This window comes from Salvia hispanica, chromosome 3 (assembly GCF_029641045.1).
Source record: "Salvia hispanica isolate PSC_SH4W2 chromosome 3, Shi_PSC_v1, whole genome shotgun sequence".
Taxonomy (NCBI): domain Eukaryota; kingdom Viridiplantae; phylum Streptophyta; class Magnoliopsida; order Lamiales; family Lamiaceae; genus Salvia; species Salvia hispanica.
The window spans coordinates 47,405,476-47,545,702 of NC_142694.1; the positions used below are offsets into that span (position 1 = coordinate 47,405,476).

At 36.3% G+C, this 140,227-nt stretch overlaps 15 protein-coding genes, 1 non-coding gene and 2 pseudogenes across 30 annotated transcripts; 7 read left to right on the forward strand and 11 right to left on the reverse strand.

Annotated features, from left to right (window-relative positions):
• Positions 1-2,528: 2,528 nt before the first annotated feature.
• FAP2 (Chalcone-flavanone isomerase family protein) lies at positions 2,529-5,724 on the reverse strand. The gene is made up of 11 exons (XM_048111753.2): positions 5,529-5,724; positions 4,513-5,058; positions 4,201-4,429; positions 4,032-4,107; positions 3,836-3,938; positions 3,605-3,673; positions 3,480-3,516; positions 3,327-3,401; positions 3,198-3,249; positions 3,014-3,058; positions 2,529-2,911 (listed from the first exon to the last, which is right to left on the reverse strand). Exons 2-11 carry the CDS (start codon positions 4,980-4,982, stop codon positions 2,814-2,816), a joined length of 1,254 nt encoding a protein of 417 aa, XP_047967710.1. The 5' UTR covers positions 4,983-5,058; positions 5,529-5,724; the 3' UTR covers positions 2,529-2,813.
• A 1,649-nt stretch (positions 5,725-7,373) lies between these two features.
• On the reverse strand, positions 7,374-11,291 carry LOC125215221 (G protein alpha subunit 1). Of its 2 annotated transcripts, none has more exons than XM_048116582.2 (13): positions 10,857-11,291; positions 10,696-10,768; positions 10,550-10,612; positions 10,388-10,477; positions 10,152-10,229; positions 9,903-10,010; positions 9,688-9,789; positions 9,422-9,477; positions 8,654-8,788; positions 8,413-8,506; positions 8,273-8,332; positions 8,116-8,195; positions 7,374-7,904 (listed from the first exon to the last, which is right to left on the reverse strand). In XM_048116582.2, the coding sequence occupies exons 1-13, from the start codon at positions 10,862-10,864 to the stop codon at positions 7,727-7,729; spliced, it is 1,125 nt and encodes a 374-aa protein (XP_047972539.1). In that variant the 5' UTR covers positions 10,865-11,291; the 3' UTR covers positions 7,374-7,726. The 2 variants fall into 2 exon arrangements, with proteins under 2 accessions (XP_047972539.1, XP_047972538.1); XM_048116581.2 differs by having other exon boundaries at positions 10,575-10,612; positions 10,857-11,290.
• Positions 11,292-14,096: 2,805 nt separating this feature from the next.
• On the reverse strand, positions 14,097-15,148 carry LOC125211934 (uncharacterized). 2 transcript variants are annotated; one of them, XM_048111900.2, is made up of 2 exons: positions 14,938-15,148; positions 14,097-14,711 (listed from the first exon to the last, which is right to left on the reverse strand). In XM_048111900.2, the coding sequence occupies exon 2, from the start codon at positions 14,707-14,709 to the stop codon at positions 14,332-14,334; it is 378 nt and encodes a 125-aa protein (XP_047967857.1). In that variant the 5' UTR covers positions 14,710-14,711; positions 14,938-15,148; the 3' UTR covers positions 14,097-14,331. The 2 variants fall into 2 exon arrangements, with proteins under 2 accessions (XP_047967857.1, XP_047967856.1); XM_048111899.2 differs by having other exon boundaries at positions 14,915-15,142.
• Positions 15,149-26,537: 11,389 nt separating this feature from the next.
• Positions 26,538-29,893, forward strand: LOC125215061 (polyadenylate-binding protein-interacting protein 7-like). Of its 2 annotated transcripts, none has more exons than XM_048116369.2 (6): positions 26,538-26,723; positions 27,307-28,140; positions 28,507-28,909; positions 28,997-29,067; positions 29,193-29,317; positions 29,413-29,893. In XM_048116369.2, exons 2-6 carry the CDS (start codon positions 27,427-27,429, stop codon positions 29,696-29,698), a joined length of 1,599 nt encoding a protein of 532 aa, XP_047972326.2. In that variant the 5' UTR covers positions 26,538-26,723; positions 27,307-27,426; the 3' UTR covers positions 29,699-29,893. The 2 variants fall into 2 exon arrangements, with proteins under 2 accessions (XP_047972326.2, XP_047972325.2); XM_048116368.2 differs by having other exon boundaries at positions 26,539-26,723; positions 27,375-28,140.
• A 1,151-nt stretch (positions 29,894-31,044) lies between these two features.
• On the forward strand, positions 31,045-32,452 carry LOC148930979 (transcription factor HY5-like; annotated as a pseudogene). The gene is made up of 3 exons (XR_016136753.1): positions 31,045-31,281; positions 31,444-31,702; positions 31,777-32,452. The product of XR_016136753.1 is annotated as a transcription factor HY5-like (transcript).
• A 5,095-nt stretch (positions 32,453-37,547) lies between these two features.
• On the forward strand, positions 37,548-43,075 carry LOC125198691 (cellulose synthase A catalytic subunit 1 [UDP-forming]-like). The gene is made up of 14 exons (XM_048096999.2): positions 37,548-37,810; positions 38,309-38,504; positions 38,596-38,777; positions 39,039-39,156; positions 39,245-39,431; positions 39,538-39,804; positions 39,893-40,238; positions 40,330-40,467; positions 40,548-40,673; positions 40,804-41,016; positions 41,106-41,370; positions 41,460-41,656; positions 41,755-42,105; positions 42,207-43,075. Exons 1-14 carry the CDS (start codon positions 37,730-37,732, stop codon positions 42,792-42,794), a joined length of 3,255 nt encoding a protein of 1,084 aa, XP_047952956.2. The 5' UTR covers positions 37,548-37,729; the 3' UTR covers positions 42,795-43,075.
• A 5,407-nt stretch (positions 43,076-48,482) lies between these two features.
• Positions 48,483-49,882, reverse strand: LOC125215575 (putative sugar phosphate/phosphate translocator At2g25520 pseudogene; annotated as a pseudogene).
• A 2,017-nt stretch (positions 49,883-51,899) lies between these two features.
• On the forward strand, positions 51,900-51,971 carry TRNAG-UCC (transfer RNA glycine (anticodon UCC)). Its single transcript has one exon. It is a non-coding gene; the product is annotated as a tRNA-Gly (tRNA).
• A 71-nt stretch (positions 51,972-52,042) lies between these two features.
• LOC125210220 (putative L-type lectin-domain containing receptor kinase S.5) lies at positions 52,043-54,168 on the reverse strand. The gene is made up of 3 exons (XM_089066756.1): positions 53,777-54,168; positions 52,992-53,704; positions 52,043-52,895 (listed from the first exon to the last, which is right to left on the reverse strand). The coding sequence occupies exons 1-3, from the start codon at positions 54,166-54,168 to the stop codon at positions 52,057-52,059; spliced, it is 1,944 nt and encodes a 647-aa protein (XP_088922882.1). The 3' UTR covers positions 52,043-52,056.
• Positions 54,169-55,801: 1,633 nt separating this feature from the next.
• On the reverse strand, positions 55,802-60,231 carry LOC125210221 (DEAD-box ATP-dependent RNA helicase 15). 2 transcript variants are annotated; one of them, XM_089068534.1, is made up of 12 exons: positions 60,076-60,231; positions 59,819-59,956; positions 59,307-59,407; positions 58,742-58,914; positions 58,404-58,635; positions 58,203-58,321; positions 57,607-57,663; positions 57,345-57,529; positions 56,968-57,112; positions 56,769-56,852; positions 56,628-56,691; positions 55,802-56,133 (listed from the first exon to the last, which is right to left on the reverse strand). In XM_089068534.1, exons 2-12 carry the CDS (start codon positions 59,932-59,934, stop codon positions 56,123-56,125), a joined length of 1,287 nt encoding a protein of 428 aa, XP_088924660.1. In that variant the 5' UTR covers positions 59,935-59,956; positions 60,076-60,231; the 3' UTR covers positions 55,802-56,122. The 2 variants fall into 2 exon arrangements, with proteins under 2 accessions (XP_088924660.1, XP_088924661.1); XM_089068535.1 differs by lacking the exon at positions 60,076-60,231 and having other exon boundaries at positions 58,742-59,017; positions 59,819-59,856.
• A 7,673-nt stretch (positions 60,232-67,904) lies between these two features.
• Positions 67,905-70,910, forward strand: LOC125216965 (uncharacterized). Of its 3 annotated transcripts, none has more exons than XM_048118759.2 (6): positions 67,905-68,056; positions 68,148-68,306; positions 69,843-70,104; positions 70,372-70,459; positions 70,529-70,595; positions 70,678-70,910. In XM_048118759.2, the coding sequence occupies exons 2-6, from the start codon at positions 68,298-68,300 to the stop codon at positions 70,729-70,731; spliced, it is 480 nt and encodes a 159-aa protein (XP_047974716.1). In that variant the 5' UTR covers positions 67,905-68,056; positions 68,148-68,297; the 3' UTR covers positions 70,732-70,910. The 3 variants fall into 3 exon arrangements, with proteins under 3 accessions (XP_047974716.1, XP_047974714.1, XP_047974713.1); XM_048118757.2 differs by having other exon boundaries at positions 69,848-70,104; XM_048118756.2 differs by lacking the exons at positions 67,905-68,056; positions 68,148-68,306 and adding an exon at positions 68,333-69,100.
• Positions 70,911-72,502: 1,592 nt separating this feature from the next.
• Positions 72,503-75,857, forward strand: LOC125215642 (EIN3-binding F-box protein 1-like). The gene is made up of 2 exons (XM_048117124.2): positions 72,503-72,770; positions 73,268-75,857. The coding sequence occupies exons 1-2, from the start codon at positions 72,746-72,748 to the stop codon at positions 75,244-75,246; spliced, it is 2,004 nt and encodes a 667-aa protein (XP_047973081.1). The 5' UTR covers positions 72,503-72,745; the 3' UTR covers positions 75,247-75,857.
• A 5,677-nt stretch (positions 75,858-81,534) lies between these two features.
• Positions 81,535-84,864, reverse strand: LOC125215117 (uncharacterized). 5 transcript variants are annotated; one of them, XM_048116440.2, is made up of 6 exons: positions 84,586-84,864; positions 84,389-84,503; positions 84,181-84,295; positions 83,175-83,243; positions 82,152-82,327; positions 81,535-82,044 (listed from the first exon to the last, which is right to left on the reverse strand). In XM_048116440.2, the coding sequence occupies exons 1-5, from the start codon at positions 84,684-84,686 to the stop codon at positions 82,230-82,232; spliced, it is 498 nt and encodes a 165-aa protein (XP_047972397.1). In that variant the 5' UTR covers positions 84,687-84,864; the 3' UTR covers positions 81,535-82,044; positions 82,152-82,229. The 5 variants fall into 5 exon arrangements, with proteins under 5 accessions (XP_047972397.1, XP_047972394.1, XP_047972393.1 ...); XM_048116437.2 differs by having other exon boundaries at positions 82,166-82,320; positions 83,175-84,033; XM_048116436.2 differs by having other exon boundaries at positions 82,166-82,327; positions 83,175-84,033.
• An 11,807-nt stretch (positions 84,865-96,671) lies between these two features.
• On the forward strand, positions 96,672-98,169 carry LOC125217148 (uncharacterized). Its single transcript, XM_048118984.2, has 2 exons — positions 96,672-97,774; positions 97,853-98,169. The coding sequence occupies exon 1, from the start codon at positions 96,792-96,794 to the stop codon at positions 97,392-97,394; it is 603 nt and encodes a 200-aa protein (XP_047974941.1). The 5' UTR covers positions 96,672-96,791; the 3' UTR covers positions 97,395-97,774; positions 97,853-98,169.
• A 6,469-nt stretch (positions 98,170-104,638) lies between these two features.
• On the reverse strand, positions 104,639-107,608 carry LOC125211462 (uncharacterized). Its single transcript, XM_048111267.2, has 8 exons — positions 107,274-107,608; positions 106,983-107,194; positions 106,378-106,559; positions 105,992-106,276; positions 105,860-105,918; positions 105,736-105,772; positions 105,559-105,630; positions 104,639-105,473 (listed from the first exon to the last, which is right to left on the reverse strand). The coding sequence occupies exons 1-8, from the start codon at positions 107,368-107,370 to the stop codon at positions 104,771-104,773; spliced, it is 1,647 nt and encodes a 548-aa protein (XP_047967224.2). The 5' UTR covers positions 107,371-107,608; the 3' UTR covers positions 104,639-104,770.
• A 7,446-nt stretch (positions 107,609-115,054) lies between these two features.
• LOC125211192 (neurochondrin family protein) lies at positions 115,055-119,832 on the reverse strand. The gene is made up of 16 exons (XM_048110904.2): positions 119,529-119,832; positions 119,280-119,445; positions 118,778-118,914; positions 118,434-118,537; positions 118,236-118,331; positions 117,966-118,059; positions 117,685-117,805; positions 117,406-117,605; positions 117,043-117,146; positions 116,909-116,964; positions 116,708-116,797; positions 116,519-116,618; positions 116,302-116,406; positions 116,147-116,219; positions 115,523-115,686; positions 115,055-115,344 (listed from the first exon to the last, which is right to left on the reverse strand). The coding sequence occupies exons 1-16, from the start codon at positions 119,743-119,745 to the stop codon at positions 115,231-115,233; spliced, it is 1,941 nt and encodes a 646-aa protein (XP_047966861.1). The 5' UTR covers positions 119,746-119,832; the 3' UTR covers positions 115,055-115,230.
• A 406-nt stretch (positions 119,833-120,238) lies between these two features.
• Positions 120,239-122,208, reverse strand: LOC125211147 (homeobox protein knotted-1-like 3). 2 transcript variants are annotated; one of them, XM_048110852.2, is made up of 6 exons: positions 121,480-122,201; positions 121,281-121,401; positions 121,020-121,204; positions 120,821-120,952; positions 120,603-120,748; positions 120,239-120,526 (listed from the first exon to the last, which is right to left on the reverse strand). In XM_048110852.2, the coding sequence occupies exons 1-6, from the start codon at positions 122,005-122,007 to the stop codon at positions 120,520-120,522; spliced, it is 1,119 nt and encodes a 372-aa protein (XP_047966809.1). In that variant the 5' UTR covers positions 122,008-122,201; the 3' UTR covers positions 120,239-120,519. The 2 variants fall into 2 exon arrangements, with proteins under 2 accessions (XP_047966809.1, XP_088924137.1); XM_089068011.1 differs by lacking the exon at positions 120,239-120,526 and having other exon boundaries at positions 120,599-120,748; positions 121,480-122,208.
• A 2,483-nt stretch (positions 122,209-124,691) lies between these two features.
• Positions 124,692-127,658, reverse strand: LOC125216810 (vacuolar protein sorting-associated protein 55 homolog). Of its 3 annotated transcripts, none has more exons than XM_048118584.2 (5): positions 127,399-127,658; positions 126,405-126,509; positions 126,254-126,293; positions 125,182-125,266; positions 124,692-125,072 (listed from the first exon to the last, which is right to left on the reverse strand). In XM_048118584.2, the coding sequence occupies exons 2-5, from the start codon at positions 126,501-126,503 to the stop codon at positions 124,880-124,882; spliced, it is 417 nt and encodes a 138-aa protein (XP_047974541.1). In that variant the 5' UTR covers positions 126,504-126,509; positions 127,399-127,658; the 3' UTR covers positions 124,692-124,879. The 3 variants fall into 3 exon arrangements, with proteins under 3 accessions (XP_047974541.1, XP_047974540.1, XP_047974539.1); XM_048118583.2 differs by having other exon boundaries at positions 126,405-126,556; positions 127,399-127,657; XM_048118582.2 differs by having other exon boundaries at positions 126,405-126,513; positions 127,399-127,656.
• Positions 127,659-140,227: the final 12,569 nt, after the last annotated feature.

Consider the following 140,227-nt stretch of genomic DNA (forward strand, 5'->3'; position numbering starts at 1 on the left):
ATTTTGTTCAATATTCAAATTCTCCCTAATATGTTGGAGGGAGATGAATGATGATGTTGCAAGCTTTTCTCCTTGATAAAATCTACGGAAACTAGATCAATTAAAGGTTAGGGAGGGAGGGAGAGGAATGCAATACTAAGATAAGAAAGGATGGTGAAGAATAGAGATGAAGTGAAAATATTAATTTACATCTTTTTGTTTAATGGTGTAAATTTAAAATGACATCATTAATTCTCTATATTTACTTTATAAATAACCTTTAAAACACTTTAGTTTAAGCTAAATGTATAACGACAATAAAGTGTAACTCAGTTGGTAAGCCATTTCTCCTTCAATCAATAAGTTAGAGATTCGAGTCATCACGGTATTAAATAGAAAACTAGTAATAATGTTTATCATCTTTAATTAATAATATAAATTAATAGTAGTAATAAATTAAAAAGGCTAAAGTATATTTATTTTGAAAATGTGTACTTAGTAGACAAGATACGATACTCAAATTATTATAAAACCAATAATGAATGACTTCCAGCTGTACATTCAGGTACAATTATCCAATGCAGCACATAAATATTGTTATCTTATTTATTTTTTGTGATCAATGGTAGGATAAATATATAATCTAGGTCATAAAGTCTATAATTTAATCATCTAACTTGGGTCCCACTTGCTCTAGGATAAATAATTTGCCTTGTTTATCTTAAACACAATCTACCAGGCAAGATTTTCTTTTTCATCAAGGACAAGGTAAATCAAATTAGTTGACTTAAAGCTAACAATTCACATGACATTATTTCATTTTCTTTCACAATTGATATACTTGTCCAACCATTCTAGATAAGATCTTCGTCTACTTAATTTATAATTTGATACCTTCATCCCTACAACTACCTCTAAGTTTATCAGACTAACTTTATTCAAGTTTTACTATTGAATTATTGTATGCATATAATCATCTCATTTTGTGTGTCAATTTAATAAACGACATAAAAATAAATTATTTACTATTGCGCATATATATAACACTCCCTACGTCCCAGATAATTTGTCCCACTTTGACCGAGCACGGATTTTAAGAAATGTAATGAAAGTGAGTTGAAAAAGTTAGTGGAACGTAGATCCTACTTTTATATATGAATTTTATGGAGTAATAAAATGTGAGTATAAATGAGTTGGTGGAATATGAAGTTCACTATAAAAAATAGTAAAACGTGAAATGAAGACAAATTATGTGGGACGGATCGAAATGGAAAAATGAGACAAACCATCTGAGACTGAGGAAGTAATGGTCTTGAAAAAAATTGACAAAACTATATTTTCATAAAAATACAAATGAATTTTGATTCCTTCATAGTGTCATATTGGAAAAATGGAGTCCCAAATCATTATTTATATTTTATTCAGATAGATTTTTTAAAACACAATACTTATGTAAATGTTGGCTGCGTATAGAATATAGTAATAATTAATTTATGTGCTATGTAATTAACAAAGTCGGTATTAATGTTTATGGGCCCACCTAGGAAATTAGACATGGGCCAAGATCCGAGTCGTAGGCCCACATATCCGGAGCTTTGGAAACGATCATTAAATAAAATTCTAAACTGTCATGATATGATACGACCACGTTTCATTTTTACAGTTGGGAATTGTCAATAGATAATCTAAACAAATTAATTCACATGCCTAATGAGTCACCATCTGTACGGCCTCACCAAAACAAATATCTATTGCATAAATTTTCCCCAATATTTTATTTATTAATTAAAATTATTGTGATATTGTTACTTGTAAATTTCTACTTCCTCCTACCACCAAAAGTTTATAATTTTGGATTTGTATAATGTTGTTACAAAGGTTTGGTGTACATATTTTAAATGGATCATCATATGTGATGGAGAAGGAATCCAATACACAATTTTATAACTTGATGACAAAAAGAAGTTGTGATATACTTTCGTGAACAAAAGGATTATAATATTTCAAAAGAATTGGCAATCGAAAAAGTGGATGAAAGTTAGTTTATTAATTTAAAATGTACTCCTATTTCACTTTATTTATTTATATTTATATTTATTTTAGTTAGAGGGAGGGTTGCTTTTATAAGCAACACATATATAATAGTTATATATCTTGAGTATGGTGTGCATTGAAGAAATTGTATTACTTGTATAACCACATATATTTGAGAGTTGAGACGTGTAAATAAATTGTGATTTAAGTGTGTACACTATGCGCACAAGCTATTCTATTTAAAAAATATTTAATCATTGGTTCTAGTAGCGCCAACACATTGTATTAATGAAAATGCAACTCTTTTCTCATATGATGAGGAGAGTGAGTGATGGAATAATAAATGTGCCCAAGTAGGCACACATATAGCATGTAGTACAATTATATGCTTTTATTAAATTTTAATTTCTAGGAATAGTATAGTAACATGGTGTATTTACATTCTCATCACTCCTTCCATCAAAGTGTATTACTTAATTTTTTTTATAAAAAATAGCTGTTTTTTCTCTTCTATATATACAAGTAACCGTAAACATTCATTTTTCTCCAATCAAGAAACAGTCAGAAATTAAATCTACATTTGAATTTAGCAGGAACTGCAAATCCCCTGCTTTTGCTACAAAGAATCATCAAACTAAGGCTAAATTTTGAATCCTTTTCCCCCTAAAAAAACCCGTATATTATAAAGGGTTCGTGCTATATTCTATAGTATGTCTAACTCGTATATTTCTACCACAACTACGACAAGATATGAGCTCCTGTGTGTACAGCAGCTGGTATAAGCGCCAGCTCCAACAAGCTCAGCACGTCCTGATTATACTCGCTACATTTTTCCCGATTTCTTCTTTCGTTTGCTCACAAATAGGGATTTCACCGATATACATGTCAAAAAAGGCCCCTGGATATATACACCATAAAAGCAAAAGTTAAACTTCCTCATTTTTATCATAGTTGGTCGAGGTTGAATGGCATCGCTCATCAGAATAACAAGCACACTTACTGCAAAGATCTTTGCTCTTGACTGCTCCAATGTTATTCCCTTCAACTGAAAAACAAAACATCACCTTGTCAATCTCTATGCATTACATCTCGCATGGTGACAAAAACAAATGAGCAGGAGCGATTTCGAACAAGTTATAAGCCCTATTGAGCAATTTTACTATTGGCCGCCGTTATTCGCTCACCTTCAGTAACGAGGTGACCGTCGGCTGTTCTCCGGAAATTGATTGTTGTGCCCTGCAAATGTTAGCTTTTCTTCAGCATTTGTTGCTTAGAAAAGAAGGAACGAGAAAAATGGATGCAAATGCACATACCACGTGTAGAGGAATATCCTGCGTGAAAATGGAACCAAATTTTTGTAGGCAGCTAAAATCAGCTTCCGGATTCATCTAATAGCGACGAAAAGATTCTCAGGTATAAGAAAAGTAGCATCATCATGAACAAGCACTACTAGAATAGACGTTTACCTTTGCTAATCGGGCTCGGAGAGACTTTTCAAAAACACTACAAGAGAAATTTTGAAGTAAATCAGAAACACTTTAGTTTTGTGTGGCTCGTTACGTTTCACGTGTCACAACAGCGGATCACTTACTCTTTCACGGTATTGATTTTGATCCCGTTGTAATTAACTACAAGCCTAACTGTCATGTTGATATCCGACCTGCATCATATCCATCACACACATTAGTAATGAAATATAGCAGTCTTGATCAAAATACTATGTGACATACAAAGGACTACAAGTTGATTGTCTAAACAACAAAAATATTAGTAAAATAATATCACAAAAACGGAGCTCATGCACTGCATCATTCCAACGAACCTTAAGAGATCCCGATAAAAATCTTGGCACTTGTTCAACTCATGCTCCGGAATGCAAGCATACTTTGGACCCAATTTCTCACATACGTCAAATGGATGAACATCTATTGAAGAAGCAAAAGAGATAAATCAACGGGAATGTTTGTAGAGTAGATTTTGATACATTCAAGAGAGTGAACATTTGGCCAAGAACTTACAAAAGCCAAATGCATAGACTTTGAGTGATTTTATTCTTATAACGGTCATAGTTCTAGATCCAGTTCCTACAAGGATCTGATAGTTTGAAAGTAACCCCGAGAAAAAAGTTAACGAACAATTTCATACTTTAGTGCATTCACAAATTTCTGAGTTCAAGTAAAAAGCTACCTCAGGAGTAAAACCAGAATTACTCTCCCCCGATGTACTATTGTCCAGCATGGTTGGAAACTCCACGCCAGTTCTGGCCTCAGTCGTCTTAGCCCAAGCCAGTCTCTGCAAATAAAGATCACTACAAGGTCCACATCCTCGACTTTCAGTCGCACAATGTTTCTGCTCAGTGATTCTCTGTGCTTCCATAGAACCGGACTCCAATGGAATAGCAAGCATATTTGTCGAGCTACAAAAAAGCAGGGACCTTTAAGATTTTCCCAACATCGGAAAAAGCATCTGAAACACTTTAAGTCTTTAGGTTGAGCTTACACATTAGTCAATGGTGGCACCAATGCAGCCGCCAGCGATAACATGGGAAAAGTTTGTAGCCACTGAGCCTCTTTAGACAGTTGCTTCAAAGCGAAGCTTGATATCATATTAAACACCCCTGTCAGTTCATGTCTCGTGGAGAAGATGTGCCTCAGCTGCGTTGAACTTGAAGCGGTGGAGCAAGTGGAGAGATAGCCAAGGTGACGATCACCAGGCAACTTTCTTTTGATGTTGACATTGGATCCACGGGCACACCATATCACTAGAGCACCAGCAAACTTCGACATACAGCTGAAAGCTTCTTGGAGCGCCATGCTCCCGGGCACCAAAAGATGCCTCGAGTTGTCAACCAGCGACGCAATGTGGGAGATCCAATGAACCCCCAAATTGTGAGGCAGAATGGGATCAATAGGGAAAATCCCACCTGTATTCCCGTCTGGTTCGATGAAAAACATCCAACCAGTTCCCATTATTGAGCTACAAATGTATCGGTTACCAACTGCGAGTTCTTGCAACTACCACAGGACCTAAAACTAACAGCAAACGCTGCAGCAAGTTGTATCAAGAATTAGCAACCCATAACAATTTCAAATCTCAACTGCAAGAGAAAGGCCAATGTATGAAGACAATGGCAAGTCACACCAATAAAGGTCAATGAACAACACATAGTAGGAGCGCATTTTTAACAAAAAAGGCTAAAATTTAAAGAGGGAAAAGTGCAATCTTCAAGAATTTCAGAGATTATAATGACATTAATAAGGTGGATTGTGATATGAAAAACACAAAGCAATCAAACTTGAGCTAGAAAAATCCAATATTTGACATGAAAATCTTCAAATTCAATCATGCGTCTAATTTATCAACCCCCACAAAATTCAATCAGAATCACAAACATGAATAAAGAAGAAGAACAAACAAATTGAGGAATTCATCATCACCAAAATACCAAAACTGCATTGAACATATCGATTGGAAAGGAACAAAAAAAAGAAAAAGAAAAGAGGAATATTATAAACCTGGAAAAGGGCATAAAAGAATGGTAAAAGGGGAAGATCAAGAACCCTTTTTGAATAATCTCCGATGAAAATGAGGTCGAAAAATCGATCACGGGTGTTGGCAACGTAAAGAATATGCCTCGTGTGATTTCGGCAAGAAACAGAGAGAGAGAGACGAAGGCAGTCGAGATTCAATGTTCTTTTCCCTTTGAATAACCTTTTACGGTAAAAATTGATTTTATAAAAAAAATGTATAAGTGGAATTATTAGTAGTATTTATTTAAAAGTGAATACACTAAAATTCATTGATATCTTATTATTGAGTAGTATACTTATTAAAAAATCCCGTGTTTTTTGTAAAATCGCCCTAAATTCGATTTTGGAAATACACTAAAATTCATTGACATCTTATTATTGACTTTTGTATTGTTTTAATTAGTTTTGATTTTGGAGGGTGGCGCAGGCAACGAAAAGAGATCGGAATAGGAAAATCAAACAAGGGTATCATCTCATGTCGGCATCGGTGTGTACTTTTGTGGGCTATCTCCCTGTTCTCGGCCCATCTTTTATGCCATCTCACTTTCTAATTCATCCTCAAATTCTGGAGATCCCTCTTTCTTTCTCTATCCACTTTTCTTTAAATTATTTGTTCATGAATCATAGTATTAGTACATTTTTACATGTAATCTGTAATCAGATTTTTCGAACCATATCAGCTTGTATCGACTTTTTTTGGGTCTATTTATTAATAACGACTGTCATATTATGCAAAATCAAACTTCTCATTTACATAATGTAAATCGGCCGGAAATGTTATAGAAATTCATATGGTATCTATTCTCCACTAAAATACATAGGGTGTCTATTCTTCGAAATTTCTCATTTATAGTGTTAATTTTTAACTTCTTTAACCAACTTTTTCGATTTCATTTAGTCCCATAAAAATATTATTCCCTCGATTCCTTGAGCATTCACAGTGGTGTGAGCTCTCTAAAAAAATATCTCTTGCCACATCACTAAGCCCTTTCATAGTTTTCTCACAGCCATCATAATAGCTCTCCAGTTTAATTCATTTTATTTGTTGGTGTTTATTAAATATTAAAAAATAAAGTGCAATGAGTTATATATAGACAAAAAAAAAATTAAAAATAAAAATCGGGAGGGCTCAGCGGTCGGCGCGCAATAGGCGTCGTTGCACCGTGCTACCAGCGCTCTCTCTCCTTGGGAGGGCTCGGCCGCTGCAATGGGAGGAGCCTTCCCGGAAGGCGGTGGGAAGGGCTCCCACTGTGAATGCCTGGATCCGAAACGGATATGCGCAACCGAGTTTTTGTCTTGCGATGCATTCTACTTGTAATGTTTTGGTCAGATTTGACCGGATCAAATAGCTAATTGTGATTAATAAAGTCTAATTCCAGATCAATAAGTGGTATTATAAGTTAAATCAGAATTAACCCCTGATTAATGACTTCGACCGACCGCACCGATGCGGATGCCCCCCCCCAACAAAATAGTTTGGACACTTTTGCCAGCCCTCTCAAATAGTATGATACACATGAATTATGTGTGCAAGTGTATGTCAAAATCAACCAACCTACTTGCCGTCCATTAAGAAAAATTCCTAACGATGTTGATACACCCACGCCAATTAATTAAGAGTTAAGACCATACTACAAGGTACTACAAACTCGTCAACAACAATAGATGTTGATTTCTCTTACATGTACTATATTTTTTTTTTTGGTTTTAAGAAAACAGCCAAATCCAACTGTACACAAGATTCAAATTTAACGTTTACCTAATTTAGACATCATCACATGTTGCTTCTCGCCTTATGTTCGGGTTGCATGTAATTAGTGTACAAAAATATATCAAAGCAATATATATATTATATATAGCATAAGTTGCAAAATCAATGTGATTTACAGCCAGAGATCACCTCATTTACAGATGATGAATAACAAACAACATATAGTTGAAATAGTGCTTTCTTTGTCAATCGTTGTAGGGAAAAAAATAAAATAAAAATTGGAGGGTCTTTAAACAAGGAAATTAAATAAAATAACTGAATTTTTTTTCTGGGTGCTAAATTACAGGTAACATAACCACACTCGAAAGATTCGAATGATGTGACCTGGGGATAAAAGAAGCGGCAGCCTGAAGTCCAAAATCCGAAACTCCTTAAGGCGTTGATTCTTTGGTTTTGTGGCGTTTCGAGTGCATCACAAGAGTCCTGCTTCAAATAGATTTCGCCTTCTCAAAGTCTCATCAACCAGCTTGAAAGTCTTCTTCACGAGCTTCTGATCTAAGGCAGTTGTTCTATAGATCTTGAAGACCCGGTCAACACGATCAGGTGATGTGCTTTGGAAATACAGCTCCTCAAATTTTTTCTTCACAAACCTGAGTAAGAAGATTATTAGGAATAATCAGGGAGAAAATAAAAAAGTGAAGAACCAAATGACGCCGGTAGATGCAAAATGCAGTAGCATTTCATAAGCCAGTTATTATTAAATGAGAAACCACAAGAAAAGGGGAACTGGCACAGAACAAGATTTTATTATAGCTTCACAGTTCTTTGTATAAACTCAGAAGATGGTGTGAGATTGCTTACTCGTATGCATGCTCAATTTCTTGTTTCCCAGTAGAAACTGGCTGGTAATCCTTGAACCACTCACATACATTCAATGGGACCTGCGTAAAAGAACATTATGATCCAAATCTCATGGAAGTCGTCCTACGTGTAAGACCATAGAGTGTTGCATACTTACTTTGAGGACCTTCTTTTCAAATAAATCAAATTTGTTCAGAAATAGTAGGAACGAAGTTTTCTGCATGGAAGTGGCAAATATTAGTAAGTGATCATCTCGGGTATGGCTCTAACTGGAAGTCTTGTAAAATCAGATACAACCTCAAAGCACGGTTGCTTCAGAATCCACTCAAAGAGTTCTTTCGTCTCCATCATTCGGTTTTTGCTATCATCCTCAAAGAGAGTTTGATCGTACCTGTACAGCCATAAGGGTTAACATACTCTCATGCTATGTCTATTGTCGAAGCTTGAAAATTCAAAAATAAATGTAAGAAATCGGATTTATAGGAAGCAGTTATGTGAATAATGTTTTTTGGTAAATGAGAGATTAATATGGTCATACTCGCTTATCGCAGCACAGAATATGACAGCTGAAACGCCCTCAAATAAATGAATCCATTTTCTTCTTTCGTTTTTCTGGCCTCCCACATCAAATAGACGATATACCTCCCCACTTTTCTTGTTTTCTCCGACTGGGCTGCAAAATTCTCAATTGTTAGAGACTGCTTTACGAAACAGTCATTTAAAACAACACCTTGAATTTTCAACGTGCTGGTACAGTGATACACATAGCAGGAAACAGAAGTATCTATTACTGCCAGCCAAGGATTATTGACAAATGAGGCATACACAAACATTAATAAAACTGCAATATCTTTAACAAAAGACCACAGAAGTGAGAGACAAATCGATCTGATCCTTTTCTCTTCTCTTTTATCATATAACAATTTGAGATTTACAAAATTTTCTTCAGAATTTCTAATAAGGGGAGCAATAAAAAGCATAAAAGTATTTCCAGAAAAAATGGTATGCCTCTGTTAACAAGATAGAATGTGCCTCTAAATTGAATCTTCCCGACTAAATTGTGTCAAATGTCTGCTTCACTTACTAGTAGCTTAAGAATATGATACAATAGAAAGTGCGCTCCAACCAGGACAAATATGAGGTGTTAGGCTATCTAGCAGCCGGTGCTTGGGGACATATATAAGTTCAATTATAAAATGGAGGCAAATCATGAGGTTGGTGATGAATAAAGCGGGAATGACCGAATGAACAAACAAAAATACAATACTTTGTCTTTGTATAGAGAGAAAATGATAGCAGTAATCACCTGAACTGGATTTCAACAACACCAGTTGTCCGAACCCTAGCATGAAGAACATCTTCCTACATCACGGCATGCATACAAAGACATAATTCAACAAGTGTGGAAATAGGACAGCTAATTGTTATGGATAAGGTACATAACACTAGGAAAAAAATAGCACAATAGGCAAAATAGAAAGGTGAGATGATTTCAGTATATCAGATAACCTAATCACATATTTATATAAGGGAGAGAAGAGAAAAATAAGTATGCCACACTAATGAGCACACCTTAGTAGGAACATATTCTACATCAGATAGTCTTTGTAAATTTTCCATAAAAAAATGAGCGCAGTCTGGAAGTTGAAGTTCATTGCCACGGATATATGTTTCCTGCCAATGAGGGTCAAACACTTGAATAAGTAAATCTAAAAGTATTCAATGAATCTTAGAATGAAAATTCAGTTGAAGACTACTTGAAATCATTTACACAAAACACAACCAACCTGTATAGCACTGTCTCTCCATAGAGTTTCAATTTCATGTGCGATCTCCTTAGTTAGACGTGGATAATTCAACCTACCACCAATTTCAGAAAATTTCTCTCCAATTTCCTGAAAGAACATTCACAACAACAGACATCTTCAGAGTTGTTTAAATCTTCATGTGCACACTGATTTCTGACTTATGTGCTCGAAAACAATGAAAATTAAGGATAGATCAGGACTATGTCATTATATACAAACAAAGCAAACCTTATTTTCATCAGATACAATGAACTTTAAGGAATCTTCCGAGCTTTGAGATAATTCCTTCGACCCTTCATATAATATCTGCACGAAACAAAACAAAACAAAACAAAACTAAGCAGCATGTTCTCATACAACTTCAACACATACACCATGCAATTTCAAAATTTTACACATCCTAGCAATCTACTGTATTATAAACGAAAGGGTAACAACCAACACACCCGTTCATTTATTCATACTTTTATTGTGTGATAAACATTGGCATGGACGACTGGAGTATAGCCTTTCAGCTCAGCCTCATCAAACCCGCTCTGAAACAGAAGTTTTATCTGCAATGCATTCGGACAATTATCCTTCTGATTGATCTATACATAATACAGACATTATGCATGAACTCTGACCTTGATATAGAAAGGATCATCATACCTGCTTGAAAATGGTAGACTTTCCAGAATCTCCAGCACCTTTGAAAAAATTCAGTAAATAGTTAAATAAGTAACAGAAGAAACCAAAAAAAATAAAAAAAGAGTTTTCCATGTGTAAATACCAAGTAGCAGAAGCTTCTGAATATGCTTCTCAGCCTTTGTTTCTTGCTCAATTCGCCTCTCAATTTCTGCAGTCTGAAAATACAAACAATCCAGAAATAAACAAACGCCAAATTGCATTACAATTCGAAAAACATGAAAAATTCTGGAAGCTCGGATTAACCTGCTCATTCTCCACAGGATCAGCTGGACTGCGCCGATGTCTACTGCAGAGTGACCCCATACTATCTATCAACGTACACAACACAAACACCATATGACCTCAATCCCCAACCCAAACCAGCTCAATCACCAATTCCACCGTCCAACCCTCCACACAGCTCCATAACTCACCAATTAGTTGTCGGAATGACGGAGGAAGCGGCAATTAAGTATCAGCTCAGCTGAAGCGCGAGATTCTAGGGCGAGTGGATCTAATGCTGGATTCAGGCGAGCAGGATCAGCTCCTTGTTGAAATGTTGGCGATGTGGATCAGGCGGAGGATAGAGCAGAAAGTAGAGGTTGTAGACGGCGGCGGAGAGCGGCGGCGATCGGCCGTGGAAAGAGAAATGGAGGAGAGGAGGGTTTGGTAGTAGGTTTAATCCATCTGATAGATCCGGCGGTTTTAAGCTTTTTGACCAGTCAACGACCAGTCAGCTTTTTGACTGATTAGGATATGAATATCGACCCGACCCACACCCGCCCTGCATCCGGCTATGGATTCTGTAGCTCTGGGATTTTTCATCATTTATTAAGAAAAATTCAATTCAGTTTTCCATTTTTTACTAAGGTTTGTGTTTTTAATTGTTGATTGGGGCATTTTTCCTATGTATACATTAATAATATTTTATGAAATGATCAAAAAATACATAAAATAAGGAAATATTGAATCTAACTCAATTTAACTACATATAATTTGATGCAAATGTTTGAAAATGGCGCTTTGTCTGCCGTTTTGGATGTCCAAATATAATTTCAATCATCCAATTAAATGCTTCTTCCACGCGATTAAATTAATTGTTAATTTATAATGACTTGTCCAAACTATATATTAAAAGAAGTTATCCAAGACTCCAAATAAGACTTTTGTTACTAATTTACTATAATTGTTATCTGCCGTTAATAGAATAACTCGAATGAGTAATTATCAAAATGACAAACAAAATGAATAGGAGAAAGAGTTAAATTACCTGCAAGACTTTTTCAGAGTACAATTTCAGCAAAATATACAGATATTATTAACTAATGCTGTTAGTATTAATTGAACTGTGACTGAATTTTATATCCTTAATTCCTATAGTACTTTCATAGTACTAGTACTTGTTTTACTACCAAAATTTTGTTTCATTGCAATTTTCCTTGTGCTCTCAAGTTTCAAGTATAGTAGTAGCATTATCTTGTCTTGAATTGTTCAATGACAAAAAGTTTTTTTTTAAATTTATGTTATAATAATTGTTTTTAATTAAGTCGTCCAAATTTTGGTGGATGAATAGTATTCTCTGGACTGAGAGACCACCTTCCACTTTTATTTATTTATTGGTTTGAAGTGTCTGTTTTAACCTAGTTATAGAATGGTTAATGTTTGATATCAATGGTCTCAGATTCAAATTCATCGTGACGCGACCTTAAAACTTTTGTTCACTATTATTATTATTATTCAATAAAAAAGGAGTAAGGTTGAGAATTAATTTGGCTTGAATTTGTAATACAGTTGTCTTTATTATTTGGCATTTTGGTGGACGTGGCTACATTTACAAGCAACAAGAGAATCATGTTTAGAATTATTGAGATGAGAAGTGAGAAGATGAATAGAGAGTAGACAGAAGGTTTGCAGATTGGAGATGAGAATGAAATAAACAAAGTCCAAGAATTGATCATGAGATTTTTCAATCTCATTTTCGCCGATCACAACCTAAAACCTTAAACCAATCAATTTGACTATAAAATGAATACATGCAATCAATCTCAGCACTAGGAGAAACTGTCTAAGTGGCCCTCCACCCAACTCACCAACCACAGCTTAAGTCCACTGTCATTTTTCTCAACTCAAAATAAACTGCTCAAGAGCCTCCATATTGGGTTGAGGAATAATCAAAATTTGATTTTTGAACTTCTACTTAACTTATAAAGTAACAGCATTTAAATAAATTATTTACTCTTGGTCTTATGTATATAATCTAATTACACTTAACTTGTTGAGTAAATTGCTATAAAATAATTATACATACTTTTAACCGTGAAGTAATTTAAATTCTTAGGCCATTCACACTAGCGGACAACCCTCAATTCATATCCAATTTTCTTTTACCACGTCAGCATTTTATTATACAGCCTATCCCCAGTCCATCCTCAGCTTATCTCAATTTCCTCATCATTATCTCTGTAATACATTTTAATTGTTGATGTTTATCAAATGCAAAATAACAAAAATGAATTAAATTAAAGAGAAAAAACGTAGAAAAAAATCAAACATATTTCATTAAAAAAAATTCTACAACCCCGTTCCATCACTCATCCTCATCGTCACTCAACCCCAATTCTTGCTCCAGATGTTGGTTGAGAGTCGCGTACTTCTTCTTGACTCTCCGGGTTGGGTTCGGCGGCCGATGCCCTTATCATCTCGAAAAACGTTTTTTGCTATTGAATCTTGACGCTTTTTGCAAAATCTTCTGATCCACTATCGATTGGGCTTTCAATGACCCGCTGGCCACCCCCTTCTCCTTCCGCTTTGCCGCTTTTAACGGCCATTGGACGCATTTGGGTAGGAGGTAATGGGGACCCGCCGAAGAATTGGTATGTACCCGCTGTTGGTTGGAGAGTCGTTATCGGGATTCATTCTGTTTTTAGATAGAGAAAATTTGTAGTTTAGAGAGAATGAAGAGGTGTGTGTGAATGAAATGTAGATGAACGAGGTGTATATATAAGGATGAAAAAAAAAACGTTTTATTTCGCGATCAGCGATCGATGCATCTCATGCAATAGGCGCCGATCGACCGGACGGCCAATCAGCACCATATGCGAATTCTCATAATCACAAATTCATTAGAGATCAATGCAGTAAAAATATAAATTTTGAGCACTTACGTTAAGCACAATATTTAATTTATGAGTAATTTTTTTAAAAATGAGATAGCACACAAGGCTACAATCCTAAATATTTCGTCTTCTTTAAGTAAAAACGGTTGGATTTGTGGGTTTATATTAATCTGTGATATGTTAATTTTTATTCTTGGCCACATTGGATTTGAATTTATCAGGGGCTATTAACTGTCTAATGTTCTAATCTAAGAAGTGCTCTAAACATATGTACTTCACAAAAATATCAAACAAGTTGAAAGTAGCAAATCTCCTTTATGGCTAACATTCAATATTCAGTTAAATTTCTTGTACATGACTTTTCTCAACCGTAACACCACCAAATATATAAGCGCAATGCAATGAGTAAAGACCCATCATTAACTCAATTAAATTCAGAAAAACACTTTTCAACATCAAAAAAGAACATTAAGAAAATAAGTAGTAGAGTAATTTAAAACACATGACTTATTTCACAAACCAATGTTTCATCACATCTACAACTACAAGACTCGACGCTTGGCTCAGCTCGACTTGAGGAGGTGGCTCAGACACACTAGCATCTGCGAGACTCGACACTCGGCTCAGCTCGACTGCAGCGCCGGCTCGCAGCTCTGGCTGCGCAGCAGGGCAGCCTTCTTCACCGGGCTGGACCGAGGCGAGTCGAGGCTCCTCAGAAGCAGCTGTTTGACCGCGTCAATCAGCTCCTCCGTCGGATTCTTCGGCGGCGCCAGATTCTTGAAATTCCGGCAGAAATTCATGTGCCGAATTAGCGCTTCTTCGCTCCCAATTCCCCTCTCCGACCTCACCACCTCGTCCTTCACCGCCTCGCCGCAAAGCCCGCAAATCCACCGCCCCGAGTACCGCTCGCGCACCCGCTTAATGTACGCCTCCGTGCACTCCTCCGTCAGCCCGCAGCACTCGCACCGCGCCACCACCGCCGCCGCCGCTTTCTGCTCCATCACTGAGGAAATTTGATAAGAAATTCAAAATTAAGTACTAATTGAAGATGGGATTGTCACAAATCACATAAAAATCGAATCTTTAGATGTTAAAATCAATCAATTTCAGCTCTCATTAAGTACTAATTGAAGATGGGATTGATGCAAATCACATAAAAAATCGAATCTTTAGATGGAAAAATCAATCAATTTGAGGGGATCTCACCTTGATTGCAACTGCTTGTTTACCTCTCCTTCTCCCACTCGCCTTCTTCTTCAACAATTTCGCCGCCGATGATGAGACGCTTGAACACCATGTACATTTCCCGCAGAGCCCTTCTCTATCAGATTGGAGTTGTTAAGGTTGTTTGTGATTCCGTGGAGACATGTGAAACATGTTATATGTGTATGAATTTGGTGAGATGGAAAGTTGGGACTCTCCTTTGCCAACTGTGTAATGTTTAAGGACAAAATGTGTTATCTCCAATCATTGGCAGCTTCTGCGACACTGTTATATTTGTGATGCCGATGTTTTTTTTCGGTTTTTTGCCTCAGCTGTGATCCCCTGCTTTCTGGGAGTAGTGGGATTCGGTGCACCCGGTTTGATCCTGGCCGTCGATTTGATGTGTTTCGTCTTCTATTAATAATTTACTAGTACTACTAATTAAACCATTTATTCTAGTCAAGTTTTCACATTGATACAAAAAAATTCTAAGCTAGTGACTTGTGTTTGGTTTTTTGGATAAGTGAGGAAATCGGTCAAAATGAGTTTATTGATGAGGTTAGTTAATTTATCGGTCTCCGAGACTTTATGAGTTGATTAGTGATTAATAAATTGGTGGATTGGACAAAATGATGGGTATAGTGACCATTTTCAATTTTAATGGAATGTGTTTGAAATTTGGTTCGCATTATCTTTCCTTTTTACTTTATTGTTTTGTTATCACATGAATGGAATCAATATAGATTGGGATGTTTAAAAATTATCGAGAGTATATAGGTTAATATTATTCGGATAGGAAACCAATCAAAAATATCTGCATAATGAAAATAAAATAAAATTGATTCGTAATAAATTTATTCTTTATAGATCGAGTAATTAAGAATAAGGAAAAACTATGCAGCCACATTATGATCAGCCACACAGGGATATAGTAATAATTTTCACATACTATAACACCACAAAACTCCAAAATTAAAGGTAATTCAGATTAGATAAGTGCATTCCATTTTTTGGGAAATTACTATACATCACAAAACTCCAAAATTAAGATGTGTAGAGGGTATCATATTTTCACATGTATTGGGAGAGATAATTTGAAACGAGTCAAGCGCAGTGACGGTCAAATAGTAGATGCAACAGGTGATAAAAACTAATGGAGGTATGCCAGTTGTCGCGACGACGACGTTTCACGGTAACACTGTGCAAAAAGCACTATATATCGAACTAACCAACCGCAGTCAATATTATTCAGTGCATCTCTTAATGCTATTAAATTTTAATTAATTTCACCTCCACTGTGGGCCTGTGGCTTTATTTATCCAGAAAAAAATTAAAATTTGCTAGATTTGTAGTTTGAAAATTATGGTTCTTTAATTGTATTTGTAGACTGTAGTGTTTAGATTTTCATTATTGTAATTTTCTATATTTATTTCTCTATTTTTATTAATTGCTGAATGTGGAATTGAATTATAGCTAAAAACGAGCTTGAAATGAAAAAAACCGACGTGATAGTAGTAAAATTAGGATTGTGGTTAATTTTATTTAGTCTGCATCATGAATGTTCTTATATCATGTAATTCGGTCAAAATCTGGCTGATTTCACAAAATTTTTAAATAAAATTTTAAACTGTTAAATTTCAATTTCTTTTTAGCCACCATGTCTGTGTACAAAACATTGTAAATTGATGCTTAAAATAGTAGTAATTGTTTTATTAAAGTAAGATTTTTTATTTTTTTTTATGAAATGATATGATTTAAGTCTCATCGAAAGATATTCTTTTGTACAAAAATGAGGTAATTGTAAAAAATAAAAATTTATGATTTAATATTTCGCTTTTAAACATCACGAGACTACCAAAATTATTTTGAAGAAAACTCTATATATATAAATTACAATCATAATCTTGATTACTGGGAAAGTGTGATCAAATTATTGTGATCGAAAATGGAAAGTAACAAAAAAGTTACTACATATTTTAATAAAAAAAAGTATTACGTACTTCATCTGATCCCTCGTAATTGAGGCAAAAGATTTCGACACAGAATTTAAGAAATGAATATTAAGTGTGTTAAATAAATAGATAAAAAAAAATTAAGAAAGAGAAATATGTAGAGAGAATAAAGTAGAAAAAATAAAATAGGAGAGAGTAAAGTAAAAATAAAAAATTAATTATGAAAATAACTCAACTACGAAGAAATTTTCCAAAATAAAAAATGACCCAACACGAGTGAGTAAAGGGAGTACTCGTAAAAGATGGGGCAATTAAACTATGCAATCATTGAGGTGATAAGAGATAGAGTAGTGTGTCCATTATAAGATAGGCTAACATACAAAAGTTGGATGTTCTATCACTTTGTGGTTTTATACAGTCCCATAGATTAAGCTTTAAGTTGTTAATTACGTGTACATAATATTTCCTAAACGACTACTTCAAATATAAAACTTCCAAAGCATATTTATCTTTCCTTAATTACATTTTTCACAACCTATTTTTCCAAGCGTAGCCCTTCATTTTGCTCCAATCCCACTTTCCCGCAATATACAAAATTCAATATCTTTCGGACAATAATAATTACTATACTATATTTCATTTCAAGAAATGTCAAAAGAGGACAAATTCGACATAATTATCTAGCACACCAAATGATAATTTTTGTGGCCAAGAATGCCCCTTTGAACCAACTTGTGCCATTTGTGGGTCATATAATGGCAAAGTAAGATAAGAAGGGCAAAAGAGAGATAGGGTGTAAATAGTTTTTGTACAATTTCGATTTTATTTTGTAAAATTAGTTGTTACGTAAATTATCGTCCTCATATCACTCATGATGATAATGACAATGTCTTATCACAATTGGCACTTAAATTTATTTAGCACTTCAACTATTGTTATTACGTGTACGCTATTATTGCTACTTAGACTTGGTCCAAAATATGTAGACAAATTTTAAACGCAAGCTAGAGAGATATGATAAATCATAAATAAATTTTATCAAGAAAGCAATTTATACAAGCTCATTTTATATAAAATCAATGAGTTAACTGTTCATATATATTTAGACATGTTAAACTAGTAAAAAAATGACGAGAGTTTCGTGGGATCGTTTTTTTTTATATTGCATATTAATATTGGTATTATTTTATACTTTTAAGATAGTGTTTGGTTTACCAGATAAAAACGGTAGCAAGATATAATCAATGATTAATTTGTGAGCTTATTTAGTAGATGAGAGTTGGCAACTAATTATCACATGACTATTTATCTAAAATTAAGTTATAAAATTTAGAGTAAAGGCCAAAATTGATCTTGAACATATGGTCATTTTACGATTTTGGTCTCAAACATTATATTTGAAATTTTTGCATCCCAAACATTTCAACTCGGATCAAATCGGTCCAAAACTGACGGTTCCGTTAAATTATAACGGTCAACGTCGTTCAACCCTATTTTGACCCAATTAAGCATTTTTATTATATATATATTTTTATTATTTTAAAAAATAAAATACAAAGAATAAACCAAATAATAATACATATGGATCTCACATTCCATTATCACACACTCCAATTATAACACACTCAAACATTTCTTAAAACCCGCACCCAACTAAACTAGGACTCATAATGCCGGACAGAGGGAGTAGTATAATTATTGTTTTTGTTGAAATTAATATTTTTTTTGGGTCCAATTCAATTAGTACCATAACCGATCGGTTCTAACCGAGTCGGTTAGTGAAGTAACTGAACTATAATTCGGTTCGATTCCGGTTAGTTTTTTTACTATTTTTTTGTGGTTGATTAACTGACAAGTCGGTTGGATTATTAACTGAATCGACCGTTTACCCAACCTTAATTTCTTGTAATAAAGAATCGGATCCCCTAAAATTATGGTTACCATGTAGAGCCTTTAGAGCATCCCCAGCGCTGCCGTGGAGAAGAGCGGCGTATGTCGGCACGACAAGCGTGCTGCTCGTCGTTGCGCTCTTGCCGACGGCACAACATTGCTCTTAGCAAAGAGCAGTGCTCTTCTGGTGGGCGACACACACGCGGCGCGGGACACATGGTAACCTCTGAGCAGGGGGCGATTGGGCGTCATTTTAATCCGTTAAAATATTTTTTTTATAAAATTCGTAATAAATCGTAAAAATTCTAAAAAATAAAAAATTCTCACTTCCCAAAAATAGAGCCGATTATGATTTTTTTTTTCAATTTTTTAAATTTATTTTATTCCCAATTCTACCAAATCATCTATAAATACTCTCACTTCACCAATTTTTTACATCATTTACATCAAACTATCTCTCACTCATACTTCTTTCATATTTTTTCATACAATTCACCAAATGGATTTGAACGATCTAGACCATTGATTGCGGAAGCAGAGCAGGAAGAATAAGCAAATTGTCAACAATACTATACCACCGCTGCCGCCTACCCCCTCTTCTCTGTAACCGAAAAAAACTCGCCGCTACTTGGCTCGTGATCGGGAGGGAGCTAACAAAAGGCTCGTGAACGACTATTTTTGTGACGAGCCATGGTTCTAGGAAGATTACTTCTGACGTTGTTTTCGCATGTCAAAACGCTTGTTTGTTCATATTGTCAACACATTGTCCGCCTGTGATCCATACTTCCAAATACGGCAAGATGCAACCGAACGAGTAAGTCTCTCACAATTTAGATGTATTAGCCTCCCTTGAGATTAACCAAATGAAATATAGGATTCTCCCAATTCCACATTATCCATAAAGTAGAGAGAGGGACGAAGAAGGGAGAAGAGAGAAAAGAGAGTTTGGAATTGGAGGACTTTGGACTTTAGATGTAAGCATATTATACCTGCACAAACCGAACCGAACCGCCGGTTCATAACCCGGAACCGGAATCAACGCAGTGGTTCAGAACCGCCGGATGGTTCAGTGGTTCAGGTTCAAGAATTTGAGAAACCAGAACTGCCGGTTCAATGGCTCAAAGTAGGTTTCAGGCTAGGGTGTAGGCTTTTCAGGTGTAGTGTTGTAGAAAAGTGGTCAGAAACCAGCGGTTTAGACCTAAACCGCCGATTCCGGCGGTAAATCGGCCAAAATTTCAAATTTCATTTTTCTAAAAATCTGATTTTTCCCAATTTTTCTCCTATAAATATCCCATTCTCCATCATTTCTACTAGGGGTGTGCATTCGGGTTTCGATTCGGTTTTTCACCCAAACCGAACCGAACCGAACCGAACCGAACCCGAAAAACCGAATTTAGGTTAAAATTGAAACCGAACCGAACCGAAAAACCGAAAACCGAACTTAAAAAACCGAACTAAACCGAAGAAACCGAAATTTCAAAACAAAACCGAAAAAAAATAGTATATTTTAATATATCTAATTTGTTTTATTTTATATATACTAATAGAATATAAATATATATAATATAAAATTAATATAATATATATAATGTTTATTATATAAAAATATATTAGAAGAATATATGTTATATATATGATATAATATACTAAATTAATAGGATAAAAATATATAATAATATATTTTAAATATAATTCGGTTTTTTCGGTTTTTCGTTTTTTTTTCGCTCAAACCGAACCGAACCGAAAAAATCGAAATTTTTGTATTTTTAAAATCGAACCGAACCGAAAAACCGAAAAAATCGAACCGAATTTCAAAATTTTGGTTTGGTTCGGTTCGGATATTCGGTTTTCGGTTATTTTGCTCACCCCTAATTTCTACTCACCTCATTCTTGTGTTGAAAAGAATTTCTCTTCCCAATCTCTATTTTCTACTCTCATGCGCATACTTCAATTTCAGTATATCTTCTTCTTGTGATGAGGACATGCATCCTCCTCCTCCACCCGTACCATAAAGCAGTAAAAAGTCTAAGTTACCATCAATTATGTCTCTAATTGCTAACCATTAAGGTCTCAAGAGATGACATCGGAGTTTAATTCATGTTGTAAATAATGCAACAAAGTCTACAAATTTAATAAAGGTTTTTGGGGGAAATCGTATTCTCATCCATCATATGAAAACAATTCATCTGATCTAATATGGGCATGCCCCTACCACCAACCAAGTAAGTCAGGTAAAAGAGCTACGTGGGCTTTGATTCTCAATGCAATACGAAGATACCTCAACTTAAATTTTAAATTTAAGTTGAACTCAAGTCCTTTTTTCTTTATTTTTTTTCATTTGTTTCAACTTTAAAAATATGAAAATACAATTAAATAATTGTATTTGTATATACTCTAGTCATTGAAGGAGACAATAAGACTAAATCCGGGAAACTTTTGACAATTCTACCATAATTGTTGATTGTTAGACTGAACTCAATGTTTAAGGTTGAATTGCTAAATCTTCCATCAATTTACATATATATGTAGAAACATCTCCTTTGCCGACCAAGAGTATATGCTTATAAATTTATTGTTCAAAACTTCAAGTCGTTTTTGTAGGTCTTGCTGAAATTCACAAGTATATGTACTTCACTTTGTAAATTGTAATCATTATAACTTTGTAATTTAGCTTGTAGTCTTGTTGAAATTTATATCAATAAAATTACAACTTTCATCCTTATTGTTTGAATTTTAGTTATGCACCTTTTGTAGATAAACATATATCAAAAGGACAAAAAAAATTGAACCGCCGAACTGTACTGGAACCGTCGGTATCGACACTCGGTGTACAATAGTGGTCGTGGCTATGATTGTAATGGTAAATATCGACACAGGTCCTCTTGCAGCTCCTAACAAGCAAAAGCTATTCCAACCTTGCAAGGTTGTAATGGTAAATATCGACACTCGCTTTACAATAGTGGCCGTGGCTATGATCTCTGTAGCTTTTGTGATCCACGACCTCACAAATTCATCTAATACTAATGCACCAAGCAGTGGTGTTACAAGCAGTGGCCGTCGAATTATAACGGTCCACATCATTTAACCCTAAAACCTTTTATTTATAAAATTCTCATCAAAATCATCAAATGTGAAAAACTTTACATATTATAATTCATTCTCCATGCATTTCATCAATCCAATATTAATACCATTCACGGATTTCCCCGTTTCGATATTCACACTCATTATTTCCATCTTCTCTGCACTCACACACACAAAAACACTGTGATATATACAAGCACACACATTATGCTTATAGAGTTCTCAACAAATTTTTTCATCATAGCCTTACATATGAGGGTGTGGATTTTTTACTATAACACCTCGATTGTTTATTGTTCTAAAACCTTCTCTACAACAATAAAAACTAATATCCAGATGTTACTCGTAACCGGATCTTTAGGAGCAGTCATTTTTTGAGTTTGAGTTCTAGTCCAGTTTCCTTAGCATATTTCATGTAGACATCACATGCTTCAACTTCTATTTCGAACTACATTCAAATACATGCTCGCAATTTCTTCATCTAATTTCAAATCAAACATTAAAATATGTGGTCTTTTAATAAGCAAACTGGCAACAATAAAACTATCGATCTCTTCTACTACTGTACGCGGTCATTTAATTTATTTTCAATACATAATCTCTTTGTGTATTTATTATATGCATGGAACTAATCAAGATTATATAATTAAAACCAAATTCAAATTTCAAAGCTCTCATGTTCCATTAAAAATTGGATAGCAGTAATAAAAAAATTGAAGCAAAGTTCAATTCATTGTAATAAAAAAATTGAAGCAAAGTTCAAATCTAATGAATTACATGCTTTTTACCTGAATCACATATGCTTTTAACTGAATAAGTTAAAACTTAATTTGAACTTATGAATGAAAAGGCAGACGGGGTGACGGCTAAATCTTTTCACGTTGGATGATTTTGAATGGGAATTTAATAAATAAAAGGTTCCAGGGTTTAAAATTTAAGTTTTAGTTTTTTATTTCTTTTTTTAAAAATAATATATACATGGTGATAAAATATTGGTGTATGAGAAGATGCATTATGATAGTAAAATTTGAATTTTTTATTTTTTTATTTAAAAAAGTCTCCACATGGCGTTATTTCATTTGTGTAGGAAATGGTGTAAGAGATGGTTGAGGTAAATTAATCCGCTTGTGCTGCCGATACAAGAATTTTATCAAAAATATTATGTTTATGTGTGCTACTGCTATCACTATGCCTATATTGTGTTTCACACCAAGCTTATATTACATAAACTAATCACGCAAACTATTACATTGATAAAAACACACCAAACTAAGTTGCATACGCTAAAGATGCAAGCTAAATATTACATAATTGAAACAAAACAAAACTAACTTCAAACAGAATTTCCAACTAATACTCCTGTTACGCTGATAAAGGCACACCAAACTAAGTTGCATAAGCTAAAGTCACAAAGCAAATACTATTACACTGATTGCGAGTCTCAAGATTCAGAAGATCTTGCTTCTGCCACTTTGTTGACCATCAACCTCATTGTCATCAATAACATGTGTTGTCTCACAAATGCTCCATTTGAGATGTTTGCTCATAACTTCATTGTAAACTATCAAATCTTGAAATTTGTTGTCTCCGTCTGCTTTGTAGATGCTATGAGCTTCTTTCTCAATATTTCGGTTGCTCATTCCACTCCTCTTTCGCAAGCAGTCACTCGTTTGTTTGCATTGACATTTCAAAGATTCCTTGTTTCTTTCATGGATCTCAACTAGATTGTCTGCTTTGACTCTCGTGCTACAATTTGTGAATACGCACACATAGTGATTCACCCTTTTGATTTTTATCACGAACACTATCTCGGGTACAAAGACATGGGAAGCCATAAGCGCCAAATCTTCCTTATCACCCCAACTCATATATTTTGAGTTGTTCTGATTCTTGTTGGAATGTTGAGCAATTCTGAACAAATTGCGGTTGACATTTTCGCATATAGAAATTTGTTGAGATAAATTTTGCTTAAATTCGGAGTAAATTCAGTATTTTGAGAATCTTCAAAATCAGGAAATTTTTTTTGAGGATTCTTGTACAATTGAAAACTCAAAACATTTTGGGAGCTAGGATTTGCATGAGAGTGTAGTTGTTTTGAGGATTTTGAAACCAAAATGGATAATTTGGATTCATAAATTCTTAGGATCAAAGTACAATAATAGCAATGCAAAAGAAATATATAGAGAGAAAATAATAACTTGAATAAGAAATGGTAACAAAATAAGTAAGGATATAGGAAAAATTTTCAATAAAAAATTACTATAAAACAAATCAGTTAAATAAAATCATTATGAAAGTAAAAAGTTTATTAAACAAAAAAAATGTAACAGAGAAAAAACCCTTTCAACGTCTCAACCTAGAGGTCGTCTGCACAACCATTCTCATTTAAGGGTTAATGTGACAAGTTTCATTTATATTTATTTTTTATATTCGTCATCACACACTTGATCCACACATGAGAGGTGCCTAAGGTTTACGATTTCGGCGGTTAACCGCGAAGCCGTACAGGCGGTTACGGTTCCGAATTGAAATCATCGATTTTGGAATCGTGGTTAGGTTCAGATTAAAAAATTTTGAACCGAAATAATGCCAGAACCGCGAAAAATAGCTGGAAAACCGTGAAACCGAGTTGGAACTGCAAAAATCCACCGTAAACTGGTGGTTCAGAACCGCAAAAAATCGCCGCAAAACCGTCGGCTTGGAACCGGAACCAGAACCGTAACCACGAAACATCCTCGTTGTTTGGTCTCGGTTCGGCAATTTCCAAAACCGAAACCGGCGGTTCCGGAACTATGGGCACCTATACATGAGGGTTGTCGATGAGAGTAGTCTTAGTGCATCATAGAATTAATATTCCTTCTCCGTTCGTCATTAGAAGTTTCATTGAGTTCGACACAGATTTTAAGAAATATATAGGAAAGTGGGTGTGAAAAGATAGTGGAATATGAGACTTATTTTTATATATTACTCGTACTAGTTTCAACATAGAATGTAAGAGCATCCACAATAGTGGACTAGCGCGCGGACTAGCCGCTAGTCCACTATTGCGACCGACTAGCGGTTGACGTACTAGCGCGACGGACGACCTCTCGTACGTCGCGTATGGCGCTAGTACGTGCGCTTGTCCGCTATTGTAGGCTCCCGACGGTCTAGCGCACGTACTAGCAATTTTTTGATTAAAAATTATGTACTCCATGTTTTTTTTTAATTTATATAAAATGGTTGCATTTTTCTCGTATTCGTGTCAAAATTTTAATTTCGTATTTGTGTGAATTTGTGATTTTGTTTGTTGGGATGTCCTAGTGCTAGTCCACTATTATGCAGTGGGATGTCCTAGTGATGTGGCAGTGCAGTAGCTAGTCTTAAAGACATGACAAGAGGTGTTTTTTGCTAGTCCTAGTGCTAGTCCGGTCTATTGTGGGTGCTCTAAGTGAAGTTAGTTAGTGGAAAGTGATTTGTACCTACCATTTATAGTAAAAGTGAACCTGGACTACTAATGGCAGATTGACTAAAATGGTAAACTGAGACTCCTAATGACGAACAGGTCAGTACTACTAACAATTATGTTTAATTCTTACTTTTTTTATATTAAAAATAAACTATATAAACGGTACCTGAATCTTTCACTACTTAAGGCATTAACAATGGTGGCCGATCGCAAGGGCCAAGCGATCGGCCACCTCATGGGCTCTAAAAGGCCCCCATTGTGGAGTGGGGGCCTATCTCCACTCACCAAGGGCTCCGCCCCAAGTCCGAGCGATTGCCTCAGCTCCCCATGGGCACTGAGACAGGCCCCCATTGTGGGTGCCGCCGATGCCGATTTTCAAATATTTTTTTATAAATTAATTTATAAATTTTTTTCAGCAAATACTTCATCCTTAATTATGTGTGAGAAAAAAATGTGAATAGAGAATTAATTTATTATAATTTAAGTTATTTAGACATTGACATTAAAAATAAAAGAAAATAGTGTTAGTGTCGAAATGAGATAGGCTCTATGATGGACTGTCATTGCTAAGAAAATGAGTTTTTAGATGAGTTGCTGACGTGCCAAATGAAAATGGAGAAAATAGAGATAAGCTCTGGGATGAGCTTCAGATTTAATGCTCCAATTGTGAATGCCCTAGGAAAATTTGGTTAAAAATTATGTGTCTACTCCCATCTCAAAATTTAAGGTCTCTTTTAATACTAGCTTAGAGCAACTCTAAGGAGAGAAGGTAAATGAAAAGGGTATATTATGTTTATACCTTCTCAAAAAGTGCAATATACCTTTGTAAAAATCAATCAACTTCAAGGATAAAAAGTATATAGAAAGGTATATCAGTTAAAAAAAATAAAATAATAGTACAAAAGCATTAAAAAAGCATAAAGTGTAATACCTTCTCAAATACATTCTCCCTTGAAGAATGATTTTTTATGAAAAGAAGTAAATATGATAGTTATATGATTTTACCTCTCCATTGATGGAGAGGTAAAGATACCTCTTCAAAATGGAAAAAGGTATAATACCTTCTTAAATACCTCTCCTTTTGGAGAATAATTTTTCATGATGAAAAGGTAAATATGTTAGTTATATTAGTTTACCTCTCCATTTACCTCTTCCCGGAGATGCTCTTATGGAGTACTATTATTTTTAACTAAATAATTCAACTTATTTACAACGATTAATCATGGATTTATGATCTAATACTCGAGAAATAAGAAATACTACAAGTATCGATAGATTTTTCTCTTTCTCTGTGATTACACAGATTCGCATACACACTCAATAGCCCAATCACTCTTTACCATCTAAATCCTATCTCGTTTAGCTTCAATTTCTAATCCCCAATTTCTGATTTTGGATGGATTTAACATGGTTTTGACAATAGACCTTCTTCGCCAAGGTGAGCTACCAAACCCATATTTATCACCATATATTTCTTGTTATCCCTAAATTTTGGTTTTTAGCTGAATGTAATTTGTTAGTTTTTTGCTCCAATTCTTGGAGATCTAACTGCAAAATTGTTTCTTTTGTTTGGGTTTTTCGCTTTGCTGAATTTCCTGAACTTCATTTGAATAAATTTTATTTCGTGTTGTGGTTTGGTTCATAGTTATTGCTAGTGATGAATTCTTGTTTATTTCCAGATATCAGTTGTTGGGATCTTTTTTTTACCGAGTTTACCATGTTTTTTTTTACTGTGTATGTTATAATTAGGCACTTTTGTTATGTGTTTGTTGTTTAACCTTTGTGGTTGAGGTAGCTTGTTCTTCCATTCTGCAATTACACTTTTCTAATGATTTTATGCATTCTAATTGTGTGGTTGATGAATGTCTTAACAAGAAGACGAAATATACTTTCGTTGATCGTTGAACTGTTCGACTTATGTGCATAGGCCGTTGGCTGCTGCAGTGGGAATCAATAAAATGATGTTCAAATTGCAAGGCTTAATGTGTTACTTTAGATTATGTATCTATTTATATGTGTAGGTTTTGGCCAACATATCCTCAATATTACCAGTTCAGTTATTTGAGAAGGATTTGCTTTGTTTATACAGAGTTTCGTTTTCTTACCTAATCTTGAAACTGAGAAGTGAGAAGAAGAATACAATGAGCTTGTCGGCAATGGGTGCTTCTGTAGCTAACAAGAAGCTCAGTGCTGAAGCAACTTTGAATCCAAATGCTGCAGAGTTCGTCCCATTTTCTCTCAGGTCACAGGCTGCGAACGTGAAGATTCTAGACACGCCCCCGAAATTCACCACCTCAGGGAAATCTGTGTTAGATAGATCAGAGTCATCAGTTTCGAATAACTCCAACTCTGAAGAAGAGGCGCAGCAGTACTGGTCTCACCAGCTCCCTGACGACATTACTCCTGACTTCAAGGTGATGGGGATAGATAACGATTCCAACGAAGCCTCAAGGTATACGTCTCCAACAAACAGTGGCTTTGCGTTGAAAGAACAGCAAGCATTTTCTCTTCATCCCTTAGATGGTATTGGTAACCCTCGTGCTGGAAAGCTGAGATATCCCGTCTCATCCATTGGCGAATGTTTTCATTCGTCTCTTGCTAAACCTTGGGACAGGCAAGTTCGCAGTGGCACTGATCAGCTTCTTACAACAGAAGGGAATCCTTATAATGGCAACATGAATCAAGCTTTCGTGGCTGAAATGTCTAATGAGCAATTGTTGGACAATGCAGACTTGTGCCGTCTTGAGTTTTTAGCCTCACAGTTTCCATATTTCTCTGCTGAAAGCATTGCAGATGCGTATTTGTCTAATGGAGGTGATCTGAACCTGACAATCAATGTGCTTACTCAGCTCGAGGTAGGCCTCACTGATGATATTGCGTGACTTGCAACCTGTTGTGGTGTCGTTTTTGGTGAGAATTATGCAAGTTCGTTGTGTGAATCCTACTAGGTAATCTCTAGTACTCGAGCAATCTTAGTGTGGCTAATATATTGAGAAGAACAGAGATCTTCCGACAGATACTACTCGTTTAAGATAGTTTTCGTTTTTATCACGTGTATATTTGTATGAGCCCAACTAATATTTTCATCACTCATTTAATTCTTGAGGGTTATTTGATCTCTTTTCTAGCAAGGTTCATTTGTATTGTGATCTTGATGAGGCATCGATACCTTTGCCATTTACTTTTGCACGTATTTTTCATTATAAACTGTAATCATGCAGCTCCGTGTTGATGGAGGTTCGACTCAGACTCTTAGTTCAAAGGCTTTCTCCACCCCAAATATCAGCGCCTCGAATCTTCCTCCTCTCCGTGTCCCAAATGGTCCAAGAAAGCTTGCTGGTGAATATCAGCAAAATGTCAGCCCTAATTGGTCTACTGATAGTTCACGGCAAGTGAGATCCTTCTCGACCATCCCATCGTCACATTTTTCTCCAGCTGCAAGGAGAACAGCATCTCAAGAGTCTAGCATATGGAAGTATGACAGAAACGGTTCTTCAGATGCTAGACAAGTTCTGGCGAGCGCCTATAATAGTGGTCAGACGAACAGCATTTATGGTGATAGGTTGCAAAGTCGGGGATCGCCTCTTACTTCTCCGGCCAGGCTTCAAACTGGATTATCATATGGTAATATTAGGAGGCTTAACTAACTTTTTTACTTGTGAAGAAATATCTTGTGCCTGTATATGTGCTAAAACTTTGTCGAGATGGCAGCAAACATGTATTCTGAGAAACGAGAGGAACCCCGCGATCATGTACGCGCGCAGAATACATATATTGAGCAGGTAAAAGCCTTCTTTCCTTCCCTCTGCCTGCGTAGTGTTGGAAGATGAACAGATTGAGTTGTGTTTGTGATCATAAATGATTCGTATGAGTAATAACATCTCAAACCATTAAATGAGACCATCAGGCACGACAAGCACACCTTGCTGGTAACAAGACCCTAGCCAAGGAGCTGAGCATTCTCGGACAGCTGCATGATCTGCAGATGAAAGCAGTCAAAGGGGACGCTCAAGAGTCATTCTTTCATCAAAGGTTTGCTTTTTCCGTATCACTAGCATGTATGCTCCTCTCGTTCTTGTTTGTTCGTTTACAATTTTGATGAGAGTTCTACTGATAATTAATGTCAGGAATTTGGATGTAACGAATGGGACAGAGCAAATAATCGATCTACATGGTCTAAACGTGACCGAGGCCATTTTTGTACTCAAACGCGAGCTTGCCATTCTGAGGAATGCAGCGAGGTCAGTGGACCAACGTGTGCTCGTCTCCATTGGTGTTGGGGCTGGTCATCACACGAGGGGATCACCCACGCCTGCTAGACTTCGTGTTGCTGTGCAACAGTATCTCCTGGAGGAGGAGGGCCTCAACTACACCGAGCCTCGGCCGGGGCTCCTTCGGGTTGTGATATACTGAATCTTGAAGATTTAGGTGATTTTTTGACACTTTAAAAAAAACGGATTTTTTGTTGTATGTGTAAATTGGGAGAAATCAGAAAAGTGTAGGGAATTTTGTGCACAAGTGAAAAGGTAAACCAAAATATTTTGTGCCAACAATTATTTTGAACTCTGTTTTGTTCAGATTTGAAGAAAGAATTTGTTCAAATGATAATTGACAAGCTTGTGATCTCTCTTTCAACCAAAGAAATTAAAGATTTTTTTAAATATATTTTTTAGTTAATCAATTCCGAAATTACTACAATTAATGGACATTGAACAATATTGATTTCACTTTCATCACAAGACGCTGGAAATAAGTTGGTACAAATCAAAGCCTTTTATTTGATTTGAAAGTTTTATAAAAATGTGTTTCATTTGCAACAATGGTAAAATGCTTGAATTTCATTAGCAATTAATCCTATAATTTCACATAGGGCTGGGGAAAAATACCGAAATACCGGCCTTATCGTACCGAAAAAATATCGAAAATACCGAATTTTCGGTATACCGTGACTTTCGGTATGGTATGATACCTTACCGAAAGATTCCGGTAAGGTAACGGTATGAATTTTCAAATACCGCGGTATACCGCTGCATACCGAAATTCGGTATATACCGTAAATTAAGGTATATACCACAAAAATATAAACACAATTATATATAAAATATATTTTATATATTTTTAAATTATAAAATCTATTGTGAAATATAAATATAATTATGAATAAATTATATTTAATTTATTTTTAAAATTATAAATTATAAATAATATTTTAAAACTCTAATTTTCTATTTTAATTGATGTTGAAAGTCAGGTATACCGCAAAAGTAAGGTATACCGAACTTCGGTACGGTATATACCGAAAATGAGGTACGGTATCGGTATAAAAATTTATCATACCGAAAACTTTGGTAAAGTAAAGGTATGACTTTTTCACATACCGTATTTACGGTAAGGTATACGGTATGGTGGTTTCGGTAAGGTATACCTTACCTACCCACCCTAATTTCACACGTCTATATTATAAGGTAGATATTATTTGATGTCAATATTTATAATTAATCTGTATGCACTGGATACAGAGATGAATTTGAATATCCTTAAATTATAAAACATGGATTCTTTATGTTATATTCTGTTTATGTAAAATTGAAATTGCAACCTTTCCTTTCGTAGCCAGCAAATAATAGAGATACGTAGCACTCCTGCCTAGCGTTGATCATATCTCAATCCAACAGCAGATATTTAACCGCGTTTGCAACCCATCCTAGTTCGATTAATCAAACACCTCATGGCTAGTAATCAGCCACGACACTAGTTCTGATCCGTCAGATAAAATCTAATCCAACGGTTGCTGTACCTTAGATTTTCTCCACTGTGATATTTTACGTCCCGCTCTTTTTCGCAAATATCTCATCCATCTCTAATTCTCTTTCTAAATTCTTCGCTTTCTGATTATGCTGATTGCGACAGAAGAAATGCAGGAGGCAGCTACCACTGCCAGCTCCATTGCAGCGAGAGATCTTCGAGCTCAGCTCTCAACATTGAAGTCAAAGAAGGTCTACTATCCTCAATTCGACCTAATTATTCCTTTTTTCCTTGGATTTGTAAAATTGGATCATGCAATACGCAATTAACTAGTTCCGATTCCAATTGATTTGTGAAAATGCATCAAATGCAATATGGCGTTTAAATTGGGGGGTTTGCTATACTTGATGAAGGTATGGAGAGTGATGAGGAGATAGGAAGAGTGGCAGAAATGGGCGGTGGAGGCGGAGCTGTGCAGGCTTCCGGCGGTGGTTCGAGGCGGAGAGGGAGAAGCTCTGCTGATAAAGAGAATAAGAGGCTGAAGAGGTTGCTGAGGAATCGAGTATCGGTTTGGGTGATTTGGAAGTGAGGGTAAAAGAGTTGGAAAGTAAAACCGCTGAGCTTGAAGAACGCCTTTCCACTTTCCTCAATGAGAATCAAATGCTTAGGAAGGTAATGATATGAGCCGTTCATCTTCAAATTTAAGGAATTAACAATTTAACATCAACGTCACTTTGTGCTTGCAGATGCTAAAGAATACAACTGCTGCTTCTCAAGAAGGAAGGAAATAGAGACCTTAGAAAATGAAAAAGTTTGTTTTATAACCCCTCGGCCCTCACTCTTTTAGTAGAACTTTTATTAACTAATTAATTGTGATGCTAATGCTAATTTAATTAGGGCGTAAGCAATAACACGTAATCATATTAATCACAACTTATGCAATAAGCCAAGCTCTGTTTTTAGATACTTAACCACTGCTCAATTCACCAATTTTTTACTCTTTTCTTGTCAACTTTAATACTTGTAAATTAAATAAATGCCTGCAAAATATTAAAAATTGGGATTTAAAGTACTTCAATTGTTAAACGTAAGTTAGTTCCTCGTGCATTGGAGCTCTTCGATGCATGAAATCACAAACTAGAGCTGTGCACTGCAAGACTCTTAGTTAACAGATGGGTCTTCCAAAATAGGTAAATAGTCATCGGATCCGGTCAATGTGTTTGCAATGCAAAAAAACTTAGATTTTCGCATTCTGAAATGGAGTTGAAAAATTATAGCCTTCTGTTGCGGTTGGTTGACAAAAAAATTAACGAATGTTGTTCGACATCAACGTCATGCTTCATGTACACGCACCACGGTGATGGATTGCCTATGCAGCCTAACTTTGTCATCCCTTTTGATATGTATGTTTTCTTGCACTCATACTTTTGTTATCCGCTATCCAAAAGCATAATTGCTATTGTTATATGTTATGGAGATTTGAGGGAACATGAGAATGAAATGATAAATTATGAAATATCCTAAATAAAGCAGTATACATAAATAAAAGAATGTATTCAAATTAAACAAGATCGCAGCCTTAATGCAAATAGATTTAGATTTTTAGATAAGATCATTTTAATGTTTATATATTTTTAAGCCCACAATGTGGTGGCATTAATTTGTTTAGTTAGCCATGATACAATTCATTTTTAAATAAAATTATAATTGTGAAAAAATCACCAATTAGAAAATCGTGCATTATTTATTTATAATTTATTTAACTATATAGATGAAAGTGAAACTGAAATGTATTGATGGTTGTGTAGACTAATATGCCCATATTTTGCAACTAATCAAAATTATTTGGTGATTTATTTACGTAACATTGTTAGACATTAACCAAAATACACTATCCGCCCCTTAAAAATAAACCACATTTGCTATTTTGGAATATAATATAAAAATGACCAATTCTATTTAAGAAGACATTTTTATCTCTATTGAGGTTGGTCACGGACTCACATTTACCACTAAGTACTAACCATACTCTAATCACTTTTTTTTCTATCTTTCTCTTACTTTATCAATTGTACATTCAAATCCATGCCGTTTCAAATGTTATCTATTTTTTAAGGATGGAAAAACGTATAGTATTACATTATAGATAAAAAATCACATCCAACTATATTAATTATATTAAATATAATTTCATTATTGTACTAATTTCCATCTCTTTCTTATTTTTCATCTCTTATTTTTTCTTCGTTCATCTCATCCTTACTCAATGTCATTTCACTACCTAAAGTGTAACATTATTTTGATTTATATCCGATAATGTTAAATCGTCAAGCTATGTTAGTGCTATTTGCATTTCTAATCCATTAAAAAAAATCAAACATTATTTTCCAAAATAAAAGATTTAGAAATAATGATATGGCTACGATGCGATGTTTTATCTATCCATATCCAAATAATACTAAATTACCCAGTAATCACTCAGCAGTGACAATGATTATCTATTTAATCCAAAAAAAATACTTCCTTGTTTCTTACAAATATGAACTCTTTGTTTTTTTTCTTTGTTTTTTAAAAATAGGAAATTTTCTTTTTGTGAAATTGATCTCACAATCAACTAACACTACTGTTATTATATTTTCTCTTTTACTCTCTTACTTTACTAAATTTTCATTAAAATCCGTGTTATTTTAAAAGTTTGAATTTTTAAAAAATAAAAGTAATATAAGCATACAAACTTCTTTATTTAGAATTAATTAACTCTTTTACTGGTTCACTAACCTAGCCTTTTTCCACCTTGATATTTTTTAAGTCCATCTACAAACTATCAAAAACTAATAAATAATAATTGGATAACGGTTACACCCTTTGCTGCTATTAGAAGTTTTAATTGAATTCGACACAAATTTAAAGACATATACGATATATAAAATGAGTGAAAAAAGATAATTGAACGTGAATATTATTTTTATATATTATTTTAATAATAAAACGTAAATGAAATAGATTAGTATAATTTGAAATCATGGATAGACTATTTATGATATCTATTTACCATCTATATTAAAACTTTTAATTGTGAATAAATTGAAGGCAAACTAAGACTCTAATTGTGGAAGGAATAATTAAAATAGCAACATTGATCAAATTAAACTAATACTAATTAAATAATGATATTTATCACCCACTTTAAAGTGTATATACAAATGAATATTATTGTCGGTTCATTAAGGGTGGAATAGTAATTGCAAGTTTGAGTGTGGGCTTAGCTAACAACTGTGCAAGAAATTGAGGTCACCGACAGATTCTTATATTTGTGTCGGAAAGAAGCAACCGGCAACGTCCGGTTACACCAAAATACAGCTGTTCACAGCGTCTAATAACATGTAACAAATCAAGATTAATTATTAAAATAAGTAATTCTGTGTTAATATCTTCACTTTGCAATAATTGTTAAATATATAGGTAGGTGTATGAAAAGGACAGTTATAAAAATATTTTCAAGGATGTAACAAATTTTCACTGTTTTATAGGAGTATTACATAAAACGGGTAATGAATATCAAACGGGCAATGCTTTTAAATTGAAAAAGGCACTGGAAAAGAATAAAATTTATCGAACTTATTATACTCCCTCCGTCCCATGTTACTTGAGTCACTTCTTTTATGTACTTATTTTGAAAAAATAATAATAAATAGTTAAAGTGGAGAAAAAATAAAGTAAAAAAGAGAATATTATAGTTAAGACTATTCTCTACATTATTCTATCTCTTTCAAAATAAGTACATAAATAGTTAAAGTGGAGAAAAAATAAAGTAAAAAAGAGAATACTATAGTTAAGACTTCTTTCTACATTATTCTATCTCTTATTTTTCTTTCTCTCCGTTTTAATTATTTATTATTATTTTTTCAAAACGAGTGAAAAAAAAATGACTCAAGTAATATGAGACGAAGAGACTATGAGGCAAAGAGTACACTTTACTACATACTTTTTCAAGGTTTTTGAATCATAATCTCTCATTTTCCATTTTCTAAGTCATGCCGTTAGGTGAAAGGGACAATAATTCAATGATGTAATGATTTTGAATTGTTTATTTAATGATTTTGCTTCTATCACTATATACCTTAACTTTAATAAATAATACAGCGATTATATTATACTATATTAATATTAATTTTAATGGAGTAATATATTTATGTTTTGTCGTGGTTGAGTGGAGTAGTATCACTTTTTTTTATTATAGTTAAATAATTCATATTTAATATCTCCTTATTTAACTACTTATTTTTAGATTTTGTATTTAAAATTAATGTTTTAACTTTTAACTATAGTGAAATAGATAAAGTATTTAATAATTATGATAAATAATGTTGTAGTAAGACTAATCTAAATTGATTTTAATCTAGGCAAATAGGTCAGCCATAGGCCAGCCACTCTCTCTCCCTGACACGTCAGCAGCACTAAAAATCCACCTGCCACATCAGATTTAGGCCAGCCATAAGCCAACCGCAATAAAAATAATTCAAAATATACTATATTTACGAAATTAAAATTATGATTAAATTACGGATTAAATTTACGACACAGATACGGGAAAATTAATTCATTTCATTCAAAAAAGTACAAAGATTTAAAAAAAATACATGATTTTTTTTAAAAAAACGGGCTTCCACACACGAGCCCCGCCACTCTCTACTCCTCGTCGTCGTCGCCGCTGTCTTCGCCGTCGCCACCGCGGATGCCGCCACCCGGGGTATCTGACCCCACGTCGGAACCCCCCATCTGTGCCCTCGCGGTATCCAAATCAACCCGCATGCTCTCGAGCATCGAGTGAAGAAACATATTCTCCGTGGGGTCAGTGGCGTTCTTCCACTCTTGGAAGACCTTGTACATCTGCTCCCGCGTTTTGTTACGCGAATAGAGAGTGTACTCGAGTGGGGCGGATGGGAGGGCGGCGGACTGGACCTCATGGGGCGATAGGGGGGATCCTCCCCTCGCAGCCCGTTGCGCCCGCTTCTGTCCAACCGGGCGAGGGTGACCAGCAAATGAAGGAGGGGATGGAAACTCCTCAGCATCCGCGGGGAGGTCGTGGGATCCGCCGCTGTAGTCGCCGGTATAGTTCAGCCTCTGCTTCTTCGGCCACCCAGCGTCGCACCCCGCACGGAACTTCTCGGAGTCCTTCAACAACACATAGCACTCCCAGAGGTGGAACTCCTTGTACTTCTCCGCCAAGGGGAACTGACTCTCGGCTATCCTCCGGGCGTCCTCCTCATTCTGCCCACTAGTGAGCTGACGGAGGGCGTTGGCGTACAACACCGAAAAACGGCCGACCGCGGCCCTGATGTGCTCCCACCCCTTCCGGACCTCCTCCCCGTTGAAGTCCTTCCCGTGCGGACAATGCCTCTTGTAGGCAGCTCTAATCTTCACCCACATGTTGACGACCTGCTGGTTGTTCGCAACCAGCGGATCGTCGCACACCTCCAACCACCCCCTGGCCACCCCGGCGTACTCATCCTCCGTCCGGGGGTGTCGTCAACAACGGGCTGCGACGACTCGCCGACCGCCTTGGCCTTCCCCCTCGTCTTCTTTTTCTTCGCCGCGGCCCGCCCCGCTGGAACAGGAGTGTCCGGATCGCCGAGATCGATCCCCATGTCATGCGATGACAAAAGGTCATCGCCAATGAACTGCGTCTCCACTGGGGTCGACGTGTGAGACGAAGCCGTAAAAAAATCCAGAGAGGGACGATAGCCGTGTCCCCCCCTCGGTTGACCCCTGCATCCCGGGATGCATACCCATCATCTGCTGCTGCATCTGGGGCATACCTCCCCACCCCTGCCCGCCGCTGGCCTGTCCGCCGCCCGGCATACCCCACGGCATGTTCCCACCCCCTGGCGCTCCGACCATCATCCCCATCATCTGATTCCAAGGGACGTTAAACCCTTGGCCCATCTGCCCGCCAATCTGGCCCCATCCACATCCCACGGGTACCGTGGGAGTTTGAGATCCACTCGTCGTTGGACTGGACTCGTTGTTGTGATCCATCGCTCGATGATGCTCTTGTACAGAGAGTTAGAGAGAGAGAAAACTCGTTAAAACAAGTGGTGCAAATGAAAATGAAACTAAAATCGCGTTTATATAGGTTTTAAAAAAAAAATCAAAATTCGGCGCTGCCCGATCGGGCCGCCACAATGGCGGCCAACGCCACGCCACCGGCTAGCCCACGCTGAAAATTTGGCCGATTTCTCGCTCGCCTACTCCAATGGTTCGACTAGCCGGCATTGGAGATGCTCTTACCGTCGTTTTTAATTGTTGTGATGTGTCGGTAGAATTATTTAAAAGGATTTGATTAGTTAGTGTATTTAATTAATTTCCATGAGGAAAATGACGTCACAAAGTTATCGAATGAAAATTGATTTTAAGACAGCGGTGGAATGGCTACCTGCTAAACAGGTAGAAACTCATCAAATTATCAAAGAGAAATAAAATCAATTAATTAATTCCTCCAAAGAAAAGATAAAAAAGACAAAGCTGTTGCAGTGTTTAGAACTGAAGAGGAGTAGAGAGAGGGGAAAGCTAGAGAAATTATGGCCGATTGATTGAGGCGATTTCGATGCCCTTCTCCTTCTCAGAGTGTTGACAGCTTCAATTTGAAAGTAAATTAACCAATCAAAACTCAGCATTTCCTGCTAAAATTAGGGGAAAATGGAGGCGACTGGGGGAATGGTGGCTGGATCACACAAGAGGAATGAGCTAGTTAGAATTCGCCATGATTCTGATAGCGGGGTATGAAACTTTTATCCTAGGTCACACTGCATTTTGGTTCTAGTTGTTGAATTATTCTTTTTATTTTATTTTATAATTGTAATTTGGGTTTTGGATCTGAATTTTAGTAGCCTAGTAGTGAATTAGGCAGCTGAAGTTTGGATCTTGGAGTGGATTCAGAAAATGGTTTTAGATCTCTTTTGTTCCTTTTAGCTTTTTGATTGAATTAGGTTGAAGTAGTCTGCAAAATGCTGTGGTTAGATCTGTACGGAGTTGTTATTGGAATGGACTAGTGTTGTTTGTGGAATTTGGATTGGAGCTCAAGTTTACTTGATTGATGTTTCATACTCTTTAATTTGGTTTTAGTGTAAGATTTCTGCAGTATTTTGGATATTCATGTGATCTGCATTTACCATTACTTTATTTAATGCTCGGATCATGCATGGAAGGGATCTGATTCCATGGATTGATTTGGTTTCGATTGTGTTCTGATCATTGCAATGCTTGTCATATATGCAGTCAAAACCAGTGAAGAATCTGAATGGCCAGATATGCCAGATTTGTGGAGATACTGTTGGAGTGACTGCCACTGGGGATGTCTTTGTTGCTTGCAATGAGTGTGCGTTCCCAGTTTGTCGTGCTTGTTATGAGTATGAGCGCAAAGATGGGAATCAGGCTTGTCCGCAGTGTAAGACTCGTTACAAGAGACTCAAAGGTTAGTTGGCTTCGTATGATTTACATGAAGATTCTTGTTTCCTGATTTTCCTCTTAAATAGAGGCATATGGACTTATTTATTCTGTCATAGGGAGTCCGAGAGTTGATGGGGATGATGATGAGGATGAGGATGATGATTTGGAGAATGAGTTTAGTTATGCTCAAGGAAAGATGAAGGCCAGATCTCAGTGGCAGTCTGATGAGGTTGAGCTCTCTGCATCGTCTAGACATGAATCTCAGCAACCAATCCCTCTTCTTACTAATGGACAGCAAGTAAGTCAAGCAAACACGTTAATGATAAATACATGTATTAGAACATAATTTGAATCTAGTCACGTCCAAACTCCCACGCTCGGTTATACATCAAAAAATCAGATCAAAGTCACTCTCGTCAATCAGTCATAGTTGCTGTTATTTATCTACATCTGAATTAGATCATATGTGCTTTGCTCTTGCCTTGTAATGCATTTGGCATCAACTCTTATTTTGTGGACAAAGTGTAATTTGATTCTGTCATGTTGTTGATATTGATAGGTCTCTGGTGAGATTCCTCCTTCTATACAAGACACTCATTCTGTTAGAAGCACATCCGGTCCTTTGGGCCCTGGAGACCGTGTTCACTCCCTCCCTTATGTTGATCCACGACAGCCGGGTAATTACTTGTTAAAGATATTCGTTAATTATGTCATTCATCATATTGGTTTCATGCAAACAATTTACAATACTGTTGATTTCTGCAGTTCCTGTAAGAATTGTTGATCCTTCTAAAGACTTGAATTCTTACGGGCTTGGAAATGTTGACTGGAAGGAGAGGGTGGAAGGTTGGAAACTAAAACAGGAGAAAAACATGGTAAATATGAACAGCAGATACAGTGAAGGGAAAGGAGATATTGAAGGCACTGGATCAAATGGAGAAGAACTGCAAATGTAATTTTCTGTCTAGATCATAATTTTCCCTCCAGAAATTCTAGTAATTATCTTTCGTTTTGATTTGTACATCAGAAGGGATGCTAATAGTTTGTGTTGTTGACAGGGCTGATGATGCTCGCCTACCTATGAGCCGTGTGCAGCCTATTTCCTCTACTCATCTTACTCCCTACCGTGTTGTGATCATTCTTCGGTTAATTATCTTGGGGTTTTTCTTGCAATACCGTTGTACCCATCCGGTGAAAGATGCTTATCCTTTGTGGCTGACATCAGTTATCTGTGAAGTTTGGTTTGCCTTATCTTGGCTTCTTGACCAGTTTCCGAAATGGTATCCAGTTAGTCGAGAGACCTTCCTTGAAAGACTTGCATTGAGGTTAGTGAAAGGTTTTCAAGTTCAGTTCCATATGCTGAATCTTACATTATCCAGATCCTTTCCTAACTTTTCTCTTCTTTGTTCACAGGTACGACAGAGAGGGTGAGCCTTCTCAATTAGCACCTATCGATGTGTTTGTCAGTACTGTGGATCCCATGAAAGAGCCTCCTCTTGTGACTGCCAACACTGTCTTATCCATCCTGGCTGTGGACTACCCTGTTGATAAAGTATCATGCTATGTTTCTGACGATGGTGCTGCAATGCTTACTTTTGAAGCCCTCTCTGAGACAGCAGAGTTTGCCAAGAAATGGGTGCCTTTCTGCAAGAAGCATCATATTGAACCTAGGGCCCCTGAATTCTATTTTCAACAGAAGATAGATTACCTGAAGGACAAGATTCAACCTTCCTTTGTCAAAGAACGCAGAGCAATGAAGGTGAGTCAAGAGTCTCTTATTGTATCATATACTAAAACAGGGAACGAGTTGACAGTGGTTTTAATTGTATCTCTTAATATGTTTCTTGCAGAGAGAATACGAAGAATTTAAGGTCCGGATAAATGCTCTTGTTGCAAAGGCTCAAAAGATGCCGGAAGAAGGGTGGACAATGCAAGATGGCACTGCTTGGCCTGGGAACAACACACGGGATCACCCAGGAATGATTCAGGTACATTTTTTCCTCAACCATACGATGCATACTTTCCTGATTATCGTCTTGTAATTCTTTCCCATGCCTCTCATCAATAGGTCTTCCTGGGGCATAGCGGGGGCTTCGATACCGATGGAAATGAGCTGCCTCGATTGGTTTATGTTTCTCGTGAGAAGCGTCCTGGATTCCAGCATCACAAGAAAGCTGGAGCTATGAATGCTTTGGTAAGTGATTGGTAATTGTGTTGCTTGAAGAAGTGGGAACGGGCAATCTTTTCTTATTTTCTTCAACATTCTCTTGCCTCTAGTAATTGATAATGTTGTTCATGACCTATTGTTTACTTATGTGCTGCAGATTCGTGTCTCTGCTGTCCTCACAAATGGAGCATATATTTTGAACGTCGATTGTGATCACTACTTCAATAACAGCAAAGCTTGTAAAGAAGCCATGTGCTTCATGATGGATCCTGCATATGGAAGGAAGACTTGCTATGTTCAGTTTCCACAGCGTTTCGATGGCATCGACTTGCACGATAGATATGCTAACAGAAACATTGTCTTTTTCGATGTAAGTGCCCTTCAAATTAGAATCCCTTACTATTTGATTCCGTGATATCTATCTCATTTAAATGTTGTCTTAAATTTTCATCTCTGCAGATTAACTTGAAAGGGTTGGATGGCCTTCAAGGTCCTGTCTATGTGGGAACGGGGTGCTGCTTCAACAGACAGGCACTGTATGGCTATGACCCTGTCCTAACGGAAGAGGATCTGCAGCCAAACATTATTGTCAAGAGCTGTTGTGGCCCGAGGAAGAAGGGGAGGCATGCCAACAAGAAATACGTCGATAAGAAGAGAGCAGCTAAAAGGACTGAATCGACCATCCCTATCTTTAATATGGAGGACATAGAAGAGGGTGTAGAGGGTAGGTACTCATACTTGTCTTGTGTAAAAGTAGCACCAAACGGAAGATTTCTTAAATTGCAGAAATTGATGCAATTGCTTTCCTGACAGGATACGACGATGAGAAGTCACTTCTTATGTCCCAAAAGGGATTGGAGAAGCGCTTCGGTCAATCGCCCGTCTTCATTGCTGCCACCTTTATGGAAATGGGAGGCATACCGCCCTCGACAAACCCTGCAACTCTTTTGAAAGAAGCCATCCACGTCATTAGTTGTGGATACGAGGATAAAACCGAGTGGGGTAAAGAGGTATACTCTCATGCTTCATTTATGTTTCAATCTTATCTGTGGTTTTTTTGGTGTCTTAAAATGAAGTTAAACTCAGTTGAGCCTGCTGTTCACTGCAGATTGGGTGGATCTATGGTTCCGTCACAGAAGATATTTTGACTGGGTTTAAGATGCACGCACGTGGATGGATTTCCATTTACTGCATGCCTCCTCGTCCGGCATTCAAGGGTTCTGCTCCAATCAATCTGTCTGATCGTCTCAACCAAGTGCTTCGGTGGGCTCTAGGCTCCATTGAGATTATGCTTAGCAGACATTGCCCTATATGGTACGGCTACAATGGGAAACTGCAGCTCTTGGAGAGGCTCGCGTATATCAACACCATCGTGTACCCACTCACCTCGATCCCATTGCTCGCTTACTGTGTTCTTCCTGCCATATGTCTTCTTACTAACAAATTTATCATTCCTGAGGTCGGTAACGAACGCGATTATAATCTGTCTTTTTTGTCTGCAGATTCTTGTATGGGTGAATTTCTAACTCTGTCGATCAAATTTATATATCCTTTTTGCAGATAAGCAACTTTGCTAGCATGTGGTTTATTCTCCTCTTTGTCTCGATTTTCGCCACGGGCATACTGGAAATGAGGTGGAGCGGCGTCAGTGTCGAGGACTGGTGGAGAAACGAGCAGTTCTGGGTCATTGGAGGGACGTCAGCGCATCTCTTCGCTGTCTTCCAGGGTCTTCTGAAGGTGCTTGCTGGAATCGACACCAACTTCACGGTCACATCAAAGGCATCTGACGAGGACGGCGACTTCGCAGAGCTCTACGTGTTCAAGTGGACATCCCTCCTCATCCCCCCTACCACCGTCCTCATGTTCAACATAGTTGGGATCGTGGCCGGCGTATCATACGCCATCAACAGCGGGTACCAGTCGTGGGGCCCGCTCTTTGGGAAGCTCTTCTTCGCCATATGGGTGATTGTCCACTTGTATCCCTTCCTCAAGGGTCTTCTTGGGCGGCAGAACCGCACCCCGACCATCGTCATCGTCTGGTCGATCCTCCTCGCCTCCATCTTCTCGTTGCTGTGGGTCCGCATCGACCCTTTCACTTCTGAAGCGTCGAAGCGGGCAGCGCAAGGGCAATGTGGTGTTAACTGCTAAGGGACACTTATCCCCATGAAGTTCATTTTGTTAGAATCTTGAATGAATGGTTGCATGTGTGTATATATATATACTGAAGTCATGAAACCTAGAAACGACGTCGCTCGTGTACTCATCTTTTGGGGGAGTAAGCTAAGCTTTATTGTGTCAATCATTTATGTTAGGACTAGATTTTTGGCCAATTTCGTTTCAAACTATAATTATTTTTGTATACAGTGTTGTTTCAAGCAAGCATTGTATTTTATATTTATGGGATTATAAGTAACTTTAAACTTGTTTAATGCCTTGTAATTCCAATGCAGTTCATTTTAAGAGCTATGCATTTGTTAAATTTATTTCAAATTTTGCTCCCATTATTGTAGTATTATTCTTCTTCATCTTCTTCTATGTCTACCAAAATCTTCTTGCACGCCTCGTAGCACATGAAAGAGATGCCCTCTGTACAGGCCCTCGAGCCCTCTGTACAGCATCCTCCTCCCGCTCACGGCCCCGACCTGCATATGCCTACGAGCCACCCCACGAGGGAACATGGCGGAGCTGGAAATGGCGCCAGCTGCTGAGCCGATGAGGAGGGTCTCCATGTTGCCGATCTTTTCCTGCTTGAATATATTCCAGTAGCCTTTCCGCAGAGTGTCGTATGCCCAATAGTTGGTTGCTGCATACTCATCCTATGTAGAGCTCAGGTAAGCCGCCCTCTTCCAATATTTTAACGAAGGCGTTAAGCAAGCTGTTGTATGCTTCTCTCTGCGTAAAGGAAGCAGGGCGATGCGGGTAAAAAGGTAAAACTCGTATGGAAATGGATGTGATGGGTAGCTAGTCGTGAGATTTTACTTGTATAGTTAGTCAGGTCTTGACCAACTCGAGGGGGTACGTGATTAGAGTCGGACAGAACTCTTAGGAACGGATACGAACGTGTGTTCACACTAGAAGAGGTATGTAATAAGCAGTAAACTACAAAATTGAAGAATCAAGCAAAAACCTACAGATTTTCATCACAAACTTATTTCTCAAGTTCGCGGTGAATCTCATGTATTCACAATAGAACATAAAAAAACTCCATCAATATAAACACTAATCAACATATGATGCAACTCAGTTTCAAACACACACAAACAACACATTGATTCAATGTCAAATCAAATGACAAAACTATCCATCATACTTCAATAAAGAAACTAAATAAACACACAAACGCAATCAACACTACCAAATATCACCCTTCCATTCCAACCTTATACCTCAATGGCTTTGCTATGTGCAATGCTAATCACATTGACAAGATTGCCCCTAAAGAGCCATTTCCACCCCTCAATATGCATAACATTTTGGAATACTAGAATTCCCACTGCTTCCAACCATCAAATGAGTCCTGATTGTCTCCAACGGCGCGACAACCGTCCCAGAGACAGCCCCCGCGATCCCCCCACTGATCAACCTCCTCAAAGAGGGGTAAGAAACCTTAATCTTAATATTAATATTAATATTATTATTATTATTATTATTATTATTATATAAATCTAATTTGTCCGCTATCAATAGCCTATGTTATGATGATAATTGATAACAAGTAGTAAATGTGAATTTGAATAAGTAGAAGATAAATGTTTTAAAAATATGATTAATACATAGTCTATTGTTTCTCTACAAATATGTCATATATTTATCTGTCAGAATATCCTAGTATATTTATTAAAGAGTCACAGCATCTAATATTGTTGATTTGTTTCCTTTTTTTAGTCAAGTCTAATTATGTTGATTTTTGTAATTTTTTCATAATAATTTTACGTACGTAATATATTTTGGTAAGTCCTTAATTTTGTACTGCAAGTGAAATTTGGGATGTGATTACATAAAAAAAAAAGACAAAATAATGTTTGATATACAATAGTCGATATAATAATTGGCTCTCTGCTATTATAATCTAGGTCAAAAGTCAAAACAGCTTCGCCATTTCACTTTTAATTTGTCAAAAAGCTCGAATTCTGAGTTCAAAAATAAAATTAAAAATTTTAATAATTCTTGATATTATTGTTTCCTTAATTGATTCAAATTACATTTTAATATTTCATCAAAACTTATATTACCGACATACCGTATTCACGTTTAAATCCAAATTCGCCATATGTAAGTTCACTGCTATATACCACTCGTAATTGCATTTGAATCTGGAGATTCTATGCTTCTAAGCACCTTTTCTGAAAATTAAACATAATTGAAGCGTCCAAATTTAAGAGATATATTTGACATATTAAATTTAATTATTTGGATTAAGATAGTTTAAGATAAGCACTTATTATGTAGATTTTACTCTCCATTCAAAATTTCAAATTCATTTCATGGTAATTTTGAATTCAATATTTGGATTATATTATTAAGTTTTTGTCGATATTTAGTATAAATGAAATAATACACCTTCTACTTGTAGTCGTGAAATTATTTTATATTTCTTTTAATTCTCTATATTGTGATTTTGAAAGCAACATGTAAAGCGAAACTAGAGATGCAGTTCAGCCCGAATTCAATGGGCTGATTCGATTAGTCCGCCAAAATTAGAGGTTATGGCTAAAATTACTGGCGGGTTAAGCTGTACAAAAATACTAGTATTCAATTCGTCCTATAAAAATAGTCTTTATTTTATATTTGGGGTCGTCCCATAAAAATAGTCATCTTTCATTTTTTGCAAGTTATTCTCTCTTATGATGTGGGTTCATACTTTGATCACTTTTTCTTATTTCATCTCTCTCTTACTTAACCAATTTTGTATTAGAACTCTTGTCGTGATAAATCATTTCTCCACATTTTCTTTATTTCTCTCTGGAAAATATATGTCCTTATAATTGGGTCAAACCAAAATGAAAAAATATAATTCGAAGTTTTTTACATAAATAAGTGCTTAAAAATAATGTACTATTGCTATATTTTCTTATGAATTTGATACTTTTGCTTATATCTGATATGCTCACACTTTCTTTTTAATTTGTTTCACAAAAAATATCACATTTTATCTTTTGTAAAAGTTCCCGACTCATATTAATATATAAATTATATTTTCTTCCCCACTTGACACACAAAATATCTCTTGAAATCTCTTATTATTATTATCAAAGTGGCATCTATTTATGTGACAGCATGAGTAATACTCCAATAAAATAGCGTGGAAAAAGAGAGAAGCCTTCACGCAAGTACAAAATTTGCGGCCAATTCTTCATGATCTTTGATCAAAATTTATTCGATTAATGTATCCACTTTATCGGCCATATCACGATGAGTGTTTTGATGTAGCAAGGACAATTTTAGTTGAGTAATGATGACACTTTTTTAGGGGCGTGACAATAGTCCTTCTTCGCTTCTTTTTTTTTGGTAAAAATTTGCACTTCTTAATAAATCAAAATTGTCGAGTTTTATTCTACCAAATATTTTTTGTCAAGTTTACTGTTTGCATCAATTTTTTCTCTTATTATGGTCGACAATGCCCATGCATCATTTGACGAATTCCTTAATAAAATCACCAAAATTGGATGCAAATTCGACTCAATTTCTGTTAGATACTACTTCCTCTCTGTTCTACAGTAATAAAGTCATTTTGTCATTTTAGTACGTTCCATAGTAATAGTCATTTCTCTTTTTAGTAAAAGTCAACACATATTTCCAAATCTACTTTACTCTCTCTTACTTTATTCTCTCTTCGATACATTGCTACTAATTGTATGGTATACTCCCTCCGTCCCCTATTAAGAGTCACACTTGTATTTCTGCACTCGTTTTGTAAAAATAATAATAAATAGTTAAAGTCGATAAATAGTAAAATAAGATAGAGAATAAGGTAGAGAAGAGTCTTCTTTACATTATTCTCTCTCTTATTTTACCATTTTTCCACTTTAACTATTTATTATTATTTTTACAAAACGAGTGTAGAAATGCAAGAGTAACTCTTAATCGGAGACAGAGAGTATTATTGAAGATACAATTTGGTTTAATTGTAAGCATAATTTCGCGGGATAGTTGACTTGTTATAGGGATATGGATTAATTACGATACAGTTAAGGAAATAAATACCACGATCCACGTGCTTATAGCAATTAAAATTCTAACCTGTAGGGATCGAAAAGTGTCGATCTAAGAGAGTAAGATTCGTATATAAGATGCGATTAAATGTTAACTAAGTCTGTTTAGCAAGAATAAGGAGAAATCTGTGAGCTCAAAAGACTTGATTGTATCTGTAATCAGAAAAATATATATATACATACAGGTTTAAATAAGTGTTTAATTGATTATTTAGTTCTTAATATATATACTATCTTTTTAATGTAAACTAATATGATTGAGTATATACTAGTATTAGTCATATATTTTGATAGATAAAGTTATTCCTTTCCTCAGATATTAATTATTACAAGTTGACCTGATTTAAGTTTTAAGAGAGATAAAAAAATAATAGAAATAAAGTTAATAGAACATATGTCCTACTTTTTTCGTTTCACAGTAATAGATGCATTTTATTTTGTACACTTATTTTAAAAAAATAATTATAAATAGTTAAAATGGAGAAAATATAAAGTAAGAGAGAAAATATTGTAGATAAGACTCTTCTCTACATTATTTTCTCTCTCTCCACTTTAACTATTTAATATCATTTTCTCAAAACGAATGCAAAAAATGAAATGTCTCTATTACTGTGGAACGGAGTGAGTACTATATAGTTCTATAATAAAATATAAATAGATAAAATTAGTGTAATATGAGATCTATTATAAAAAGTAGTGTAAAGTGAATAACAAGTATTGATCGACGGACAAAAAAGAAAATTACTGATATATAATGGCGGAAGAAGGAGTACTAATGTACTGTAATTTTTAATAATTATTTACAAGGATTCACCGGTCCCTTAAATCATAAATTTGGCCGATTCTAGTATTATTTTATAAATTTTAAAATTGGTCTAAACTATCACAAACTATACATTATGTTTGTTATTTCTCGCAATAGGTTAATTACCATATTCGACTAACGTACATGACTTTTATATCCTACTTGTCATAACTAAATCAACATAGCATTATATGTGACTTTTTATTCTACTTGTCGTGCACCTAAAAAGTGATACTCCCTCCGTTCCATAGTAATAGAGGTGTTTCTTTTCGGTACGGAGATTAAAAAAAAATGTGTTAGGTGAGTTAAGTGAAGGGAGAATAAAGTGAAAAATGAAAAAGGTAGAGAGACGAAGAGAGAGAAAAGTAAGGGAGTAAAGTATGTGTGCAAAAATGTGTTGACTTTTACTAAAAAGATAAATGACTATATTACTATAAAACGTACCAAAATGACAAAATGACTCTATTACTATAGAACGAAGGGAGTATAAAATATCATAAACATTTTATAATTGCATATATACATAAGTTGTTGCTGAAAATATCTTATTCGAGTCTATATAGGAAATTACAAACGAAAAGTAAATATTGTGATATTTAAGGCCAATTTTAAAGTTGATTTCATTTTGAGAGAGTAAATTAGATTTATAAATAATTTTATATCAACGCATACACGAACACATTTATAAATCTGATCCCAGCCCAAAATTCCATGCCTAAAATTACGAATACCCAAAATAAGTTTCAAAGCAATGCCACCCACAAAACGGAAACAATTACTCAGTTACTTAATTCAATAATCGAACTAGCAAACTGCAAATAGAAATAGAACAAATTTGGGAATATGAAACAAAATGGTGAAAATTACATGAAATCAGGGGGGAAATTTTTGTGCCAGTAAATGTTACATATAAATGTGGGTGTAGAAAAGAAAGAAAAATAAGGGAAATTCAAGCAAAATTTACCAGATTGGATCATGCCTTGAATCCCCAAATTTCTTCCTCATCACATTTATTGCAACAAAGCCTCTGCTAATCAGTAAACCTAATTTACATAAAATCCCCAATTCAAGCCTGCGAATCTCCCTTCTTCCCATTCCCATCTCCTTCTCTCTCCGTTATCAGCTTCGCCGCTTCCTCATCCGCCGCCGCCGGCTTCTTCTGCGCCTCCTTCGCCTTCAGCGCCTGCAATTTCGAGTGATTGTAGTAGGCGACGCCGATAAACGCCAATCCATAGCCGATCAGATTCACCGGCGTCACGGTATCCTTAATCACCGACCACGAGAATGCGATCAGCAGCCAATCCTTGACGACTCCGGCGACATTCATGGTCAATGCGGAGGTCTTCCCGACGAGGAGGAACACGGCGAGATTCAGCGCGAAGGCGCAGAGGCAATTGGTGCCGAAGATGAGGAAATCGAAGTGGAACGCGGCGGTTTGCTGCCTCAGCAAGGGGAATTCGACGATTAGCCACGGGATCGAGAGGAAGAGGAAGCAGCTGGGGGCGACGTAGTAGAGAGACGTGATTGGGTTGAGATTGATTCCTTTGGAGGTGAGGAGGATTTGGATCATCACCAGCCGCGTCGCCTCGAACACAACGGCGCCTAATTGGAGGAACACTCCCCAGGAATCGTACTTCGCCTCGCCGTAGGCGGCGATTGCGACGCCGACGGAGATGGCGAGCATGTTGGACATGGTGGTGGACTTGTAGGCGTCCTTTTTGAGGAGGATTCCGATGGAGTAGACGGCGACGGGCATTAGCGCTTTGAGCATCTGGATGAAGGAGACGGAGAGGTAGATGTAGGCGGAATTGGAGAGCCAGAGGGAGAGGGAGTAGAGGGCGCCGATTGGGACGACGGAGGAGAGGTAGACGCGGCGGGAGAGGGCGGCGGGCTCGACTAAGCGGAAGACGCGGACGGCGGCGAAGGCGAGGGAGGAGCAGAAGGCCATGTGGATCATGGTGAGGGAGATGGGGAAGGGCCAATTGTACAACTTCCGATCCAGGATGTACTTGTTGTAGACGATGACGGTAAAGGAGAGGAAGATCCAGATCGCCACATACATGTAGGAGAGCATGATCTTCTTCACCACGCCGTCGGAGAGCGCACCGCCTTTCCCCATTGCTTCCGGCGGCGGCGGCGGTGGTGGTCGAGATTTGGGGGATAAATTTCTAGAGAGAGAGTGTGAGAGTAGGTCAGCTCAGATTCGAATGGGTTTTTCAAATTGGGTTCAAATTAGGGATTTTTAGAAGAGTTTTCAGGGGTATATTTGGGATTTCATTAGGAGAGAGATCTATATCTATATTTTATACTATATCAAACAAAATTTTGTTTTATTTTTATGGAGAATATGGTTTATAGCTGTGTAAATTGGTTTTTCCAAATCTATTAAATAAAGGGTTTTAATAAATTAAAAGGGACAAAGGAAATTTGGATTGAAAATTGGGTTTTGGTGAGTTGGGATGGGATTTCCGTTGACAATTACTAAATTTTATCGTCAACCGTTAAAGGACTTTTTTTTTCATAATAATGTTACATTAATTAATTTTTGACAATTATTAAGACGTGAACAGAATATGCAGTCTCTTTTTTGAAATAAAATAAGAATAAATATGATCTAGATGTGGGTATGGTAAAGGTGTGGGCCTATTGAAATTTCAGTAGAATCACATCCCATAAAATTAATGAAATCGTTGTTTTCTCTATTTTCCATTGATCTTATTTTTGTAGATAGTTTTATATACTAGTAGAATGCAATTGTTGTTAATAAAAAAGTAGTAAAAGGAGATGAGGAAGTAGGATTTTCATGGGAAGGATTCACATGGTTGATGACAACAAAAATCAATTAAAAAATAGGATTCACATGGCTTGGCACATATGAAGTGAATTGAAGACAAAAAAGCAATTTAAGAGAGTTTGCAGTTGCGTAATGTGTAGTGTAGTATGAATTTCTGCAGATGTTAAGGTTTGCCAGCCATCATGCACTTATTATTTTCATTTCCAACACCATTTTATTCTACATTTTTATTTACCAAAATACACCAATCTCGTAAATCGTAATTGTTGTGTTTATATGTTTTACTATTAACTCTTAAACTAATTAAATTGGGCTTCATCGTCACTTATACATTTTACATATATTCTTCTTTTTATTGTTAAAGTCGTCGAATATGATTTTAAGTACAGTATAAGATTATTGAAGAAGGATTACCAAGGCCCACAATTTTTGAAAGATTATGGAAATAATATGAAATTGAGCTCGTTAATTTGACTTGAAAAATCATGCATGCATAGGGAGACAAATAGAATCGTTGAAAAGAGTTGAAAGATGATTTTTATTATTGCTTATATGGTTATTAGAACTATAGATTCATTTTATCTACTATAAAAAATAAATAAAGTAGGTTTTCCAGTAGCTGGCATTAGGAAATTAACCAATTGAGAGAGGGACAGAAAAGGGGTGGTTGAAATAGGCCATATAAAATTAAAATGGTTGTCAGTTTCTTTTTAACTACTTTGACCACTTATTTTAAAACTTTATTAAATGAAAATAAAAAAGGTTGTAGAACCATTATTGTCCATGACTAATCACTATATTTTTAAATTGATTTCACTTTCTTTGGACACTACTTCAGACAATAATTTGCAAGGGGAGAAAGAAACAAATAGCTTGTTCTGGGAATTAGGTTTATTATCAAATAAGTTGAAATTGCTCTATCAAAATAACATTTCATATTATTTTTATCAATCTATCTCATCTCATGTGATCAATTAACCATCAAATGTTAGGCATAGATGCACGTAATGTCTTAATTAAGTTATTAATTCTTTCCAATACATTTAAGGATTGGAATAGTATATTAAAACTCCCTGTCACTACCACTTTGGTGGATGCTAATTAATAAAATTTGACCTCTTATCCTCTTCCCCCATTTGCCCGCTCAAAGATTAAGTCCAAATGGAATTTGTCTAACTTGTAATGAATTTACTTTGAAAACATCAAAGTCTACTTTTATTCATTTCTTCATTGTGTGTCAAAGAATAAGTAAAAAGTGAAAAAAGTTTGATGTCCATTAAAATAAATGGTTTAGGACAGCTATATAAATTCCAAACCATATAAAAAAAGGCTAATCACATTAAATTAGCCATATACAATTGGCTCAATTTATCAAATTACTCTATTTCAACATACAATGTCTTCTAGGCATTTATAAAAATACAATTAAATATAACATCCAAGCGTTTGTAGTCCAACGGTTAGGATAATTGCCTTCCAAGCAATAGACCCGGGTTCGACTCCCGGCAAACGCATAATTATGATTAGCAAAGTTTTTTGCCTTAATTTCATGATTTACAAATCAAACTTTTAGTATTCTTCACAATGTAGTCAAATAATTCACTTGGTATAGCATCCATCATACTGTATAGTGATCTCGTCGGGCGACCCTCCACCGGAAACCCTAAAGCACCCGAGCTCGGCCGAGGAAGACGGCAACGACAAGCAAACCTCAGTCGGCCTTGCCAAGGGCACCTCCATCAACGGCTCGTCACCATTGAGAAAAACTTGCACTACTTTCCTCATCTTAGGCCTCTCCATTTGATTAGGGTTCAAACAAGCCAACCCCACAACCAAACTCCTCCTCACTTGCTCCTCGTCACACCGGCCCCTCAATGCCTGATCCACGCACGAGATCAACGCGCCCTTCTCGTGCAAACTCCACACAGAATCCACCAAACTAAACTCCTCCATCACACCCCTCGACCTCCTCCCGCACACCACCTCAAGCACCACCATCCCGAAGCTGTAGACGTCCGACTCAGGGGTGGCCCGGCCAGTGTAGCTGACCTCGGGTGCCAAATAGCCTATCGTTCCAGCAACCATGGTCGTCACAAAAGCATCGTCTCCGAGCAACCTTGCTAGGCCAAAGTCACCTAGATGAGCATTGTAGTTGGAATCAAGCATCACATTGTTCGGCTTCACATCTCTATGGACTACAAGATTGTCACACTCCTCGTGAAGGTACAACAAAACAGAGGCAAGCCCTGATAGAATCTTGAACCTACTTTCCCAATTTAGAAACTCTTTGCCTATGTAACGGTCCAGGCTCCCGTTTGGCATGTATTCGTACACGAGTAGTAGCTGTTTCCGGTCATGGCACCACCCTAGTAGCTGCACCAGATTCTTATGCCTCAAACGCCCTATCGTGCAAATCTCCGCTAAGTACTCCTTCTCACCTGCAACAGTAGCAGACGAAACAACGGATCTTCACGATCGATGACAATCAATAACCACTATAAATAGTAACATAACAAATTCAGGAGAACAACTACCTTGGCTTGAAGTTGCATTGATTTTTTTGACAGCAATGGTAGAATCAGGCAAAACGCCTTTGTAAACACTTCCGAATCCGCCTATTCCAAGCAGATTTTCTTTGCTAAAGCCGCGTGTAGCCTTTTCCAGCTGCTTGTATGTGAAGAACTTAGGAACATTGGCTGCATTCTTGGCCAAGTTTTCAATGTCTCTCCACCCCTCGCGCCTCGCCTTACGTCTCCTCCTAGCAGCAGCCAAGATCAGGATAGCAGCAAGTGCTAGCACCACAAGAGTTGGGATTAGAATGTGCAATACTGTTGTAGGCTTGTTACCACCAATTCCCTGATTCAGGGAGTCCTCTGGCAATGCATACAAAGTGAAATTCCAATCAAGAATCTGGTGAGTTTCGGATATATGGCCGGTTGAGCCGGTGAAGCCCACGTAGGCTTGCTGTGGAACGGTGTCTTCCATGGCGATCTTATGCTTCAAGAAGCTCACCATAGGTTCGTTTGCATACGCCACGTGTACTTGAAGCATTTTTTTGAGGCCATCGTATTCGATCTTGATTCTAATGTTTCTCCCACTTTTAAGATCAATCCCTACATCATTTAGGCTTCTTACAGCCACCGGATGCTCGACATCAGTGGTGTCGATGGCGATGTGGTTCTTGTCTATGTCTCGAGGGTTCTTGTAGGTGTCGAACTCCACAGCTAGTTGTCGTAAAAACCCTGAACTTGCCAAAAAAAGGTAGTAGTAGTAAACATTTTGTGAGAGAAGAGAACAAAAAATGGCCTAACTAATTAACTAACCTTCTGTTGAAGGATCCATGAGGCCTATGTAGGAGCCGTAGCTATCCGGTGGCGATGGCTTGTCATCTTGTGCGATGATGAACGCCATCCCATCACCGGATACATTTGAACCCGACGTGATTCTGATGGTGAAGGTGGTGGAGAAGGACGACGGCCATGCAAGAATAGGGTAACGGAATAGAACCCGTCCCACAAGGCTCGTCTCTTGCGCCTCGTCCGGGGTGATGGTTAGGCTTCCATTGGCACAAGTTACTGATCCCAAACATATCAAGTTGCTTCTGTTTTCACAACTTGACGAATCAAACGATGGGAAGGTGAAGTTTTGGGATCCCACTAAGATACAAGAAAGTAGATGGATTAGCAAAACGAGAAGTGGAATTAACACCATTGTTAATTATGAGTTAATTTGTGACAAGATTGTGTTGATAAATAGAAGGCAGAACCTAATTATCATCTTATTAGTGGAAGGTAATGGCGTCGTCTACCTATAAGTAGGATTAGTGTAGTCAAACTCTTGTTACTATGTAAGATTCTTGAATCTCGTTTGCTTATGTTTTCCACACATGAAAACAAGAATAGGAATTCACTAAATTTGGACACAATCAAATCTTGAGATCCATAGTTACCCTCTCAAGTTAACAAAATTGCAATCAAAGCACATGATATAAAATAGCCGTCGCTGTAAATTCTTATCAAATTCCCACATATAAAAGTTTAAATGTTTCGAGCATAATATGTAACACCCAATATATGCTTAGATGAAATTTATTATTTCAATAAGGAAATATCTGGATTGTGATATATAGATAAATATTTTGAATTAAAACTGATCATTGTTAATGGAGATTGAGCTTTATTTTAAATATAAATATATGAAGCCTTTAGTATTAAGAGTTTGTATTAGTGTATAAAATATTTTGCAAAGAGAACTAAAATGATTTTAGATGATGTAATTAATTAGAAACAGAACTCCTAAATTGCTTGAATTTAATACATACTTCTTGTATACTCCATAAAAGTGTCGATTAGTTTTAGTGGAGTTAAGGAATTGTTTAGTTTTCAACTTATTCTTCAAATAGAATGAATAGTCTAGAAGGTGGATAATATCCTAGTACTATTATGAAAACAAATTGAATCACACGTCAATAAATATGGAATAATCTAGAGAAAAATATATAACCATGTGTAGTAACATATAACTAGACACTTGTCTTTCTTCCTAATGACATAATCAAATAATGAACTGATGCCCAATATATATTCTTTCCATCACCATATTCGAAAGGAAGGAGAATCGGCCTCCATATCTCACACACCGGCAAGTAGGCTCCTTAATTCCAAGGTTAAGGCCGTTTTCCAGTTAATCGAGCAACATATCACGAATATGGTACTCCCTCTGTTTCTTCATAATTGAGTCATTTTACCATTTCGGGAAGTTTATTCATAGTTAAGTCGTTTTCTTATATGGTAACTTTTTCCTCTCTCTTACTTTACTCTCTCTTACTTTATTCTCTCTACTTTATTCACTTTATATTTTATTCTCTCTACCTTTTCCTCTCTCTTACTTTTTTATCTATTTATTTAACACACCCAACATTCATTTCTAAAACTCCGTACCGAAGAATTTCGCCTCAACTATGAAGAAACGGAGGGAGCACTAAATTAAGGCACAAATGCTTTGTTGGGAAGAAGAAACCATCGGATCCTAGTCTATTTATATGACCCAAAATTGATCAAATATTGAGTTTAGAAATCTAAAAATTTCATGCATTCTTAAAATTGTTGTAAGATATATGATCATAACATGTACTCATTGTCATGTTTTCATAATTATTTTTTCAAGTTGATGAAATTATATGGGGAATTGATTTGAGTTGAGGGAAATTGTTTTTGTTTGAACAATCGTGATATCACCACTCATTCGGTGGATGATATCACCACTCATTCGGTGGATTTGGGTGTTACATAATACAAGAAAGAAGGTAGAATAACACAAATTAGCCACTAAAGCAAAAAAAGACTGATCACCAATAACATGTATCTGTGGGATTAAGATGTAGAACTCAGCTGTAAAATACACAGGATAACGGTCTACCTGACTAAATTTAAGTACATATTTTGGTCGTTCAAAACGATTTCACAGATAAAGCTTATATAATTTCTCTCTCGGCAAGGCAACAAGCCTGCGAGGAAGCTGGATGGGTCCAGCAATGCATAGCACACTCTCGACTACTCTAATTAACGATCTTAGATAGTTCGGGGGAATTGAGAAACTAGAAGATCACATCCACTGGCTCATATCTACCGTAGCAGGTATATGGATTATTGAGCGTGGGCTCTCCTTAGGACGGCACTGCATAAGAGAAAAACATTTGTGTCAGTTACAGAACATACAGTACTCAGTCTTGGAACGGCCAGAGAGCAGAGAATGCACAATTCAAGTCCATACAAATCAATTAGCACCCATAAAGTTAAAAGGTTGTTTGGGGAGGAGGGGGGAAAGACGATAACAAATAGAACCGATAATCGGCAGCTTTGAGAACATAGCAAATTTGCCTTGCACTACTTAAGAAACATATGGTTGAGCATTTGAAAGATTAGCTGATCAAACAAGTTTAAAATTAGACATGCTGTTGAAGTAAAAGGTAGATTAGCCTATACTATTAATTTTATCTATCTATAATCTATCTAATCACCCAACGCAAACAGTCTACATAAAATAAAGCAAGCTGGCAAGTGAAGTAAAAGGCTGGCTGCTTGCTGAGAAGCCCCTCAAATTCGAAAATGCTTTAGTTTCAATAAGGGACACAGGGGCAGCTGGAGAAGAAGACAGTGGCCAAAACTTACTGTATGTCGATGTATCGATTTGCTCAGGAAGCTCCTTGATATCAACTTCAAACCTCTCCTGAACCTGCAACACACAGTAAGATTGGAATGTTGGCAGCCAAAAAAAATACTTTCTAAATAGTTAGGCATCAAAATACTAACTTGATTGAGAACATCCGAATCAGATGCAGATGAAACAAATGTTATAGCGAGCCCTTTGGTGCCAAACCTTCCTGCTCTGCCAACCTAAAATATAAAAAGCAAAAAAAGGGGAAACCGACATTAATGATTTAAAATCAATAGACAATAAATTGACTATGAAGGGACAAACAAAACAAAAGGATGAAAGAAATTAGTGTACCCTGTGTAGATAAGTGTCTGCAGAATCCGGCATATCGTAGTTGATCACAATGTTAACTCGCTCTATGTCGATTCCTCTACCAACTAAATCTGTAGCTACCAAAATCCTTTTATGGCCTTCTTTGAAACTCTTGTACCGAGTTAATCTGCACTCTCAAATGTCAAAACATTATCTTTTGCTCCAAAGAACATAAACTTGACATGTGCATCTTAGTTGTTAATGTCTTTTCAATAGTATCTTTTAACACAGTACAATCCCTCATAATAGACAAGATAAAATCTAAAGAGTACAATAAAGCATCTAAAACAAAATCTATGCATCAAACCGAAAGTGAAGGCAAATGAAAAGAAAGCACTCTGGCAATAGAGAGCACACACCTTTCTTCCTGGGACATGCCAGAGTGAATGCATATAGATGGGAAGTTACACTCCACAAGCAATTTATTCAGCTCCGCAGCCCGGGTGACACTTTTGACAAATATGACCACTTGATTGAAATCTAAGGCATCGAGCAGATCATTCAACTTCCGATTTTTCTCCAGCTCACTCAATTTGATGTAGTGCTGCCATGAAGAACCACCAAGTAAGCAAAATAATAATTTAGAAGTCCACATACAGCTCTAGGAAAATTGAATTCAACCTGTACAAGACCATGAAGGGTCAACTTGGCTTCATCGTCTACATATATTTCCATTGGCTGAAACGAAGAAATGTCACCGTAAAGCATATTAGGTAGGATCCAACAGAAGCTATGGTATCCAGTATGAAATGAAGGACGATAAAAAAGGTCTGATTTCAGGTTCTGGGCCGGCCATCAGACTCATTTCCTTGCTGATACTTCACAACTGAATGTCACGAAGACTATTCAAACAACTATTATGTAATTCATGAGCTATGTAACATGAATTTCACTCTAAACCCCCATTCCCTTTAATATCCCCCTGTAAAGGGGATCTATAAGAAGAAGATGAAAAAAGAAGCAAAAAGGGATGAATCCCAAATGACAGGTAAAACAGTAGCAGCAGTGAGAACAGTGTCTATGGAACTCGCCACCTTTTATGCCAACCTATTAAATCTTTGAAACGAACCGTCACTTGTGTCAGTGGATAGATTAGCACGACATGCTTAAGCATACAGCACATCAGACACTGCATTCATAGTGCCCACAGCAGAATTTCTTGGAAAGAGGTAACATGGTAGATGTCTAAAATTCAAGGACTGGTCACAGGACATTACATCTTGCATGAATTTCTTGCAAATAGGTCGAATCTCCTTGCTGAGAGTAGCTGAAAACATCATAACTTGCTTGTCATGAGGGGTCATCTTGAAGATCTCCTGCACATCCCTCCGCATATCTGGTCTCGAGTTAAAGAGGTTAAGAGAATTTCCTTTCAGAGGTCAGGAAGAAATAAGGTGGCTGTCATGACAAAGGCTTACCAAGAGACTCGAGCATCTTGTCGCACTCATCCAGTATGAAATGCCTCACGTTTTTCAGAGAAAGTTCCTTATCCCTAGACAGAGCAAGTATTCTTCCAGGAGTTCCAACAACAATGTGAGGACATTCATTTTTCAGAAGATCTTTGTGTATTTTTATGTTGACACCGCCATAGAAAACAGCTACTTTGATATCTGGTAAGTATGTACTGAATCTTTCAAACTCATGACAAATCTGCAAGCCAAAGAAAAGGTTTGCGTAAGGAAAATGGGCCGCCAAACAATCCACAAAATAACAAAGTACTATAGTATATAATCCACTGTGATCTAGAGGAACATGCCTGGTAAGCTAATTCCCTTGTATGACACAGGACAAGCGCAGCAACTTGGCCTGCAATTGGTTCGATCTGCTGTAATGTTGAAAGCACAAACACAGCAGTTTTCCCCATACCAGATTTGGCTTGGCAGATGACATCCATTCCAAGAATAGCTTGAGGAATACACTCATGTTGAACTGGCGAAGAACCAAAGAAATTTGATCCAAGGAAGCCTCAATTTCAATTAAAAAAGTTTTTACCATGCAACTTCTCCGAGGTAGAGTGATAATAATGATATACCTGAAACATATATCATCCCCAAACAATTGTAAGTCTCTTTTCAATACATAAAGAGGCAGGCAGGTATACACAAGCCTAAGATGCATGTATAATAAACAAGACTAAGAGATTTACAGAAAAGGGTGAGAAAAATGCCTTCATTTATAAGGTCGTCAATGTTTTAACTTTTAACATTTCCAATACTAATACTACAAACTATAGAATATTAACTCTCATTTCCGGTCAGAACATCTTGAAAAAAAGTGAGATTGACCACATATTTTCCCAAACGCAAAAAAATGCATCTTGCCTTCTGACGGGTGCTCAAATCCCGAGTCGACAATAGCACGTAAAAGCTCTGGCTTCAAGAGGAAGTCCCTGAATCCTGAACTGTGGATCCCCACATATCCCCTGTACACAGAACAGAAAATAATGCAAGTTAACATCTGCATAGATATATAGTCCCAATTGATAGAGCATGTTTAGTAGTGTAACCACATCCTAGATTCCTAGAAGGAAGTCCTCCCATCTCGTGATTAGCAAAATTGATTTGCAAAAATACCCAAATTCGAGCACAATAACTAAAAAGTAGCTATGTGTTTAAATAGGCTAGGCTAATCAACATCCTCTCTCTGTCATAAATCTTACTCCAAACAAAGGCCTCAAACGGCTGAACAGTTTAACAAACATATAATATACGCGAATTATAGAGAGAGAAAAGAACACAAAATAACTCAAACGAGCAAAAAAATGGGACTGAGGCCACAATTACTGAGCAACAGAGAATGAATGATAAAATCTCTTCAGAATCATGTAACTCACTTCTTCACGGACTCGCCGTTGACCTTAGCACCGACGGAATCAGGTGCTTTCTCCTCCTCTTCCTCGTAGTCGAGAAGCTCCTCCTCGTAGGCTTCGATCTCCTTCGTCTCGCCCATTTTTTGCTGGTGCTGCTTGAACCTACAGATCGACGAACAAAAATTAAATCTTTCGCCACTTCATTCAGCAAATATATCCATACATAGCTCGAAACACACACTTGAAGAGACATATGCTGAAAAATTAGGGTCTGTATAAACCTGGATGAACCGAATCAGGGATGCGCGGTTGAGTTGAGAGATGTTACGGTTAGAATTACGATTTCTGCAGAGAAAAATGTTAAAATATGCGGAAGCCAAATGAGATATTTGGAGAGGGATTGAAAGATAGGGTTTGGCGATGAGGGAAGAATTGGTTTTGACCGAACTGCCCTTGCAATTTAGAGTGTCTACTATAAAGCGGAACAACCACGCTGCCCAGTCAGCACAGCCACAAACGCTTTTCCAGCCTAATAACAGCCACGATATAGCAACAAATTATATTATTTTATCAATTGTTGGTATGTTTTATCCGACAAGAAGTGAGTTTATCATCTACCCCTAGTTGTGAAAAAATGAAAACTATGTTTTTCCTCACTAATTGGTTCAGTTTTTCTGAGATTTATATAGTTTTGGGATCATTTTATGGGAGCTAGCAAAGTTCAGGATAGACACCTTGACATCCTGCTCAAGGTTGCACTAGTTTCAAATATAATACGCGATCGTTGGATTAGGTCAAGTTTCTCGCTCGAGTTTCTGCTATTCTCAATTCTCCTCATGTTTGTGAAGGGACAAGCTCAGAATATGAGATAGTTCTAACCAAACAAACACTAAGATGCAAGTTTTAATATTGACAACATTGTTTCTATAAAAACCCACAAGGACTCGTTTGCACATATTATTGTTCGACTCAAATGCGTGTCTCGCCTTAGTGTGCAGAAAACAATCGTGGGTCGTGAAACCCATCTCTGATATAACAATAGCAATCATTGCAACCCCTTCGTACGTGAACATGGTCGAAATGGAAAGTATCAAGCAAAAGTAAGTTAAGAAACAATAGACTAAATTTGTAATCAAACTACTCATTTATTGAAGTTTTAATGCAAGACATATTTATTCGAGTAAAAATAGGAACGTTACTACCACTTCTAACATCAGATATACACCTTCTCCCGATACAACTCCGGGTTGCACACCTCCCGCTCCATGATCGGACAGCCCATTAACCATTACTCCAGTCATGGACTGTCAATCTACTCTTTCCGGTCGTTGACCAGACTACTCATCTGCTAATATATAACGACCGGGCTGCTCATTTGCTATTATATCCACCTTGTGAACGGGTTGCCCATAAGTGAGCTACTCATCTGCTAATATATCTACCCTCCTGTGAACGGGCTGCCCATCAGTGGGCTGCTCATCTAGAAAGTTATCTCAATTTATTACCCTTATACATCAAGTTATTTACAACTTATACCATCATTAAAACACTAATAATAATGTGGGTTGATAAGGCTAATTTCATGCATCGATTATGTGGTGAGAAAACACTTTATTTTGCTGGGTCTAACGCAATTTTTAAGCCAGGTGTGTGAAGGAGACGCTAGATCCAGGAAGAGCTGGAGACAATGGACTAGCAAAGGAAAATGAAGGAAAGTGAGCAGAACTGAAGGGAAAATAATGGCTAGAAGAAGGAAGTCAATAGCTGAAGGCAACAAAGACTATTCATACCTCGCTGGACCCACTTCAACGCCTATAAATAAAGGAGCATGCATCACACGCCAGGGAGGATTTTTGCTCTTAGCTCACACACACACTTGGTAAAATGGGAATTCTAGGGTAGTTTAGGGTTTCTAAGGGGTTCATCTTCGGCGAAAGTCAGTGTAACACCGTCCTCTCGGAGGGCGAAGAAACAATCTGCTTTTTATTCAGCTTTTCGTACTTTTATCCCGTCGAACTTCATTGTTTTGAAAGTCGATTTGGTTGTTGCTACTTATCGGTTATCTATGCATTTAGTTGTTGTCATGTTGGTGTTATCTTGTGTAGATTTACGAAGTTTTATTTCGGCAGTTAAATGTTAATCTCTGTGTTGGATAATTCTGTGCTTGATCTGGGGAAGACGTTGTGGATCTGAATTGTTGTTGTTGATCGGTGGTTGTTTGTTGAATCTGAAGCTATGGATATACTTTTGGTCGGAGTTTCTGTCGGATGCTTGGATCCGGAGTGGATTTAGCATCCGAGGTTGGATCTGAACAGGGGAATCAAGTTGTGCATGGATTTCGAACTCTTTTGCTCTCTTTTCAATTTACTCCATCTAGTAGCCGTAGATCTGCTTAGTTTTTAATTGTTCTTCGTTAAATTGCTTTAAATCCAGTCTGCTTCGTTTCCGATTCACGTTCCATCTCTGTTTTTACTGAATTTTTATGCAAATCGATTGAAGAAGATGATGTCGTTGTTAGTTAGTACTTTAGTTAGTTGTTTTCCAGCTTTTCATCCGTACTTTACCTTTTCAGCAAATGGTCCCCACCGCCAGTTTATTTTCCAGGTCTAGGTAATTTAGAATTAGTTTTTTAGATCTAGTGATTGTCTCGTTTCCCAGTTTACATGCATGATTTCTGTTCTGCCTAAATCTAGCTTTTAGCGTAGCAGATTTCACTCAAGTTAGTTTAATTTTCTCAACCCAAAAATGCGTGGCAGCAGCCAACCCAAATATAGTCCCGAATCCTTGAGCATGCTTAATTACACATTCATCTCTGTGGGATCGATCCCTACTTCCCATGCTAATTTTAGTATAAGTGGTTGAGGGTTTTTGAAGCGATATTCTGTGTGTCCGACGACCGAGATCTTCCAACGATCCGTGAGTTCCTAGACCTTGTGGTCTAGTGGATTCACTGGACCTAGGAGACTTGTTATTCCTTTCTGTGCACACAATATTAACACACACACACTCGAGAGTGAGGGCTTCATGGGTCTAGCTCTTGACTAACAATAGAGGTTGGTGATGTGGGAAACTAAGAATCTCTTTTATTTATCAAACTTTCTCAACTTTTGGAAAATGATACAACTAGGCCTGTCAAATCGGGTACCCGCGGATACCCGATCCGAAATTTTTGGGTACCCGATCCCGAAATTTCCATAATTCAATACCCGATACCCGATCCGAATTTGATTTCGGATACCCAAATACCCGACTCAGGTATCCAGTCCCGATTATGATTTTGATTTTTGATTTTTTAGAAAATTAACTACTACAATTTTTAGAGTTTATTTAATACTACTATTTAGTTCGAATTTAATACAAAGTTGAAGTAGTATTCAAGGAAAAATAGCTACAAACTTTTAGATTTACAAAATTGTTGTAGTAGTTTCAATTTAAGAGAAAATCACTACAAATTTTTAGAAATACAAAATTCGTGTAATAGATCGAATTTTAGAGAAAATAATTACAAACCTTGAGAAATACAAAATTCCCAAGTTAAATTGCATTAAGAAATTAAATTACATATTAACATTTTTCATCCATCCACATGTAAGAAATTAAATTACATATTGATATCTTTCATCCATCCACATATAATTAAGAAATTAAATTGTATTTTCATTTTTCATCCATCCAAAATAAAAAATTAAATTAAGAAATTAAATAAAAATTACAACTTTCATCCATCCACATATAATTAAGAAATTAAATTACATTTAATTATAAAATTATGTATTTTTTATTAATTTTAAAAACAAATCGGATATTCGGGTATACCCGATCGGGTATCGGGTCCGATCGGGTATCAGGTAACCCGATACCTGATACCCGATCATCCAAAATTCTCACAACCCGATCCCGATCCGATACCCGAAAAATCGGGTTTTGGGTATCCAATTACCCGACTTTTTCGGGTTTGGATATCGGGTATCCAATACCCGATATCCATTTTGACAGGCCTAGATACAACTATACCATATTTATAGGCATTCATTTCATACTCTATAATACTCTACTAGATTCTTTAATATTTTATATCCAGATTTTTCTCCATAAAAATATAGATATTTTACTAATTCTACTAAAAATATCTAGATATTTCTACTAAAATATCTTGATATTCTCATACTTAATTCTAGATAATTCTATAATATCTAGATATTTGCATCATATTTAGATAATTATATTACAAAAATCAAGTTTATTTATTTTAATTCCAAACATTCTCATATCTCTTACTTTACCAATTTTGTGTTAATTCTCGTGCCATATGAAGTGACGAGGTTAGTTCGTTGTATTGTTTGAGCACTAGTTCACACACACTAAAGTTTAAAACAGATATAAATCAACAGGCCAGGGGATTTACTAAACCTCAGGGTCTAGGAGATCATAAACCTATCTAGAATGCGGTTGGGTGCACTCTAAAACCACTTCAAAACATTAACACATGATACTATTGGCTAGTATATGGAAGTAAGGATCGATCCCACAGATGGAGGAGCTTAGAAAGTATTTAGAGGATTCGGACAAGGGCTGGCTGCTGCCACGCAACACATGGGTTAAGTTTTAACTACTAGGCTTGACTGAATGAAAAATCATCTAACTTATCTACTAGACCTAGGAAATAGCTACCGTATGTATGCATGCATGTCTTGAGGAACTTGAATTTAACTAGAGAAACTTAAACAACTACAACTATTGGGTCGTGTTGAGAATTTCCTAAAATGGCTAAAAAGCATGTGGAAACCAGTGGGGACCATTTTCTCTAACTAACTGCGGTGACAGAGAAAAAACTGCAAAAAGTAAGCAAACACCTCAACAATGCAGATTTGATTCCTAACTAACAACCAACTTCATCTTCTTCAGAAAACTTACGCAAGCTTAAACGAAACAGGGCACCAAAATCATGTAGAAACAAGACAGAGACATTCAGATCTACCAACCTCAACTCAATTCCAAAAAAATCCAACACAATTCAAAACAGTTCAACCAGATCACACATCACCACCATCAATTCCATCCCCCTCTCTTCAAATTCACAAAAAAACCAACTCGAAGTCGACGATTCAAAATCCAAACTCCGATCAATTGTTAAACACATCTAAGACAGTAAAACCAAACATCAACACATCAAAGTAAAATGAAACACAAACGAAAATATCCATAATATCAGAGTCAAGTGCTAAACGGAAGAAATCAGCGCCTAGCTTCGAAAATAATGGAGTTCACGGGGTAAAACAACAAAAACGGAAATTAAATTGTATCTTCGCCTCCACGAGACGGTGTTACACAATTGAAAAAAAATGAAAACCACCCAAAAATCCCTAGAAGATCAACCCATTATCCCAAGTGTGCAGAGAGAATATCAAAAAAATGAGCTATAGAGTGAGCTAAGAGCGAAAAGTAAAGTGGAGCTTGATGTGAATCAAAGTGTAGTCCTTTATTGTATTACTCTAAGTCTCTAACACACATTTTTAGGTGAAAAATGGACTCATTTTGATACATTGTAGGACTACCGATCAAGCTATAAGCGAGAGATGAGGAAGAAAATAAAGGTCCAAATCTGATCAGTAATCAACCCTTCAAGATTAATTTAAAATGCTTCTACAAGTCCACCATTGCATTCACCTTCAAAAAGAGCTTCGCGTGGATACCTCGCACGCCTCTATCAGAGTCCGGATGAAGAAGATATGGCTGTTTTACGAAGATTGCGCAATGCAGTGCAAAATGCACGACCCGGCGTTCAAAACGCCCGACCTGATCGAGAGTCGGAAAAAATGCCCGAACGGGCGTTTTGCACTGCGCAGATCGCCCGACCAGGCGTTTGTTACTGGGCCTGTTTTTTCAGCCCTAACTATTTAAATAGCTAGGGCACGACTTCCAATGCATCTTGGCGACTGGAGGCGATTTTTAGAGAGAGAAAGACGCTTGTAGTCCATTTTTAGGAGGAAGATGAAGAAGCTTGAGGCTAGTTCTTCCCTAATCTTGCCCATATGGTTGCATTTACTTGTTTTCTTGTATTGTTGCCCACTATGAGTGGCTAGATTTTAGGAATTACTCCTAGTTAGTTAGGGAAGCTTGTAAATATGAATCCATGTTTGTGTTTTGATTAATTTCCGTATTTTGGTTCTTGTCTCTGTGTTTATTTCAATCCGTGTTAGGTTTTGCTAACTAACTTGCTCCGATAATGGCCTTATCTTCAATGTCTCTTTAACTTGGAGTAGGGAGCTAACATAGATAAGAAACCCTAGACTAAAACTAATTAGGGGATAGTCCGGGGTGGATCTTGTGTGTTGAACGTTCGTAGAAGCCAATCCCGAGCTTACTATGGGACTGTAGGAGTGAGGGGTTGGTGAGTAGAGCCCATGAGACGTGATAAGCTTATCCTAGGTGTAAAATTCCACGATGAGTGATTAGCTGTGTGAGGGGTAAAATCAACACGATCCCGATAAATATTGGAAAGTAATTAGACTTAGGATTCATGTGAACAAGCAACTCGAAACAAGCTAGGAGTAGTCTTCCCTCTTTATCGTGATTCCCTTGTTTTTTTCCTTCTCATTTCGTCCTACACTCGCCTCTTCATCAAAAAACTCAAAATTAAACTATTTTACTGATTTTTAGTTAGGTTTACTAGTTTTAGCAATTAATCTCCTCCCTGTGGGTTCGACACCCTTTAGACTGCATTCCATGTCTGTATACTTGCAGAAGTAGTAATTTTAGGGAATTATTACTTGTTTTGTGTACTTAAATTGCACCCTAAAACTCACAACAAGTTTTTGGCGCCATTGCCGGGGAGGCGTTAGTTGTTAGAACTTTGTGTGTTTTTCTTTTTACTTTTATTAGTTTTATAGGTTTTTTTAGTTTAGTTAAGTTTTTTGGTATTTTATTTTGTTTTCCACAGGATGCCCGCAATCTGTGTTTTTCTTGTGCAGAGATTATATCTTAGACGGAGCTTGTGTGGAAAACGCGTGGTTAGTGGCCGTCAAGTTCTAAAGAGGTTGACCGTTTCTCAACGGTTGGGTAAAGGATGGCTTGACTCCCACTTTTAGTATTTTATGCTAGAACACTTTCCTTACCACACACACGATTATTAGGATTAATCCCAGAGTTGTCGAGGTTCTCGTTTCCGGTAAAGGGGTGACATCGTGCCAACTTAACCTCTTACTTGCTTTGATAGTTATTATTGTGTTGTGCTTGATATTTTCTATTTGGATTGTGTTCTAGTTTGAAGAGATGTTCTATTTTTGTAGGCATCCAGAGATATGAAAGTGTGAGATGTGGGAGACATCTGAATGTGATGTCTGTGGAGTGCAACAAGCCCATTTGAGCTCAGACTACAGTTACGGCCAAGAAGAAGATGATGAGTTCTCATTTGATCTAATTGATCTGCTCCTGAGGAGAATATATGATCTCGAGAAAAGGCGACATGATCCCGATTTCACATTTGGAGAAGAACTTGCCTTAGAAAAAGCCTTGAGCGATCTTTAAAATGTAAGAAGTGACAGATTTAAGATTCTTAAAGATAAGGCATTTGAAGATGATCAAGATCTCACATGGGCCGAATTATGTGATAAAATGGAGGAGTTGATAGAAGAGACTCTCAAGCAGCCTGTAGCGACCTCTCTCCCAACTGATGATGAAGTCTACCCTCCTATGTGCATCGAGACGCTAGTTGATCCACCTATTCAACATGTTTGTGAAGAAAAAGAAGAGAAGTGGGATTTAAGACGCAGTTTAGTTATGCTACATTTGTTTTTAGGTATACTTCAATTCAACCAAACTCAAGAAATTGGGGTGTCATATTTACTTGGGCTGAGCCAAATTTAATAACTCTATCCACCCATTCATGAAAAGCCCATTTGCCACATACCCCTAACAATTAAGTAATTTGAAGGCTCTCAGACGCGCCCTTAGGATTTTTAATTTATGCGTTACAAATAGTGTTATATTCACAGGCCACAGCTAATATATCTCCGTATAGACTTTATTAAAAGTGCAATTATATTGGAACAAAGTATTCAATAATTAAAGAGTCAACCTAACAGGGGCATTTCAGTAATTCCATCTGACAAGTCACAAGTGGGGGCATACAGCCCATGCCTCCGTCTCTCTCATACCACAAAGCGCCTACGTCTCTCTCTCCACTCTACTCGCGACGCATTTTCTGCTACTGTAGTTGAGAACCAACAACCCATGAAGTAGCTGATTGATCAGATCAAAAGGGTAATCAGTCAATTGCTTAGGGGTTTTGTCAATTCTCTATTGTAATGTTTGATTGATTGATCAATTTTTTTTTGTTTGATTTGGATTACAGATTAGTGGGCTCTATAATTGGGTGGATGTTTAGATCTGGGCTTCTGGAAAGGAATGATTTTTCCAAGGTTTTTTTATTGTAGCAGTAGTTTCACCTTTGGATGAAGTATTGGTGTAGATCAATTTCTCCTTGGGTTTCTCAGCTGATTGCATGCATGGGGTCAGTTCTTTCAGCTCTCCCTCCCTGTTTGATTGTGTGTGTGTGTGAGAGAGAGTGAGAGAGAGAGAGGTGCTTTTGTATGGGGTCTTGAATAATGGATCAATTTGTTCAAGTAGAAAATCGTGAAATGTATGATTTTTGAGGGAAGGATTGGTTTATTTAGCTGGTTATTCATGTTCCTCTTGAGTTTAATTTTGGTGGGCAGATGAAAAATGGGGATATTTTTTTGAAGCTAAAAAATGAGTTAAATTGCTCAAGATTGGGTGTGTTTATTTCTGTCTGTGGAGTTTGCCTTTTTCTGGAATATAGGGCCAGCATGAGGAATAAATAGATTTTTCGAATAAGAACTGTAGGCACTTTTTTCTTGAGAGTTTTGGGTTTACTATTTCAGTTAATAATTTAATGTGTTACTTCTGTTGTTCCTTTTGTGGTATGGAATCTTACTTTTGCTTCTCTATTAAGCAAGCAACAATAGTGTGTGCCAACAGAAAGTTTTGGCTTGTCTCTTTCTTTTGCATCATGCTTTGCTAGGTTGAAGGATAGTTTGGTTTAGTACTACATGGAAGTCTCTCGATTGTTTTCCATTATCTATCCATGAGAAGGCATTTGTGAATGGGATCGAGTGTGATTAGAAAACGTTGGCAATTATGTATGATGGGTGCTTGCTTGTAGAGATAAAAACTTGTGCCGAAAGGCCTCTTCTTTCTCTCTCGTGGTTTTATAGGAAGTACTTTGAAGCATTCTTCAGACTGATTATGGAAAAATTGAAGAATAAGTATAGAGAATTTTTCCTTGTAAGAGGGTGCATTGAGTGTTTAACATTTTATTGTGATAATTTGCTTTGATTGGTTAAATTGGATTGCTTAGTTTTAGTTCAATCCCGTGAGTGAACTTTTTCCTTGAACATTTTGTTTAACCTTTCCTATAATCGAGATTAATGACTGTTTTACATCTTGTACCTTGGGTACATGATTAATTGCCACCAGTGTCGTGTGCTACAGTGCTAGATTGTTGGATTATTTGTCATGTTCATATATTTTTTTCACTTTTTAGTCACTCATGCCTAATGCTACTGAAGGATACTGTCATGCTAAATTCTAAATTCTGAGATATACTAGTGTTAAAAATTGTGCTGAGCATGTTATTGTTGTTTTTCTGGAATTATTCTCTTAAATGTTTTATTGAGCCAAACATTGCTTTCGTTGACGGCCTCCAACTATGTAGTTCACTTCATTTACATTTCTCTCATTTAAATTTTCAATATTTGTCTGCATTGCAAATTCACTTTCTCAAATATGGAGAATAATGCTATGGCCCGTGTATAATATTCATGACCCAAAACACAAATATGAATCAATACGCATTCCAAGATTTACTTATGTTATTTAGTTTTTGCCAAGGGGAGTACAGGTGCACGAAATCCAATTTTTGGCTGCTATGTGTTGGAAAAATCTACTAGTTTTTTTTGTCTTAGTTCTTGATAGTTTCTGCTGATACACTAATCATATGTATGGTGACAAACCTAATTTGTAACAGAGCAGAGGTTGTCTTGGATGTTGTACCAAGCCACCACTTGTAATTTCTGTGGATGAGCCATCTAAGGGGCTCAAGATTCAAGGCCAGCGCGTGAAGAAACATAGTTTAACAGAGGACTTTTGGAGCCCCAGTTCGGGTGATATGGATAATAGTGCCTTTCCATCTTATAGAAGTGTCTCGTCAATCAGCACTTCAAACCAAACACTAGATACTAACAGTAGCACTGGTGGCACAAGCAGCTCCTCCGAATTCGTAAATCATGGCAAGTTCTTTTACACCGTTTTGCCCTTGAGTCATCACATTCGTGCTTCATGCTATGCTTAAGTTTATGAAGTGTTTATAACAAGAGTTGGCTGTATGAACAACAAGCTCTTCGATTCCAAAGTGATTAGTCACATTTCCATTATCTGCATTGAGTAATTGAGTTATATTTGGACTTGGTTTTATACGTGAAATAGTTTTGGTGATGGTGTATTGTGCTCGTTTGCTGCCTAGTTTTTTTTTTCATTCTCTGGCTTATCTTTTGAAGGACTTCTTCTGTGGAATCAAACGAGGCAGCAGTGGGTAGGAAACAAAGGACCCCAGGAACCAGGACAAGCGCAAGAGCCTAAATTGAGGTAACTAGTTGTGTTTGCTGGCTTGAAAAACAGAGACGGTTAAAGTATATGAATGCGTTGATTGTGCAGTTTCAACGCTACGTATGAGAGTTTGCTGGGGACCAACAAGCCATTCCCCCAACCCATCCCATTGCCGGTTAGTTTTCTATTCTAGAGAGTGAAGTTGGTTGCATGATTCTTGTTTGTGTGAAATAGTTATGGTGGTTGAAATGGAACAGGAAATGGTTGATTTCCTAGTTGACGTTTGGGAGCAAGAAGGGCTTTATGATTGATGACTAGTGCCAATTGAGATGGTATTAATATGTGTCTGTGTGTTATCCAAAGCTATAAAACATAAGTTGTTTCCTCTTTGGTCTATAAAGCTCCCAACTTTGCCATAAGTTTGTAATTAGCTTGTTTTCTTTTCCCATGTTATTGATATTCACTTTAAAAACACAACCTCTCCTCTCTAGTTTATGCTCTTGTTTGATGTTGCTTTGTGTGTGTGTGTGTGGTTGAGATCTTTTTATCTAATATTCACCTAGAAGATAAGTTGGATATCAGTTTATTGTTTTCTATTCAACCAAACCAATAAAGGAATACTAGTATGAGATTTCGTGGGGATTATGTTTGTTCGATTATACATTGAGATTTATAAACATAGGCCACATTCATAACAACAATGCAATTTGAAATCTTTATTCAATTATAGATTGAGATTCGTTTCATATTATGGCATTATTAAAAATATTAATTGCCAAAGTAGGATTGCATTATTAACCTTTTCCCCACATGACCGTAGTTTGTGCAGTCTTATTTGGTATATTCAACTTAATTAATTTGCCAACAGACGGTGGAATGAACAATCAAGATTTCAATATATATTCAGATTTTTTTACTAATTTACGATGGAGATTCTTTAGTAGCATGCATCTATAACCAGATTGGTAAAAAAAATCATCTAAGTCTGATTAATTAGTAAAGAAAATAAATATAATAACTGGAGGGAAACAATATAAATATGAAAAATAATACTCACTGTCTGCCATTAAATATCACATTCCATATATAATCATTTTGAAATACACATTATTAATTAAATGCATCATTTTACTTTTTATTTTAAAATTAATCACAATTTACACTAATTTGGCTCACTCAAATTTATTATAATGCTAGTATATAAAAATGTGGAATTCAAATTCTAGTAATACTTTTCATTTATTTTCTTTACTACAGTATATTTTTTGAAATTTGTATCAAGTAATACTATGAGATGTTTAATCCAAGAAGATGGAGTGTAGATAAATGAGGAATCCACGTGTTTTTATCCAAACCAAGAGCTATATATCAATATGCATATAATATTGTTATTACTCATTGAATATTATGATGTTGTGGTTAGGCTTTCTTTGTCTCCTTTATTATTTCCTTTTATTGTATTGAGTGCTTAGATCAATTCTTCAATTATGTTATTGTTCGTTTCCACCAACAAAAAAATAAATAAATAAGAACTCTTTTAGCTTGAATCTAAATTCCCTAATTCAAAGTATCAATAATTCATAAGGTGTGAGAACCCTGATTTAAAAAGAAATTTAAGGTGTAAAGTATTTGTTCAATTATACGACTATTTATTTGAGTTTCATACCATGTATAAAATAATGGTAGATTTAGTATAAATTTTACGTGGATTTAACTACTTTGTCAAAATAATAAAATTAAAATTAAATAAACGATAATATGTAATACAAAACTTTCGGGGAAACCACTAGCCTGCTGTGTATTGTGTAACAAACGAAATAAATAAATAGGATTTCATAAAATAAAGAAAGCTGTTCTATTTCAAAAATTTTAATGGATTTGGCGATCTTGCAAAATTTTAAAAATAATGAAATGAATGAATAGAAGAAACATTGAACATAACGAGAAATTTGGTACACTGCATTTGTATGTAATCTTAATCCTATATCCCTTTATTATTTAAAGAAGAGAGAGAAAGCGGGCCCACACATATTCACAACAAAAGATATGCGTCACACCCACACAGTTTATGTGTTTTTAATATACGAAATGCACAATGCATTAACATTAACTCATGCATCTGCATTTCCCATTTCCACCAATCTCTTATCTCATTCTCTCTACTCATTTTTGCCCTATGAAAAGGGTTTCTTGACGATTTTGAATGATTTCCCCCCCTCTGATGCATTCAGTGTTGATTGGGGCTCTGCTGATTTTCTTTTTGTTGATTGATCTGATCGGTTTTGGGCTTCAATTTGACTTCTTTGGAGCATTCTCAACATTCCCATGTCTAAAGTTTTTGATTTTAGTGGTATGGATTCTCAGCTTTTGTGAGTCTTGAGCTTATAGTATTATGGTTTTGTTTTGTGTGTCGTGAAGAATAAAAATTGAATCTTTGCCTAGCTTATATCTTTAGGTTGTGTTTGGTGCTGTTTTATAGTAACTTTTGTTGAATCTTCCTATTTTGTTAGCTGTACGAAGATATTTAGTCCATTGATTGAATTTAATTTCTAGTCTATTATGCTTGTGTTTGTAATTTTAAGATTGGTGCTAGTATCTGAAGCTCATCCATATAAGGGGGGAGTTTAAATGTTGTTTCTTGCACATAAAACTTGAGATGTAAATGCAAATTGTACTTTAGCAATCTCCTATGATTGACTGCAAACTTACTATGTGGTTGATTTATTGAATATGCTAATAATTTGGTTGAGGGTGAGATGAAACACTCAGTTTTGATCACTGAGATGATGAAAACCTCAAGTTCTTGCGAACATTTTATGACACGGTTGCCTAAATCTGTGGTTTCAGGTGATATTGGGTTTATGTTCCAAAAACCAAAAGAATCAAGACCCTTTTTGTCTCTTGGGAGTCATGTCGATGTCTATTTTCCTCCATCCAAGAGATCTCGTGTCAATGCTCCCTTTGTTGTTAGTGAATATCCGAAGGAGCAACCTTCTATCGAAGTTCTTCCTGATGAGTGCCTGTTTGAGATCTTCAGACGTCTTGGAGGCGAAGAGAGGAGCGCGTGTGCCTCTGTATCCAAGCGTTGGCTCATGCTTTTGAGCAGCATCTGTGCAGATGAGATATGCAGCTCTGTTGCTCAGACCATGGAGCCTGAGATTGTATCTGATTGTAAGAAGGCTGATGAATCTGCCAAGCCTAAAGAGAAGGTTGAATCTGTTGATCTGAATGATGAGGAATGTGTTGACGCTGACCCTCAGGGTTATCTATCGAGGTGTTTGGAAGGGAAGAAGGCCTCGGATGTGAGACTGGCTGCGATTTCTGTTGGAACTGCAAGCCGTGGAGGTTTGGGAAAGCTATCCATCCGAGGAAATGCTAGCACTCGTAGGTTGACAGACATTGGATTGAATGCTGTGTCGCGTGGTTGCCCTTCTTTGGGGGTTCTTTCTCTGTGGAACACATCCTCTGTTCGTGATGAAGGGTTGTCTGCAATTGCAACTGGTTGCCGTTCTCTCCAGAAGCTAGACCTCTCCCATTGTCCGGGTATCACTGATAAGGCCGTGATCGCAGTTGCCATGAACTGCCCCAATCTAAGATCAGTTAAACTAGAGTCTTGCTCAAACATTGGTGATGAGAGCTTGAAAGCTTTGGGCCGTTACTGCCCCAACCTAGAGTCGATCATGGTTAAAAATTGCTCCCTTGTTGGTGACCAGGGGATTGCTGGTCTGTTTTCTGCAGCTGGACACATCCTAACCAAAGGTAATCTTCAGGGACTCAACATCAGTGACGTGTCTCTTGCTGTAATTGGCCACTATGGGAGTGCAATGACTGATCTTTCTCTTGTTGGCCTCCACAATGTGAGTGAGAGGGGCTTCTGGGTGATGGGTAAGGGTCAAGGTTTGAAAAATCTGAAATGTTTATCGATTATTTCGTGCCAAGGAGTTACTGATGCGGGTCTTGATGCTATTGGTAATGGCAGCCCGGGTCTGAAGGTGTTTTGCCTCCGGAGATGTGCTCTTGTGTCTGACAATGGGGTTGTGTCATTTTCCAGAGTTGCTTCATCGCTTGAGAGCATTAAGCTCGACGAGACTCATAGGATTACTCAGTTTGGGGTTTTCGGCATCCTTGCTAGCTGTGGGGGGAAATTGAAGGCACTTGCTCTGTCCAATTGCTTAGGGCTCAAAGACTTGAACTTTGCATTCCCATTGAGTTCTCTTTGCACGTCTCTGAGATCGTTGGCTATCCATAACTGCCCAGGGTTCGGTGATTCTGGTATGAACGTGTTGGTTCGGCTGTGCCCTAAACTAACACACGTGGATCTTATTGGCCTTGAAGGAGTAACTGATGCCGGTCTCCTCCCTCTCAGTCAGAGGCAGGAGGCTGGTCTGGTTAAGGTTAATCTGAGCGGATGTGTAAACCTAACTGACAGCCTGGTTGCAAGGATCGCTAGCCTTCACGGGGAAACTCTGGAGGTTGTGAATCTTGAAAGAGTCAGCGGCATCACTGATGTGAGTTTGATGTCAATCGCAGCGAACTGCTCAGTTCTGCGTGAGCTTGATGTCTCTGGCTGCAGGGTAACGAATTCGGGTGTTGCCCTCTTGTCTGGGGCCGGGCAGCTGAGCTTGCAGGTGCTCTCCCTTGCGGGCTGTTCGTTGGTGTCAGACAAGAGTTTTCCATTCTTGAAAATGCTCGGCACGACTCTGGTGGGACTCAACATTCAGCTTTGCCATGGAATCAGCTCTGCTGCTATTAATTTGCTTCTTGAGCAGATGTGGAGGTGTGACACTTTCTTAAGATGCAGAAAAATCATGAATCGAATTTCTTGATTTTACAACATTTTCTATCTAGCAAAAGGTATTATTAGAAGGTTTTTGGGTCCATCATGATTCGTTGTCTACGGGTCCAGGCAAGCGTCTCTTTTTTTTTTCCAGCAAAAGTTGCGGCCACACTTTTTGCAGCTTCTCATGCTGTTTTTAAAGTCCTCTCTTCTGAGTAATGGAAAGAGGCTTCTGTTTTGTGGCCGATGCTGGTAGCTGGGCTTGTCAAGTGCTGGATCTTTTTGGACGAACTTTTTTAGGTTTCTGCCCGAGCAGTGGTGGTTGGGCCATGTTGCTCGGATGGAAGCTTGCAGCTGTGGATCTGACTAGGGTTTATTGCATCTTGTGTCTTTGTTTAGAGTTGTTTTGCGGTTGCTTTGTGGCGTTTGTGCACCTGTTTGTGTGGGCTTTGGCCGTGGCGGCAATGTGGTTTTTGAGCCTGCCATGATGATCTCTTCTTCTTCAGGTTTTGAAGAAGGGATTGGTTTTTAGTTTTTCCAAGTCCTAGTTTTGCAGGCTTCTCTTGTTGTGAGATGTCACTTTTACAACCTAGTTACTTACTCATATATATGTATCTGACTTTGCTTCTATGTTTTGGTAATAAAAACCCTTTTTTGTTATGCTTCTGTACATTCTACGACTTCGTTATCGTATGCATGTGTTTGAGTATTCTCACGGATCAAGATGCATTAAGTGAGTGATTTATGTGTTTTATAATATACTGTATCAAATATGTCAAACAAATCAATATAAACAATACCAGACTAAAGTCCAAAAGTGTTTCTCTAGTATGAATCACAAATGAATCAATATAAACAACATAAGACTAAAGTCCAAAAGTGTTTTTCTCGTATGAATCACAAATGAAACTTTGATGATCCACACTGCATACTTAAAATTTTAATATGAAAACTTTGATGATCCACACTTCTCTCCATACTTAAAATTTCAATTTATTCTTTTCTTATGAATTACAAATAAAAAATTATTTCGCACTTCTCGCATATTAATTGGTTAAACAAGCATGTTTCGCACTCTCATATGGATATGACAAAAAGAAAATTTAATCTCTTCTTACATATGGATCAAAAATAGAAAATTTATTATCTTTTTCACGTATGAATTGATCTTTCTCATTGGATTGATCTCTCATCATCTAAGGACGGAACTAGAAATCCAAATAAGCCGGTGCTGAAATTTTATAAATAATATATATATTTAAAATAGTATTTCAAACATCTTACCTTTCTGACATACTTGGATTTTGCTTGGTTTTAGAAAGTAATCTTGCATGGTTTTGATCACATTTCGTCTATTATCGGATATGATTATGATTACTTCTCTATTATTTTGGTATTTGACCATTTTGTTAAAAATGTGTAGAAAAAGATACAAAATATATGGATGTGCAACAGCCTTGGTTTGAAACAATATTAACTGGAGATTTTGAAGTCCAATCAGCCCTAATGCATATCAATCTCTTTGTCCTCGAAAGAGCTTCGCGTTGGTATCTCGCACGCTTCAATTGGAGTTCGGTAGAAGAAGTTATGGTCGTTATACGAACACTGCGCGTTCTAGAAAATTTCACGCGGCCGGGTGAATTAACCACCCGGCCGGGTACGGTGTTCTGCGCGGAAACAGTCAGAAAGTGGTAAAAAATGACCACCCGGCCAGGTGAATTTTACTCTTTATAATTCCACCCGGCCGGGTACGCTATTTTGGCGTATTTTTATGCCAAAAACGCAATTTTGATGGGGGATTAAAAGGAAGAACGTCTAGGTTTCATTATTGAACACTTATCGCCTCCAACACTCACACACACTCCCAAGAACACCTTTGAGAGAGAGAATTGAAGATTGAAGACTTCCAATCGGAAGATTGAAGTTGCAATTCCATAGATTCATTCTCACAGGAGTATTTTAATCCTTTCTTCATGTATTTCATTAAATCTTGTGTTTCAAACATGGTTTTTATGAAGAACATGAGTAGCTAAACATTTCTTGTAGAATTCTTGGTGAAGTTGCACTAATTCCATAGTTTTTATCCAATTAATTTTGTTCTTGCCTTGCTCTTGTAGTTATTTGATTATTCTTGAGTTTATTCCTTTCAATTGCTTGATCACCACTTGATTGTGTATGATTAATTAAATTAATCGGGAGATGAAATAATTAATCTGGAAATAAGAATAATTCACACTTTAATACTATAAAACTCGGGAGAGTTGAGGTTTTGAGTGAGGTCTTTGACCTAATCGAGCTTTTGGGAGTTAGGGGTTTTAAGATTAGAAGGGGACTTCAATCCTAGCACCTAATCTGCAGGTTTCTCACCTGGGGGGGGGGGGGGGGGTTTAATCTATAATTGTGGTCGACTTAGTAATTCTAGAGACACCAAAAGGTAAGACAATTTGATTGGATAAGATCTTGGAGTTGTGCATCAGATCCTTGAGTTCTACAATTTTCTCCATATTATCTTTTCACTCTGTGTTTACTTGTTTTTATTTGTTTATTTGCTTATTGTATGCTTTTATTAGTGTTAGAAAAAAAACCAAACCTTTCCTGATTCTCTGATTAGTAGTCAACGTTTGTTCGTGGTAGTTAAGTTGATACGAATTTGTCTCTGTGGGATACGATACTCTTGCTTGCTAATTGCTACACTAGCCTCGTACACTTGCGGGTATCACTTGTGTTAAAATAAGTCGAGTCAAGTTTTTGGCGCCGTTACCGGGGACAATTTTGTGTCATTATAGCTTAATATCGTGATAATAATTGAGATTACTAGTCTAGATTTTATTTACTTTATTTTTATTTTTATTTTTATTTTTATGTTTGTGTTCTCTCTTTGAGTTCTAACCGGTGTTATGTCCATGTTTGCGAGGTACACACCTAGAGGCCGACCCCCAGATAAGATGGATCTATTAAAGCAGCAGTTGGCTCGAACTCTCGAACTCATGGGCCAACACAGTGGGATGCAAGTAACTGAACCTGAAGATGTTTATGACGATTTGGATTATGTGCATCCAAAGGACCAAGAGCTACAGTGATTACCACCCTAGTCAAGGGGGTTACAATTACTACACCGAAGGCCACTCCCCTTCTATCTTCTTAGATGAGCCGTTATATGGAAATATGAAGCCTACCCTAGAAGAGGCTCTCGCCACCTTTATGAAGCAAACTGAAGCATGTATGCGAAAACCTGAAGCATATAAGGATCCATTGCACCAACTATTCTGAAGTGAACCAATAATGGAACCTCAAGAGAAGGTTGAGTATGTTAATTATATTAAGCAAGTGGACCAAGACAGAGCTATTGACGGATACTACCTCAATCAAACGGGTAGTGATGATTATAGTCTAACCAAGTCCACTCACAACTCATCATTTGGATATTCTGACCATGCTCAGCAACCCTCACATGATTTCATTGATGAGCCTAAGAAGAATTCTTCGGAGGAGTTGTTGATTGCCTTCATGGAAAACACCGAAGCTTACATAGAAAGTTCATCCCGGAGATTAGACAAGCTAGAGCAAACCATGGAGGAGTTGAGCTCACACATGAAGAATATGGCGACTCAGATGAGTCAAATTGCTCATGCTGTTACCATTCAACAACAACCAGTTCAATTTCAGGAGCTGACAATTGTGCACCCGAAATAGTGCAATGTCATTGGTCTGAAGAGTGGTATCAGTCAAGAACTTCTATCTATATCCGACAGGCAATCCAAAATAAATCATGGCGAGGATGACAAAGGCAAGGTTGATGACGAAAAGAAAGAAACCGATGAAGAAGTGATTGCCAGACTGAAAAAGAAAAGGTCTCGAAAGAAGAATAAATTGGCCAAAATGAGTGGAGTTCTACTTTTTCAAAGCTCAATGGTGAGTCCGTGGATGAAGCAAATGGATAGGCTTATTCATGCGATAGTGGCAAAGAGCAATGATGCGGATTCCATCATCCGGTTCAGAATAAATTGAGAGAGCTTGAAGACGTCGAGCCAACGACGATAACCAAAGGCACTATAGGGGAGATAACCCCTAGTAGGTAACTTTTAGATTGTTTTCGTTTTAGTTTTCCTATCATACAAGTCTCCCTTCTCCACCAACTTTTCAAACTTATTCTTTGCATAGCCTTGAATAAGTTTGGGGGGGGGGGGGAGGGGTGATATGGTGGATAGTGAGCCTTATGAGGTATTTTACTGCTTTATTTTTGTTTCAAATTGATTAGTTGTCTTTTTTTTTTGCTTTTATTTATGTTTTAGGGTAGATTTGCTTTGCTTTAGACCTCCGTGAGTTGTTTTGGTTTTGGTTGTTGTGGAATTGAATTTGAACTTGTTTGAATTCTGGTTTCTTGGAGTAAAGACTAGTTGTTAATGATAAAAACTTCATCCATCTTTTAAGCTATCATGGTCTTTGACTTAAAAGTTTGAGTAATAGGTGCATAAGTAACGAATTGTTTGTTTGCCTTAATTCATGCTATTACCCGAGTGAGATTTGAGCTAAAACTTCATTTTTTGTGTGATTTTATCATATGCTTGTTGTTGTTTTCTAGAACTTGCTCCTAATCATATTTAATCTACATAGTGAATGTGAATTTAGGAGATGACGTTAGGCATTCTTTGTTTTCCCCTTCACAAGTGCATAATTTTTTGTCTTAATCCCTAGTTAGCCATCATAGCCTAAAAATTGTCCCATTGTCAAATAATTGTTAAGTCACCGTCAGAGTTATAAGCCTACAAACTTGAAAGCACATATCGGGCGTTGTAAAAAAAATAATGGAGGTATAAGCTAGACGAAGTCTAGAGGAACAAGAAAAAAAAAATTGTGGAGGTATAAGCTAGATGAAGTCTAGAAGAGTTATTGGTTGAGTTTCTAAATAAGTGGGGACCGGATGGGAGGAAGAAGTTCGACAAAGTCTTACTTATCTAAGATTTGTTATGGAAAATGGTCTTTTGTTTGGATTTGTAATATGCGAGTACTTGGGCTTCTCTTACTTTTCAGCCACTTTAGCCAAAATGCTCCCTACCGTCCAAAAAGCCACATTACAACCTTAATAAAGTCCTTTCTGATTTTAGATTCACATTCACATTCTAGTAGAGGAGATGTTTGATTTGGAGCAAGCCTATGGTAAACACTACTTGTATTTTGATTTGAGAGTATTATTTCTATACAACACACTTTTGAGAGTGAGATACACACTTTTGAGAGTGAGAGTATTATTTCTATACATATACTTTGGAGCAAGCCTATAGTAAACACTACTTGTATAGTGAAGATGACAAACCTACGTCGTAGAAAAATAGAAACCTTAAAATATCCACTTTGAACATATATTTAGACATAAATTAGGAGCAAGTTAAGCACTACTCCACAAGCTTGAAATGGCTGATTTGAACTTGATTGCTGCTGATCATAAACAACGAGCTGTTACTCGTTGTTCCATCAAATCCCAGTTTATATATATGCCAACATTACTCAAATGTTTTTCTCATATTCCACATTTTTCACATTAAAAAAGCACATTTTAGATTCACATTAAAAAGCCCTCACCTTTCAAAGCATTTGAAGGAGAAAACAAACAGAGAGGGAGTCATTCATTGGAGGGGGTCATGCTAATCTTCTTTTATCATTCCAATTTTATCTGTTAAGGAAGATCTGACTGATTCTTAATTGGGTTTCGCTTCAGATTACTTTTAAAAAAAATCTTGTTTTGAGGCAAATAACAAATAAAAGTTAGTTTTGGAGTAATTACCCAACTCTCATGCAAAATATTTTGCATTAATTTTATATTAGTATTAAAAGTTTAAAGTTTCCATGAACTACAAAATTTGTTTAAAAGTTTAATATATTCCATAATTTATGTTTAGATGGACGCCGTTAACTTTTTTGTGGACTTTTTGTGGAGTAATTTAATAGTGGATGTTAAAATTGATAATGTTTTTTGCCATTCTTAATTTTAAGAAAAATTGTGGAATTGTAATATTTAAACCTGAATTATAAAAATAATAGTCAAGATGGCTGTAGACTAATCTTAAAGACATAGAAAAGTGCTTGGAAAGTGTCTTGAAAATTACTCCCTGCATCTTCTATTAATTGGCGCTGTTTGACTTGACACGAGTTTTATGAAATATAGTGAAAAGCTAGAGGAATATGTGTCCCATTTTTTTATATTAATTTCATACTAATAAAATATGAGTGGAATGAGTTAGTGAAATGCACGGTCCATTACAGAAAAATAATAAAAAGGTAATTGTTTGGAACGAATGAAAAAGAAAATAAGTACATAGAATATACTCCATTTCGAAACTTGAAAGGGAAAGAAAAACCTCTTCGCTTATATAGTTATATACATGTTACGGCACCAAAATAATATTTGAAATATTCCCAACTTGGAGGATATTTGAACATGGATAGTAAAGCTCTAATACAAAAACTCTCATATTTCATGTTTCATTACATAAGCTCCATAAATGGTAAGGATGGAGGCTATTTGAACCATTGGAATAAATTCAGAATGGAAGTTACAGTGCTAACCAGAGATGGCCGAGCAAAGCTAAAAGCTCCATTTTCTTTGCCTCATTGATCGAATGCTATCAACGTAGCAACGAGAGTGACTTCACAGTGCTGGTGGCTGTGATATCCCACTGGCTCCACTCCAACGCAGATGCCATGGCAAGCCGGTCGGAGCTGGACGACCTCATAATGCACGCTTGTCAGAGTGGCAAAAGCTGTGTGAGGACACCAACTATGTCAAAGACTTCCCGAACAAGCACTTCAACCTTGGGACCTAGACGTTTGACTCGTTGAATGAGCGACTCTACAAGGGGCAAACAAAGAAGCAGAGAATGAAGAAACCATGGATGAGAACGATGTAACATTCAATGGTAAAGAATGCTGCAGAGAATTCATCAAGAGATTTCTTGCCTCTTGCGGCCTACCATTGGAGGAGGTCGCAAAAGAGCAGAAGAACGTCTCGTCTCTGTCTACGGCTGCAGATAGAGTTCAACTATAGCTGCTTGATCTCTCCACCCTCATCCTCCTCAGCGTCACCTCCCCTTTCTTCCCTAACCACATCGCCATCGTCTCCTTCCACCTATTGACTGTAAAAATCATGTTTCAAATAAAAAAATGTGTAACACTGCACAATATAATCAAGAAAGCAATAAAGGGTTAATGTCTTAAAGTTTGAAGATAATTTGTTCAATCGACATCGATAGAAACGGTAGCAAAGAGAAAAGATGCTATGGACCCACAAACTCACAAGCAGTGCTGCAAAAGCTCTAGACAAAGTGAAAAACTTTAAAGGATAGCAAATAATTGTATTTATATGGCTCTCCACTGCCCTTTTCTTTAGTGGTGTATATTAGAGATAGATTATCCCTTTTGCTTTATAGATGACAAAAATATTAACCAGTCTCGAAAAGGGGGTCGCTCAGTCCTTCCGAGAACACCCAAGTGGATCGATTGGGTGAAGGATTTAGATCTACCCTCACTCTGTCCTCGAGTAAAAAGATGAACAAGAGCAATGATTGTTCAAGTAAATCTTGTGGACCTCAGGCCCACAATATATCCACTTTTATTAGCATGATCGGAACAAAAGGCGAAAGCATGATTCACAATCACTCATCCATTCTTTCAAAAGCCACTTTATCACCTTCCAAACCTAATAAAGCATAATGCAGAACGTAAACTCTAATCTAATTTCGACCAAACACGGCTCTTAATAAAACAAATGGAATGTCATTAGCCTCTTCTTGTAGCTGGCTTTTAAACATGCCTGTTCAAGATAAATCGAAGAAGTATAGTTGAGTTTTTAGGCGAATCTTCGAGCTAGCCTATGTCTGTTCGATGAGACTTATAACTTTATCTGAGTTTATCCCTCTTTACATACAACTATGAACAAATAATTCACGTATACGATGCATAAACTAATACCCTAGAACATACCTGAAAAAAGCAGTTTTCTAATGACAAAAGCATCGGAGTTCATCATCCGCTTTGAGCCTGCTTTCTTTCCTGCAATGAGCAGGGCTGTTTGTAACTGCCAATTCCCGTTGTATCTACTTAGCATACTCATAGTTATCTCTAATGGCAGCATATAATTCTCATCAAAACATGCCCAACTGACAGATTTTGGTTCACTCAATCGTTGCGATGACTACTGGATTTTATCTGATCTACAGTGCCCCCCTATCACCATTTTCCAGCTGTAAGGACCAACTATTCTCAATACCAGCACAAGGAACTACGAGAGAACCTAGCCGCAATGTTAAGTCACAGTCAGCCTGCTGCTCCTTTTCTGAAGCAAGTTCACGGCTGGATGGACAATGAGAGCTCAAAGTATCAAGCTTTAAGGTGGGTGAGCTTGGTTGAGGGGTAATTTCATCACTATCCATAAGTTGGGGAGTCGGAAATGAAGCTCTCGATGGTTCAAGATGATCACCGTAGTGCAAAGGAAACACATGCCATAGGTTCGACGAATTAGAAGCTTCTCCTGATGCATGATGGTTACCACTTGGAACCAAATTGTTAGGTAGCATGACAAATTTCTTGACATGACTCGGATTTCTACGATCATGAGCCTTTATGCACGAAGGTGATGGATTCCTGGTGTCAAATGTCACGTACTGTGGGCAATGGAGGACAAGGGGGCTAATCTTAGCAAGATTTCCATAAATTTCAGAGCTAAAACTGGAGTCAGCAACAAAAGCACCCTCTACATTTTCTGGCCTAAGGTAACATCTAGGCGAATCGTTGCGTTGGCTTCTTGATGATCTCCTAGGAAAGCAACCCAAATGCAATGCAGCTGGTCATAGCATAGACGTCAAAAAAAAGATCACATTTTTAGCATGATTTGTTGATTTTCTTGGAATTTTTTTTCAAGAGGCACAAGCTCAACCTGAAAACTACATGTACAAAATCAACATATAGAGAGTGTTAGCATTGCACACACCTTCAATACAAGGGTGCAAGAAATCCCCAGTTTCAGAGGTCTCGTCTCTTTTGATTATGATGTCAATGGCATCATTTACTCTTTCCCAAAGTGTTTCAAGATCAGAATACTCAGCCTAACCCAAGAGGGGAGAGGTCAATATATGAAGTGGGAGCATAATAAAAAAGCAATCTTGGATGAAATTGAGTAGCATAAACCACAAAGCTACCTCAGAGTTTGCTTTAGAATACATGATTTCTTCAGCTTTCAACACAACAATGGGGAGTTTCTCTTGCCATTCTCTGTTCTTCCTAGTAGCTGAACAATGGACCTCATTCACAATCCTAACAGTACACCAAAATAAGTATAATCTTCAAGAACACCTCCAAAACACACACACACAACACATAGAGATGGAGAAAGTACCTGAAAATCTCTTGAATGAGAGAACCCCTAATGGGGTGGTGCCTATCACTGTGCCAAGCTCTTCTCACACACTCAAAGGGTCTTGGGCCTGGTCTTGGCATCCTAACAAGAGAGAGAAAGGTGGGTTCTTGGTGATGGTGAGGAAACACAACTACAAAAAGAGGGCCTCTCTCTGCTGCTTGACTTGCTCTGTATTTGGGAAAGATAAACAGGAAAATGGCTGTATACAGATGGGTGAGAGGAAAGACACAGTGTTCAAACAGTGAAACCCCACCTAAAAAAACAAATAATTAAAAAAGATTTTATTTAATTTTGGAGGAAGAGAGACAGTGGTGTGTGTGTCCCCCACAGAGCCACATGCCAACTTCCCAGAGCAAGAGACGGCAAAGAGTCATCATCTGTCGGTGACCCTACGGCCTATCCCCAGCCTCACAACATTAACCTCTTTGATAGATCATTTTATTAATTTTGGTGTGTTGGAGTTTTAACATTTTTTTTTCTAATAAATATTGTTTGATAGATCATTTTATTAATTTTTAGTTTATTAAGTTCTTATTCTAATTAATTACCTTTTATTAGATTTTTTAATATCTTTTTTTATTTTATTTGATCCTGTTCCTTATGATGATATATTTTGATTAAAAAGTTTTTTTAAATTGGATTTTTTAATTAACGGAACTTCATAATTCAATTTTTTATATTAATTAAAATTTATTTATTTTCCTTCTTTTCTCTTATTTATTATAAAATTAAATCAATTGCAATATCACCCACCTCAAAATCCACTCTTAATACGTATCACCCCACTACAAAATCAACTTGTAGCCTCATTTTTGTTTTAATAATCATTAACCTATCATATAATATTTGAATTTCAATAGCATGTCTTGAAATTTAAAAACACTAATTGATGCATTTGGCCATATTATGATTGCTCATGATTTTAATTTTGATAAAAATATATGTTTATTGCAGATATAATAAGAGATATAGTTCTTTTAAAATGCATGTTTTATTATTATTATTATTATTATTATTATTATTATTATTATTATTATTCCCTTTACCGAATATCTATCAAGATTATGGCAAATACATTTCCCTCTTATAATTTTTTTAAAAAGCTTAAAACCTGAATTTTCGACTTTTATTTTGTAAAATTTGGAATTTGAGAAAAAAAAACCTAAACCCTTTCCCACAAGATAAATTCCATCATTCTGTAATTCTGTTTATACCCCCACTCTCAAGTAATCCTAAATAAATTAATTTTCCATTTAGTGGAATACTACTTCAATTAAAACGGATTAAAATCAGTATGAATTAAGATTTGGTTCGAGATACAAACTTGGGCTTCTTAGATTTTGTGGGATTGGGCCTCGTGAAGTTTAGAAAAACAAAGAGAGTACTATAGTGTATATGGAGTACAACTATTTTTTTCGTTTTATTACGGGTGTACCGAATCCATCTTCAACGTAATCTGACTAATCCTATTCGATCGAATTTACAGATTAGGACCAAAAGTCTCGAGTGGGTGGCAGAGTTTGAACCCGTGACTTTAAAGTACAACTTATTTTAATTTGTGAGGATGAGAATGAGTTCAAACTTCAATTTTGATGATTTATTTTTACTTTTGCATTATAGACATAAATGGTCCATAATAGAATCTTTTTAAATTTATAATAGTCTATAATAAAAATAAGGGTTTTTGGCCTTAAAACCACAAACTTTCCCTGAATTCTGGTTTTTCCCATGAACTTCGAAATTTATTTTTAAAACCACCAACTTTAGGCCGGTCTGTAATTTCCCACGGCGGGTCAACGGTTAAACCCGGCTTGTATACGTGTCATATTTAATCCTATTTGGCATATCAAGGGTTAGTTGGATCCTATTTGGCAGAATTAGGGTGATATGGCAGCAGTGCGCTGCATCTTGTGAGGCTCCATCACGACGGAGGAAGACAACGCCGCCTCCTCCTCCGACGCCTTCAGCTCGAGGCCGAGGGCGTCAAAATCTCTGTCTACGTCGCCGGCTCCCTCGTCGTAGGTGCGGAGGAGTCCGTCGAAGGTGAGGCCTTTCTCGCCGTCGATGAACTTAACCCTAGGATTCACGACCACCACAAGCGCCGCCATCTCCACCCGGTCCAAGCCTTCGTCTCTGTTCAAGTCGAATTGCTGGAATATTCTCTTCACTTTTTCAGATTTACTCCTTCGAGTCGTCATGGCTCGATCTCGCCCCCAAATTCTGGATATTCAATTGGGGATGCCGGTGGAAAAGTGAGCTCAAATTGAAAGTGAAGGGTGCCTAAATTCCTAAATTAGGGATTGAATTGAGCTTGGAACATAATATTTGGGGAAATTATAGCTCCTAAACCAATCAGCTCTGTCCAATAAACCCTGAGCTGAAGAAAACGACGCCTGTTGCACGGTCATTTTTACGGCGTCCCAGATGGACAATTTGATCCGAAATTTTAGTGGAAATTGCGTTTTCGGGTCGGGTTGGGAAATTGCAGACGGACCGAAAGTTGGTGGTTTTAAAAAAAAATTCGAAGTTCATGGGAAAAATCGGAATTCGGGAAAAGTTTGTGGTTTTTAAGGGAAAAAACCCTAAAAATAAATCTTCTATAATGCAATTCATTTATACCTGCAAATTAAACCGTCTATATTTACAATATAAAAATAAACCGTTTATAATGCAATATGTTTATATCTATAATGCAATTTGCAGAAATTCATTAAATTTTACGTATCACGTAACATGAGATTAATTAGAAGTGCATTAGAATTTTAAATTTAGTTGTTATTTAAACATATCCATGTCAAACTATATCCAAATATTTAATTCCCTGAGTAGAACGATAGTAAAATCCTTGATCTTATCTGATATTCACTACAAACATATAATGCAGTATTATAAAGTCCGCCAAACTATAATTATTGAAAAAAGGCCATAGTTATGATTTGCAACTAGTATAAAATAAAGTATCTGCAGAGGGTGGTGGAGTAGTGGATTTGATAAAGCGTGATATCAACATTTAGTTGAAAGCAAAAGGCCAACTATAATGAAAGCAAATTGAACAAACGTTGTTTTATTCAAATATTTGGTTGATATTATAGCAAAAATAAGATCAATTCTCTTTAAAAACTAATATGAATAAATGTCAATTGAAAAATTAACGTCTTATATTAATAGATTAATAGTGTACATATATCGTGCAGAGTTGTGGATGAGTACAAAATTGAATAAATATGTGAAGCATATATGGTTTTTTTATACTCATAAATTTAGCTTCATGCACACCTTTCTATCATCGTTTGGGCTCAAGATATCAAAAACAAACGCCAACTCAGAACTAAGATTTACTTGCCACCACAATCACATAGACATACTTTATCGTGTGTTTTGTACACCAATCCAGTTCCTACTATTTTCCAAATTATCCATCAAAAAACCTGGCGCGTAAGGAAAGTTTGCGCACCATCCTTTAATACAAGTTCTCATCTGCCAATTTAGTGAATGATACTGCACCATCCCACAAGAATATGCACTCTTTCCTTTTTAGTCCGTCTCACAAAAAATATGCATTTTTTAATTTTGAAAACTTTTTTCTCTCTAATGAGGTGAGACCCATTTTCCAGTAACGATACTTTATTTACTTTTTCTCTCTACTTCTATCTTACTTTACTAATTTTGCATTAAAATTCGTGCCGAACCCAAAGTGCATATTCTTTGGGGACGGACTGAGTATAATATAATTATGATATACTCCTATGATTAAATATGTACAAATTATATTAAAACATATAGTTAATGATTATATGTAATTCAATTTTGAGAATTATAAATATTAAAAAAATTAATAATTTAAAACATGAAGTATATATACATACGAAGTGGAGTAATAATTAAAGTTCATGTTATATTACAAAATGAAGGTTGTAGAGTGGTTAAGGTGTTCTACATAAACACTATAAGTAAAGGGTTTAATTCCAATAGGGTAGTACTTTATTAGTTTATTATATAAAAAAATTATGAATTAAAAATTCAGTCACATTCCAAATTGACTAGTTTTACCTATTCAAAACAGTCTATATTATCAATGAAAAGGATGGTAGAGAATCGAATATCATTCATACGAGATCAGTGTTAGTGTATTATTATTGATTTTCTTATAAAAGAAAAAAGAGAGAGAGAGGATTGTCACTTGCTAAAGAATTATTACTGATTCTTTTAGAAAAAAAACGAAAGGGGATAGAATATCATTCATATGAGATATTATTATTGATTTTCTTAGAAAGAGGAACACATGCCATTCATAAATGAATGTTACTTTAAGAGAGACAAGTAAGTTTGAATCCGATTTATTGTACTCCCTGCTCTATTTCAAGGTCGCTGAATTAATTTTTTTTTTTTTTTTTTTAAGATTGAATCGGTTTATTGTACTCCCTCCTACATTTCAAGATAGCTGAATCATCTCTTTTTATTTTTACATTTATTTTATAAAACTAATTAAATTGGTAAAAGAGAATAACACATAGAAGAAAGAAAGTATAATTTTTTTATAATTCGTGATTCAGAGAGGGTTCTGTATATGTTAGTAAAAAATCATTTTTCTTATGAAAATGATGATTTGCTAAAAAGTTAATGGTCTGAAATTATTATACTCCTATTTGGCTTTTACAATAAAATTAATGATATGCATTGAAAAATGAAATTAAATAAATTTTTATTATTTTATGCAATTGAATTTAAAGGGAGGTGATCAATTACTAACTAATTATCACTCCAAAATTGAGACTAATTTTTAACCATTAGATTAGAAGATTTTGTAGTTGATATAATGCCAAGTGTAATATATTTTAAATTTAAATAATTATTAATTAAATTAAAAGGGTATTAATGTCAAATCCTATATATAGTAATTATAACTAACTACATTCTCTTTCCTCAAAATCATCTCAAATCTTTAAATTTACGCAACTCTCTCAATTTAAATTATTTTTTCGCAAAAAATATATCAAATTAAAGATTATTTAATAAGGATTCCAACGAGATCTCAATTGCATATGTTCCGACGATGTTCGGATGATGAAATTTGATAAATTATATTTCAATTTTCGTACATGTTGATAAGCAGCTTTTATCAACAAATGCAACAAAAAATCTCAATATATTGTAGGCAAAATCTCAATATTATGCATGTCCAATCTCAATAAAAATGTGTTGATATTTTCTTGTCCTTGTGTTGATATTCTAATGTAATATTGTTGATAGGGGTGGCAAAATGGGTAGCGGGTAATGGGTAATTTCCATCTCGACCCGCTACCCGCCGGGTATCGGGTACCCGATACCCGACGATAACGGGAAATGGGGCGGGATCGGGTAGTGTGTTTTAGAGTTTTCCGGGTAGCGGGTATACCTACTACCCGTACGGGCATACCCGTTAGTCCCGTTAATACCCGTTATTATTAGTAGCCATATATCATTTTTAATACTCCCTCCATTCCATATTAATAGAGGCGTTTCAAATAGTTAAATTAGAGAAAAATATAAATAGTTAAATAATAATAGCCATATACACATTCATTTTGAAAAATTAAAAATAAATAGTTAGAATGGAGAAAAAATAAAGTAAGAGAGATAATAATGTAGAGAAGAAGAATATTTATATTATTATTTTTCCAAAATGAGTGAAGAAAATGAAATGTTTCTAAGAGTTCTTTTGAAACATTTTTATATTCCGACGAACATACAATTGAAAACTCATCGGAACTAGCTATAGAGTCCCTTCACTTTTATTCTTAATCTATTCAAAGTTTACCATCAATATTAATTAAGTAAATTAGGGAACATTGACGATTATTATGGTTTTCAAATTTTTTATTCGAATTTTGGGTCGGGTACGGGTACCCGCAATGCCGCGTACGGGATACCCCACATGGGTATCGGGTAATCCCGGTATATCACGGGGCGGGTATTGGGACAACCAATTTAGCTAAAATCGGGTAGGGGTACCCGACTTGTCGGGTGCGGGTATCCGCGGGTAACCCGTTTCGCCACCCCTAATTGTTGATATTTGTAATACACAAAGTTGATATAAAAAAACACTCACGAAAATTATCATATGATAACATAATGACGATATTACCCTTTGTTGATATTTTGTCTACTATTTATTAAGATTTGTGCTCTTTAATCTCATCCACTCATTTTAAAATCCAAGGGTGGAGATTTAGTCTTGATTTTAGATTATGGTGCTATAAGCATTAGAATAGGACCCTGAATTTAAATATCCGATTATGCATTCATGTAGCACAAAAATCTATTGACGATAAATATTGAATTTTCATTTAAACTAATTCATATAAATAAATGAATCCGAATAAATACACATTGACCTATTTTTCACTAAAAAGTGAAAACAGATTGAGTTTGAGTCTGATTTATCTCTTGTCAATTTCAGGATAGTAGTTGAATAAATATTTTTTGAATGAAAATGAATGTATGTGCATGAGTATTAACAGTAGGTAGCAAGCAATTTGTGGACAAATACTATATCATCCTTGAATTTGATGTGGAATAAGTAGAAAGATTCCAACAACTATAGTGGCAATTGTTGAACTACCACTAACTTACATTTTGCCAACATCGTTAGTTACTCATTTATCCTCTCTCTCTCTCAACAAAAGTCACATTTTACCCATTAAAGGTTTAATGGAAGTTACTGGAAGCAAATTATAATCAAATACTCAAACGGAACTGAAATAATTGATGTAGTTAAAATAGGAGTATTTCAATTCCACTCAATATCGCACATATAGTTAAATAATTGTAGTTAAATATAGGAATATTTCAATTCCACTCAATATCGCACATATAGTTAAATAATTGATGTAGTTAAATATAGGAGTATTTCGTATTTTCACTCAACTACAATTCTTAAGGATGTGAATGCACTCATTTAGATTATGTGAGTGTTTGTCAATGTACAAACCAACTCCACAATCCACATTAGCATAACATTGTTTGTTTTAGGCAAAGTCATCACAGCATATATATTTGGAACACTTCCAAAAATGGCTCATACTAATTGAGCCATATTGGTCCCAATATGTTTTGCACCTCAACAACCTTTCTAACAAACCAAGAATGCCTCGTACTAACGAAGTTGAGATAACCTTTATGTATTGCCTATAACTCTACTTAATTCCCGACGTGTGATGTGGTTTGCATCTCAACAAACCTCCCATCAAACCAAGACCAAGACCACACAGGCATGCGGGTCATAAGTCTCGATCAAGCCCATACAGGAACACTTGAAAATGTGCAAAGCAATCAATCCAACCTTGAGCCACACAACCCGAACCAAAGCTCTGATTCCATTACGAGAGTCATCGATGTACGCCCAAACTCCATAAATATATGATATTATCCGTTATAGATAAAATCCTCGTACTTTTTGTTTTTAAACACTTCTTGAAAAACTTCATACTACTATTATTATAATTGGAATAGTTATATATACTTATTGCAATTTTAATGGTTTCCCGACGTGGAATGTAATTTGCATTTCAATATAGATCATATTGCAAACCACCATTGGATCTTATTGCTGCATACATGATACCAATTCATTTGATTTTTCTACACTTTTTATCCAAATTGATTTGATCTAATCATGTCGTTTGTTATACAATTAGAAATTTAAATAGATTCTCAAAAGTACATCTAAGGCGCCTAACAATATCAAATATATTAGAATAAAAATATAAGTAGTAGTATTAAAAAGTGCAACATGGTAGGCCATACATGATGTTTTCGGTGTTATCCAAACCACCCATTTTAGATAACGTCAACCACCTCACATTGTGGATAACATATGCAATAATAATTTATTTTTATGTGCATAAGTAAAAAAAATTGAATATCATAGTTTTGTTACTCTTAACTGAGAACTCTTACTGAAACTAATCAAACATTGAATGAACCATGTAGGAATTGCAAATCGGTGGATGCATGTTGGATTATTTCAAAATATGTATTGAACATGACAATTTGGAAAACCCAAATGTCCTCCAAGAAAATACAATCTCATCACAATATTGTCTATAATTATTTTAATGAGAAATTGCGACTCATGAAAGTTAGATTGTATAACTAGTTATATAATAATAGTTGGTTTAGGGGACAATTTTGCAATACATATTATATATTCGGCCTTATATTCCACCCAAAGGTTGGAGGATGTCCAAACTTCTCAACCTCCCCAACCAACATAATAAATGTTATCAATATTATAGGAGTTATATATAATGGATGGGAGACTTTTTCTAATAAATGATAAAATTATAAATGATAAAATTATAAATTTCGTCTGTATTTTAGAGTTGAGCTTATAATTACTTGATAATGTACTAATGCAATTTGAAATAATTACTAGTACTACCCAATATGAGGGAAATGTTGAAAAAATCAGTAAGGAGTGGAGTATTATTTTCCTGTTTCTAGAAAAGTTATTGTGGATTTATTTTAAGACTGTCAATAATTCTACCAATTTTAATATTAATATGTTAGAAAAAAATATTCTACAGCAGTTGTTTGGCGACGTAAAAGCATCCTCATCTGTGCTCTTAGCTAAGAGCACGGAAGTGGGCTCGGACCCACTTTTACTCATTGTCCTAGCTGAGAGCACAACACTCACATCCGTGCTCTTAGTTAAGGACAAGCTCAAGGGTCCCACCATTCTATTATTCAATTTAAATAAAAACATTTCCACAATATTAAAATGCATTAAAAATACCCGAAATACTATTACAAATTACAAAATAATTAAAAATTACATAATTAAAATCCTAAAAATTAAAAATTACGTAATTAAAATCCTAAAAATTAAAAATTACACAATTAAAATCCTAAAAATTAAAAATTACACAATTAAAATCAATAAAATTAAAAAGACGCACTACTCGTTGCCGAATTTCGCCCAAATGTGATTTGATTAGATCTTTTTGTAGCTCAGTGTGGGCTCTTGTATCGCGCATTGTGTGTCTTCTTTCGATCCTCTCGTTCACCGTCGTATGCACACCTCGGCGTTGGGGAGACCTCGCGGTTGAGCTTCCGGCTTCATCCTCGTCGTAAAAGTTAGCTGCCATCGGTCCTTTGTCGGCTATAATCATGTTGTGCAAGATAATACACGTGTACATGATGTCGGCGATATTCTTAACGTACCAAAGCCGAGAAGGGGACTTCACAATGTTGAATCGGCCTTGAAGGACACCAAAAGCTCTTTCGACGTCTTTCCGAGCAGACTCTTGACGCTGCGCAAAAAGAATCCGTCTTTGCTCTTGTGGATTGCTGAACGATTTCACGAAAGTCGACCACCTTGGGTAGATACCATCGGCGAGATAGTAACCCATGTGGTATGCATTTCCGTTGACGGTGAAGTCGATCGCCGGTGCTACACCATTCAAAACATCATCGAAGAGTGGTGAAGAATATAACACGTTCAAGTCGTTGTTGGATCCGGAAACACCGAAATATGCATGCCAAATCCATAGGCGGTCGTCGGCGACCGCTTCAAGGATAAGCGTTGGGCCGCCACCTTTGTGGCCGCTTAAGTGTTGCCCCCTCCAAGCAGTCGGACAATTCTTCCACTTCCAATGCATGCAGTCAATGCTGCCTAGCATACCGGAAAAACCGTGGACTGTTTCGTGAAGACGAAGCAACTGTTGACAATCGTCGGTGGTGGGTGCCCGAAGGAATTCCTCGCCGAAAGTAGAACGAACGCCGTCGCAAAAACTCTTGAGGCATAGGATTCCAGTTGACTCACCGACATGCAAATACTCGTCGAAGAGGTCAGCTGTTTGCCAAGTAGCAAGTTGTCGGATGGCACAAGTACACTTTTGCAACGCTGTGAGACTTTGCCGACCGGTTGTGTCAGCACCTTCTTGAAAGGTATGCAACGCGGGTGGACAATGTGTTGACAATACGCATAAACAACCGTTTTGACAAGCGAAAACGGCGCCTAAAGTAATCTTCTGGATACCGCGGCTGGTCGGAAAAATAGTCGGCAACGAGTCTTTCATGGGCTCCCTCTCGATCACGAGGGATGTAGCGACGTTTTGCTCTAGTTGGTTGAGGAGGAGGGGCGGGGGTATTGGCGGCGACATAGGCTTCATAGGCGGCACGATATTGTTCATAATATTCTTGTTCTTCGCGCTCCACTTCCGCAATGAGATTGGTGAAATCCATTTTTGAAATTTTAAGATAGAGTTTGGGTGAAAGAGGAAGATGTAGATGATTTAGTATGAAAAAGTATGAATAAGAGATAATTTGATGTGAAAAGTGGATGATGAATGTGTGCATTTATAGATGATTTTGGGATTAAAAAAAAATCACAAAAATAAAAAAAAACGTCCATAAACGGCTCTACTTTTTGGGAATCCAAAAATATTTTATTTTTATTTTTTGGTATTATTTTAAATTATTTATGATTTTTTTAAAAAAAAAGAAAATTCGAATTTGCCCACGGCTACGTGCCACGTAGGGCTGCTCAGCGGCATGGACGTGCTCTTGGCTAAGAGCAGCGCCGTGCCGCTGGCACGGACGACGAGCTCCAGCGGCGGACGGACGCCGCCTACTCAGCGGCATGAACGGACGGACAAAAAAGTTACAATACAACCGCTGCAGATGCTCTAAGTAATTATTATGTATAGCCAAAAGTTAATAACTCGTAGCTACAGTAACACATTTGTAATGATATTTATATAGTGGTTAATTTCACATTATAGACGAAACGAACATTTGATTTATAAATATGCTAAACGATGTTAATTTTCATTTATATGAAATTCTATCATCTTTTTTATTAAAATAGCAGTACTGTATATATTCCTAGCCTTATACTCCTTCTAACCACCATTTCAAGATCCATTTTGTCATTTTAGATTTTTCATAATTTATATAACCATTTATTTTATTCCACTTTAAAATATAAACCTCATATTCTACCAACTTTTTACACTCACAATTTAATATAAAACTAATATTTTAAATAAATTCCACGTTTTACTCACTTTTTCTCTTTATTTTTATATTACATAGTCAAACAATTTCTTAAAACTCATACTCAGTTAAAATAACTCTTTAAATAGTGGATGGAGGGAGTATCTCTTAAAAAATCTCTCGTACTATCTCTTAAAAAATCTCTCGTAAATTCGGTACGTTCAAAAAGCTTACTACATTTTATTTTTATCATTTCATTCATCTTTTATTTTATTATATATTCAATATTTTACCTAACGCTTTATTTAATTCTATTTTCACAAAATCTATTTGACACAATTTTCTTTAAATTCTTATGTTAAATAAAGTGCTTCAATTATCATCCAACAAATAATAGGAAAAAAACTTAAACACTCTTATACTACTTTCTATGTCCATTATTTAAAAATGCCATTTTAACTTGACAAGATATTTTCTTGACTTTATAAACACAATAAAGAGAGAAAATAAGTGGAAGGTTGAATTTATATTTTATACTCCCTCCGTCACAATATAAGTAATTTGTATTCCTTTTTCGGGTGTCCTACTATAAGTGATCTATTTCCATTTTTAACAAAAAGTCGTCTCTTTTACTTTATTCTCTATTTTCTCCTCTACTTTTCTCTCTCTCATATTTTCCTCTCTCCACTTTAACTTATTTAAATATCATTCCTTAAATCTCGTGCCCAAAAGAAATAGGTCACTTATCTTGAGACGGAGGGAGTATTACTTTTATAATATTTTATAATAGGTTATGAGGATAAAAACTTGTTTGCGAGCCGTAATCAGCCCCACATTATAACACGTGTCAGCTACTCCGCAACGCCTGAAGAAATTAGTTGCTCGAAACTACTCCACCTCGACTCGAGTGGTTTTAAAAATTAAAAGCAGTTTGCAGCCGTTGTATGAGATTCCCCAAAACAACATTTTACCCAATGCTGGACCCCACCTCCTGACCAAACTTTTCCTCCATTACCCCTCTCTTTCCCTCTAATTTACCAGACGTGCCATCGCCTTCCCCAACTATAAATCACCCCTTTCACACCAGCTAGGTTTGCCAAACTGAAGAGCCACAGCGCACTTTAGAAAATTAGTAGTATTCCCTCTCTCTCTCTCTCTCTCTCTCTGAAACGTTACCTTTCTTCAGTGAGGAAACAACACCAGCGATGGCTACGTCTTCTAGAAGGTCGAGCGGGGCGGTTTTGCCCGGCCACCGCGCCGGCGCTATTCGCAATTCCTCCACCTCCTCCTCGTCGTTCGCTTCGTCTACCAGCTACTATTCCTCATCTCCTGCATCCAGTTTCCTCAACCAGCGCCGTGCGGCCTCTCCGACGCGCGTCAACCTCCACGGCCTGTTCTCTCCGCCTCCGTCGCGGTCCGTTCGCTTCGAAATCGACAGATCTATATCTCCGCGCCGCTCGATCGCCGCGGCGCCGCGCAATCAGGTCGTCCAGAGGAGCGGCCGCGGCGGGAGTATTCAGAAGCGGACGTGCCTGTGCTCCCCGACGAATCATCCAGGTTCGTTTCGATGCGCTTTGCACAAAAACAGCGGCGGGAATCAACCGATCTCATACTCTCCGAATCGGTTGAACATGAGGAGATCTGCGATGACGAATTCTCTGGTGCGGATCGGCACCGTGGAAGGAGATCTGGTGAAGCGAGCTCTAGCGGCTTTGATTCGTCCGTCGTCGCACCAGCAGCGTCGCCGAGCCGACTTCCGGCCGCGGCGGAGCCGTCTCTCGGTCATGTCCAGCGCCGACGACCTCTGACTCAGCGGTTTGGTTATACTCGAAATCACCAATCGGTTGGCGAAAGCGTCCCGATCCGCGGCGGCGACACCTGAACAATTTTCGGAAACAGGGAAGCTGATGTTTGTGTTGGTTGTACATATGATTTCCAAAATGAAGACGTATTCGATTTTTAAAAAATAGAGAGCATTCTCGATCTAATTGAATGAATGAAACGAATTTGCCCAGCCACCAAAAAGCAATGAGGGGAAGAAACTATAATTTGAATCTAAAATTGAAGGAACAAGTAGTATGCGTGTTGAGATTATTGAGATCATTCCATTCTCATTGCTGCGTATTCCGTTACGGTGTCGTTTCCGTTCAATCCGTTCGTTCCGTTCCGTGCGTTGATTCGTATTGAGGTAATTTTCGTCTTTCTCTTCAATTTTTAATTATTTGTATTGTCCTCGTAATTTTAATCTTTGATTCTCTGTGTTGAGATCTGTTGAAGCGTTGCCTGCAAGGATCGTGAAGCATGAAGTCGAAGGTCGCGGCTATGGACTTTGATCTGGTTTTACCTTAGCTTTGAAGGTGGAGAATTACTAAAGAGACTGGGAACTTTACGGAAATTACTTCACCTTTCTCCCTTCACGAAAGACTGCACAACAACTAATTGGTAACGTATGAAAGAAATAGTGGACGGAGTGGTGACACGAACAAGTTATAATAATGCAAATTTAGAGATGTACTCTCTCTGGCTCATTTCTTTTCGGGACGAGAGATTTAAGTAATTTAAAATGAAATACCATTCAAGTAATTTGGGATGAAGAAGTATGAAAAAGGACAAAATTTTACAATAATAATACTTCACTCATATACAATGCGAGGTTCGAATACGAGGTGATAGGCAAATGGTGGAGACTGAATAATGCGTGGTTGTGGGCCACTAAGAAAAGATGAGATAATTATGATTCAAGTGAAATTGGTTATTTTGGTCCAAGTGGTTTTGATTCCGCTTTTGGAATCATCACGGTTTTCTAAAAATGAATGGAGTTGGGGAGAGTAAAATACCTGAAATTTAAAAATTAAATTTGATCCAAATTAAATTTAAATATTGGTTCGCTTTTTCAGATTTTAGTTCAACTCGGTTTAGATTTATGGCAAATTTTGACTCAATCTATTTGATTTTTCGATTTGGATCGAAGTGGTTTTTGTAGTTCAGATTTTTGTTTTTGGGTTCGATTTTTTCGTATTATTTGATTTGATTTGGTTTAAATTTATTATTTTGGCAAAAAACGAACCGAAAACCGAACCTGACCCTAGTCAGAATTGGTATACCAATTTTTTGGGTTTGACCACAGATGTTCCGAATCCTCTTGTCGTGGAATCCGACTAGTCCTACTTGATCGGTTTCGTAGATTAAGGCCGAAAATCTCCTAGTGGGTGGCGGCGTTTGAACCCTGACCTCAAGGTAGCTAGTAATCCCACTTGATCGGTTTCGCGAATTAAGGCAAAAAGTCTTCTAGTGGGTGGAGGTGTTTGAACCCTGACCTCAAGGTAACCATAGTTCTGCAAAGTCAACTATGCAACAACCCGTTGGTTATTTGTAGGGCTGGCAATTTTTGACACGACACGATAATCCGACACGAATCCGCACGAAATTATTGGGTTTGGATCAAGTCTTATTGGATGCGGGTCATTATTGGGTCGACCCACTAAGAACACGAAAAAATCGGGTCGGATACGGGTTGGATGCGGGTCGGGTCGGGTACCCCGTTAAAAATTAATATTATTATTTTTGTTTTGAGTAAAGATAAATTTGCAAAAATTGTATACACAAAATGCCCTTCAAATTTTAAAAAAGGATAATATTAATTTATTTTGATTAGATAGCATCATTAATTACATATTTTTGTGACTAATTTGACCTTATTTATAATTTTTCATTTTTCATTTGTATTGTTGTACAATATGTACCAAGACCCTTATTAAAAGATAAAATTTTAGAGAGAATAACCATCCATAGTATTTTAATGGAATAATAATTGAATAATTTTTTATTCATTTTATTTAAACTATCACAATGATATAATGATAAATAAATTGCTTTTTTTTAGAAAGTATAAATTAGGAAAACCCTCTTTTGTTAGGAAATTCTCTCATATTATTTTTGAAACCATCGATATTTTATCATTAATTTCTAATTTTTAATTTTGAAAATAATATTATACATATTGGTTGATTATTCTATCTAAAATTATTAACATTATAATATGGGTCATTCAATGATGAGATATTGTTGGACTCAACACATATAATAGTAATACAACATTCAAATGTATAGCACTTGCTCCAAAAATTGATAAGATCATGAATAATTATTAGTATTACTGTATAGCACTTGCTCAAATGTATAGCACTTGCTCCAAAAATTGATAAATCACAATATTTTCAATATTTCATTTACTGTATTTATTTAATATTACTTTAATAATTATTTTCATAGTGCATAATAATATCATAATAGAGATGGTATGATGATAACATGTGGAACCCAACATGTAAGTTGTAACATATCCTTTAATTATATGACTGCTATATAAATTGATATATTTAAATATTATGATAAACCACAACAAATTTTAGACCCATATTATAAAATTAATTTATGATTAATAATCTGTTATATATTATAGTGCATCAAATGATACATAAGAACTAGTTCGACGATAGAAGGTTGTTGCTATCAACGTCTAGGCGTGTGACACTTCAAGTATATTAGTTAATATATTCAAAATATATAATTATGTCTTCATTCATGTAATTTTGGATAATAATATTAAATGACCATGTAATGACCCTACTTTGCATATTTCTTCATGTGTTATAATATATAGAAAATATTTGAAATTACAAGCTTCAAATTATATTTCAAATTACAAAAATTAAAGTAGTCAAAAGAAATGAAATAATACAATGTACGTGAGAGATCCAAGTGAAAAATAAAACTAAATCAATTAGTGTTTAGAATAAAGGATAATTTGAATAAATTTATGAAAAATAAGTTTATACTTATAGATACAAAACGTTAATTCAGATATTATGTACTAGCAAAACTAATCAACAAATAATTTTATAATATAATTTATTTTACTATTATATTCTTTTTATTTTGATTCAATAAATTTAATTTAATTTTTAGTATTTTCACTCTTTTTTGTTTTGTTCTTTTTACTTCTTTAGTTCTTTTATCTTGTTTCAAATTTTTTTGTTGGGTTTTGGAACAAAAGTTATGTATTTGGAACAAAAGTTATGTATTTTGTTGGGTTTTTTTGGATTTTGTTGGAGTTTTGTTGTTTAAAATGGAACATCTTCATGCTATATGGCTTTTTAAAGTCTTGATCATTTTTTGAAGCAATATGTAATCGTGTTGTTATCGTGCTTAGGTTGTTGTCGTGTTGTTATTGTGTCGGGTCAACCCAAAGTGGTTCGTGTTGGTATCGTGTTCAGGTCGATATCGTGTTCTTATGGTGTCCAGGACGATATCGTGTTCTTATCGTGTCGGATCAACCCAAAGTGGTTCGTGTCGTTATCGTGTTCAGGTCATGTCCGGGTTTGAAGGTGGCGGGTTGGGTTCGTGTTCGGGTTTGGGGTTTCCTTAACAGGTTGGGTTCGGGTTTGGCCTTATTGGGTTGGATCGTTATCGGATTGACCCGATAACGACCCAATCCGCACGATTTGCCAGCCCTAGTTATTTGGTATACCATTTTAGCTTCGCTTTTATTTTTAAATTGTTTGCAACTGTAACTGTCAGTTAATTAGTCAGTACTGATAGAAATCCATGGGTGTCATCCTAAAACCAATTGGTGATAGGAGGAGGGCCTATGAGACTTATATACTAGTTTCAGTTTTCTCTTGACATCGATGTGGGACAATTATATGTTATATTTTTAGTTTCAATTGCCAACACCCTCCCTCAAACCCTTTAAGGTGAACCTTGGAGGGGTTGGACTTTTTTCTGATCGATTGGACCACTTGGCCCAATTTTTTTCAGTCGGTTGGACCACTTGGCCCTAATTTTAAGTTCAGATATACTGCTGGGTCAGTCATTTTTTCGGTTTCGGCCCAGATATACTGCTGGGTCAGTTAAATTTGACCCACAGTCGGCGACCCGCTCTGATACCATGATAGAAATCCATGGGTTCCATCTTAAAACCAATTGGTGATAGGAGGAGGGCCCATGAGACTTATATACTAGTTTCAGTTTTCTCTTGACATCGATGTGAGACAGTTATATGTTATATTTTTAGTTTCAATTGCCAATAAGTACTTTTTTTTTATCCGAAAAACGAAAATATTCTAAAAATTTAAAAGAAATTGGAAAAGTCGTAAAGTAATGTTGAATAAGTTGCCAAATACTCCCTCCGTCCCAGATAATTTGTCCCAGTTTTCTATTTCGGTCCGTCCCACAAAATTTGTCCCACTTCACTTTTACCATTTTTGGTAGTGGAGCCCATATTCTACTAACTCATTCCTACTCACATTTTATTATAAAACTAATATATAAAGGTAGGACCCACATTCCACTAACTTTTTCAACCCACTTTTCATTACAATTCTTAAAACCCGTGCTCGATCAAAGTGACCCGAATTATTCAGAACAGAGGGAGTAATTACTACCCGAGTTACGAATTCGTTTGCCAATCCAACTATAGTTAACAATACATATACATATTTTGTTATGTTATTGTGATAACAAAGAAACGATCGAAACAAATAAAGAACACAAAGACAAGATTTTACGTGGTTCGACAATCCCTGCGTCCACGGGATAAATTAATGAACTGTTTACTAACACACCAAATATTTACAAATTTGGAACAAGAATGGAGAACACCATAACCCTCACATATCTAATCACAAGATTTATTAACTCTATCTCTCCCTCTTTTCTGGTTGATCTCTCGCACACAAAATACGATTAATTCCTCACTGCAAAACAGTTGAGCTAGGCGTGGATCCATGTGGTAGAGAGGATTCTTTAAATTTTTTTGAATTATATCTAAATTTAATGTGCATTATTGTGTGAATATCCTTACAAATGATATTAAACACTTAAAAATATACTTTGAAACAAAATTAATTAATTCAGCCCCATAGATATTTTTCTACATCTGCTACTGAGTTGAGGAAATAAGTTATAGTATTAGTACTCCAATGTAGCCAGTGCTTGTACACCAATGAGCGGAACGATATTTCATGGCCATGATTCCAGGAACTAACATATTTTTATTTACACATGAATATAATTTAGCGGTCTTAGTAAAAAGAGGATAGGTCGTGGTAATAGAAATATATACTAGTACACCTTATCATCTACTATGTGAGAATACAAAAAAATCAATTTCCAAAATTGAAATCTCAAGTAAAAAATAATTGAAATTATTATAGACATGGTTTTATTTCTATAACCTATCATACAAGTCATGGTTTTATTTCTATAACCTATCATACACAAAACTTGTTTGCTACTCTCTCCGTTCCACAGTAGTTGGAGTTATTTTGTCATTTCTATAATAGTGAAGTCATTTATTTTTTTATTGCTCCCCCCGTCCCATTAAAAATGATTCACTTTCTTTTTTAGTTTGTCCCATCCAAAATGACTCATTACTGAAAATAAAACCTCTTTATCTCTACTTTATTTTCTTTCTTTTACTTTATTCTCTCCACTCAACACACTATAAAACTGCATAAAATCCCGTGTCGTCTAAGGAAGGGGTGTCTTCCTTGGGACGAAGGGAGTATAAGTTAACACACGTCTTCTCACTTACTTTACTCTCTCTTAATTTATTCTCTTCATATCTCTACCCTTTTTATTTCCTACTTTATCTTCCTTAACTTAACTCAATTAACATATTTTTTCTTAAATTGCGTGTTGAAAAGAAACGTCTCCACTATCGCGGAACTGGGAAAGTATAAAATATTGGGTTATTGGTGGGGAGGATCCAAATAATATCTTTATTAAGTAGTACTAACGTCAAACAAGAATCCGGATCAAAGTCAAACGTGAAAGAAAAGATTGAAAAAGTCAAGTTAATTCAAGTCATAATTGGATGAACATGAAGCGTGCCGCCTTCTCTACGCCAAAATCAAACCCTCTTTTTTAAAAACAAATTTTAATTTTATAGTACTCCCTGTTTTTGGTGCCAGCTTGCTCGAATTTAGATTAACAATAAAAATATGAGCCATTCGTTTATTATTTTATTCATCGTGATTTTTAATTGATTGTTAAACTAGGAGAAGTAATCTCCAGCTCACTCTTCATAATGGATAGTGGAGTATTATAAAATGAACATATGTTGGAGAAAATGATGCAAGAACAATTGTTGAGGTGTTACATAATGGGTGGGTTGTGTTTGGCTCTTTTAGTTCTATATTTGATTCGATTAGCTACGCGTATTGCAAACGGCATTTTCTACATAAAAAATAAGTAGATATGATTGGAGGGCAATGTTAACATGCATGTAGTATCCAATTAACAAAAGGACAAAATAGTAAATTTGGTATAACATAATAATTTTCACGATTTTATTATATCAATATAGTGTATTACAAATATCAATACAGTAACATGAGAATCTCAATACAAGTATCAAAAAATATCAAAACAGTTTTATTAATAATTTAATTGCATTATATTGAGATTGTTTGATACATTTATTGATATAAATTTATTTATCAACGTATACGAAAACTGAAATTAAAATTATTACCCCATGACCAGAAATGGTCTTATATAATACTCCGTAGTCCAAAATTGACATTATTGTAACATTTGAAAATGGTCTTATATAATAGTAGTCCGAAATTGACATTATTGTAACATTTGACAATTTTCATTAAAATTGTAAATTTAGATCTTAGTACTAGTATTTGGCAAGTAACCCTAAAACAAATGGGCAATGGCTACGAATAATGGGCCTATGACATTTTCTTTGAGCCCATCTCAGAATCTCGGCCCATACTAATGCCAATAAAGCTCCCATGCTTGGTAGAATGGAATGGAATGAGGGTGGAATGGAATGGAGGTTGGAATGAAATGTCAATTTCCTTGGATTTCCTTTGCATTTTCATTCATTCACTTATTCATTCTATCACACCAAGCAAATGAATAGAATGGAATTAAGAATCACATTTCATTCCACCGTTCCATTCCATCATACCAAGAAGTCCAAGTGACTCAAAAATCATGAATTGCAATTCCAAAATCAAATAAAAAAATTCCATGATAATAATAAAACTATATATTTACGTCTCACCAGTCACACACCACAAAGGCACAAACTAACTATCTACATTGTACAACAACAATGCAAACATACCCAGTTATGCTACAAATGAAGCACCAATCTCAAATTCTAAGCATGCTTGTCTTCACCGAAATCCGGTGCACCCCGAGGCGTGTGCGCCTTGGTATACACGCGGTGGCGCCTCTCCCTCCCGTATATGACCCAAAAGAGCAGAGACAGCATCACCGCGAGCGCGACCATCACAAGCCCCACATAGATCCACTGGCTGTACTTGCGCAGCCCGGGACAGTGATCGTTCACTATGGCCGAGAACGTATCTCTCACAAAAGTACAGTCTTGAACATTAACCAAGACTGGACCATACTTATACAAGCCATAGCTCACATTCACACCAGCAGCCATCTGGTTGTAAATGGCTGGCGTCAATCGGCCTGTTGTCGTGCATATGCCGTTTGATGACGTTTGGCAGACGTAGCCGCCCAACACCTGTGTGGCATTGTCGAGGTCCGTCTCACCGGGTGCACAAGCTCGGCTGCTCAGGTCGGGATTGAACGGATTGCACACGTTTGGCACGAGGGGACCTGATTGGTTGAAGTAGAACGGGAGGAAGTTGGGGATGTTGTTGGCGTTGGAGACGTTGGTGATGACCGTGTTCATCAAAGTGACTAGCTGTGATGTTACTTCCTTGCTTTTGGTCAAGGTCTCTTGGGCGGTCGCGTTGTCCACACAAGGAAGGATATCGTCAAGAGCTGTATGAGCAGTCGGGTTCTGGACCCACTGGTTCATTGCTACGCAGGTATCACCCGTGACACTGAAATTAGAAACCAAGAGGAGCGATGATGTAGTGCAACTTAGACGGCTCGTTGTGGATGGAAGAATCGGATAGTTATACATACTTGTGTAGAAGAAGGAAGATCCCACATAGTATAAATGTCCCGGTTACAAGAATCCATCCTGTGATCACCAATCTGCAACGAAAAATGGAGACATTAGGCGTATATTATTAAGTTGCACGACGAGTGAAGCAAGCAAGAACAAAGAGGTTCGAAGAAATTGGCTGTATTCAAACTCACAGGTAAACAAGAACTTGCATGCCGAAGATTGAAAACACTGAAACAAAAAAAATCCAAGATCAGAGACGGGCAAGGTGAAAAGTACGCGAATGCTATACTTTCTGCAACAAGTTCAAGAATGTACCAAATCCAAGAAACGTTAGAAGAAGCATTACGGCAGAGAGTATGATGAGAGCCAATCTCCTGCAAGAAAGCAAAGCATTCACTTTCTAGCTATTGCTATTCAAAATTAAAAGTAGTATACTAACTAACATACACTGATTGAATAGCATCCTTGATCTTCTGTGAATTGTCCTCGGTCTTACTCGAGAGGGTTGTGGCCGAAGAGTTTATCTTGGTTTGGATCTTATCAATGTCGCCTTGGACGTTAGAGGGCAGAATCACTTGATCCACATTGATTTGCTTGGCTGCAGCTAGATATCCCGACACGTTTCTAAGACTCTCGGACGTGGTATCCGCCTGATAGACGACGTATTCCAAAGTGTTGATAGTGCTACTGTGATATTTGCCTTGGCCAGTGTACAAGATGACACATCCAATGCTGAAAAATAGGTAGCATTAGAACACTAATTTCACCTTCACAATGTGTAAATAACCACAGATGGAGACTGAGAGTGAGAGAGAGAGAGTATAAGTATGTACATTGCAGCAATGGTGAAGAAGGTGAGCAGAATGAGAGAGAGGGCATAAGCAAGGCGAGAATAGCCATATGGCACCTTCTGGCAGCAGCAGAAGTAGAGGCATGTGATGATCAAGCAAAGCCCAAAGATGACAAACCAGATTGCACCAACAACAAAGAAGGGCACAGCAGTGTAAGCCACAGACTGCATCCAACATCAAGGTAAGAAATAAATCTCTTCCTTTTCATCCAAGTAAATACCAACTCACCATTATGCATAATACAAAATCACAAATTCTTGAACAAACTCATAACAATATGAATCCAGATATCCTCAAGAAAGAAAACTAGACCCAAATTGGCCAACAACAAAAAGAAATGAACCCGCACCCCAGTTCTTAACATGAGACACAAATTCTTGAATTAACTAATAACAATATGAAATCATATATTTCCAAGCAAGAAAACTAGACCCAAATTGGCCAAGAACACAAAGAAATGAGCTTGCACCCCAGCTCTTATCATGGGACACAAATTCTTGATTTAACTAAGAGCTATATGAAATCATATACTTCCAAGAAAGAAAACTAAATCCAAATTGGCCAAAACACAAAGGAAAAGAGCTTACAGCCCAGTAATGGCGATTACTGATGTTCCAGCCTCCTCTGTATTTGTGGAAATCATCAAAAGGGTCTTTCCTCTGTGTTCTCTTAGAAGCCAAAATCAGAGTTGTGTTGTTAACTTGCTCATCACTCGAATTATCTGCAAGAAATCTCCATCTTTCTCTCCTAACCAAAGATACCACCATTCCATTGTTTCCATTTCCACTTCTCTCATCGCCTGCACAACAAACACAAATCAAGATTCCTTTTTTAACACAAAAAAACAGAGTAGAAAGCAAAATGAGAGGATTGAAAACCTGAAGTGGGGAAAAGGGTTTCTTCTCCAAATGCAAACGCAACAAATGCTACTGTCATGCATGAGTAAAGCAACAGAGATCTCAAGCACGCCGCCATTCTTCACTTTTTTTCTTTACAACTTCAAATTTCAAATCAAAATGGAATGAATTTTTGTGGGAATTGTTGGATTGCGGCTTCGAACAGATTCGAACTCATCAATTTATTATCAGAGTGATTACATTTTTGAAAATAAAACACTGCCACTCTGTGTGTGTGCAATAACTGACGTGTGGCAATTCAACAGTATTAATTTCTTTCTAACATTTTATAATTACAACTGCTGGTTTTGGTTAATAATCAACGAATTCTACAGATTATTAGTACTAATTACGGCATTTATTAACGGCACTTTGCCTAATAATCAACTGGTTTTAATGAATTGGTTGAAAAATACACGACTCTATGAGCTAATGACTCCACTTTTGACAAAATCCATATAAAATTACAAAAAATTCATTTTTAAATTTTCAAAAATTAATTATTGAGGTGAATCAAGGAATTGGAAAAGTAGAATTCTGAATGGAAACAGGTGGCATCGATGAATATTTTTGTCCACAAATGAAGAATTAGAATAATTACGGTAAATTATAATTAAATGCGATATTATCTCACTTATAAATATCTTAGTCAAATCGACTTTTTGGCTGTCGGTTGTACAAGTATAAAACGCCAAATGCGATATAAACAATAATTGTACTTTATTCGTTGTTATACTTTTAAAAATAAAAAAATATAATTACCATACTTTGTATTAGGAGTTTAATTTTGGTGTTAATATTTATATAGTGTAATGGTTAGGCTCCTGCTCCAAGAATTAGATATTTTCAATAGGATATGATGTAAAGAATTACAGTATCATCATAAGATAAATATTTTACCAGAAATATGATCAAATGAAAACTCTAAATATGGTACAAACTTAAAACTATAATCTGGACCATTGAAAAATATCAACAGATCACAAAAAAACATCAATAGGAAATGTCAACAGAATTTCAATGGTAGTCAATGATTGATGTTTTGTTGATATTGTGTTGATACTGTGTTGACATTAAAATCTTGAAATTTTACACTGTGTTGATATTGTATTGAAACTGTGTTGAAGCTGTGTTGAAGCTGTGTTGAGGAGTTTTGAATTTGTACAATATACTATAAGTTTGCATTTTATCACTATCCTATGTAACTATACTAAAGCAATTAGATAAATAATTTAACATTTTTAAAATTTCGTGCAAAGGTGTAAATTGCCAAGTGTAGTTACTGACTGGCTTAGTCAAATGAATTTGTGTTGAATTCAAAATTTAATTTTGTCAGGATTAGATTCGGGGGGAAGTATTTAAAATTCGAATTTATTTACTTAATTTGAAAGATTGATTTTCAAGAAGAGGAATGATGATATATGTGGCGAGGCAGATTTGATGAGGCGTGCAGCGTTTGTTCAACAATAAATTTTGATTTTAAACCAAGCAACAAATTGATGCTGACAATATAATCAAATAGTACCTAACTTGTCAATCATATTATACATCTGTAACACTCGCACGATTCCTCACTTTACACTTGTATTGAACTCATTTTTATTTATTTCTCTTTTCACGTTATTTAAGAATAATCGATTTCAATTTTTTTTCATTGTTCTATGGGTTTTCAACTCTTTACATAGACCAAAATAAGGTATTAATTACTAATTTGTACCGTGGAACGGGTGGGTATATTGTTAAATAAATATAATGGTTAAATTGTAATGTGTCTCACATTTTTCAAAATTTTATAAATAAATCACATAAGATGAAAATTTCTCAATTATTCCACCCTTTCCTTTTCGGCAAATTATGTGCTGATGTGACACCCGGTTTAAAACATATGAAAAACCTCCGTTTCGAATTTAATTAGATATTCTCATTTTGCCTAATGATGTTTTATTCACGTGTTTTAAAATCTGCTGCCACATCAAAATATGTAATTCGCCGGAAAAGGGAGGGACGAGGTAATAGAAAAAATTTCAACTTTCACAATTCATCATATTACAAATTATGATCGTTGATAAGTATTGAGTGGACCAGAATTTTGACTATCTTTCATTATTTATTCGGCAATTTTCCCAACATTGATTAGGGGGAGAAATATCAAAATAGGTTCTAATTCACTTATCTTTCGAAATTTGAGATTAAATTTGTTAATCTTTCACAAGATGAGATCGAAGCACGAGAATTTTTCAATTTTAAGAATTTTTTAGCTTTGTTTTTCTTTTTTTTCTTCTTATTCTATTGTTTACCTCACAAAATATATAAATTGACCAAATTATCCATTTGAGAATTATATTTAAAATCACTTTTAACGTTTTTTTATGCTTCATAATACTACTCGTCTTTCATAGTTCCATTGATTGCAGACCCACGTAACCACCAAACATAATATGCAGATCAAGTGAACTGAATTCCTTGAGCAAAATACTCCCCCCGTCCCATTATAAATGAAACGTTTTTCTTTTTTGTTTGTCCCATTAAAAATGAAATATTTCCTAAAGTGGAAATAACTCTATCTCTACTTTTTCATCTCTCTTATTTTACTCTCTCTTCTTTAACTTACAAAACAACACTGCATAAAATCTCGTGCCAATTTCCAAATATTTCATTTTAAGTGGAACGGAGGGAGTATAAAATATATATTGGTGATTTAGGTAGTTCCCATCAATAGCGACAAATAAGCAGCCTTCATCCATCAAAACATCAACATAAAGTGCTTCAACATCAAAATATCAATTCAGCTCATATTCAAAATCAAACAGCCAACAGCGCCGTCTCCTTCCTAATACTCCTTCCGTCCCACGTTACTTGAAGCATTTCTTTTTAGTACGAGATTTAAGAAAATTGTGTTTAGTGAGTTAAATAAAGTAGGAATAAAGTAAGAGAGAGGAGACAGGCTAAAGTAAAAGAAAAAATAAAGTAAATGTGATTATATGATTTGTTTTTAGCCAATAAGAGAAATGATTCAAGTAACTTAGGCACAACCCAAAATAAAATACGACTCAAGTAACTTGGAACGTAGGGAGTATGAACCATCGGAGCTAAGTAAAATCTCATCGATCTAATCTACAACACCGATCAACTAAAAATAGTAAAAAATCAAACAATTAAGCGCTGATTCTCACATAATGACCCTAAAAGAACTCACAATTCAAGAAGAAAAAAAAAAGCTTTTTGGGGAACAATTAAATAACCAAAGTTGGTCCCGTGTCCTAAAAAAACTTAATGATATACGCTACTTATCTCCTAGTTCTAGACTATATTTTGAATAAAGAGGAGTGATCAAAGTTTAAATAATTTTAAGTATATAGCTAGAGAATATATCTCAATCACACAAATAAAGACAATAAATATTATTTATTTTAATAATGTAAAATAGGTCAAGAGTATTTTTGGAATCACATTATGAAATTCAAAAGAGACGTGTGTTCCATATCAAATCATTCCATTCCAAATCAAATCTGGAATCAAAATTTCATGATCGATTTCCTTTCCAAATTAGATTCATTTAAATTCGGTTTTTCCATTCAAGTCATCTGACGCGATTCTTCTCCAATTCACGTAATCCATTCTCCAATTCATCACGACGCAAATTTTGTCCAATTCATCGCGATTCTTCTCCAATTCATCAATCACGCAAAAGAGAAATCAATGGATTTAATTCTGATATGGGGACGAAGATTATTTCGATTCCGATTCTTCATCGTCGGGAGAGGAAGCTGAGACTTCTAAAGGTAATTATCATAATTTGGAGTGAAGTATTTATCGCTTACTGTGAAGTATATGAAGCATGCCTTATAGTGTTTTGCTTTTTCATTCCAGTGAAGTATATTGAGGATATAGTGAAGTATTTTACATTTACAGTTAATCAAATTATAGTTATAGTCAAGTAGATGATGCATGCCTCATATTGTTTTGTTTTTTCATTCAAGTGAAGTATATTGAGGATATAGTGAATTATATTGTGCTTACAGTGAAGTATTTTACCTTTACAGTGAATCAAATTATGATTATAGTGAAGTATATGATGCATGCCTTATAGTGTTTTGTTTTTTCATTCCAGTGAAGTATATTGAGGATATAGTGAACTATATTGAGCATGTAGTGAAGTATATGTAATGAACAGTGAAGTATAAATTATTTTTTTATACAACAATGATTTATTGCGAACAGTGATGTGAATATTTCATATAGTGAAGTATATGTAACTAATAGTGAAATATAACGTTGTTTTTTTTATACAACAGTGATTTACGTGTCAAAATGTCCCGAAGATTTAAAGCCAAGAATTGGACAGAGTTTATCACTCTTGATCGTGCATTGGACTTCTATAACAATCACGCTCGACATGTTGGGTTGATACCCGTAAAAAGGGATTAAAAAAGGTGAAAGAGAAGACAAAAACAGAGGCACTGAGGTTATCAATGAAACCAGGTCGAAAATGTGGACTGCTAAGAGATTGGACATCATGATTCGAGGAACTGCAGAAATGTGAAAGAGAAGACAAAACAAAGGCACGGGACAAAAATAGTTCACTTTGTAGCATGTTTAGTGCACTAATGACTCGTTTTTAGTTCACTTTTGAGTGGTTTGTATCTCGTTGCAAACTTGTTTTTTGTGTACTGCTCAAGTGCGAATAAGTTCACTTTTACATGTGTTTATTTCACTGCTTACAAGTCTTTAGTTCACTTATTAGATGTTTTGATTCACTTTACAGCGGAGTTGAAATACTATATAGTCTTTTATACTGATGTTTGATAATTCAATGAAGAATATTATTCATAATGTACTATTTTTTCACTTTAGTGAAGTATATTGAACATATAGTGAAGTCTATTCTACATGTCATATTGTGTACTGTTTTTTAAATTTCAGTGAAGTGTACTGTCTATATAGTGAAGTATATTACATTCACTATAAATTATATTTAGTTTATAGATTTTAGTGAAGTATATTGAACATATAGTGAAGTATATTATGCATATAGTGATGTATATTCTGCATGCCATATAGTGTACTGTATTTAATTTAGTAAAGTATATTGTCCATGTAGTGAAGTATATTACATTCACAGTGAATTATATTTACCTTACAGTGAACTAGTGTATTATGCTTACAGTGAAGTAAATATGTTTTATAGTGAAGTAAATATGCTCTATACTGAAGTAAATAGGTTCTATAGTAAGGTAAATAGTGAACATAATATTAGTGTAAAATAAGAACTAGCTATTGAATTTGAATGAAGTGAATGGGCTTTGTAGTGAACTAAATGACATATATTATGAACTTCATCAAGTTTCTACAATTTTTCATGAATGCTTGAAGTTTACAATTATTTTTTCCACATCTATTTCCATGTTTTTTCTATATTCATCATAATGCTTTGATGTTGTCGTCAGTATCTTGTTGTGGAGGTCTACCTCCCTATTCTTTGTCCTTCTTTCAGCAGAAGCTTATGTATCTTGTTTTGGAACATTCTTTTCACATGAATATATAATCATAATAGACTCAAATTATTGCATGGAACATTTAAGTTTGTCGATTGGAATAAATTTGTCTTTCATTGTTGCCAATGTTTCATCCATTGAAATATTAAACATCAATAAAAGCATCCTATACTTTACAATATGCTCAATGTACTTCACAGTAACGAAAAAAAACATAACACTGTAAAACATGCATCATATACTTCACTATAACCATAACTTGATTCACTATTAAGGTAAACTAATTCACTAAAATGATAAAATAATGTACTATAAGCATGAATCACAAACACTTCACTCTAAGCACGAAATACTTTACTGTAAAAACATTTTACTTCACTGAAATGATAAAATAGTGCACTATAAGCATGGATCACAAACACTTCACTCTAACCATGAAATACTTCATTTTAAGCACGTTTTACTTCACTGAAATGATAAAACAGAGCACTTTAAGCATGGATAACACTTCACTCTAACCATAGAATACTTCACTCTTAGCACATTTTACATCACTGAAATGTTAAAATAGTGCACTTTAAGGATGGATCACAAACACTTCACTCTAACCATGGAATACTTCACTCTAAGCACGTTTTACTTCACTGAAATGATAAAATAGTGCACATAAACATGAATGGCAAACACTTCACTCTAAGCATGGAATACTTCACTTTAAATATGTAATTCTTCTTCACTCTAAGCATATTTTACTTCACTGACTTTAAGCACGGATCACATACACTTCACTCTAACACTAGAATACTCCACTCCAAGCACGTTTTACTTCATTGAAATGATAAAACAGAGCACATAAGCATGAATGACAAACACTTCACTCTAAACACGTTTTACTTCACTAAAATAAAAATACAGAGCACTATAAGCATGCATCACAAATACTTCACCCTAATCATGGAATACTTCACTCTAAGCACATTTTACTTCACTGGAATGATAACAAAGAGCACTTTAAGAATGGATCACAAATACTTCACTCTAACACTGGAATACTTCACTCTAAGCACATTCTACTTCACTAAAATGATAAAATAGTGCACTTTAAGCATGAATTACAAACACTTCACTCTAACCATGGAATACTTCACTATAAGCACGTTTTACTTCACTGAAATGATAAAATAGTGCATATAAGCATGAATGACAAACACTTCACTCTAAGCATGAAATACTTCACTTTAAGCATGGAATTCTTCACTCTAAGCATGTTTTACTTCACTAAAATGATAAAACAGAGCACTTTAAGCATGGATCACAAACACTTCACTCTAACACTGGAATACTTCACTCTAAGCACGTTTTACATCACTAAAATAATAACATAGAACACTTTAAGCATGCATCACAAACACTTCACTCTGAGCATATGTGAAAACAATATACTCACGTTTCTACATTCTAGTTCATTGTAAATAATATGACTCAATCGTTAAACTGACTCCATCACTATAAGCATAATATGACTCCATCATTAAACTGAAATGCAAATAAAATCGGTAAAATGAATCGTTCCTCTAATAAATAGATCGATGAACTTAATTAAAGGCATTAGGTATGTTGAATTGAAGGCAAACGACTGAATGAGCAACCAAAAGGAGGCGACAACAAAGTGAATCAAATGAACTTTAGGCGCAGCTGAAGAAGGCGGCGGCGACGACATAGAGTTGTCGTTTATGAGTGAGAATTGGTGGAGAATTCGAGCACAGGAGGGAAATCGGTGGAGAATCGATGGAGAATTCGAGCGGAAGAGGAGTATTGATGGAGAATTCGATCGGAAGAGGAGGATCGGTGGAGAATCGATGGGGAATTTGGGTGGAAGAGATGGCGGGCTGAAGAAAAATTATCTAAATGAGAGGAATTCAAGTTTTAACCCTAACTTTATTTGTTAAATGACTATTTTACCCCCGCCTTTTTATAGTGAACCAATCCTTGCTTATAGTGAAGTAATTTTTTGGACCAATTTCAAAATCCTATGCTAAATTTAAGCCCTTCATTTCTTTATTTTGTGGTTGGAATTTGTTCTCTAATTATACACTTAAGGAGAACTTGCCCTATATCACTCTTTTGAATAATATTTACAAGTTTCAAAAAAATTAACACGTTTTTTTACCTTATTAATAAGTAAAATACTAAAGCAAAACACATTATCTAAACTAAAAGCTAATAGTACTAGTTTTTTGTATGGGCATAACTTTGGACATTTAAACATAGTTGACTGTAAATTTTTTAAGGAACCGTTAAATATGAATTAAATAGATTTTTTGTCTACAAATATACAATAACGTTGAATACAACCTGAACATTTTCTAAGAGAAGTTAGAAATTGGAATGGAATTGCAAATCCAACTCCACCTAAATACATAGCATCAAAGCCAAAACTCCATTCATCTGCCAACTACTTGTTTGATATGGGGAAACCGATCTGCCCAAGAATCATATCCTGAGGTGACTATCTCATACAGATCCGCCTCCGAGTTCCCGTCACCGGACATCATATCCTGTAGTAGTATAACAAGATATCAAAAGAAAAGAGGTAGGATGAAAACCATAAGATCTTCTTGTACTGATGATCATTCATCTCAGAAAATCAAGAAATGAATGACCAAATGAACGAATAATCCATCTTACATGGACGACCTAAATAATGTAATCACTCAGCATCTTAAGATTCAATACCTGGCCGTGGGTTACCAAACTTCTCTTCATGAGCAGGGAAAGAGCAACGAGGTCATCGGCATTGAATTCTGGATAGCGCATAAGAGCTTCCTCGGAAGTTGAATCAAGTATTAACGAGCATATGCTAGATGCCATCATAATCATAGATACATCACTTGTGTTCGCTGCAAAATCATGACACGAATCCTATAAATTTCGGAGTAAACAAAATAATGGAAGGAATGAGTAAAGCACATCGATAAGCTAGAGTCCGTGCATTAGTGTAGCACACAGCTTGTTTGAAATTTGTAAAGACAGTTCAACACATCATGATACATGATTGCTCAATATCCACAAGAGTGCATTTAGTTTAAAACTGTTGATTAGCCTTGATCTAAAGACTATTGTTGTTTCTCCCTTAGTCCCTTGCCCTGTTTTATTTTTGGTTTTCTTGCTCTTACATCCAACTCCATCAATATGGATTATACGTATCTGATTTTACATGGAAATCAAAATCAAGATACGAATTTGATCAATAGGACAAGTCATTTCAACTATGTTAATGCATAACATACATCACTGTTCAAGATATTATGGTAAAAAAAAAATACATCACTGTTTAAGATATTATAGTAAAAGAGCTACCTGTCCAGCGCACCAATGCTTGCAGAAGCTTGACAGAACAAGGATTCTCCAGGGTAAAATGAAATTGCTCCCTCTATTTATGACAAAAATAAAAAATTTACTCCATTTATTTTGATTTGTTTGAGTTCAATACAGAAGTATAGAACATGTTATACCTTTAACAGAAAATTCAAGATTGTATCGCATGCCACCAATATGGTACCAATATTGTCAACACTTGAATCACTTGAATCAATCAGAGAAATAAGGAAGCCAACAACCTGCCACGGGGATAAGTAAAAGAATTTCAGAAGTAATGCTGATTATGATTTGTAGTAAACAAGAGGAAAATCAACTGGAAAAAAAAAATATACAATTGAAGCATTGTCTTACAGCTCCAAAAGCTCCGGCAGAGGCAAACAGTTTACATCCGTCATTCTCCATTGTTATTTGACACAGCAAAGGAAGCAAAAAGGAGATAGACTGAAAAGGACTGACATTTGAAAACACAATAATAGGTTAGATAATATAATGTGGAGAGGCTGAAGCGAATTAATTTATGTAATACAAGGTAGGTCAAACCTAGATTCTTCGTCCCCTTCAACTGACAACATATAACCAAGAAGGTCCTTTACCTTCTCATTGCATGCAGGAGGTGCTTCTGCCAGATAGCTGGCACAACAGTGCAATTATTAGAGTAGAAATGAAAGAATTCAACACCAAAAATATTGATCAGTTTAACCAAAGTTGAACAGAAAGATAAATAAATGGAAGTAAAGATACCTTCCAACTACTCTAACAGAAGCTAAAAGGTCATCCCCTTTTCTATCTCCATGGTCCTGAGGACAAAAAATTACTATTAAAGAGTGAACAAAATTGAGTTTCACTTTAATGCTTATTCAAAAAGATAATCTTGCCTTTGCATCTTGCAAATAATCAAGGACCACTCCAATTGTCTCATTGAGCCCACCAATCATCTTCATCAAAGTGCTGTCATTAATTATAGGAGCTGAGTTTGATTCTGCAAAAACCTTTCACTATCAGATAAATGTCAAAAGAACTAACAGTTTCTTCTTTTAGATGGAATGTCAAAAAAAAAACATTGCTGAGTCACAAGCACAATAGGTAAACATATTCTCTGAGTTCTATGCACCGATCTTTCTTTTGTTCAAATGATGAGCTTAATGTGTTTCATAATTTTGTGGTGCCAGAAACCAAGTGTGAAAGAGAAGCAGCAGCAGGTCAAGATCAGAAGTCTTAGAAATTTTATTTTTACATACCTTCATTTTCACCCAATTTTGACATAAGTTTGATAATCCTTTCAACCAAAGAGAAGACAACACCGAGGTTCCTTAGTGTTCCAAGAAACGTTTCAGAATCTGGAGGAGAATTTTCAGAGGCTTCATATTTCAGGTATGCCAGCTCATTTACGAGAACAGCAATCTCGACCCTAGATGACTCCAAAACAAGCAGTATGCATCTGGAAGAGGATAGGACAGGGATAAATTACAATATGTTGAAAGAATAGAATAAATTAAGAAGCCACTTTCACCACTAACCGTTCAGCAGGGAATGAACTATGCCCATCAGGTAAGTTAGTTGGTCCAATCAGCCAATCCTCGCCAACAATCGATATGGCATGCTGAGCAACAACAAGAGCATGAAGTTTCTCAGCAGGACCTGCAGATAAGAGAGTCCGAAAAGATAAGCCTCAAAAACTGTTATCAGCAGTTATGCTACTTTGCTCCTGGTTGGAAATGTATAATGGGTTTCAAGTGGAAATCAGAGTTCAACTTTAGCATCTAATTTACGCATAAAATGTGTTTTTATGTGAACGTACCTACTCGATTCTGTAAAACATCCATAACACCAACACGGAGATTAACTGACCAGTCATCACTTTTTAGTGACTGTAGCGCTGAACATAACACTCCCTGAAATCAAAATAAATTCAAAGAATCAAAGGCTACAGTAAAAAAATCAGCGGTTCATAGCTTATGGAGAAAGCAATCAAAGCAGACACTTAATAGATAACTAATGGGAGATGCTTGCAGTCATATTAGCAATTAAGAATATAAAGTTCACTATAAGGTAAACAGGTCTTCCATACCGAGTAACTTGAAGAGAGTAGAGCAGAAAGGAGGTGAAGCGCTTCAAATTTTAAAGCATTGTGTAGCCGGGCAAATTGTCTTGCTGTTACAGACACCTGGAACAAACAGGAGGCAGGTCTACATTTAGATAAAATAATTCAAACTTAAGTATCATCTGAAGAAACATCACAGGAATATCCAGGAGAGCATAGGATTACCATCTTTGATAGCTCCGATGGGTGCTCTAAGCAAACATTTTCTGCAGGCAGCTTGCTTATGATGAACTGAACAAGTTTCATGGCGAGCTCCATCACATGGGAACCTGCAACACGTATAGCATCAGACAACCTGAAAAACCTAAAATTTATCTCTACATATTGATCGAGTATTGACTGTAGCTAAGCATTGCAACTGACAGTATTTGCTTTTCTATCCATGCCAATATCACAAAACCAAGATGTTCACTGGCTAAATCACCAAAAGTGTATAAAATGCCCCTCCAATAAGTTTATGAGGTTTAACAAATAGTTAAATTGTTTCACAAGAGATCCAAACTGATTACCATCTGGCAAAGCATGCATTTGAGATGCCAAAACATTCATCCCTCCTGATCTATAGAAAGTCATAGCTCCATCTTCCTGAGCAGTAGTTACCAGAAATAGAAATTCAAAGCATTGTTCAGTGAGAGACAAATTAGATCTGCAGTTCAAGAAAAGAACAATTAGAAGCAACCACACAAATAAACTCCCTAGAACTACAAAGAGCAGTACACAGTATACAATGGCGCAGAGAACCATATACTCCAAATTATATGCCGTAGCTTTAAAACTTCATCGTGATCAACTTGCAAGAGGAAATTAAGTGATACGAACTCAGGCACTCACGCAACGAAACAAACTAGTTTATACATAATCCAATAAAAGAACACTGAAATGTTATGAATTAGAAGATGGAATCATCAATACCATGTTATTTCCCAAAAGGCAATAACAGCGATTATGTATTGCATTTAGAATGACATCAAATGGAAAAGGTAAATGAGAAAATAGAAATAAATTACATACTGATTGGGCATAAGCTCCAAAACAAGGGGGATTTTGGAGAGCATTTCATGAGTAGCAGCAAGCTCGGGGAGTCGGGCAAACGAAGCGAGAATCGTGAGAGAGAGCTGCAGGTAAGCATGGCGGTCGGCATTATCAATATTAGCTCCTCCGCCTCCTTTCCCCATTCCTGCGGAAAAAACTGAATTGAGAAAAAAAAATAGGAACGTAATTGAAACAAAGGGAGAAGCGCGGCGGTAGAGAGACAGATACCGGTGAGCAAGAGGCGGTGGAGGAAAGTAGAACCGACGGCGTTGTAGACAGAGAGGATAGTGGATTTGTCGTTTTTGTCGAAGAATTTGGTGACGAGAAGAAGGCCAGCTAGCCGTTGAGAATCGGTGTTCCCTTTCAACAGTCTCATCACATCTTCCAGTGACGGCGAAGGAGAAGGCGATGCTTGTAGAGAAGAAGTGGAGGTTTGCTGCTCCATCGTCACAGACTCGCAATTCGTAGCAAAATTAGGCGCGACGACTGCTCAAAGTTGCAGAGAGAAAGTTGAGGTTTTGATTCTGGTTAATTCCAGAGAGAATGGAAGCTACTTAATGGGCTCTCTTTTCGCAATTCAAACCCAATTTATCGAAGCCCAATTAGGAATCAGTTTGGGCTTCTAATTTGATCCTAATGGCAGTTGTCAACTATTTAAATTTTCTACTTAATTTTAATTTATTAATTTAACTAAATCAACAGATTTTCAATTATGTTAAAAAAACATTCACTATTTAAGTTAATTGTTTAATGCTAGCTCATTATACGTTTGGGTCAGTACGTGACAAACGGGGAAATTCTGTATGTGAATCCTTGATAGTCTGATTCTTTGGTCATTTTTCCATCATGTTACAACTAAACACCTCTTATTATATTTCAATAAAAGGCGTTTTCAAAATAAAATGAAGCAGAAGAGTATAAAGATTGAGGCATCAATCGATCACAATCCACACTAATCACAATTGAATTAATAATCTGCTGCATTTTACACTAGACATGCTGAGCAATCTAGCCTCACCTGCTACTTGGTATGGACCAATACAAAATATACAAAAAATAGCAACTAGTTTGCATTGCTACAACTTTACAGACATCTGCCATTGAGATGAATAACACTGGTATTTTTAACAGAAAGAGGCATATCGAAAACCAAGCTCCCAATTCCAAAGGGTAAAAAATAATGAAGTTGCAGTAAAACGATCTCTTTGCGCCACGCATATTAAACCCTATAGATAAACATGTGAAAATCAGTATAACAACCTATGATAAGATGTGATCAAACCCAAATAATAATCTAGCTACCTTTTTCGCTTGGATTTCAAGGCAGTGGAAGAAGAAGACGCGTTGCCATTGGCGTGCCAGTTCCTCTTCCTTTGATTGATGAACCAGTTATTTATCTGCTTCAGCTGCAGACCTGTTTCCTCCACCAATTTCACCTTATCCTCTTCCTGTAAAATCATCAATTAATCCCATATCTATCCCTCTATGCATATCAATGTTCATATATATGTATAACATACAGTGGGATATGGCCATTTAGAATGTGATTGCCACCAGGCTTTCAACACAGAGGTTGTATCGCCAGGAAGTTTTCCTGCGCGTCTCTTGCGCAGGATTTCCTCCCTAATGTCTACAATCTTGTCCTTGTAGCCCTGTTCCATAAGCCGAGATTAATTTAGATTTGATGATGATGATTATGATGATAGAGCATAAGCATACATTCTTGAGGTCATGCTTAAGTTCTTGGCGCACGCGCTCCATGAGTGATCTTTCGGTCTCTGTTGGGATCAAAGGGCCGAAGCCGGTGTTGCCATTGCCATCTTCAAAGAGGTTTACATCACTCTCAGCCTGATCATCTTCGTCATCAGACATGGTCGCCCCTGTCCCTTCTCCAGGCGAAACCCCTGCATTTTGCACCAATTCGACTTGTTGATTAATTTTAATTAACGTTAAGTAATCATCTAAATTGAGAGTAATTACCAGTTACGCTTTGCAAGGACTGCTCGATCTCCCAGCACGCCATAACTGCCTCCATCGCATGAACACGCACATGCTGCTGCAATTGCTCTTTGAAGGAACACAGCAGCACCACATAATGCGTCTACATCATCAATTTCAGAGGTGATTATTAACCCTAGACTTCCAATTTGGGGCCAAATTATGAATAAGATGGTCTCACCATGAACTGATCGAGCTCTTTATCATCGGCGCCATGGCCGGCGGCGGAGTATTTGTCGAAGACTTGCTGCGACTGCGCGAGCTGCGCGTCGATCCTCGGCAGCTGATCCACCGGCGTCGCGATGCGCAGGCATGCCACGTGCGCCGACAGGAGCTGCTCGTACAGCGGGTGAGACAATATCTCCGCCTTGTGTTGCCAGTTCGCCTCTCCGTCGCTTCTGCTGCTGTTATTATTGTTATACTCCGCCGCGGCCGGCATCGAGTCGCCGGAAACCTCGCTCATATTCCGCTGCAGGATTGACCGGGAAAGCCACTGATTGCTGGTGGCCGGCGAGGATGAGGTCTGTAGATTCAGGAAATTGGCGTCGGGGAAGTGATTAGCGCTGTTCAGCCAGCTCGGGGGGCGGTGGTGGTGGTGCTCGGTCGCCGGCTTACCGTCGGGGAGGATATCCCGGAGAACAGAGGAATTATCCGGTAAATGATCGTCGCCGAAATGGTGGAGAGCCATTTCTTGCGATAAATGATCCATCTTCGATCAAATCGAGAGAATTGTTGATTTGTTGAAGAAGATGAAGGTGTAGAGCAAATGGAAACAGCGCGCGCTCTATCTCGCTCTATATCTCTAGATGTGGAGTGAAAGCTAGAGTCTTTTACTAGAAGAAGAAAAAACAAATTTTCACCATCACAGATTTGAAAAAGGAAAGGTGGTTGGAGTTGCTAGCTAATTAATCACATGGTATAATAATAGTTTTAGGTTTTGTAAAATACTAATTACAAGATCCTTAAGAGCCTAAGTTTTGTTGCTCTCTTATCTCTTACTCGCTCCTTTCGCACGTTAGTCACGACTGTTAAAAGATAAAGTAGAAAAGATTAACAGTTGACAGAAGGGAGGCGAGAGTAATTAGGAAGATAGCGACACCACCTAATAGCGGATGTGTCGAGTCAATGTGATCGTGGACCACAACAAACAGGGACCAGAAACAGCAAAACCAATCGCGGTCCGGCTCCGGCGGCTCTACATGCATGTGGTCCATTTGTAAGGTAAAAATTGTCTGATTTAATAATCTACATTCCTTGCAATGGTGATTATTAAAGGTAAAATTAGGGCTGACAATTTTTGACACGACACGATAACACGACACGAACCGGCACAAAATTAATGGGTTTGGGTCAGAGCTTATCGTGTTCGTGTCCTTATCGGGTCGACCCATTAAGGACACAAAAATTTCGTGTCGTGTTCGTGTCGGGTTCGTGTTATCCGTTAACAATGCGTGTTCGTGTTATCCGTTAACACATAATATTTTAATATTATTATTCTTATTAACACATAATATTTTGATATTATTATTCTTATTATTTTCATTTTTCAATACTTATTTTCGTGTCATTAATGGGTTCATATCGTGTTCGTGTCGTGTTGACCCGAAACGGTTCGTGTCGTTAATGGGTCCGTGTCGTGTTCGTGTCTGAGGGTAGCGGGTCGTGTTCGTGTTCGTGTTTGAGGTTTTCTTAACGGGTCGTGTTCGTGTTTGTTGTTATCGTGTTCGTGTCGTTATCGTGTCGACACGATAACGACCCGACACGCACGATTTGCCACCTCTAGGTAAAATAATGAGACAAAATTAGGGAGAGAGTAAAGAGGAGAAGTGGTCCCTGCACAAAGGAAAAACTAAATTGATCAAATACCAATCAATGCGATGAGAATGGTCCCCCCCTATGATTTAGGAACTTAAATGCCATATTGGAAAAACAAAATCGAAAAGAGCCTAAAACAACCTCAAGAGGTGGACACCCACCAACATCCACCACCACTGTTTCATATCTCAATTTAGTTTACCTCATCTCACTCATCTATATACAAACCGGACAAGACAGTAGTGCCGTGCCTCCTCTATAGTAGAGATAAAACTGATTCCTTATTTTATCAACTATACAGTTGCAACTTTGTCTCTTTATCATGACATGATACAACCAGAAACGCTGCGGTATCAACGTGCTTTTAATTTGAATCTATACTTTTTAATGAAATTTGAGATTGGAGTTGGGACAACAATGCATGCTAAGTAAATGGTACAGAGTCGTCGAACATCACGGTCGCCGGGTCGGGTAGAAGAACGGGCCTCTAACTAATCTCCTCCATCATTCTGTTACAACCGCTGATCCTCCAGTCGAGACCATATATGGTTTTCCATGTATCAGTAAATTACTAAATTCTCCATATATATTAATCCGACTAACTATTAGTCCGTCGCTTTCATCACAGCCTCAAAACAGAAAAAAGGGGGAAAGTTAAACCAAACAGGATAGGGACATGGGCGTGACGCACTGCGCGTGATCCTGGTTAATATTTATTTTAAGTTAGAAATCAACGAATGCTTGGATTGCAGCTATTTTTAACTGTGCTCAATCACGTCGTGCGCTTTCTTTAATCTACTATACCAATACTATTTCTCCATAATTTTGAAGAACCAATAAACAGAAAGTGGAATGTCTTACTGAGTGAACGAGTGTATGGAGAGCAGCAGGAATGACAACAGCGGATAGCGATGGTGATTGCCCCGTCCATATTCCATTAAAAATGGTTCCAACGCCTTGCACTTTCATTTCTTACTTCGTCAATCTTATACATACCTGCGATCCATAGATTCCTGGACGAAAAAGGAAGAATTCCGACTGAGGGAAAGAAGGATGCATGTTGCCATGTTATTATTGGGAAGGTTTGGGAGGATAAGATGATGACCAGTTTTCACTGGATTGTGGTGTTGATGGATGGACCACCACTGGTGCCATCCCTGCAAACAGGAGTGGTTCCCTCCCTTTATTTCTACATTCTTTGACCACCCCCTCTCTCTAACCTCAAGATTCCAAGCAGACAAACATGAGTGGTTATTGTAGTCTTGCATTCCATTATTTCCTAAGCTCTGTCAACTCCACTATCTACTAACAGCAAAGGAATGTCGGTAATCAAAAAGTTCCCAACATCAAAACCCCATTCATAGTTTCAATTAACTGAGCTATTACTTTAGGTCACTTTGCTATAACTTCCTCTACCATCTCTCCAAGTAGAGAAGGATCCTAGCTCCAAATTCCAGCCAACTAGCTCCAGCTGGCCGACGACCTACTCGTAGCAGTCACATGTTGATCAAAACATAATTCAGTTATTTACAATGACAAGAAAACAGTACATAGCAGGGCAACTAAAATGAAAGCATATCTTCTCAACAGCCACCGCAATCTTGATCCCTTAAAGAAATTTGGTTGCAAAACAAATTGTTTATACATTTACAAAGCAGAGTAGGCATGGCGAAGCACAAGAAGACATGAAAAAATAAACCAGAAATAATAGCACAGTCAATGCATCACACGAAGAAAATCAAGGAGGTGGCTTCTGATCTTCGGTTTTAAAACATACTGTACGCATCATCGTCGTTCGACCCAATAAAACACAAAATGGCCATACCAAATATGAGAAATGATGAAAGCTCCATTGCTAATGCTCCCCAACCAATTACACCAGCATGCTTGAGAACAACTGGTATAGCAATGCTACCAACAATTGACGCACCGGTCATAAACTTAGTAGCATCTATCCAACTGTAAAAGGGGTCAAAATACAAAGTGTAAGCCCAGAAAAGTCTCTCGGAGGCAAGTGCAAGGTGAAAGAAGAGTAATATTTACAATTGGATTGGAAAGAAAACTTTACCCATTACTTGATTCAGTATAAAGGTAAGAGGCGTTGGATCCAGCAAAGAAGAGTAAAGGCATCGGTAGAAGTACATACATTAAAACTGTGACAAAAAGAAAATGAAATAAATACAGAAACACTCAGAACCTTGAACCTTCTAGAATCTTAAGAGAGAACACTCAGAAAATGCAGATACAGTTTTAACACATTATAAGACTACCATAAACAGAGCACCCCAATAGACATACAGTTTTGGGGCTATAATACGTGAAAATAGATAGTTACCAATCAAGAATCTAGCACACAAGATTAGGTGTAACTTTGTAAGCGAAGATCCACATGGATTTATGAGGTTCATTCTTTCGATCGCCAGCCAAATTTGTTCAGGTCATTTCAAATCAAGTCAAACTAGTCATAATAATAAATACTTTGACAGCCATTTTTTACAGAAACAGTTGTGAAATTCAGGATTTTTATCTTACAGAGCGAAAGCTAGGAAGCCTCAAAAGAATCACAGTCAATCCCAACCACCCAGGTTTGAGATACAAGCAAGTTGAAAGAATTTTCAATAAAAAAACTGACATCTGCTGGTGGTGTGGAAACATAATTTCGTTGATAACTATACAATATTACCTCTCAGAAGGATGTTTTCAAGCCAGCTCTGATTTAACAAGAAAATTTTCAGGATGCCTTTCATGACTTGTGAAAAATACAATCATATGCGAATTCCAAAATTTTATCGTCCTTGTATTCTATGATTCTATCTATTCTCTGTACTTCCCAGTTCCCACTCTTTTGTTCATCTCCCAGGGAATCTTATACCTAACACCACCATTAGCTGATCACAGTTTTGGTCATAATCTCAGAAAATAACAAACATCTATGTATTTCCCGGACTTGCAAATAGATCACATGACTAAGCAACAAACAAGTAAGGTCCCTCTACACCAATTATGCCAGTCTCCAACAAAAAAAAAAAATAGTCCTAAAAGATGGGTTGGATATCGAGCAGCAGTGCCAAAAAAACTGATGATTCTCTAAGAAACGTATATCCATAATATTTGAGCAAAGAAAAACTGAATAGAGATACCTGTCAGCATTGGCCACCAATTATTGTACAAAGCACAAGCCTGGAGTGTTATCACACAATCAGAAAAAGTGGCTATAGTATTTAACAAGGCTAAATGGCCAATGTCAAGGAGCCATTGACTTCAAATGCATAGTAATGTATTGAAGAGTACCAGTATTTGCAGTACAATCCCCCCTGAGACAAGAATTGCTAGCAAAGCAAGTTTCCCAGATTGCAAGCAAGATCTCACGTGATAAGGCAGGTCTGCCATCTTCCCCTTGCTTGCAGAAAGAAAGCGATTGAAAATTTAAGGGGATACTAAACCTATGATTTTGATACAAATTCCATCATACATAAGCACGTTCAGTATAAATAAATGAACACACAAACAAATATGGATTATATAGATGGGCAATAAAATGTGTTCCAGCTAAAGGGGATCATCTATCTCGTGATATTTGCTCAAATATATGCCACACTGCTTTTCCACGAAATTAAGGAAGAGTAAAAAAAACTTCAATTAAGTTTCTGGTTAGAAGATTGATAAATAACAACCTTCTTATTTCATCAACACAATGAGCCAGTTCTACAATTTCTACTACTGCTACAAACATAACCCTTCTAAGCTCAAATTAACTAGTTCCCGAGAGTCAATAGATTGATAATTGAATTTCTACAACTCAGTGAACATTAACGCATTAAAAGTACATTATCAAACAAATACAAATGTTATGTTAGTTTCACCACAAATTTTACTTTGCCAGGTCTTTCTCACGTCGTGGAATACTATATAGATTACCTTTTCCCATAATACTTTTACGATATATATATACCTAGCATAAGCCCTCAAGACCTCAAATTACACGAAACCACCTAACTTCAATGAAATCTCAAATAAAAACTCAAATATACTAGCATCCTTCAGTTTTTACCAATTTTTTATTCGTATTATAGTACCAGATCAATTTCCAAATAGTTTATAATCTCAACCTTGTAACAATATAGCATCACGCGATTCACGCATCTCTTAATCAACATAAAGCTAAAATCGAAATAATCAGAGAAGAACCAGAAACAGTGACCTGATATCGCAATTAGACAAATAAAGTATGAGGATACGGAAGCAGATCATGAAACTGTATAATAAACATAGCTGAAGAACGTACCAGGTTGGGCAAGGACAAGTGGAGGATTGGAATCAGCTGAAGCTAGCTGATGAGTCTCGCGAATTTGATCGGCTGCTCCTATAAATCGTTGCAGAAGATTGGATTAACGGCAACGCGATTGATCGCGTATGGGTAATCAACACAAATATGGAATTTGCAACTAAGCGAAGGCACACGGTAGTAGCAACATGATTGCAGAATGGCTTGGAAAGAAAGGGAGGGAGAGATTCGAGGGTTGGGTAATTCCGTATCACATTAATAATGTGGCAGTAATATTGCGATTAACATCACTCGACTCCTCACCAATTTCATTAAACTTTTAATCATACTCCTAAAAATTAAAATATACTGATAAATGAATCCTAATTTTGGGTACATTTTTTATCCATTATCTAAAATTTTTATAGCAGATTATACAAAAGTACATTTTTTATCCATTATTTATAACTGAAAAATATACATGCTCGCAAAAACCAAAACCAAAATAAGCAAAAACTATGTTTATGTTAAGCCAGGATACAAGTAAAATTTATATGAAGTTGCATTTGGTTAGTGGAGACACTTCTTTTCTGAATAAATTTAAGAAAAAGATATGTAATGTATTAAATAGAAAGAAACTTCCTCCATTTCATGCTACTGTACTTTTCACTTTAACAACATAAATTTGAATATGAGTAATTAGTGTAATTAAATTAAACTTTTAAGTGCAATAAAATAACACTCGATAAAGAATACACGAACTAACTCTGATATCTTAATTAAATACTATATTTTTTTATCGTGGCATAGTTAAGCCCAGAGTTCAAATCCCATCATAAGGTGAGTTTTTAATTTTTTTTCTCATGCTTTTCTCAAACACTTCAAATATTTTCTTATTTTTTTTCTCTACTTCCGTCAGATGTATTTACTCTATCTATACTAGAGTTCAAAATATGTTATTTTCTCTCTTTTTACTATATAAGTGACGTCAATAATTATATTTTTATCTATATAAGAATTTTATATCCTACCCCCTCTCATAAAAAAAATATAGATATTTTATTTATAAAAAATTATCCCAATTTTTATTTATATACATTTACAACTTATACTATTATTAAATCACTCATAATAATGTGGATCTCATTATTCACTAATACTATTTTAACTAAACTTCTCATGTTCTCTCTTATTTTACCAATTTTATCTTAATTCTCATACATATCATATGTCCATATGTTTAGAGGACGAATAGAGTATTATATAAAAGTTCTAAATATCTTGTTATCAAGTTATTTATACCTCTATAAGATTTTCAAATGTTTTAGCTTTTGAGTAGTTAGTACATATTTTTTTCTTTCCTATTTTTAGCAATGACTTTGCTTAAATAATTATATTTTATTTTAAAGAAGTATTATTTTATTTGTTGTTAATTATTATTATTATTATTATTATTATAATATACAGTATTCACTAATAAAATATTCATAACTAACGAATGAAAGAAAAATAATTGGTCGAATAATTAGACACAAATCACTATAATTAAATATAGTACCCCATATAAAAATTTATGAATCCACCACTGTTTCTCCACTCTTATTCATTCGTCAATTTTGACTGATTAGAGCACCACAATAATAGGGTCTATCTTAAGGGCCTATCCTTCTTTTTTTTTTTTTTTTCTTCTTACTTCTATGTCAGCATTTTACCAACAAGGTCTCTCCCTGTAATGAAATGGCCTATTTCAGGATTTATCTCACTTCTCATTTCATATCTACATCATCACTATTGCATTTTTATTTTTTGCACTTCTATATTTCACATATTATCAAATTAATCTATCAATATATAAAAGACGAGTTTTGAAGGCATTTTAGATAGATCAAATGTTTTTCAGGGAAACTTAGGTAACTGAGAAATGTTAATTACATTAAGAAAATATATTGTAACAGCAATATTACAAAGTCAAGCAAATCTCATAGTAGCTCGAGATGTTAATGCAATCAAAAAATTATTGTAACTGTAATATTACAAGGACTAAAGCAAACCTCATATAATTCAAATGATTCTCCACTAATTAAAGTATTAAACTGCGTATTTAAAGTTAATAAAACTGCCATTGATCATATTTAACAAAAAAAAAGTTACATGATGATGGATCAAAATTCAAAAGTAACAATTGGGCAAATGAAACTCATAAGGCGGTTCACATTCTAAAAATTAAAAGTCAATTTACATTGATAGTTTTGAAACTCATAAGGCGCGCGGTTCACATTCTAAAATTTAAAGTCAATTTATATTGATAGTTATGGAACATTGATAGTTATGAAGTGCAATAAATTGGTAAACAGCTACAATCTTCTATAAATATCACACTGCTTTGTGAAGGTTATGAAAAATATAACTCTCGACACACAAAACAAAATATTATCCAGATATTGAAATTGCTGATCGAGAAGCGAGGGACGAGAAGGTCAAGACACCGTTCTAACTAGGTGCCTCCACACTGTCAAGAAGAAAAAGATGCAGCGTTGGTGAAGAAACGACTTTTGATGGCTCAGAACGAGTGTGTTTGATTGATTGTTTAGCCCAGAATCTTTGACTACCCAAAGAAATTGGAGAAAGAGACCGCGAGTGATGCAAAACAATTTGTGTAAGAGAGAAGAAGACAAAATGTGGCTGTGAAGTTAAGGTACGTATTGTTAAAAATATATTACTACTATACTTTATTATTTCTTTCTGCATATAGTAGTATTATTGTATTAAAGTCTAAAATTGAAAGCCCACCTAAATGTTTTGATGCCAAATTAATCTGTTGTAATATTATTATTATTATTATTATTATTATTATTATTATTATTATTAAAGCCATGATATCAGGCATATGGCATGAGGAGGGAGGGGTCGTTCATTGGCCGTTCTCCTGCAATGGTGAGCCGATGAAGGTCGATCTCAAGGCCTAGAGACCGGCCATTCCATTGTGAGTGCTCTTAATGGATGAATCCATCAATTTTCTAATAAGATGTTTATATGTTATAGAATATGAGTATTCATATCGGTTGTGCTACATTTAGCTTAGTCTTTTGTACTATATATATGTGGCCTATGTTGAGTGATGAAACACACCTTCCACTCTTCTCTACTGAGCTTATATACTTTTTCACATATCTATATTTTATTATTCTACAATATATATTTTTTATTTTTAAAGTCCACCTAATAATATTGCTTATCATTTCTACGTGAAAATTGTGAAAATTGTCTTGCCCGTGCATTGCACGAATGGTGACATTAGTTATTCTTATTTCCAGGGAAGTTGAACATGGGAAAGAATATCTTATGAAGTGGAAGGACATAGACTTAAAAAATAGGAGTCCAAATTGTTTTCTTCATTGAAGCAATACTCTACAAGACATTGTGTCCTGCTCACTGGTACTCCTCTTCCGGAAGAGTGATATAACATCATGACAGAGGTGTTACGAACCTAATGTGATTTTTTTTAAAGAAACAAAAAGTTTTTCTACTGGTTCGCACACCATCAAATCTAAAATGGAGTACTTTACACCGCGAGTGATGCTAAGGAGTACTTTACAGATACAAATACAGAATGGAAATTATACAACCCAATTGATTGATTTTGTTTGAGCATGATAAGGATTAAGGAAATAAATAACCAACCCAATAATGTCAATCCCTAACCCAACTCGAAATCATCGGGTTTTTATCAGGTCCCAACCCAATAACTTCGTGTGTGTTCGTATGGATCGTGTCATGCAAGAAAATGTTAGCCTTACCGTTAATGATATTAAGTTACTAATATTTTGTTTGACACCATATGATAACGATCAGAACATGGTATTACATTATTAAAACACGATCATAACATTTTTATACACCATTCGTCATCCGAAAATAGAAACTTTTTATTTAAGGAAATTTCTTTCTCTCTAATAAGTCAAGACCCATTTTCCACTAACCAGTGGCGGACGCAGGATTTTTACGATGGGGGTTCCAAACCAATATTCCTTACCGTGATAATTTTTAGCGCCGATGACTAAGAGAATCAATTATAAAAGTTAGAGGTACGTGTAAGGAGATTGTTAATAGATGCAAGGTCACCGTAAAAAAAAGCCAACTTAATTTGAGAAAAGAGTTTTTTAAAAAATAAAATAAAATATAAATCATTGAAGAAAAAATGAGTTAAACTGAATTCTTAATATTAGCAATGTAACCTTTAGAATAAAAAGTGATATAAATAGGAACACATAGAATATAAAATAAAAAAATCAATGTAAAATGAAAGAAACTATAGTAATTGTTCTTATAGTTAGAATCAAACGCTCAAATGCATATAATAAAAAATATAATTTTTGTGTAAGAATCCTACTCAAGTCAGTAAATAAGAAAAATAAGGACATTTATAGATGTAAGGAGAATTAGTAAAAATAGAATGAATAAGTTCTTAATCTAAAAGCTTAAAATGTGAAACAAAGAAAGAAGCCATCTGCGCTGCTGCCTTGTTTTGTTTGAAGTGTCAATATATATATACTAATACAAAAAATGTTTGGGGGTTCCATGGGACCCCCATGGCACTGCATAGGTCCGCCACTGCCACTAACACACTTTTCTTCCTATATCTCTCTTATTTTGCATTTAAATGCCGATGGTAGATGCACGCCCTTCCACCTGAGGTCCGGGTGCGACCGCATGTGGCCGTCCCAGCAATGATGACACGTTTCTTGGTAGGTGCGGGATTTTAGGAGTTACTCCCTCCTTCCCACTTTAGGAGTTCCGGTTGAGTTCGGCACGAGTTTTAAGAAATATGAAGGAAAGTTGGTGAAAAAAGATAGTAGAATGTGAGTCCTACTTTTATATATTAGTTTTATAATAAAATGTGAGTGGAATGTGGGGCCTATTACCAATAATGGAATATTCTAACCGGGACTCCTAAAGTGGGACACCCAAAAGTAGTAAACCGAGACTCCTAAAGTGGGATGGAGGGAGTATTAGTTAGTTTGTTCGATTGGAGAGAGAAAGTTGCTTCATTATTTTCCAAAATAGAAACGTGTCATCTTATCTAAGAAAAATTAATAGGAAAGTGTGTCATCTTAGCTGGAACGGAGCGAGTAATCTTTAAATTCAGAATATTTTTTACTCCCTCCGTCCCCAAAAAAGCCCTAAACGCTGGCGGCGGATGCACACCCTTCCAACCCCGGTCTGGGTGCGATCGCATGTGGCCGAATAAGGCTTTGGTAGAACTAAATTCCTTCTAATACACGCTACAATAATGATAGCCATCCCCGCCCGCTTGATTTCCTCCGCCGCCTTGATTTTTGGCGTCGGCGCCGGAGCTTCCACCAATACGCGCGAGGACGGCTATCATTATTGCAGCGTGTGTCAGAAGGGATTTAGTTCTACCAAAGCTTTATTCGGCCACATGCGGTTGCACCAGACCGTGGTTAGAAGGGCGTGCATCTGTCGCCGGCGTTTAGGGTTTTTTTGAGGACGGAGGGAGTAAAAGTATCCCGAATTTATAGATTACTCGTTTCTTTCCAACTAAGATGATACCTTTTCCTATTAATTTTTCTTAGATAAGATGAGACGTTTCTATTTTGATAAATAATAAAACAACTTTCTCTCTCCAATTAATTAACAGAACCATTTTGTTCTCTTTCCAATTGAACACTAACTAATAAGTCCTAAAATCCTGCACCAACCAAGAAATGTGTCATTATTGCTAGGGCGGAGGGAATATTAATTTGAACGGCCAAGCTATTGCTTTTGTACGAAAAATGTCATGCATCCATTTTTCCAGACCCCTAAGCCTTAATATAACTCGCCGAAAATGACATCATTATTTGAGTAAGCACAAGTCTATACCGATTTTATTATACTAAAAAAATGTCGTTGTATCCCGCAAGTTATATGGTGTTTGTGCATATGTGTGCATGCGCGTACATGTAGGGAAGGCATCCGCTACTATGCATTATTCCCTTATCTATCATCACGTGGATTGGGAAACATTTTCCTTGGACTTGCAGGAGTGAAGAGATGTCATGAAGGAGATGCCCCTAAAAAGGAACTAATACTTCATGTCGAATTGAGCAACATGCAAAAGAGTACTACTACTACTACTACAACAGATCGATCTTGACACATATATACCAGATACTAACTCGCAAAGGAGGTGCCCTGGTGAGATAAATCAAATCACTTATTAGTACTTCATATAACTGATAATTCACCTGCTCGTTTTCAATGGGGAGCTTACTCTTAATCCAAATGATATCTGATTCCTATGGAAACATGTGAAAAAGTTGAGCTATGCTCTGTTGCTTTGTTTTTGTACACATACAACAGATGTGAACTATATATGTAACAAATGTGAAGAACACATACCATATATGTTTACAATGAGCAGTGACTAAAACTTAAACACTATGCTTGAAAAAATTGGCAAGAGAAAAAGGAAAGAAGTACAAGAAGACGAACATGATAAAGAAAAAGGAAAATATTAAGAGGAGAAAAGTGATGATGACGAAAACAAATCGGAGGAGGTAAAGGATGATGATGATAGATTAACAAAGAGGCTACTAATGAAGAGAACGCCTCAGTTTTTCGTTGAGGTCATTAAGAATCTTAATGATAAACAACGACAATCAGTCAAGAACATTGGATTCAGACACATTCTGATTTACAATGTTGACTATTTTCCTAGCATATTGGCCTACAGTTTACTGAAAATTTTCAATCCGTTCAGCTGCAGTATCAAGCTTGCAGAAGAAAAGACAATAAGTTTGACTAAAGATGATGTCCAACTAACATATGGATTTCCAAGAGGTAAAAGAGTGTTTCAAAGGAATAAAAATGCATATCAAACTAAGTTCATGAATGAGATTTCTGAAAATTTTCATGTGAAGGAAGGAAAATTACACATGAAAAGGTTGCAGAGATTATGTTGGCAGATTCTCAAGCAAGAATCAGTTTAAATTTTTTATGGTTCTTCTTGAATCAGCTTTGGTCGAAACTTCATGTTTCGGGGCTATCAAATCTAATATTGGATATATGATTAAAGACATAGACAATATCAAAAATATCAATTGGTGTCAGTATGTAATCTTTATACTCAAATATGATCATCAGAGTACAGAGATTACATACTGACACCAATTGATATTTTTGATATTGTCTATGTCTTTAATCATATATCCAATCTTGGATTTGATAGCCCTAAAACTTGAAGTTTCTATCAAAGCTGATTCAAGAACAACCATAAACAACTTAAACTGATTCTTGCTTGAGACTCTGCCAACATAATCCCCGCAACCTTTTCATGGGTAACTTTCCTTCCTTCACATGCAAATTTTCAGAAATCTCATTCATGAACTTAGTTGAACGTCATCTTCAGTCAAACTTATTGTCTTTTCATCTGCAAGCTTGATACTGCAGCTGAACGAATTGAAAATTTTCAGTAAACTGTAGGCCAATATGCTAGGAAGATAGTCAACATTGTAAATCAGAATGTGTCCGAATCCAATGTCCTTGACTGATTGTCGTTGTTTATCGTTAATATTCTTAATGACCTCAACAAAAAACCGAGGTGTTCTCTTCACTAGCAGTATCTTTGTTAATCCATCATCATCATCATCATTGATAAGGTTCGTTTCATGCATCAGTTTTGGAGTGAATTACTTTACTTTCTTGGATCTAATATATGATTTTGAGTTCATGTGCGTAGAAATTTGCCAGGTTCTGAATGATTGTGCAAATCAAACCGGCAGACTAAAAATCAAGGAGATTTGAAGTAAAATACCATGAAGTCGCCAACTTGATCAAGATGAATTATGAAGATTGCGGCTGGAGCTAGAGCGAGAGAGAGAGAGCATATCCCAAAGATCCCTTTAAAGGGCACAAGCGTCAATTCCAAGGAGGGATGCCATAGGGATTGGAGCCTCAAGCCTCTCTATATAAAGGGATGGAATAAGAAGATGAAAGATATACAGAGTGGCTTAAAGAGGAGGCAAGTTCGGGGAATGCTCTTCTGAGCTTCTCTTAGCTCGTTCTTAGCTCAAAAATTACTTCAAATCTTAGTTAATAATTTTACGCACTTGGACGGGAGTACTGCTGGCTGGTGTGGTGTTAATTTCAGTTGTTGTTGTCGTGTTCCACCGCTCTATGGAGCGAAGAAACAATCTTATTACCTGTTTTAGTTTTTATTTCGTATTTGGAGTTGTCTCTGAATTCTGAACAACGTAGCTTTAAATATCAAAGTTATTTTGCTTTAGCTTGTGAATCTGGATGTTTGGAGACTAGGAGTTGTTCTAAGCTTGTGTTATGAATGTTTTATTGATGTTTTCTGGAATCTTATGGTGTTGATACTCTATTTACAGTTGGATCTGGTGTGAATCTGCTTTGAACTTTGTTTCTATTGATTTTTCTGTTAGGATTTCGTTCATGATGTTTAGATCTAGTAGATTTACGTCTGATGCCGATCTGAGTTTGTTTACACTTGAAGATGTCATATCTGCGTTGGATTAGAGTTTGAGTAGGTAGATCTTGATTGAATAGTTTTTGTTTTGCATGATTATGGCTTGAATCTGTTTTCTATGTAATTTCGTATGATCAAGGTAGACCACTTTTTACACAAGCCATCAATAACAAATCTATCAACACAAATGTGCTTCTCTAATGTAATCACATTTAATGAATCACCACAAGGAGATAAGGATTGTGCACTTGAACATTGGGCAAGGAGTTTCTCGACTTGCCCTTGTTCCTCTTGATCCATCGGTGGTAGGGAGGTTTCTAAGCCACGTGCAACATGATGCTTCACTTCCATGCCTTCAATTAAATTTCCTACAAATTTAACACAAAAAGACATAGAAGAAGTGTTAGTGGGTAAGGGCTTATTTTCTTCACCAAGGGCAAGAGGCAAATGAGCATTTGGTGCCCTCCCAAGGTTGGCCTTAGAATCTTACAAGCACCCTTAGAATCTCTCACCCCCACCACTCTCTCTTGACTTTTGCTCCTCACACCCTTGTCTTTTATCACGCTCTCCTGGCTTTTTAGACCCACCTTCACTCTCAAGCCTTCTCTCTCTCTCTCTCGTTCTCTTTCTCTACTAATTTGGTAAGCTCATCGAAGAAGAGACTTTTTCATATTCATCAAGAGGCTCATGTGAGAAATGGAAAGTGTTAGGATTGGTATACTGAAAAGCTTTTTCGAGCATGTTGCATGGATATAATTGCTTGTATACAATAAACTCTACAATCCACTTTTAACCCAAGACAAGAAGAAGTAATTTTATCGCATTGATATTTGTTTGTGCATTTATAAGATGTTTCTCCAACATTTAAATGTATAAGAAACAAACAAGTCTAATTTTTCTACATAGTGGACTGGTCGTGAACGATGTTCACAGAAGGTGACGCAGTCGGTCCTTTGTAGAAGAGGAATAGAATTTCACAACCTAGATAGACTTTGGCTACCTATCGTGAAAGGTTGCAGTGTCAGTCCGCATGTTTCTTTACCTTAGGAAATAAACGACATTGGTGTGGTATATATCACTGAAGGATCTAACAGTTGAGATAAGTCTTTCTTGCTATTTACTGAAAGATGAGGTCTCGTTAATTGTTAGTATTTCTTAATCATTGTTGACATAACATTGAGCATACAATATTGATTATGCACTACTTTGATTTATCAAAAGGTGCGGATTTTTCGTAATCCAAGAATCTGATATCTTGGGTAGTAGTGATCAATGTCTAGAGGCGATAGTATTATTATTGCAATGAATCGTGTGCTGGGTGAGTCTAATTTGATAATATCCTCAAGAGGTGTTCGAAAAGGATTTTATTATTCAGAAACCCGGCCGATTGGAATTTATTCCAGAATAATAAATAAAGATTTTGAACTAGACAACTCTTGGAAAAAGATATTAATTAATTAAAGTCAAATAGAAGACTTAAATTAGTTAATAGATATTTATATATTAAATCTGAGAAATAATAAATTATACAAGTAAAGTCCAGATTACTCGTAATTTGGGATTGGACGGACAATCAATATTATTATACTATAGTGGATGATAATAATGTTCTGTTTGGACTTGTATTAAATTGGAGCTCAATTTAATTAGTAAAAGTCCAACAAGTTTGGCCCAAGTCCAACCTCCATGGATCCCTAATCTGGCCCATCATAACTCTATTAAATAGAAGACTAATTAATTGATTGGTATCATTAATTAACTAATAATTTTCGTGCTCCCCTCTGGGAGTGGACGAAAAATCGGTTTTTGAGAAAACTGATATTATGTCTTCTTTTCTAGTCGATCCTTTTGATTTTGACAAGCTTTGCCCACTCAGATTCTGAGTTCGGGATACAGATTAGAAGGTTCGTGGTTGAGTACGAAGCACATCACGTGGAGAAGGCACAAGCAATCGACAATTCTTTGAAGAATCAGATTGGTAATTCTAAACCGTAGAATTCATGAATTAGGGTTTAATTTCCTTATGCATGAATTTATGTGCGTTCTAGCATGCAATTGATTGTTTAACATGTGGTTAATTGATCTCATAATCAGTCAAATAGATATGTATGCATGATTTATTTGTTTATGCATGACTTCCGTTGTGCAAGGGGCACCAATCCCCAACAGAAAGAAAAGGATGTAGTCAAACGACTTGATAAGTTACCCATTTGGTTTGTGTCAACACCACCATGTGGGTGGGTAGGCCTCAATTAAGCTCTATATGAGACTTCTTCAATTGGCCTCTCAAACCCCTTAAAGATAGCATGATTTCTCACCCTACTAGAATGCCACTCTCCATGAGACTTTGGAGCTCGTTTCCCCCTACTTCCCCTATCAGCTCCATCTTCATAATACCTTAATTCATAGTCACATCTATCATCACCATTCATTCAACACTCCTTGCCAACATACTCCCTATAGCCTCTGTTGCACCTCGACACTACATGTTCTTTGCCGGAAGCCTTGAGATGTAGGTGGTCACTTTTAGGAGTGACGGATCTTGATGCACGGACCTCTTTTAAGGCCCCAACCAAGGTATTGTGATTTGATTTCCATCGGGTTTCCATCCGGGCAACACTCTCCATCACTTCACCCCGGATCTCATGCTTGAGCTCTTGTTTGAGATCCTCCATCATCTTAGCCATTATGCTCAAGAAGTCTCCCTCGGCCTTGGGATTGCTCATGCCCGCATCCTCACCTTCCGCACTTGTCCCCACCATTTTGTTGGATCGGGTACGAGGAGGCATAGAGTAATACCTACAAATAAAACAAACACTAGGAACTAGTCCTAGAGGTTAGTAATAAAATAAAAGAAAATTTAAGAAGATGAACTCAACCTCAATGTCCCAAACCCCCCTCAATTCGCTCCCCAATAACTCTCGACAAAGGCTTAGAATATCGTGAGAGGTGGATTCACTCACACTCGCAACTCTAATTCCAAGTTATAGGTACTTGAGGTGGATCAATCAAGGTATACTCATTGGCAAACAAATCTAAGATGATATAGCACATAAACACATATTAGCAAGATGCAAGTAGGATCAAGGTCTTAGCAAAAACACACACAAACCATATATGAAAGCTGAAAATGTAATAAGCATGGACTGATTTTGGAAAAAAATTTATATATAGCTACCCAACCCCAAAGTGGATCAAATTTTGTGGAGAGACTCAATATTGAGTGTATTTCAAGGGTAAATTAAGCCCCAACATTCAGATTTTATAATAGTGTATGATTTTGCCCTCTCCCCCAGCTATGCAAAAACAGGGTATATGTATTTAGTTGATCAGAACTATAGGCACACGGGGGTGTTTTTGGGTGAAATTTTGTGGGTAATTAGCTAACACCTCAAAGGTTCTTCATGCCAAAATTCAGCCCAATCCAACAACAATAGATCCCTCTGCTCATCATTCACATATAGGCCAAAAACAAAGGAAACACACAAAGGCTGAAGAAAACAACAAAAACTCAAAAGCACAATAGATCAAACACCTAGTGGCTCTAGATACCAAATGATAAGGATCCATATTGATTATGATCCATTAACCCAAGAAAAACCCAATTGTAGATGTTTGATCTAATATTTTTATGAAGTAGATTTTCAATTTATCAAAGCAAACAAAGGCAAATCAAAGACCCAACAAAAATCATTGAATCTAAGCTAAAAACAAGCAAGATCAACAATGGATAATGTGGAGAAGGAATGAAAATATCATTGAAGAAGAAAGCTAAGACACTTACTCCTTACTAACATACATTCATAGCTAGATCTTTAAGGAGACCACACACCTCAAAGCATACATTTACTTGACCCATACTTCATTAATAATTTATGGATTCAAGCAACCTAGAACTAGGAATTTGGAAGAAACCCTTAAAGGAGAAATAAATCTCTCAAGCTTCTAATTTCAATCAAGTCTAATTGCAAAATGAGGAAAAATACTATTTATAGTAAAGGCCAAAATTCTAGAAATTGGCCCACAAAATCTAAGTCTCGGGTGGTTCACCCGGCCGGGTGAATCGTGAGGTGCCAAAACACCCGGTCAAGTGTTCTTTATGGAACTTCGGCACAAAACACCTGGTCGGGTGTTTCATTCTCGATTCTTGGCGCCGTTTCGTATATTGGCCATAGCTCTCTCCACCGGACTCTGATTGAGGTGTGTAAGGTACTCACGCGAAGCTCTTTCGAAGCCGAAGACATTGGTTGCATTTTCAGAGCATTTGGACGTAATCTTAATAGGCTTATTACTGGTTGAATCCAGATGTATGTAAAATCCTCGATGCACGGCTTCCATAATCGTATCATTAAGGTTCTT

Bases quoted from the DNA above. Each gene is read 5' to 3' on its own strand.
- FAP2 (XM_048111753.2), bottom strand. From the start codon at position 4,982: ATGGGAACTGGTTGGATGTTTTTCATCGAACCAGACGGGAATACAGGT. The intron at 4,430-4,512 runs GTAAGCTCAACC...GCTTTTTTGTAG, and splicing joins GTGCCACCATTGACTAATGT to CTCGACAAATATGCTTGCTA. The intron at 4,108-4,200 runs GTAGCTTTTTAC...TCAAACTATCAG, and splicing joins ATTCTGGTTTTACTCCTGAG to ATCCTTGTAGGAACTGGATC.
- LOC125215221 (XM_048116581.2), bottom strand. From the start codon at position 10,949: ATGGTGTTTGTGTTGTGTACGTTGATAGATAGTATGGGGTCACTCTGC. The intron at 10,613-10,695 runs GTATTTACACAT...ATTTTTTCAAAG, and splicing joins TCAGAAGCTTCTGCTACTTG to GTGCTGGAGATTCTGGAAAG. The intron at 8,789-9,421 runs GTGATTACTGCT...AGAATTTTGCAG, and splicing joins GTTGTTGAAATCCAGTTCAG to CCCAGTCGGAGAAAACAAGA.
- LOC125211934 (XM_048111900.2), bottom strand. From the start codon at position 14,709: ATGGAGCAGAAAGCGGCGGCGGCGGTGGTGGCGCGGTGCGAGTGCTGC.
- LOC125215061 (XM_048116369.2), top strand. From the start codon at position 27,427: ATGAGCTTGTCGGCAATGGGTGCTTCTGTAGCTAACAAGAAGCTCAGT. The intron at 28,910-28,996 runs GTAATATTAGGA...TCGAGATGGCAG, and splicing joins TCAAACTGGATTATCATATG to CAAACATGTATTCTGAGAAA. The intron at 29,068-29,192 runs GTAAAAGCCTTC...TGAGACCATCAG, and splicing joins AGAATACATATATTGAGCAG to GCACGACAAGCACACCTTGC.
- LOC125198691 (XM_048096999.2), top strand. From the start codon at position 37,730: ATGGAGGCGACTGGGGGAATGGTGGCTGGATCACACAAGAGGAATGAG. The intron at 38,778-39,038 runs GTAAGTCAAGCA...TGATATTGATAG, and splicing joins TTCTTACTAATGGACAGCAA to GTCTCTGGTGAGATTCCTCC. The intron at 39,805-39,892 runs GTTAGTGAAAGG...CTTTGTTCACAG, and splicing joins CTTGAAAGACTTGCATTGAG to GTACGACAGAGAGGGTGAGC.
- LOC125210220 (XM_089066756.1), bottom strand. From the start codon at position 54,168: ATGGTGTTAATTCCACTTCTCGTTTTGCTAATCCATCTACTTTCTTGT. The intron at 53,705-53,776 runs GTTAATTAGTTA...TTTTTTGGCAAG, and splicing joins GATCCTTCAACAGAAGGTTA to TTCAGGGTTTTTACGACAAC. The intron at 52,896-52,991 runs GTAGTTGTTCTC...CTACTGTTGCAG, and splicing joins CAATGCAACTTCAAGCCAAG to GTGAGAAGGAGTACTTAGCG.
- LOC125210221 (XM_089068534.1), bottom strand. From the start codon at position 59,934: ATGGGCGAGACGAAGGAGATCGAAGCCTACGAGGAGGAGCTTCTCGAC. The intron at 57,113-57,344 runs GTGTGTGCTCTC...TTGAGAGTGCAG, and splicing joins GGCATGTCCCAGGAAGAAAG to ATTAACTCGGTACAAGAGTT. The intron at 56,853-56,967 runs GTACACTAATTT...TTTATATTTTAG, and splicing joins CAGACACTTATCTACACAGG to GTTGGCAGAGCAGGAAGGTT.
- LOC125216965 (XM_048118756.2), top strand. From the start codon at position 68,954: ATGTATGATGGGTGCTTGCTTGTAGAGATAAAAACTTGTGCCGAAAGG. The intron at 70,105-70,371 runs GCAAGTTCTTTT...TATCTTTTGAAG, and splicing joins CTCCGAATTCGTAAATCATG to GACTTCTTCTGTGGAATCAA. The intron at 70,596-70,677 runs GTTAGTTTTCTA...GAAATGGAACAG, and splicing joins CCCAACCCATCCCATTGCCG to GAAATGGTTGATTTCCTAGT.
- LOC125215642 (XM_048117124.2), top strand. From the start codon at position 72,746: ATGTCTAAAGTTTTTGATTTTAGTG. The intron at 72,771-73,267 runs GTATGGATTCTC...CTGTGGTTTCAG, and splicing joins TAAAGTTTTTGATTTTAGTG to GTGATATTGGGTTTATGTTC.
- LOC125215117 (XM_048116437.2), bottom strand. From the start codon at position 84,686: ATGCCAAGACCAGGCCCAAGACCCTTTGAGTGTGTGAGAAGAGCTTGG. The intron at 84,296-84,388 runs GTAGCTTTGTGG...CTCTTGGGTTAG, and splicing joins ATTCTAAAGCAAACTCTGAG to GCTGAGTATTCTGATCTTGA. The intron at 84,034-84,180 runs GTGTGTGCAATG...TGCTATGACCAG, and splicing joins CTTGCACCCTTGTATTGAAG to CTGCATTGCATTTGGGTTGC.
- LOC125217148 (XM_048118984.2), top strand. From the start codon at position 96,792: ATGGCTACGTCTTCTAGAAGGTCGAGCGGGGCGGTTTTGCCCGGCCAC.
- LOC125211462 (XM_048111267.2), bottom strand. From the start codon at position 107,370: ATGGCGGCGTGCTTGAGATCTCTGTTGCTTTACTCATGCATGACAGTA. The intron at 107,195-107,273 runs GTTTTCAATCCT...TTTGTTGTGCAG, and splicing joins AACCCTTTTCCCCACTTCAG to GCGATGAGAGAAGTGGAAAT. The intron at 105,474-105,558 runs GTATGTATAACT...TTCTAATTTCAG, and splicing joins ATCTTCCTTCTTCTACACAA to TGTCACGGGTGATACCTGCG.
- LOC125211192 (XM_048110904.2), bottom strand. From the start codon at position 119,745: ATGGAGCAGCAAACCTCCACTTCTTCTCTACAAGCATCGCCTTCTCCT. The intron at 117,147-117,405 runs GTATGTAAAAAT...AGGTTTTTGCAG, and splicing joins AAAATTGGGTGAAAATGAAG to AATCAAACTCAGCTCCTATA. The intron at 116,220-116,301 runs GTATAACATGTT...TGTCATAAATAG, and splicing joins TCTTGAATTTTCTGTTAAAG to AGGGAGCAATTTCATTTTAC.
- LOC125211147 (XM_048110852.2), bottom strand. From the start codon at position 122,007: ATGGATCATTTATCGCAAGAAATGGCTCTCCACCATTTCGGCGACGAT. The intron at 121,402-121,479 runs GTGAGACCATCT...TTGATGATGTAG, and splicing joins AAGAGCTCGATCAGTTCATG to ACGCATTATGTGGTGCTGCT. The intron at 120,953-121,019 runs GTATGCTTATGC...CTTATGGAACAG, and splicing joins TTAAGCATGACCTCAAGAAT to GGCTACAAGGACAAGATTGT.
- LOC125216810 (XM_048118584.2), bottom strand. From the start codon at position 126,503: ATGGCAGACCTGCCTTATCACGTGAGATCTTGCTTGCAATCTGGGAAA. The intron at 126,294-126,404 runs GTACTCTTCAAT...ATAACACTCCAG, and splicing joins GGATTGTACTGCAAATACTG to GCTTGTGCTTTGTACAATAA. The intron at 125,073-125,181 runs GTAAAGTTTTCT...CCCCTTTTACAG, and splicing joins TATACTGAATCAAGTAATGG to TTGGATAGATGCTACTAAGT.